The 112,783-nt window shown below is 46.7% G+C and overlaps 1 protein-coding gene across 1 annotated transcript; it reads right to left on the bottom strand.

Moving 5' to 3' along the window:
* Positions 1-12,547: 12,547 nt before the first annotated feature.
* Positions 12,548-90,405, bottom strand: LOC144500788 (sperm flagellar protein 1-like). The gene is made up of 7 exons (XM_078224243.1): positions 90,287-90,405; positions 80,578-80,689; positions 42,482-42,641; positions 27,197-27,236; positions 23,093-23,180; positions 18,088-18,199; positions 12,548-12,649 (listed from the first exon to the last, which is right to left on the bottom strand). Exons 1-7 carry the CDS (start codon positions 90,393-90,395, stop codon positions 12,548-12,550), a joined length of 723 nt encoding a protein of 240 aa, XP_078080369.1. The 5' UTR covers positions 90,396-90,405.
* Positions 90,406-112,783: the final 22,378 nt, after the last annotated feature.

Below are 112,783 nucleotides of genomic sequence, written 5' to 3'. Positions count from 1 at the left end.
CTTCCCACTCAGCCGCACCCCCCCACCCCGCCCTATCATAGAATCATAGAATCCCTACAGTGCAGAAAGAGGCCATTTGGCCATCAAGCCTGCACTGACAACAATCCTGCCCCTATCCCGTAACCCCATGTATTTACCCTGTAAGTCTCCCTGACACTAAGAGGCAATTTAGCATGGCCAATCTACCCAACTCACACATTTGTGGACTGTGGGAGGAAACCGGAGCACCTAAAGGAAACCCACGCAGACATGGGGAGAATGTGCAAACTGGCTGGAATTGCGGATAGCGAAGAGCATTGTCGGGCAATACAGCAGGGTATAGATAGGCTGGAAAATTGGGCGGAGAGGTGGCAGATGGAGTTTAATCCGGATAAATGCGAAGTGATGCATTTTGGAAGAAATAATGTAGGGAGGAGTTATACAATAAATGGCAGAGTCATCAGGAGTATAGAAACACAGAGGGACCTAGGTGTGCAAGTCCACAAATCCTTGAAGGTGGCAACACAGGTGGAGAAGGTGGTGAAGAAGGCATATGGTATGCTTGCCTTTATAGGACGGGGTATAGAGTATAAAAGCTGGAGTCTGATGATGCAGCTGTATAGAACGCTGGTTAGGCCACATTTGGAGTACTGCGTCCAGTTCTGGTCGCCCCACTACCAGAAGGACGTGGAGGCATTGGAGAGAGTGCAGAGAAGGTTTACCAGGATGTTGCCTGGTATGGAGGGTCTTAGCTATGAGGAGAGATTGGGTAGACTGGGGTTGTTCTCCTTGGAAAGACGGAGAATGAGGGGAGATCTAATAGAGGTATACAAGATTATGAAGGGTATAGATAGGGTGAACAGTGGGAAGCTTTTTCCCAGGTCGGAGGTGACGATCACGAGGGGTCACGGGCTCAAGCTGAGAGGGGCGAAGTATAACTCAGACATCAGAGGGACGTTTTTTACACAGAGGGTGGTGGGGGCCTGGAATGCGCTGCCAAGTAGGGTGGTGGAGGCAGGCACGCTGACATCGTTTAAGACTTACCTGAATAGTCACATGAGCAGCCTGGGAATGGAGGGATACAAACGATTGGTCTAGTTGGACCAAGGAGCGGCACAGGCTTGGAGGGCCGAAGGGCCTGTTTCCTGTGCTGTACTGTTCTTTGTTCTTTGTTCTTTGTTGTCCACACAGTTACCCGAGGTTGGAATTGAACCCAGGTCCCTGTGAAGCATCAGTGTTAACCACTGTGCCACCGTATCCCTGAAACTCCATTTACCATTCCTAATCCCCTTAACCTACACATCTTTGGACACTAAGGAGCAATTTAGCATGGCCAATCCACCAAACCTGCACATCCTTGGACTGTGGGCAGATGCCGGAGCACCCGGAGGAAACCCAAGCAGACACGGGGAGGATGTGTAATCTCCACAAAGTCCGTCACCCAAGGCCAGAATCAAACCCAGGTCGCTGGGGCTGTGAGGCAGCAGTGCTAACCACTTTTGAATCGTAGGCACTGTGGTAACATAGCAAATCTGACAACCAATTCATGTACAGCAGGTTACCACATGCTACTGTTCAGAACCCCACTGATGTTAAATGTGAGGGTACGCCAAGACCCAGGTGGGTAATTTGGGACACGAGTTCTTAGTTCCTTTCTCGTCCTCCCCTCGTTTGTGTTGTTTCAATTTTATCTCTGCAATCCATTAGGCTGGCTCTGACTTGTTTTATGATAAGCACAATATTCAAATAATGACATTGAGTGGCAAGATGCCAAAAGAAAATTAGAAAGGAGATAAAGTTTTGACTGATCGTCTTCAAGTTTTGAAAGCTGTTGCTCCATGATGTTGTATGAATCCATTGCTAAAAACCAACTTGCTGTTTTAAAAAACTGATATAGGCTTTATAATGGATAAAAGGCCCTGAAACAACAATTCATGGTTTTTTTTTCTGTGTTTTTATGTATTCTTTTTATTCAGGTGTAGGATACAGGCTTCACATGGCCAAACCAGGATTTAAGTTTGCTGACGACACAAAGGTTAGTGGATTTGCGGATAGCGATGAGGACCGTCAGAGGATACAGCAGGATATAGATCGGCTGGAGACTTAGGCGGAGACTTCAGTGGACCTACCTTGCACTAAGTTGATCTTTCTTTACACCCTAGCTATGACTGTACCACTACCTCCCAAAGACTTGTTGGTTAACAGCTTTGATCCGAACAGGCTCCGGAGTGTGGCGATTAGGGGAATTTCACAGTAACTTCATTGCAGTGTTAATGTAAGCCTTACTTGTGACTAATAAATAAACTTTGAACTTTTTTTCATTCTGCACTCTCTCGTTTCCTTTTCTATGAACGGTATGCTTTGACTGAATAGCATGCAAGAAACAATACTTTTCACTGTATGCTAATACATGTGACAATAATAAATCAAATAAAGTCAAATAAAAAGATGGCAGATGGAGTTTAATCCGGACAAATGTGAGGTAATGCATTTAGGAAGGTCTAATACAGATAGGAAATATACACTAAATGGTGGAACCCTTCAGAATATTGATAGGCAGAGGGATCTGGGTGTACAGGTACACAGGTCACTGAAAGTGGCAACACAGGTGGAGAAGATAGTCAAGAAGGCATACAGCATGCTCGCCTTCATCGGCTGGGGCACTGAGTTTAAAAATTGGCAAGTCATGTTGCAGCTTGACAGAACCTTAGTTAGGCCATACTTGGAATATAGTGTTCAATTCTGGTCGCCACACTACCAGAAGGATGTGGAGGCTTTGGAGAGGGTACAGAAAAGATTTACCAGGATGTTGCCTGGTATGGAGGGCATTAGCTATGAGGAGAGGTTGGAGAAACTTGGTTTGTTCTCACTGGAATGACGGAGGTTGAGGGGTGACCTGATAGAAGTCTACAAGATTATGAGGGGAATGGACAGAGTGGATAGTCAGAAGCTTTTCCCCAGGGTGGAAGAGTCAAGTACCAGGGGGCACAGGTTTAAGGTGCAAGGGGCAAGGTTTAAAGATGTACGAGGCAGGGTTTTTACATAGAGGGTGGTGGGTACCTGGAACTCACTGCCGGGGGAGGCAGTGGAAGCGGATACGATAGTGACTTTTAAGGTGCTTCTTGACACATACATGAATAAGATTGGAATAGAGCGATATGGTCCCCGAAAGAGAAGGGGATTTTAGTTCAGTCGAGCAGCATGGTCGGTGCAGGCTTGGAGGGCCGAAGGGCCTGTTCCTGTGCTGTAATTTTCTTTGTTCTTTATTGCCCATCCTTAATTACACTTGGGAAGGTGGTAGGGAGCTACCTTCTTGAACCACTGCAGTCTGGGGGTGACAATATCAACAGAGCTGTTCCCAAGGATGTTCCAGGATTTTGACCCAGAGATGATGAAGGAATGGTTCTATGTTTCCAAGTTAGGATTCTTTACCACAGAGGGTTGTGGAGGTTGGATCATTCAGTGTGTTCAAGACTGAGATAATCAGTAAGGGAGTCAAGGGATACAGGGGTAAGGTGGGAGAGTGGAGTTAACGATTATCATTTTAGATCAGTTATGATCTCACTGAATGGCGGAGCAGACTCAATGGGGTGAATGGTGGACTTCTGCTTCTATGTCTAATGGTCTTTGCTGAGAGCAACACATGCAAGGTGCAAAAGTTGAGACAACAAGAGAGAATTGACCTGAGCCAATTTACTTCTGGTCCTTAACACCCGTACTACTGAATGTAAAGGACATTACAGAAAGCAAGGGCAATTATTCTGATTGGTGAGGGAAAAGCAAGGCTTGAACTAGAGCATTAAATCACAATGGCACCTCACAAACTCTCAGAGGTTGTTTTATATCACAGTACAGAGACAGACCATTCACCCCAACTAGTCTATGCTGGTGTTTGTGCTCCATTACAATTCGATTTTCAAGTTTGCTGACGGCATCACCGTAGTGGGTCGGATCTCAAACAATGATGAGACAGCGTACAGGAATGAGATAGAGAATCTGGTGAACTGGTGCGGCGACGATAATCTCCCCCTCAATGTCAACAAAACGAAGGAGATTGTCATCAACTTCAGGAAGTGTAAAGGAGAACATGCCCCTGTCTACATCAATGGGGATGAAGTAGAAATAGTCAAAAGCTTCAAGTTTTTAGGTGTCCAGATCACCAACAACCTGTCCTGGTCCCCCCATGCCGACACTATAGTTAAGAAAGTCCACCAACGCCTCTACTTTCTCAGAAGGAAATTTGGCATGACCGCTATGACTCAGCAACTTTTACAGGTGCACCACAGAAAGCATTCCCAGCTTCTACCCATTTTTACTGGAGGTGGACTCAGGGCTGGCAGGGCCATGGCAGTCAGGTCGGTTCCTTAAGGGGCCTAAATAAGGCCAATTAAAGGAAGTTGACTGGGCGGCACGGTGGCACAGTGGTTAGCACTGCTGCCTCACAGCGCCAGGGACCCAGTTCGATTCCCAACTTGGGTCACTGTCTGTGCAGAGTCTGCACGTTCTCTCGGTGTCTGCGTAGGTTTCCTCCGGGTGCTCCGGTTTCCTCCCACAGTCCAAAGATGTACGGTTAGAATAGAATCATAGGATCCCTACAGTGCAGAAGGAGGCCATTCGGCCCATCGGGTCTGCACCGACAACAATCCCACCCAGGCCCTATTCCCATAACCCCACATATTTACCCTGCTAATCCCTCTAACCTACACATCCCAGGACACTAAGGGGCAATTTAGCATGACCAATGCACCTAACCTATGCTAAATTGCCCCTTAGTGTCAGGGGGACTAGTTAGGGTAAATACATGGGAATACAGGGATAGGGCCTGGGTGCGATTGTGGGTGATGCAGACTTGATGGGCCAAATGGCCTTCTTCTGCACTGTAGGAATTCTATGACTGGGATTGCCCAATATTGCCCTCTAGGTTCCTGCATTGGTAAGGGGTAGTTGAATTGCCTAGGGGGCTGTCCTTGGCTACCAGGGTGAGCTCATAGCCACGGGCTGCCTGTATCAGGATTATCCCCACACTGTGGTGTCCTGGTGACTGTATCATTTTTTTTTTAGTAATTCGTGGGACATGCTGGCTATGCCAGCATTTATTGCCCATCCCTAGTTGCCTTTGAGAAGGTGGTGGTGAGCTGCCTTCTTGAATCGCTGCAGTCCATGTGCTGTGGGTTGACCCACAATGCCGTTAGGGGGGGGAATTCCAGGATTTTGACCCAGCGACTGCGAAGGAACGGCGATATATTTCCAAGTCAGGATGCTGAGTGGCTTGGAAGGGAACTTGCAGGTGGTGGTGTTCCCATGTATCTGCTGCCCTTGTCTTTCCAGATGGAAGTATTTTTATTTACAGATTTTTTTAAGAAATGGGAGCATAGGTTCCTCCATGTTGAAGCATGTTCTCTGCTGCTTACCATGCTGCTCCTGACCTCTCAAGGTGGAAGGCCTCTGATTTGATTTACCCACCAGATTTGACAGAGCTCCCCCACTGGCAGTTTATTAGCTTCTATGCCAACTAAGGGACTGCCCATGTGAATTCTGTTTTATTCATTCATGGGATCTGGGCGTCACTGGCTGGCCTGCATTTATTGCCCATCTGTAGCTGTGAGGTGAGGAGTGCAGAAAGAAGGGAGAAAGCTGCCTCTCTTTCCTAGTTGTAAACACTCTGGGTACGATTTTCCCGGTCTGCTATGCTGGTCAAGGAGTGCAGAGGGCCAGAAAATTTAAGCAGGAGGCCAGAGGAGGTGGTGGAAGTAGGCACATTTGAAACATTTAAGAGGCATCTGGATGGATACATGAATAGGGAGGGAATAGAGGGATCGAGTAAGGGCAGAAGGTTTTTTTTAGATTAGTTTTAGGGCATCATGATCAGCACAGGCTTGGAGGGTCGAAGGGCCTGTTCCTGTGCTGTCCTTTTCTTCCTTTATTGTCCCTAGCAATCAGGACCAGACGTGGTGGCCTTGCTGGTAGACATGATGTGGAGATGCTGCACTGTTAGAACGTCGCTGGTAGAACCAGGGGCCATTGAGGCCCCCCCAGGTGGGCAGACTGGCACTTCCCACCTGGCACCCCGGCATTGCCAACCACTCCACCCACCTCCACTTGATTACTGAACACTTGTTACTTTTCCTTGTGGTCTGCCTGGCCCTCTCTGCCATCTTGGCTCTGTGCTCCTTCAGGGGCTGGCACCTGCCAGGAGACAGGGAGAGAGCGCAGGCTTTGAAAACAAAGGAGGAGCCCTTAGCCTTCACACTGCTCCTCCAATCAGAGACTGATTCCCTCCCAAATCTGCTGTTGATAGGCTGAGTGGCGAGCCTATCAGCAGCACATATAGAGAGAAACGGCCTGTGATTGGAGGAGCAACTCCTTGCGGATCCTTTGTTCAACTTGCCAGCAGTTTGATCGGCGAGTCTGCAGTCGGATACAGTGGCTTTGGGGGCCGGGTTGCGGCCCATGAGGGCACATTGGACAAGCCGGTTCTACATATATTCGGCTTGAAGCAGTTTGAACTGAGTTCCTAACTGAATGCACAATTCAAATCTGTGTGTATGTTAGCATTAAATGAAGAATCTCACTGAGCGAACTCACAATGAAGTGGGAAATGGAAAAGTGTCAGATCATTTCACAGCTCTGGCGATCTCGAACACTGCTAAAGCAAAAATCCTAAATTACAGTCGAAGAAGTATTTGCAATTCTTTATTAACAAATTTATTTCAAGGATTTAGATCATAATGTGGATAAATATGCTTTTACACCCAAATCTGTTAAAATTAAGGCAAACAATTCAAAATCAATGACATAATTTTCCATTAACGTCCCACTTTGTAGAAAATAATCGTGCATATTTTGTGAAAGTAAATTGTCAAATACTGAGAAAATTATTTTTAATTATTGCAACTCAAGTTTCAATCCAAAGTCATTAACTCAATGCTTCTCAAGTCAATAAGCTTCTGCATTGTAATCCTTTGTGTTTTCACAACTATTGATAACAGGAGACTATCCAACAGGCCTGAACATTAATACCATTCCAAAGAGTAAAGAACAAGAAAGGTACAGCGCAGGAACAGGTCCTTCGGCCCTCCAAGCCGGTGCCGATCATGATTTCATCCCTAACCACAGATTGTGAGGGTGCTCGATTCACTGAGACAGATAACCCTCAAGGAGCCTCAACTCAAGGAGAATGGAAAGTTTGGGTGAGGGAGGGAGGCGGGCGATGCACTTTATTCAAAGTGCTACTGCAGTGGTAAGGGTAAAAAAATGTAAATTAATCGAGGCATTGTGTCACAGTAGTTTAGCACCTCTGCCTCACAGCGTCAGGGACCAGGTTCGATTCTGGCCTTGGGTGACTGTCTGTGTGGAGTTTGCTCGTTCTCCCCATGTCTGCATGGGTTTTCTCCGGGTATTCTGGTTTCCGCCCACAGTCCTAAAGAAGTGCAGGTTGGGTGGATTGGCCATGCCAAATTGTCCCTTCGTGTCACAAGATGCGTAGGTTAGGGGGATTAGCAAGGTCAATATATGAACCTTGGTGGGATCCTCTGTCGGAGAGTTGGTGCAGACTCGATCGCCTGAATGGCCTTCTTCTGCACTGTAGGGGTTCTGTGGTGATGATTCTATGAGATAAACAGTGAGGTGAGTTGGTCTGAAATTGTAGCTCCCACTGATATCAATGGAGCTGCTTTGTTAATCACATCACAACCGTGGCTTAGAAACGAGAGCCAACAGGATTCATGGCTCTGCCATTCGGGTGGGTTGAGTGATACAGGTTTGCAGGACAAGGATGTTAGACCATTGATAAAGTTAAAGTTTATTTATTTGTGTTACAAGTAGGCTTACATTAACACTGCAATGAAGTTGCTGTGAAAATCCCCTAGTCGCCACACTCCAGTGCCTGTTCGGGTACACTGAGGGAGAATTCAGCATGGCCAATGCACCTAACCAGCCCGTCTTTTGGACTGTGGGAGGAAACCGGAGCACCCGGAGGAAACCTACGCTGACACAGGGAGAACGTGCAGACTCTGCACTGACAGTGACCCAAGCCAGGAATCGAATCTGGGTCCCTGGCAACAGTGCCAACTTCTGTGCCACCCTTACTGATGGAGCTCTTACTGATGGAACTGACAGTGAGTCTGAAGAAATGTCGTTTCATCAGGGCAGGAGTTTTTAATATCATGTAATGTACAGTGTGTTGTTTCTCGCTAAAATGTAGTTGCAAATCCCTTTCAGGCTAGCCACTACAAGGTACGATTACTGTGCTAACACCCAGTGAGACTCACTTGAAACTAGCAAACGTGCTAATTAGCTGCGTGATATTTGCCTTTACGATTAGAAAGTGTGAAAGCAGAAAATGCAAATGCAGGTGTTGGATTTCCTGCTAAATTACAGAAATTATTCTTTTTCAAAAAGGTGTCTGAGAAATCCAAGCAAAGGAGAATTTGCCTCCCCCCCCAAACCCCCTTCCCCTCCCACCAACCATTTAATGATTACGTCCTTGTAACAACTTTAATCAGGCAATTGAGGTGGGCTTGTTAGAATATGAACTCCCTGATTAAGGGCAGGGAGCCTCTTGCTTTGTATTTAACCAGGAGTGTTAGTTCCTCTGGCACTTCCTAGTATAGACTGCGAACTGAAAGCACTCTGTCTGCTGTTGTCAGATTTGTAAATAAAGGGACGGACTTCTGCCTCCGAGGACTTATTACAATCCTCTAACATTGCAATCCTGCACAATATTCAGAAATCAATACTATCAATGGCATTTTCAATAGTCATCATAAACATTTCAAACAAATACTAATGGATCAAAAAATAATCTGAATTATAATTAGTCATAGCAGCAGATTCTTGACGGAGCCCTTGTTTTAACACGGCAACAAAATCAATTGACTAATCTTAATATTCAACCTACTGGTGGTATACAAGACACTCAATATTAAATTGTTAAATAAAGAACCAATTGTGGTTGTGAAGGGGACCACAGCGCACTCTTGTCCAGGCGTTCTGAATGCTTCGTGCCTTGCTGAAGCTGTAAATTGGATTCGGAGATGAAGGAAGCTAAATGCACGAGGAAAGACAGCTTCTCAAATGGTTGGTTCTGATCACAGCACTTGCTTATCCGTGTTAATGCACACCATCCTGAGCTCACTCCCGTCTCAATATCCCAAGGGGTTTTGCATGTCATAAGTGCTTTTGAAATTCAGTGTCTACAGGCAAACATGTACAGACTCAGCTCCGCCAAACAGTGACAAGATGAATGATGAGTTTTTTTCTCCCCTTTGGTAACATTGGGTGATGGAGAAATATTAATTTGGGAGAAGCTTGATCTTTTTACCCTTGAAAGGAGGTAATCAAAACTGCTGACCTCAGAGTTTAAAGTTTATTTTACCAGGTTTAATCGGCTGATTTCAGGCATGGTGGGACTGATGTATGAGGAGAGATTGACTAGGTTAGGATTGTTTTCGCTGGGGTTCAGATGAATGGAGGGAGGGAGGGGGGGGGGTGGGGGTCTCATAGATAGAATCATAGAAACCCTACAGTGCAGAAGGAGGCCATTCGGCCCATCGAGTCTGCACTGACCACAATCCCACCCAGGCCCTACCCCCACATATTTACCCGCTAATCCCGCTAACCTACGCATTTTAGGATTCTAAGGGACAATTTTTAACCTGGCCAATCAACCTAACCCGCACATCTTTGGACTGTGGGAGGAAACCGGAGCACCCGGAGGAAACCCACGCAGACACGAGGAGAATGTGCAAACTCCACACAGACAGTGACCCGAGCCGGGAATCGAACCCGGGACCCTGGAGCTGTGAAACAGCAGTGCTAACCACTGCGCTACCGTGCCGCCCAAGTCTCATAGAGACTTGTAAAATTCTAATAGGACCGCCCAAGTCTCATAGAGACTTGTAAAATTCTAATAGGACTAGACAGGGCAGCTGCAGGGAGGATATTCCTGATGGTGGTGGAGTCCAAGACCAGGGGTCACAGTCTGAGGATTCAGGGTAGATCATTTAGGATGGAGGTGAGGAGACATTTCTTCACCCAAAGAGTGGTGAAACTGTGGAATTCATTACTGCAGGAAATGGTTGATGCCAAAACATTGAATGTATTCAAAAGGTGTCTGAATACAGCACTTGGGGGCGAATGGGATTAAAGGTTATGGAGAGAAAGCAGGATTAGGCTATTGAGTTGGATGATCAGCCATGATCGTAATGAACGGCAGAGCAGGCTCGAAGGGCCACATGGCCTCCTCCTATCTTCTACGTTTCTATTTTATTGTCACAAGTAGGCTTACATTCACACTGCAATGCAATTACTGTGAAAATTCCCTCGTCGCCACACTCCGGTACCTGTTCGGGTACACTGAGGGAGAATTGTAGCAGTGGGAAGGGAAATAAATGGTGGGTATGATTTCCTCACTTGAATTAAGAAGGGGTGAGACAATGATACTGAAGAACCAAAAAAAGCAGCATTCTGCTGCAATCAGACAGGGGGAAAAATGGCATAGTTTGCAGTTTCCACACAAAGGGTCATGCTTTACTTAAAAAGTTCTGATTACAACAACAGAGAATGTCAAACCCAAGTGCTGCAGAAGACCTGTTCTGAAGGAGAAAACATCTCCAACAGAACGTACATCTGAAAGGTCCAAGCGTCATTTTTAGAAGCTCTTCTAATTTACACATAAAACATAACAAAATGTAGTCATTTTGTTTTGTTTTTGGTTTACTTTTTTTCAGATGCTGAGTGTAAGAATTCATAGCATTCTTTCCACTGACGAAATTGGGTCATCATGTTGGGAATTAGTGAACATCAGTGACTGAGTGAGGTTTGCCTGTTGGGGTGCTTCACACGAGTTGGTTTCTGTTACAGTACTAGTTGAGGGTTTTTGAAGCAATGTTGCTAGTTCAGTGCTTGGTCCTGGAGTGATTTGGTTGTCCATTCTGACAACAGTTGAAGCTGTAAAGACCTTTGTCTCTGTAAGATCTTCATTCCAGTCTTCAGCAACCCAGTCCTCCAAGGAGTTCTGCCAACCCCCCCGCTCCATTGTTTTGACCAGATTCCCAAATTTCAGATGTTGCCCCAAAACCATTGTTCGTTGTATAATCTGCATAGTCTGTGGGGTTGAATGAGGTATGATTTCAAACGGGTCTGGAATGTGCTGCCTGGAATTGTGGTTGAATCGAGGCATCCAAAGGAGCAAGAGATGATTACTTGAATAGAAACAATGTGCAGGGTTATGGGGAAAAGGCAGAGGAATGGCAATAAGCCATGATGTTCTATTGGAGAGCCAGTACAGACTCGATGGGCCAAATGGCCTCCTTCTCATAGAATCTACAGTGCAGAAGGAGGCCATTTGGCCCATCAAGTCTGCACCGACTACAATCCCATCCAGGCCCTGTCCCCGTAACCCCTATATTCACCCTCCTAATCTCACTGACATTAAAATGCAATTTAGCATGGTCAATCCACCGAACCTGCACATCTTTGGACTGTGGGAGGAAACCGGAGCACCCGGAGGAAACCCACGCAGACACGGGGAGAATGCACAAACTCCACACAGACAGTGACCCGAGGCCGGAATTGAACCCGGATCTCTGACGCTGTGAGGCAGCAGTGCTAACCACTGAGCCACCGTGCCACTGCTGTAGCCAACCTGTAATTCTGTACTGGTGTCACTCAGACAGACTCAAATTAGCTGAAAACGAATTGAGGGCAGATGGCAGACAGTCCTACCTTCAAAAAGTGTGATCGAGGTTTGGAACAGACATCAGGATAAAGCACTGAAAACAAAAACACTGCAGTCATTTGAGAAACAATCAAAGGATAGAGACAGGGTGGGGCCTTTTTAGAGGAATTAATTAAGATGCTGAAACAGGCCTTTCCCATCTGTGTCTATTTTGCGTTCTGAGTCATCATTACCACAGTAAGAGCTGAAATCAGAGCTGTAACGTGACGCAATCACGAGGGCCAGAATTTTCCTGCCATTCTTGCTGGCGGGGTCTTCCAGTCCCGGCGACGATGAACTCCCGCCACGGCTTTCCCAGCAGCCGGGGTGCACAGAACAGGAATCGCCGTCGACAGCGACGGGTTCAGAAGATCCCTCAATGGTGGACCACCCTCAGCCATTGTGAAACACGCCATGGTGACGTGTGGAAAATCCTGCCCACTGTGGAACAACAAAATGTACAGGAGAGGGGCCATTCAGCTCCATCACGCTAAATGTGCCGAGTTTGGTGATCTTAGCTCCATTGCTGAAGAGGGTTCTGTGGACAGCTTCAGTGTACTGGCTTCGACAGAGGAAAATGCTTGTCACAATCCAGTAGACTAAGCCATTAAGGTGCACTCGAGTCGATTCAGCTGAGGATAGACTCGGGCCTGCTTGTGATCAACTGCCCAGATTAGCTGCTGCGATTGAGGCCAGCTTCACAATTCCCATCGAGTATCTGCTATACCTTTTCAGTCAGGCTGGTAAATATTAGAGATTTTTGTTACTCATTATCACTTAAACACTGATCTGTAAAAAGCTTGAGCGGTGTTGTCATGGCTGAAGTAAGAGGAGAGAGGAAAGGCACTTTTATTTTTGTTCTGTTTGCTGCACGCGCCGTGTCAGGTCATCAATCCGCACGTTTTTCAGGTACAGAAGGTGTTCAAGTCGGCGAACTTTTACCTGGAGTATCTGAAACACAACACCCAGGCTGCGTTTCAAACAGTGGTATTCACATCATCCCAGACCTCAGTTATAACATTAGAATAATGACCAAAAGCAAATTACTGCGGATGCTGGAATCTGAAACCAAAAGAGAAAACGCTGGAAAATCTCAGCAGGTCTGGCAGCATTTCAGCGCTTTGACAAAAGGTCATTTGGACTCGAAACGTCAGCTCTTTTCTCTTCTTACAGATGCTGCCAGATCTGCTGAGATTTTCCAGCATTTTCTCTTTTGGTATCAGAATAGTGACGACAGGCGGGGTTTTCCGCACATCCGCCTCCCGCGGTGTGTCTGCTGGTGGTGGAGGCGGCTCGACATTGGCCAACGGCAGGATCTGCCAGTCCCGCCGACCGTCAAAGGCGTTTTTTCTGACTCACCTGTCATGCTGCCGGGGGAACCTACAGTGGGTTGAGGAGAGTGGTGGTGTGTGGCAGTTGGCAGGACTGGAAAATCCCACTGCTGGGAAGGGCTGGAAAATCCTGTCCTGCACTTTAAAAAAAAAACTACTTCAAAGATGTCCAAAGATGTGCGGGTTAGGTGGATTGGCCATGCTAAATTGCCCCTGAGTGTCGGGGGATTAGTCGGGTAAATATGTGGGGTTATGGGGATAGGGCCTGGGTGGGATTGTTGTCGGTGCAGGCTCGATGGGCCAAATGGCTTCCTTCTGCACTGTAGGGATTCTAGGATTATCTGTAAAACACTTTCAGATGATGAAGAAATCCTCAGACCTTACCTTCACTGGAGAAGACTGAAGAGGACATGTGAAATAGAACAATGAAAAAGAGTCCGCTTACTGGATGAATTTTAATAAAGTCAAGCAAAAAAGACTTGCATTTATAGGGCACAGTTTAGCCCCCCCCCACAAAATACTTTACAGCCAATAAATTTTTCAAAGTGCATATACTATTAGAATAAAGAATATCGTCAGGTAAGCAAGTTATTTGTAAATAATTGTGAAAATAAGCACCAGTATGTAGGATTATAGCAGTTCCAGAAGGCTGCCCACACCAGTTGTTTTTCAGGGTAGGACAATGATATCTACCTTAGCAATGTCACCCACGTCCCCTGAAGCAATAATAATAAAAGTAAGAGTTGTATTCCTTAAGTTTATGCGATGCCTGGTGAATGATGAGGATAAGTTCAATGGACACGGAATAAGACCAGAAACTGCTGGAAACACTCAGCAGGTCAGGCAACATCTGTGGAGAGAGAAACTGTGTAATGTTTCAGGCCGCACTTCGTCAGAACAGGAAAACCATTCTGTCAAGAGGCTATTAACCTGAAACATGAACTCTATCCCTCTCTGCACAGAGGCCGCCTGTGTATTTCCAGCTTGTTCTACTGTCATTTCAGATTTCCAGCAACTGCAGCATTTTGATTTTGCAAACACTGCACTTGTATTTCCATGTGTCTCGAAGATTAAGGAGTGACTTAATAAGATGATTAAAATGGAGTTGTTTGGCTGGATGGACAGAACCAATTTCCTCCGGGAGAAACAAGCGAGCATTAAACTTACAATTAGAATGAATTTGGAACACCCACCCTCAAAAACAAATTGTTGAGGCTGTATTGAAAATTTCAACAGTGAGGTTGAGAGATTTTTGTCAGACAAGAGTTTTAGGGGTTGAAGAATCGAGGTGGATAAATGGAGTTAATGTACAGAACAAGGAAATGCAGAAATTCACCAAAGATCCTGAGACAGCACCTTCCAAATCCACGACCACTTCCATATAGAAGGACAAGGGCAGAAGATAGCAAGAAGTGATATAAGATCAGAAGGCATAGAATCTCGTGGGTAGAGTTGAGGAATTGCAAAGGTAAAAAGACTCTGATGGGGGTTATGTACAGGTTCCCTAGCAGGATGTGGGGCAGAAAATAAATCAGGAGATAGAAAAGGCAACATTACAATAATCATGGGGGACTTCAATATGCAGGTGGACTGGGAAAATCAGGTAGGTAGTGGATCCCATGAAAAGGAATTTGTGGAATGTCTAAGAGATGGTTTTTTGGAGCTGCTTGTGACAGAGCCTAATAGAGAACAGGCAATTCTGGATTTGGTGATGTGTAATGAGGCAAACTTGATTTGGAACTTAAGGTGAAGGAACCCTTAGGGAGCAGTGACCACAATAAGATAGACTTTACCCTGCAGTTTGAGAGGGAGAAGCTGGAATCAGATGTAACAGCGTTACAATTAAATAAAGGTAACTACAAAGACATGAGGAAGGAGCTGGCCAGAGTTGATTGGAAAGGGAGCCTAGCAGGGAAGACAGTGGAACAGCAGTGGCAGGAGTTTTTGAGGGTTATTTGGGAGGCACAACAGAAATTCACCCCAATGAGGAGGAAACAGGGGAGGACGAGGCATCCATGGCTGACGAGGAAAGTCAAGGACAGCATAAAAGCAAAATAAAAAGCATACAAAGTGGCGAGGATTAGTGGGAAGCCAGAGGATTGGGAAGCCTTTAAAAGTGAGCAGAGGACAACTAAAAAAGCAATAAGGGGGAGAAGATGAAATATGAGTGTAAGCTAGCTAGTAAAATAAAAGATTATATATATATATATATATATATATATATATATATATATATAAAGAGCGATAATATAATATATAAAAGGTAGGAGATTAGCAAAAATAGACATTGGATCACTGGAAAATGAGGCTGGAGCAGTAAGAATAGGAAACAAAGAAATGGCAGAGGAACTGAATAGTTACTTTGCATCAGTCTTCACGGTGGAAGACACCAGTGGGATGCCTGAGCTCCAGGGGAATCAAGGGGCACAGATGAGTGCAGTGGCCATTACTAAGGAGAAGGTTCTGGGGAAACTGAAAGGTCTGAAGATGGATAAATCACCTGGACCGGATGGACTACACCCCAGGGTTCTAAAAGAGATAGTTGAGGAAATTGTTGAGGCATTGGTGATAATCTTTCAGGAATCACTGGAGGCAGGGAGGGGGTCGGAGGACTGGAAAGTAGCTAATGTAACACCGCTGTTTAAGAAGGGAGGGAGGCAGCAGATGGGAAATTATAGGGCGGTTAGCCTGACTTCGGTCATTGGCAAGATTTTAGAGTCCATTATTAAAGATGAGATCGCAGAGTACTTGGAAGTGCATGATAAAATAGGACTGAGCCAGCACGGCTTCGTCAAGGGGAGGTCATATCTGACAAATCTGTTAGAGTTCTTTGAGGATGTAACAAGGAAGTTAGATAAAGGAGAACCAGTGGATGTGATTTATTTAGATTTCCAGAAGGCCTTTTGACAATGTGCCGCATAGGAGACTGTTAAATAAGTTAAGTACCCGTGGTGTTAAGGGTAAGATCCTGACATGGATAGAGGATTGGCTGACTGGCAGAAGGCAGAGAGTGGGGATAAAGGGGTCTTTTTCAAGATGGCAGCCGGTGACCAGTGGTATTCCTCAGGGGTTGGTGCTGGTACCACAACTTTTCATAATATACATTAACGATTTGGAAGAAGGAACTGAAGGCACTGTTGTTAAGTTTGCAGATGATACAAAGATATGTAGAGGGACAGGTAGTATTGAGGAAGCAGGGGGGCTGCAGAAGGACTTGGACAGATTAGGAGAGTGAGCAAAGAAGTGGCAGATGGAATACAATGTGGAAAATGTGAGGTTATGCACTTTAGAAGGAGGAATGAAGGCATAGACTATTTTTAAAATGGGAAATGCTTAGGAAATCAGAAGCACAAGGGGACTTGGGAGTCCATGTTCAAAATTCTCTTAAGGTTAATGTGTAGGTTCAGTCGGCAGTTAGGAAGGCAAATGCAATGTTAGCATGCGTGTTGAGAGGGCTGGAATACAAGAGCAGGGATGTACTTCTGAGGCTGCATAAGGCTCAGGTCAGACCCCATTTGGAGTACTGTGAGCAGTTTTGGGCCCCGTATCTAAGGAAGGATGTGCTGGCCTTGGAAAGGGTCCAGAGGAGGTTCACAAGAATGATCCCTGGAATGAAGAGCTTGTCGTATGAGGAATGTTTGAGGACTCTGGGTCTGTACTTGTTGGAGTTTAGAAGGATGAGGGGGGACTTTATTGAAACTTGCAGGATACTGCGAGGCCTGGATAGAGTGGATGTGGAGAGGATGTTTCCACTAGTAGAAAAACTAGAACCAGAGGGCGCAACCTCAAGCTAAAGGGACGATCATTTAAAACAGAGATGAGGAGGAATTTCTTCAGCCAGAGATTGGTGAATCTGTGGAACTCTTAGGCCAGGTCATTGAGTGTCTTTAACACAGGAGTAGATAGGTTCTTGATCAATAAGTGGATCGAGGCTTACGGGCAGAAGGCAGGCGGATGGGGATGAGAATCCTATCAGCCATGTTTGAATGGTGGAGCAGACCTGATGGGTTGAATGGCCTAATTCTGCTCTTGTATCTTATGGTCTGAACATTTCAGTGCTGGACTTTCACAAGTGCCAGATCTTGCAGATGAGATGTAAAACTAGCCCTATTTTCACTCTCAGATGTGTGCGATTTGAATAAGATATAGGAAAATATCAGCCATGATTGAATGACTCGATGGGCTGAGTGGCCTAATTCTGCTCCTATGACTTATGGTCTAAGATACATGGGAACACTGGCAAGCTCCCCTCCAAGCCACTCACCATCCTTACTTGGAAATATATCACCGTTCCTTTGCAGTCGCTGAGTCAAAATCCTGGAATTCCCTCCCTAATGGCATTGGAGTCAACCCAAGCATGTGGACTGCCGAGCTTCATTCATTCCTGGCCAGCCAGCCAGCTGGTGTCGCTGGCTGGTCAGCATTCATTGCCCATCCGTAGTTGCCTGAGGACAGTTGAGAGTCAACTGCATTCCTGTGGCTCTGCTTCACATTAAGGCCAGACCAGGTAAGGACGGCTGATTTCCTTCCCTGAAGGATATTAGTGAACCAGATGGGTTTTTACAAAATCGACAATGGTTTCATGGTCATCAGGAGATTCTTAATTCTGGATATTTTTAACAGAATTCAAATTCCACCATCTGCGTGGCGGGATTCGAACCCGGGTCCCCAGAACATTAGCTGAGACTCTGGATTAATAGTCTAGCAAAAATACCACTAGGCCATCACTTCCCCTTTCAAGAAGGCAGCTCACCACCACCTTCTCAAGGGCAACTAGGGACGGGCACTAAATGCTGGTCGAGCCAGCGACACCCATGTCTCATGATTGAATTTTTAAAATGGCTATTTAAGGGAAATAAACTTGCAGGACTACCAGAATAGAGAGGGGTCGTGGGACTGACTGGATTGCTCTACAGAGATCTGATATGCACTCAATGGGCCAAATGGTCTCCTTCTGTGTCGTAACAATGACTCTATCCTGCTAGCAACCACAATCTTTTTAAACGGCAGAACTAGGTCAAGGGGTTGAGTGGCCAACTCCTGTTCCTATATTCCTACCTGGATGGTTTCCTGAAAGGCCAGCAGTGCCTGTTCCTTCTCCTCCATCAAGATCCGTATCTCTGGGCTCAGTTGGCTTTTCTGTGCACATCCAAGTGGTGCTTTTGTTGGACTGGAAATAAGGACAGCATCCGAAAACGTTATTCATGACTGCACCAAGAACTGGTGTAGAAAATTAAATGGGATATTCAGCCAACAGATCCCTATCCTTTGACCATTTTTTTGAGTGGCACGGTCACCAAAGGGAATTTATTTGTTCTGGCGAGGTGACAAAGCTTATCCACCCTCTGGTTTCTTTGTCAATTAACTGAATTTTATAACCTCTGGTTACTGAGCCTGCTGCCAGCGGAGGCAGTTTCTCTCATTCACTCCATTAAAACCTTATTCTTCGCAAGATGGCCAAGCTAAGGACAAAGGAAATAGAAAAAATAGCTATGGTAGATGGTGTTATAATCCAGGTCAGAACGTCCAAGCTATGTTACGAAGTCAGCCTAGACCATAGGTTTTGCACTTTGAATTTGGCTACGATGGGCATGAGATGTTTCACTTCAGGTATGATTCAAATGATCCACTAGGGAGCTTTTATCAAACAAAGTTTAATTAAGTTAACACATAGAAAGAAAATTGGCAATAGCTTTTACCAATTACAAACAAGAAAAAAAGCAACCATGATATGGTATAAATCTTAACAGCCAAATGCACTGTCCCAACACAACAAACCTCCTTATAAACATACACCTGCCACAGATTTAGCACAGAAAATAAGAATGCTCATGTGGTTTTGCAGCTCAGCAATACTTGCTGTGAATTAGTCCTTTGGATAGAAATGAAACTCTGACTTCCCAGCCTGGTAACTTCCAGCAGACCTCGATCGAGGTAGGGATAAAGTCACTACCGGTCTCTAGCGTTTAGCCAATTAACCGCTTACAGCAAAGATTTCACTCCAGAAAGGCAAGAAAAAACTGCTTCCAACATAGCAGAATTTCTAATAACAAGGAGAGGGTCACAGGAATACTGCCTTTCAGTCTGGATTCCACACAGCTTCGAACTAAAACAGCAGTCAGCAGCCAAACTGAAAGTAAAAGAACTCTTGTCACCTGACCTGTCCATCATTCATCCTCCTAACAATTCAAAAGGGTCATAAACACGTAAAAGGCCAGGAGGCCGCATTAGGCCCAGATTAAAAATAAACCAAACCCCATTCAAACCATTTAAGCAGCAATGAAAGGAAATCTAACTGCAGAGAACATGATTTAAAAAAAATACATTTCTTAAAGGCACAGTACCGTCACAATCGTTCTATATTATGTTTCCTTTTATGTAATTGATAGGTGAGGCTTAACTGTACATCTGTACATACACACACACACACACAGGGATGAGAGGAATAGGATAGTTTTGAGAGGGGCAGCATGGGAAGAATAGGACTAGGATTTAAAGAGGTACTATTGCAATAAACATATAATTTATAAACATATAATAAAGATATAACATATAATGTTTTGTCTGTATAGTGCGCAAGAGACAAACTTTTCACTGTATGTTAATACATGTGACAATAATAAATCAAATCAAATCACAAAGGTTTTGCCTGTCTTTGCTTGTATCATTAACATCAAGACCAAAGATGTGCGGGTTATGTTGATTGGCCAGGTTAAAAATTGCCCCTTAGAGTCCTGAGATGCGTAGGTCAGAGGGATTAGCAGGTAAATATGTGGGGGTAGGGCCTGGGTGGGATTGCGATCGGTGCAGACTCGATGGGCCAAATGGCCTCCTTCTGCACTGTAGGGTTTCTATGATTTCTATGAGAGACACGCTTTGTTTGTTATTAGCTCAATTGTCTGAAAAGGAGGGGCTGGGCGGGAAGGTTACACTTCTCAGAAATCATACAGCCAAAAAACTGATGGGAAATAGGCAACATTTCTTAATGCAGCAGCCTGCTCATCGCTCGGAATCAAGTTATTTTCTTGGAATCCATGGTTAATTAACCAAAATTGCTTCTTGTGCAAGAGAAAATGATGTCTCAACTTGGTCTTCTTTTTCAAAAGTTACACTGCATGCGGAACTTTTGGTTATGTGTCAGCAGACAAATTAAAGATACAAATCGTCACCAAGCCAATTTGCCCCCACACAATGGTTTTAGTATCTTGTGGGCAGAACATGGCCTGCAAGGTTGTGCTGGTGGATTCCACCTTCTCAATCACCAGAAACACAACCAAACTGCCCAACCCATTCCTTGCACATGCACAGTCAGACAACACGCAGCCAGGAAATACACCACCCCTCAGGCTGACTGCAGACACGCAATGCATGTCACCAGGGAATGCACACAGCCAGACAGCGTCGGGGATAACAACTACCTGCATTGACGTGCACTTCTAACGAAATGTCATCAGACGTTTGAATAGTCCTAGCACATATTAAGCTGATCTTTCTCCACACCCTATCTGCAACACTATATTCTACACCCTATCCTTTCCTTTTCCCCATGTACTCTATGAACGGTATGCTTTGTCTGTGCAGCGCACAAGAAACAATACTTTTCACTGAATCCCAATACATGTGACAATAATAAATCAAATCAAATCAAATACATGCCTCGACTCATTTTAAAGAGGTGAAAATGGACTTTGAAAGATTAAAGAAAAACCAGGGGAAGGTGCCATGGGCAAAATAGTCAGTTGGAACAATCTTTGAAAGAGGGGAGAGGCGTTAAAAAAAAGTGGTGGCTTTCAGCAATATGGATCCAAAATGACTGATGGTCCAACAGCTGGACAGTGAGGAAGAGAGGAGGAGGAGGAATTTAAAAGGACTCTAAAGCAATCTTGAAGAATGGGCATCAAGGGAGTGATTGATAGCTCGGGAAAATATTGTTCAACATGAAATCAAACAGAAAGTGCTGGAAATACACAGTAGATCTGTTGTATATTTGGAGAATGACACTCAGGGATACTCGACAACTGAATGTAACTTTATTGTGGTGTGTTCTCTCTCATACCTGCTGCTTCTCTGTTTCCCGCTCTATGTCGCATTGCATCACTTCCTTGCATACATCACCAGAGCAGGGCTCTACGGTGAGCCAAAAGGGACAAACATATAGCAAGCTCTGACAGCATTAATAAATAGAGAAACAGGGTTCGGTTGTAACTTCTGAGCTCCCTCGCACTGGATTTGGGGGGTAACCCAAAGATGCGCTGGGGAATCCATCTTGGATCCTCACAGTAAGTATTTGCATGGTAATTACTCTGAGGTGCAAACTTGCCCAGGGCAATTGCCCTGCACTGTGAACCAACCAAAAATGTGATTTAAATCTCAAACTTCAGATGGTTCTGACAGGGTTACCCTAATATACTCAGAAAAAGTGAGAACAATTAAAACCTCCTCTAACTTCTGGGTAATTGTAGTAAAGACCCAGACTTGGCTACCTCATGGGACTGCCCTCCCCCCACAACCCCACCCCCCCCCACCCCTTAACCCTGTACAGGATCCCCCACCCGTCAACTAACCACCTGCCACATCTCCCTCCACAGCATTCCCCAGACTTTTCCCCCATAGTATTCCCCCCACAACCCAACACCCGACTAATCACCACCCTCCAGGGTGGCACAGTGGTTAGCACTGCTGCCCCACAGCGCCAGGGACCCAGGTTTGATTTCCAGATTGGGTCACTGTCTGTGCAGAGTCTGCACGTTCTCCCCGTGTCTGTGTGGGTTTCCAGCTTGGGTGGGGGGGGGGGGGGGGGGCAGGGTGGTTGAGAAGTTTCTTGCAGTTAGGGTATCCAATGTGGGGGTCGGCGGGTGCAGAATAAAGTTAAAGTGTATTTATTAGTCACAAGTCGGCTTACATTAACACGGCAATGAAGTTACTGTGAAAATCCCCAAATTGCCACACTCTGGTTTCTGTTCAGGTACACTGAGGGAGAATTTAGCCAACGCACTTAACCAGCACGTCTTTGGACTGTGGGAGGAAACCGGAGCACCCGGAGGAAACCCATGCAGACATGGGCAGAACGTGTGGACTCCACACAGACAGTGACCCAAGCTGGGAATTGAACCCAGGTTCCTAGCACTGTGAGGCAGCAGTGTTAACCACTGTGCCACCCATGGTGAAGAGATCGAGCTGTCACCATTTCCAATTATTGCCTCATCGCTGTCTTTCCCTTTCTTGTTGAAGTCTTCGAACTGATCATTATCCTGCAGTTACATTTAATCCCCTCCTTGTTCCAGGCCCTCTAAGCCGGCAAGCTCCACAAGCAACAGGCAGAATGAGGAAACCTGCTGCCTCATCCACACACGATTTTGGACCCTCACCAACATCCTGCTCTACTGGCAGGATTCTGTGGGTAGGCCTACCCACAGAACACAGAATGCATTCCTGAACTTCATTTTCATTCTCCTCCAGCTCCACCCTGTTCCAACCCTCTCGAGGTAAAGGTCAACATTTCATTAGCCTTGAGCTCACCCACAGCTCGGAGCTTCTCACTGCTTAGAATATACTCTTAGATTGAAAAGTTGATGACCTCACACTCCTCTGCACTGAACTTCATTTTTCACAGTTTTGCCCAATCACTTAATCGACCAAAGTCACTTTGCAGCTTTCTGTTCTCATCTGTGTTTATTGGTCTATTGAACTTGGGGTGGAATTTTCCACTTGCTCCACGAGGGTTCTGAGGTAAGGAGGAGTATAGAATTGAATGGACGGGATTCCTTCCCCCACCAGGCACAATTTCTTGGTGGATGGGCAGGGCTTTGGGATAGGAACCTGCCCTTTCCCCAATTTATGGCCACTTAAATGGCTTTTCCCACCCAGCCTCAATTTCTAAGGTGTGGGTCAGAGCAAGGTAGGAAACCCAGAAATGGATGAATCTTCATCTTGGGCAGGAAGGGGGTTGGCGCCTCAATGTGAAGAAACCCAAGCCGGGAATCGAACAAGTGGCGCTGTTAAGCAGCAGTGCTAACCACTGTGTCATCTATTATCTATCCACTGAATAATGAATTGGCAGTACCTCAATGCTGGGTGGTCAGCTCGTAGTTGAATATAGTGATGGTCCTCTGCTGCATAACCTTTGGACCGTGGTGATGTCGGAAACTGACCTTGTATGAAATGAAAAAAAATGCCAATGTAATGAATCTGTTCCAGAATAGTTTTCAAACAAGTAGTCTCGGAATTGCACAAAAGAGGTGCTGGGGGTTAGATTTACTGTCAAGAAATGAAAAGCAGCGACAAACTATAATTATAGCCATACTTGTTGACGTGCATACTTTTACATCAGGTTACAGCAGGTTCTAATACTCGCTCCCGAAGGCACTGAGTTATGACAGGTAACGGTGGGTCGTGAACGAAGCCCAGTCTATCATGCAAACCAGCCTCCCACCCATTAACTTCATCTACACTTCCCACTGCCTTGGAAGAGCAGCCAATATAAGTAAGGACCCCACGCACACCAGACATACTCTTTTCCACCTTCTTCTGTTGGGAAAAAGATACAAAAGTCTGAGATCATGTACCAACTGACTCAAAATTAGCTTCTTCTCTGCTGCCATCAGACTTTTGAATGGACCTACCTCTCTGATGCGCTATCAATAAGGCGAAAGACTACCGATATGCCAATATAAGTGTAGGCTTTTATTCACAACAGAATCAGGAGCAGATCCCAACAAATAACCAACCTGGACCGAACAAGGGGGAGGAGACAGCCACCTTTGTACCAGGTGCCGAGGGGAGGAACCAAACTGGAAGGGGATGTGTCCAGGTATGACAAGCACACACAACGGTGGTCCATATAGGACAAAGGCACAACTGAGGTCCACCACACTCACATTAAGTTGATTTTTATCTACACCCTAGCTAAGACTGTAACAATACATTCTGCACTCTCTCCTTTCCTTCTTTATGAACGGTATGTTTTGTCTGTATAACGTGCAAGAAACAATACTTTTCACTGTACACTAATACATGTGACAATAATAAATCAAATCAAATCTCACCCACCTGACCATTCCAAGCACGTGACTAGTCACAATGCGACATGGTGACAAATCACTTCAGGGTCTACATTTAAAACTAGTGGTGCAACTTATCATCCAATTGTGCATTTAAATTCCCAATGATCAAACCAGCTTCTGGCATTTCTTAGCCGTTCATCAGGTGTGAGCCTCGGCTGAGAAAATCAGCAGTCTAAGCCATCTTGGAGGAAATCACAACTAAGCCTAATTCAATAATCGTGAGAAGTCAATACATAAAACATAAGACCAACACAAGAATTAGGAGCAGGAGTAGGCAATTCAGCCCATCGAGTCTGCTCCGCCATTCAATATGATCATGGCTGGTCTCATCTCGGCTTCATCTATCTCTACCTTCCTGCCCACTCCCCATAATCTTTCATCCTTCTGCTAATTAAAACCTATCTATCTCCTCCTTCAATTTGTTTAGTGCCCACCGCATTCTGCGGTAGAGAATTCCACAGGTTCGCAATCTTTGAATGAAGTAATTCTTCCTCATTTCTGTTTTAAATCGGTCACCCCTTAGCCTAAAACTATGGCCTCTCATTCTAGAATGTCCAACAAGAGGAAACATCTGTTCTCTCGCCAGAATTCTATCGCCTCACCTGCCACGGAATCGGAGCAGGCGAGGGGCAGACAACAGAAATGTCCGTTGACCTCGGGTGGAAATTTCTGTTCTTGCTTGAGCCAGGCCATAAAATTCTGCCCTCTGTCTACCCTGCCATTTTTCTTTAGCATCTTATATACCTCATTTAGATCTCCTCTCACTCTTCCAAACTCCAGCGAGTATAGGCTAACTGCTTGATTTCTCTTCCTAAGACAAGTCCATCACCTCTGAAATCAATCTAGTGAACCTTCTCTGAACTGCCTCTAATGCATTTACATCGTTCCTCAAGTAAGGGGACAAAAAAGTGTGCAGTACTCCAGATGCGGTCTCACCAATGCCCTGTACATTTGCAACAGCACCTCCCTACTTTTATACTCTATTCCATTAGCAATGAATGCCTAAATTCCATTTGCCTTCCTGCTTACCTGATGTGGCTGCATACTAACTTTCTGTGATTCATGCACAAGGACACCCAGATCCCTCTGCACTGAAGCATTTTGAAGTTTTTCTCCATTTAGATAATAAGTTGCCTTTTTATTCCACCGACCAAAATGGATAACCTCACATTTATCCACATTAAACTCCATCTGCCGCATGTCGGCCCACTCACCTGACCAATCCATATCCATTTGTAAGTATGCAAATTCAATGGAGGAGTCACTGGCGTAAGTCGCAGATGAAATGAGATTAGTCAGGTTTGGAAATTCAAGTGCGGTCTTTAAAAGTCAGTTCAGACTAACAATTGCAGCAGTAGCTAACTATTAAAGTGCTTGTCCTATTCAACTCATTGACAGGGTCACTTGATTGGATGCTTGATGAGATGAGCCACTTTTCATGAATGTCTGCCAAAGAAGTAACTGGATACAGTGAGTGGAGGAGAAACAGACAGCTGGGCACCTGTGGGAAAAAGACTCCAAAAAAAAGGTTTCTTGTGCCATCTGAAGAGAGGCAATATAGATGTTGAGTGCAACCTTTCTCACACACAGGACTACCTCCCCAAGGCGATCGATGAACTTACTCAAGCAAATGAACATTCTTATTATACTATCTTTTCTCCCACAGACACCAGTGCATGCTTTACCCTCACAAATTAAAAGTTACACAAATGGCCTCTTATGAGGCACTCTGGTGAAGCAGGAAGCCTTGAAATTAGGATCTTTTGATTTGATTGAATTGATTTATTATTGTCACATGTATTAGTATAGAGTGAAAAGTATTGTTTCTTGCACGCTATATAGACAAAGCATACTGTTCATAGAGAAGGAAAGGAGAGAGCACAGAATGTAGTGTTACAATCATAGCTAAGGTGCAGAGAAAGATCAACTTAATGCAAAGTAGGTCCATTCAAAAGTCTGATGGCAGCAGGGAAGAAGATGTCGATTGGGATGTGTCATAGAATCCCTACAATACAGTGCAGAGTGTCCTCAGACTTTTGTATCTCTTTCCTGATGGAAAAAGGTGGAAGAGAGTTTGTCCGGGGTGCGTGAGGTCTTTAATTATGCTGGCTGTTTTTCCGAGGCAGCAGGAAGTGTAGACAGAGTCAATGGATGGTTTGATGATGGACTGGACTTCGTTCACGACCCTTTGTAGTTTCTTGTGTTTTTGGACAGAGCAGGAGCCATACTAAGCTGTGATATAACCAGAAAGAATGCTTTCTATGGTGCATCTGTAAAAGTTGGTGAGAGTTGTAGTGGGACATCTTAACAGTATGTGCATAAACCTTCCCCTTACAGCAATTAAATGCATACCCAACCTTAGTCATCAGGTTGATTAACTTTAATTATGATTTCTCTGAAGAATGGAAACATTACTAAGGGCAGCACGGTGGCACAGTAGTTGGCACTGCTGCCTCACAATACCAGGGTTCAATTCCGGCCTCAGGTCACGGCCTGTGTGGAGTTTTCATGTCCTCCCCGTGTCCGCATGGGCTTCCTCCAGGTGCTCCAGTTTCTTCGTACACTCCAAAGATGTGCAGGTTAGGTTGATTGGCCATGGAAATTCTCCCTTAGCATCAGGAGAATTAGCAGGGTAAATGTGCAGGGTTACGGGGAAAGGGCCTGGGTGGGCTTATTGTTGATGCAGGCTCAATGGGTTGAATGGCCTCCTTCTGTACTGTAGGGATTCTATTCTATGATTTTATGAAACAGTTCCTATGGGAGCTATGTATTTATGATGTGGAGATGCCGGCGTTGGACTGGGATAAACACAGTAAGAAGTTTCTAGCTATGTATTTCATAGCTTCATAGATTCATAGCTTCTAGCTATGTATTTCACATTGAAAATGGTTTTCTGTGTAATAACGCCCTGACATTCTTTCATTAATTTCCACATATCAGAGAATAAACAATCTCAGCACTGCAGGCTGGAAAACTGACACAGATATTCACGTGATGCTAAGCACCATTTGCTATGTGTGCAGTCACTACATTTGCTACGTGTGCAGAAAATGACTCAGAAATTGTAGCTACATATCTATTTTATTTTTGAAATAAACTCTTACCCATGTCTTGTTCCATTGCTGTGCTATAATACTCGAGATCCTGTGAAAAACAATGCGGCAAAAAAATGATCGGAAATGTTCTTTCAGCGGTGTTACAACGAAATGAGCAAAAGTGAGATTGAAATTTTAAACCGGTACTGGCCTCTTAAACATTCCAGATTTTAATCACTCCATCATCGTCAGCTGCCTAGGCCCCAATTGCTTCCCTCAACCATTCTGCTTCTCTACCACTCTTTTCCTCCTTTATGACTTTCATTAAAGCCTACCTCTTTGACCAAGATCTTCTACCTTATTATCTCCTCATGTTATTCGTTGTCAAATTTTGCATGGCAACGCTCCAAGTAATGTCTTGGGGTGTTTGACTATGTTAAAGGTGCTTTATAGTTACACACAAGAACACAAGGAATAGGAGCAGGAGTGGACCATATGGTCAATCGAGCCTGCTCCACCATTCAATACAATCGTGGCCAATCTTGGGCTTCAACTCCATTTTCCTGCCCACTCACCATATCCCTTAATTGAGAGATCAAATATTTGTCTATCCCAGCCTTAAATATATTCAACCACAATGCTCTGGGATAGAGAATTCCAAAGATTCAAATCTTCTGAGTGGAGTGATTTCTCTGCATCTTTGTCCAAAATAATTGGCCTCTTCTCCTGAGATTCTGCCCCCTTTTTTAGCTGCCCCAAACTGCAGAAACAATCTTTTGATGTCTACTCTATCAGAATCTTGTATGGTTCAATGAGATTGTCTCCCATTCTCCTAAACTCCAGAGAAATACCTAGCCTCTAATCAACTCCCTCATTCCAGGGACCAACTTAGAGGACTTTTGCTGTATTGCCTCCATTGTAACTATAGCCATTCTTGAACATTGTAGAGCATTCTCAGTCGGAAGGTCTTGGGTTCAAGTCCTCATTCATGGGATGTAAGCTTTGCTGGCAAGTAGTTATTTCCTATTCCTAATTGCCCTTGAAAACATGGTGATGAGCCATTTGCTGCCATATGATGGGATAGGTGGTGCTATTAGGAAGTGAGTTGTCAAATATTGATCCAGGGACAGCGAAGGAACTGCAATGTATTTTTGGGTCAGGATGGTGTATGACTTGGGAGATTAACTTACAAGTGCTGGTGCCCTCATTCCTCTCATTGATGGTAATACTCCAGTGCAGTTCCGAGGAAGCACTGCACTGCCGGAGGTGCCATCTTTCAGATGAGACCTTAAACAGGGGGAATGTAAAAGATCCAATCCCACTATCTGATGAAGACCAAGGAAGTTCTTCCTGATGCCCAGCACAATATTTCTCCTGCAACCAACTTCGAAAAGGAGATAATCTGGTCAGTATCACATCACTGGTTGTGGGAATTTGCTTTGTAAAGATGGGTTGTCATGTTTCCTACATTGCAACAGTGACTTCAAAAGTACTCAGTTTGATGTGAATTTAGGGGTCTCTTGAGGTTCCTCTTTCTTCTTCTGCCTCTGTCATTTCATTGTTGTATTTCTGATGACAGGTCCCACCCAGCTTTTTAGTTTATTTATTAGTGTCATAAGTAGGCTTACGTTAGCACTGCAAATCATTTGGATACTCACACAAATGCATACATGGCATTTTCTTTTTATGTCAGATAAGCAAGGTGTTGTACTTAAATTTTAAGTTTTATTAATTTATTTATTAGTCACAAGTAGACTTACATTAACAGTGATGTGGAGTTGCCAACGTTGGACTGGGGTAAGCACAGTAAGAAGTCTCGCAACACCAGGTTAAAGTCCAACAGGTTTATTTGGAATCACAAGCTTTCGGAGCGCTGCTCCTTCATCAGGTGAGTGGAGAGTTGGGTTCACAAACATGGCATATGTAGACACATACGCAATTGCAAGATAATGGTTGGAATGTGAGTCTTTACAGGTAATCAACTCTTTGCAGGCACAGACAGTGCAAGTGGAGGGAGGGATAATCATGAGTTAAAGAGATTATTTTTAAAGACCTCAAAGCACCAGAGTGTCCATGATTGCTCTCCCTGGAACCTGAGCAAGGATATAGTGCCACCGTACTGACACAGATGAAGATCCATGTGATGGAATATTCAGCCAATTACACTTGTCAATACTGGCCTATTGCCAGTTTTTGCGTTATCACATCTGGCATTGAGTGGAACTGGCTATTCTGCGGCAACCCATGTTGTCAATACCACGGCGGTCAGCAAAAATATCCTGAGGTGCATTTCTGTATTTTAAAACCCCCGAGTGGAGCCAAGAGTGCCAGTGCCAAGAGTTAAAACTGACCCTGTGTTGAGCACAAACCATCGTGTTGCCACAGACATTTATCTTGTCATCACCATTGGACCACAACAAGAATATCATCAATAAAAAGAAAAACTATCTGCTCAGGAAAGCTGGAGTTCGGCTAATGATTCTCACCAATTTGGTAAGTTCTCCAGAATTGTTTTCATCAAGTTACAGGACAACAAATTTGTATTCTTTGGGTGCCTATTTTGATCGGTTTTGAAAGTGGAATTTGCTTTTCGTTGATAGAACGTCAGCACTTTGTTGGAACTTCGTTGGAAAATTGTGGTTACTTCTGTTTATAATCTCCTCGCTAAATCAGACGGAAGAAAGGATTACTGAGTTCAATGAATCTGAAATGAGGTGAGAAGGGCTCGTCTGAACTAGAACTCTTAACAGATTACAGATAATCTGAAACTTAAACATTAGGACAATGCAAAAGAACGTAGAAAAAAATGTGGTGGAGAAATATGTACTTAGACGTGAGTCATAGAGGTTTACAGCAGGGAAACGGGCCCTTTGGCCCAACTTGTCAATGCTGCCCTTTTTTTCAAACCCCTAAACTAATCCCAATTGCCTGCATTTGGCCCATTAGGAGAGACTAAATCGGTTAGGATTATATTCACTGGAGTTTAAAGTTTATTTATTAGTCACAAGTAAGGCTTACATTAACACTGCAATGAAGTTACTGTGAAATTCCCCCAGTCGCCACACTCCGGCACCTATTCGGGTCAATTCACCTAACCAGCATGACTTTCAGACTGTGGGAGGAAACCAGAGCACCTGGAGGAAACCCACGCAGACAAGGGGAGAATGTGCAAACTCCACACAGACAGTGACCCAAGCTGGGAATTGAACCCGGGTCCCTGCCGCTGTGAGCCAGCAGCGCTAACCACTGTGCTACCGTGCTGCCCATACAGAAGAGTGAGAGGGGATCTCATAAAACTTATAAAATTCTAACAGGGTTAGACAAGGTGGAGTCAGAAAGAATGTTCCCAATGGTGCGGGAGTCCAGAACTAAGGGTCATAGTTTGAGGATAAGGGGTAAACCTTTTAAAACTGGGGTGGCCTCACAGCACCAGGCACCCAGGTTCGATTCCCGGCTTGGGTCACTGTCTGTGGGACCGTGTTAGGGAGCTGGAACAGCAGCTCGAGGATCTTAGGCTGTTAAGGGAGAATGAGGTGGTGATAGACAAGAGCTATCATCAGGTGGTCACACCAGGGCCACGGGAGGAGGCCAAGTGGGTGACGGCCAGGAAGGGTAAAGCTCGGGTGATTGAGAGCACCCCAGTGGGTGTGCCCCTACACAACAAGTACTCCTGCCTGAGTACTGTTGCGGGGGACAGCCCATCTGGGGGAAGCAGCAGTGGCCGTGTCTCTGGGGTGGAGTCCAGCCATGTAACTCAGAGGGCTAAAGAAAAGAGGAGGAAGGCAGTATTAATTGGGGACTCGACAGTCAGGGGGACGGACAGGCGATTTTGCAAAGGCAGGCGGGAGTCTCGCATGGTGGTCTGCCTCCCTGGGGCCGGGATCCAGGATGTCGCTGGGTGAGTCCCAGAAATCCTGAGGTGGGAGGGAGAGGAGCCGGAGGTAGCGGTACATATTGGTACCGCTGATGTGGGTAGGAACGGGGAAGGGGTCATGAAAAGAGAGTATAGGGAATTAGGGAGACAGCTGAGAAGGAGGAAAGCAAAGGTAGTAATCTCAGGATTGCTGCTTGTGCCACGGGAAGGTGAGGACAAGAATGGAGTGAGGTGGAGGACGAATGTGTGGCTGAGGGACTGGTGCAGGGGGAAGGGATTCAGGTTCCTGGACCATTGGGACCTCTTCAGGGGCAGGTGTGACCTGTACACAAAAAACGGGTGGCACTTGAATCCCAGGGGGACCAATATCCTGGCAGGAAGGTTGGCTAAGGCTACTGGGGAGAGTTTAAACTAGATATGTTGGGGGGAGGGGATCAAAATGAGGTGACTGAGAGTGAGGAAGGTAGCTCGCAAACAGAGAAGGGTTATAGGCAGTGCAAGACGGCGGATGGACAGGGAATAGAGAAGGGGAGAGCTCAGACCAAAGGATTGAGATGTGTTTACTTTAATGCCAGGAGTATAGTGAATATAGTGAATAAAGGGGATGAGCTCAGAGCGTGGATCGATGCCTGGAAGTATGATGTGGTGGCCATTACGGAGACTTGGATGTCTCAGGGACAGGACTGGATACTCCAGGTGCCGGGATTCAGATGTTTCAGGACGGACAGGGAGGGAGGCAAGAGAGGGGGTGGAATGGCACTGCTGATCAGGGATAGTGTCACAGCTGTAGAGAGGGTGAATGCTGTGGAGGGATTGTCCACCGAGTCTCTGTGGGTGGAAGTTCAGAGTGCGAAGGGGCCGGTCACTTTGCTGGGAGTTTTCTATAGGCCGCCCAATAGTAACAGGGAGGTGGAGGAGCAGATAGGGAAACAGATCCTGGAGAGATGCAGTAATAGCAGAGTTGTTGTGATGGGAGACTTTAATTTCCCAAACATAGATTGGAATATCCCGAGGGTAAGGGGGTTGGATGGGGAAGAGTTTGTTAGGTGTGTTCAGGAGGGTTTCCTGACACAGCATGTGGGCAAGCCTACAAGAGGAGAGGCTGTGCTTGATCTGATACTGACCAATGAACCTGGACAGGTGTCAGATCTCTCAGTGGGAGAGCATCTTGGGGATAGCGATCATAACTCTATCTCCTTTAGGCTTGCATTGGAAAAAGAGAGGATCAGGCAAGCTAGGAAAGTGTTTATATGGAGTAAGGGGAAATATGAAGACATTAGACAGCAAATTAGAGGAGTAAATTGGGAGGAGGTATTCTCGGGGAAATGTACCGAAGAGAGTTGGCAATTTTTCAAGGAATGTCTGTCTAGAGTTCTACAGGACAACGTTCCGAGCAGACAGGGAGGTGTTGGTCGGTTAAAGGAACCGTGGTGCACGAAAGCTGTGCGCGACCTAGTCGAGAACAAAAGGAAAGCGTACAAAAGGCTCAGAGAGCTTGGCGAAGATAGGGATTTAGAAGAGTATAAGGCTTGGAGGAAGGGACTAAAGAAGGAAATTAGGAGAGCCAGAAGGGGTCACGAGAAGGCCCTGGCAGGTAGGATTAAGGAGAACCCTAAGGCGTTCTATAAATATGTCAAGAGTAAAAGGATGAGACGTGAAGGAATAGGGCCTATAAAAGGTGAAGGCGGGAAAGTCTGTACGGAACCAGTAGAAATGGCAGAGGTGCTCAATGAGTATTTTGCCTCGGTTTTCACAGAGGAGAAAGACCTGTGTGGATGTACTGCGGGCATGCGGTGGACTGAAAGGATTGAGTATGTGGACTTGAAGAAAGAGGTTGTGCTGGAATCTTTGAATGGCATCAAGATAGATAAGTCGCCGGGTCTGGATGGGATGTACCCCAGGTTACTGTGGGAGACGAGGGAAGAGATTGCAGAGCCTCTGGCGATGATCTTTGCGTCGTCGATGGAGATGGGAGAGGTGCCGGAGGATTGGAGGATTGCGGATGTGGTTCCTATTTTCAAGAAGGGGAATAGGGATAGCCCAGGTAATTACCGGCCGGTGAGTCTAACCTCAGTGGTTGGTAAACTGATGGAGAAGATCCTGAGGGACAGGATATATGAGCATTTAGAGAGGTTTAGTATGCTCAAGGATACTCAGCATGGCTTTGTCAAGGGCAGATCGTGCCTTACGAGCCTGGTGGAGTTCTTCGAAAATGTGACGAAACACATTGACGAAGGGAAGGCGATAGATGTGGTTTATACGGATTTTAGCAAGGCATTCGATAAGGTCCCCCATGCAAGGCTTCTGGAAAAAGTGAGAGGGCATGGGATCCAAGGGGCTGCTGCCCGGTGGATCCAGAACTGGCTTGCCCAAAGGAGGCAGAGAGTGGGTATAGATGGATCTTTTCCTAAATGGAGGTCGGTCACCAGTGGTGTGCCCCAGGGATCTGTTCTGGGACCCTTGCTGTTTGTCATTTTCATAAATGACCTGGATGAGGAAGCGGAGGAATGGGTTGGTAAGTTTGCTGATGACACGAAGGTTGGTGGGGTTGTGGATAGTCTGGAGGGATGTCAGAAGTTACAGAGGGACATAGATAGGATGCAAGACTGGGCGGACAAGTGGCAGATGGACTTCAACTCAGATAAATGCTTAGTGGTCCATTTTGGTAGGTCAAATGGGATGAAGGAGTACAATATAAAGGGAAAGACTCTTAATGTAGAGGATCAGAAGGACCTTGGGGTCCGGGTCCATAGGACTCTGAAATCGGCCCCGCAGGTGGAGGAGGTGGTTAAGAAGGCGTATGGTGTACTGGCCTTTATCAATCGAGGGGTTGAGTTTAGGAGTCCGGGGATAATGATGCAGCTGTATAAGACCCTCGTCAGACCCCACTTGGAGTACTGTGCTCAGTTCTGGTCGCCTCACTATAGGAAGGATGTGGAAAAGATTGAAAGGGTGCAGAGGAGATTTACAAGGATGTTGCCTGGATGGAGTGGCATGCCTTATGAGGATAGGCTGAGGGAGCTCGGTCTTTTCTCCTTGGAGAGACGTAGGATGAGAGGAGACCTAATAGAGGTATATTGAATACCTAATAGAGGTGGGTTGAAGTGTGTCTAGTGGGTTGAAGTGTGTCTACTCCAATGCAAGGAGCATCCGGAACAAGGTAGATGAACTTGGGGCGTGGATTGGTACTTGGGACTACGATGTTGTGGCCATTACGGAGACGTGGGTAGAACAAGGACAGGAATGGTTGTTGGACGTTCCGGGGTATAGATGTTTCACTAAGTGTAGGGAAGCTGGTAAAAGAGGTGGAGGAGTGGCATTGTTAATCAAGGATAGTTTAACGGCTGCGGAAAGGCACTTCGAGGGGGATCTGCACACTGAGGTAATATGGGCTGAGGTTAGAAATAGGAAAGGAGCGATCACGTTGTTAGGAGTTTACTATAGGCCCCCAAATAGTAATAGAGATGTGGAGGAAGAAATTGCTAAGCAGATTATGGATATGTGTGGGGGTCACAGGGTAGTTGTCATGGGGGACTTTAACTTTCCAAATATTGATTGGAACCTTTGTAGGTCAAATAGTTCGGATGGGGCAGTTTTTGTGCAGTGTGTACAGGAAGGTTTCCTGACACAATATGTGGATAGGCCGACAAGAGGTGAGGCCACATTGGATTTGGTACTGGGAAATGAACCGGGCCAAGTGTTAGATTTGATTGTGGGAGAGCACTTTGGAGATAGTGACCACAATTCGGTGTCTTTTGTTATTGCAATGGAGAGGGATAGGGCCGTACGGCAGGGCAAGGTTTACAATTGGGGGAGAGGTAATTATGATGCGATTAGGCAAGAATTAGGGGGCATAAGTTGGGAACAGAAACTGTCAGAGAAAGGAACTAATGAAAAGTGGAACTTTTTCAAGGAACAAATACTGGATGTCCTTGATAGGTATGTCCCTGTCAGGCAGGGAGGAAATGGCCGAGTGAGGGAACCATGGTTCACGAAAGAGGTGGAATGTCTTGTGAAAAGGAAGAGGGAAGCTTATGTAGGGATGAGGAAACAAGGTTCAGATGGCTCAATTGAGGGTTACAAGTTAGCAAGGAATGAGCTGAAAAAGGGGCTTAGGAGAGCGAGGAGGGGACACGAGAAGTCCTTGGCGGGTCGGATCATGGAAAACCCCAAGGCTTTTTACTCTTATGTGAGGAATAAAAGAATGACCAGGGTGAGGTTAGGGCCGGTCAAGGACAGTAGTGGGAACTTGTGTATGGAGTCAGTAGAGATAGGCGAGGTGATGAATGAATACTTTTCTTCAGTGTTCACCAAGGAGAGGGGCCATGTTTTTGAGGAAGAGAAGGTGTTACAGGCTAATAGGCTGGAGGAAATAGATGTTCGGAGGGAGGATGTCCTGGCAGTTTTGAATAAACTGAAGGTCGATAAGTCCCCTGGGCCTGATGAAATGTATCCTAGGATTCTTTGGGAGGCAAGGGATGAGATTGCAGAGCCTTTGGCTTTGATCTTTGGGTCCTCGCTGTCCACGGGGATGGTGCCAGAGGACTGGAGAATGGCGAATGTTGTTCCTCTGTTTAAGAAAGGGAATAGAAATGACCCTGGTAATTATAGACCGGTTAGTCTTACTTCGGTGGTTGGTAAATTGATGGAAAAGGTCCTTAGAGATGGGATTTACGATCATTTAGAAAGATGCGGATTAATCCGGGATAGTCAGCATGGATTCGTGAAGGGCAAGTCGTGCCTCACAAATTTGATAGAATTTTTTGAGGAGGTAACTAAGTGTGTTGATGAAGGTAGGGCAGTTGATGTCATATACATGGATTATAGTAAGGCGTTTGGTAAGGTCCCCCATGGTCGGCTTATGATGAAGTGAGGAGGTGTGGGATAGAGGGAAAGTTGGCCGATTGGATAGGTAACTGGCTGTCTGATCGAAGACAGAGGGTGGTGGTCGATGGAAAATTTTCGGATTGGAGGCAGGTTGCTAGCGGAGTGCCGCAGGGATCAGTGCTTGGTCCTCTGCTCTTTGTGATTTTTATTAATGACTTAGAGGAGGGGGCTGGAGGGTGGATCAGTAAATTTGCTGATGACACCAAGATTGGTGTCATCAGCAAAGAGACATAGATAGGATGCAAAGCTGGGCTGAAAAATGGCAAATGGAGTTTAACCCTGATAAATGTGAGGTGATTCATTTTGGTAGGACTAATTTAAATGTGGATTACAGGGTCAAAGGTGGGTTCTGAAGACTGTGGAGGAACAGAGAGATCTTGGGGTTCATATCCACAGATCTCTAAAGGTTGCCACTCAAGTGGATAGAGCTGTGAAGAAGGCCTATCGTGTGTTAGCTTTTATTAACAGGGGGTTGGAGTTTAAGAGCCGTGGGGATATGCTGCAACTGTACAGGACCTTGGTGAGACCACATTTGGAGTATTGTGTGCAGTTCTGGTCACCTCACTATAGGAAGGATGTGGAAGCGCTGGAAAGAGTGCAGAGGAGATTTACTAGGATGCTTCCTGGTTTGGAGGGTAGGTCTTATGAGGAAAGGTTGCGGGAGCTAGGGCTGTTCTCTCTGGAGCGGAGGAGGCTGAGGGGAGACTTAATAGAGGTTTATAAAATGATGAAGGGGATAGATAGAGTGAACGTTCAAAGACTATTTCCTCGGGTGGATGGAGCTATTACAAGGGGGCATAACTATAGGGTTCGTGGTGGGAGATACTGGAAGGATATCAGAGGTAGGTTCTTTACGCAGAGAGTGGTTGGGGTGTGGAATGGACTGCCTGCAGTGATGGTGGAGTCAGACACTTTAGGAACATTTAAGCGGTTATTGGATAGGCACATGGAGCACACCAGGATGATAGGGAGTGGGATAGCTTGATCTTGGTTTCAGATAAAGCTCGGCACAACATTGTGGGCCGACGGGCCTGTTCTGTGCTGTACTGTTCTATGTTCTATATAAGATGTTGAGAGGCATAGATCGGGTGAACTCTCAGAGGCTTTTTCCCAGGGTGGAAATGTCTGCTACGAGAGGACACAGGTTTAAGGTGCTGGGGGGTAGGTACAGGGGAGATGTTAGGGGTAAGTTTTTCACACAGAGGGTGGTGGGCGAGTGGAATCGGCTGCCGTCAGTGGTGGTGGAGGCGAACTCAATAGGGTCTTTTAGGAGACTCCTGGATGAGTACATGGAGCTTAATCGGATGGAGGGTTATAGGTAGGTCTAGAAGGTCGGGATTGTTCGGCACAACTTGTGGGCCGAAGGGCCTGTTTGTGCTGTAGCTTTTCTATGTTTCGATGTTTCTAAACAGAAACATAGAAAATAGAAGCAGGAATAGGCCATTCGGGCCCTTCGAGCCTGCTCCGCCATTCATTTTGATCATGGCTGATTATCAAATTCAACATCCTGATTTCGCCTTCCCCCCCATATCCCTTTAGATACAAGAGTATTTAATTGTGGATGCTGAAGGCATGAAAAACAATCGAATATTTTGTATTAGTTTTACAAATGAGGAACAATGCAGATGAAATGCACATGGATGCGATAAACAAGGTTATAGAATATTAAAGGTGACTGTACATAGGGAATTGCTTCTGAAAAAGCAACACCTTTAAGTGGATAGAACAATAGATTTTAATGAGGCTGCACTCAAGGTCAGGGAAAGAGATCACACAGTCTTTCTTAATTGTTCGAATTTCTCTAAATAGGAAAATTGGAGGCTGGCTAACATAACAACTCCGTTTAGAAAAGAACCGTAAGCAGGAAAGTCTAACATCAGACGGACATATGAAAATAGGAATTAGGAGCAGGAGTATGCCAATCGGCCCCTGGAGCCTGCTCTGTCATTCGCTCCATAGACGTGCAGTCAGACCACAGTTGTACCTTGTGTAGTGCTGGGCTCCACAATGTAAGAAGGAATCAGAGGTCATGGAAATAGAACAGTGCAGAATTACGAGGATGCTGCTGATTTTCAGCGGACTTGTAAAATGGGGGCTGTTTTCCTTAGGACAGCGGAGATGATGGGGTGATTTGTTGATGGCTTAAAATGATGAAGGGATAGCAGTAAAGTCTCAGACCTGAAACGTTAGTGTTGTTTCTCGACATAATAGCTACATCTGACTTATTGGGCCCGATTTTACCATCAAGTTGCGCCCATTTTCAGGCGCAAAATCTTGGTAAAGTTGGGCGTGAGGCAAGTAGCGCGATCCGTGCCCGCAATCATTCCCCCTTTACCAAGGGCTGAAAATGGCCACCATCGGGACTGTGCCAAAATGGGTGCGACAGCAATTTAAATGTACTTGCATGCATTTAAATTGACTTAATGGGCTACCCACCCAAACTTACCGACATTTCCCCCTTTACCACCACATTCGCCCCTCCAGATTCGGCGCGAAACAGACATGGTCCGCAAAGGTCTGATTCGGGCCCTCCAGCTTCTGAGGAGGTAGTTTCCGAGCTTCTGGCGGTTCTCTGACTCAGATCGTTTGGGGGGGGGGGGGCGGAGGTGAGAATGAAGGAGGCGGGTCAGATGGCACTCTGGTGGAGGCGGCGGCGGGGGGCAGGGGAGGGGCGCTGCCACTCTGCATGTGATTGGGGGGAGGGGAAGAGGGGGTCCACTGCCACTCTGCGTATGATCAGTGGAGGGGAAGGGGGTTCTGCTGCCACTCTGCGTGTGATCGGTTGGGGGGGGAAGGAAGAGGGGTCTGCTGCCACTCTGTGTGTGATCAGTGGGGGGGGGCGGAATGGAGGTCTACTGCCACACTGCGTGTGATCGATGGGGGGGGAAGGGCGGAGGGGCCTGCATTCGGTCTTGGTGGCAGATGGGTGGGGGGCTAAGGGGGTCAGTAATGTTGGGGAGTGGGGCAATGTCTGTGGGGGCCGGGGGGAGGCATTATCCGGCCTGGGAGCAACGTGGCAGGGGAACGTTTCTCTCGCTTTTTTTTCTGCGCATGCGCAGTTGGAAGCGCCAATCGGAGCTGAAGTGTTTTGGGTGCAATTAGCCCCGCCCACAGGCTTGTGCAGCATGATTCGGAATTGCTGATATTTTTTCAGGCAGAGTGCGTATGGAGGCACCTCAGAACGGGTCTAAAAGTTGGATCTGAAACATTCCCAGTTTCAAGTCCACCCAGCACTTAGAATCAAAATGGTATAATAGGGCCCATTGAGTGTTTCCAGCATTACCTGCTTTTATTTCAGATTTCCAACTTCCCACAATATATTGCTTTTATTTTTGGATAACAGCATTCTACTGTCAGTTGTTGAGGGGTCAAAATAGAGAGGTTAAAGATATAAAATGAGATACTAAATTAACAATACTATTAATTCAGGCTATTTTTAAACAGGGCTGTGAGGCTGTCAAGCACACTACTAGAGTTAGTGATTGAAAGAGAAACCATGTAATAGGAGCATTGGAACATATGAGTAAGCACTTGACCCTGCTCTGGCAGTGGTTCAATGCCTCACAGTGCCAGGGACCTGGGTTCAATTCCGGCCTCTGGTCACTATCTGTGTGGAGTTTGCATATTCTCCCCATGTCAGTGTGGGTTTACTCTGGGTGCCCCGGTTTCCTCCCATAGTCCAAAGATGTGTGGGTTAGCCATGCTAAATTGACCGTAGTGTCAAGGGGAATTAGCAGGGTAAATAAGTGGGGTTATGGGGATAGAGCCTGGATGGGATTGTGATTTGTGCAGCCTCGATGGGCCGAATAGCCTCTTTCTGCACTGTAGGTATTCTATTCTGCTCGACTGTGGTTGACCTGTACCTTAACTCCACCTGCCCCAATATACAGAGTTGGAGAATTTTAATTGGCCTAGAATTCACAGCCTTTTAGACTTGGGTCTCTGATTTCCACTTCCCTTCTTGTGAAAAAGTGACGATTTCAAACCTTTTCCTTCTGAATGATTGAGCTCTAATTTTATGAATGAAATTCCCTTTTTCTGGATTCTCCCACCAGAGTAATTTATTTATCTTTATCTATCTACTGGAATTAGGAGCAGGAGTAGGCCATTGAGCTTGCTTCGCCATTCATCTAGATCATGGCTGATCTTCTATGTCAACACTATTTTCCCACACTCTCCCCATATCCCTTGATATCTTTAGTGTGTAAAAAGCTATTGAATTCTATCTTGAACATGCTCCATGTCCGAGCTTCCACAGCCCTCTGGGGTCAAGAATTCTAAAGATTCGTCAGCCTGAGTGAAATAATTCCTCCTCGTCTCTGTCCTAAATGACCAACCTCTTATTCTGAGTATTTCCTACTTCTGAACTACCCCTCCACCCACACCCCTAGCCATCCTCCTGCATCTATCTGTTGAGTCCTGCAAGAATTGTGTATGCTTCAATGAGATCACCCCTTATTTTTTTGAAGCTTTCGAGAATGTCAGACCAGTCTTCTCAAATCTCTCCTCAGAGGACAATCTTCCCATCCCAGGAATCAGTCTGGTGAACCTTTATGGTAAATATGTCCTTCCTCAGGTAATGAGACAATAACTATATGCAATACTCTAGGTGCAGTCTCTATACAATTGCAGCAAGATGTCTTTACTCCTGCACTCAAAACTTCTTGCAATAAAAGTCAATATACCATTTGCCTTCCCAATTGCACCAAATCTTTTTATCATTATGAATTCCTCTCTCAGATCACCCATTGGCATTTTGTATTCAAAGAACACAAAACCAAGGGATAAAAGTTGTTAAATTGTGCCTCTTCTTTGGCTGTACAGTGTAACCAAAGCAGACCAATTTCGCAGTCGGACATCCTACAACCCAGCTATATGGGCAGTGAACCGACCCATTGCCAAAATTGTGGGGTTCCATTTTGAAGTGTTCTTCAGTTGAGAGACCAAATTGCTGATTCCAAATTATACAAAGTAGCTGGTTAATATTTGTATTAAACATTCATGAGAGAATTGAGAGTCAACCAAATGGTGTGGGAGTAGAGTCACATCTATATTATCTTCCCCTGAAGGACACGAGACAGTTGCATTTTCAGAACAATTTGGTAATTTGTCAAGTTCCAGTTGGCAAATGACCTGATTTTACTGGGTTCAATTCTAACAACTTTGTCACAGTAGAACTTAAACTCTATCTCTGGGCTGCCAGTCTAGCAACACCCAATAACGTATCAACAAGAGTTCCCGCAGCAAGTGGGATGTTACGAAATGAGCAAGTTTGTTTGGAAAATGAAGGGAAGTTAGGCAGGGCTTTATAGGAACATAGGAATTAGGAACAGGAGAAGGCAAATTCAGCCCTTCGAGCCTGCTCCGCCATTCAATCAGATCATGGCTGATCTCTCCCCGGTCTCAAATCCACCTCCCCACCTGTTCCCCATATCCCCTTAACCATTTTTAAAAATTAGAAATATATCTCTCTCCTTCTTGAAACCATTCAAAGATTCAGACTCCACCGCGCTATGGGGCAGCGAGTTCCACAAATTCACCACCCTCTGCGAGTAGTAGTTCCTCCTCATCTCAGCTTTAAATCTACCGCCTCGCAAACATTTACCTGTGACCTCTTGTTCTAGATTGCCCCATAAGAGGAAACATTTGGTCTACATTTACTTTATCAATCCCTTTTAAAATTTTATATACCTCGAACAGATCTCCTCTCATCCTTCTAAACTCCAACGAGTACTGACCCAGAGTGCTCAACCGTTCTTCATACAAGCTCTTCATTCCAGGGATCATTCTTGTGACCCTCCTCTGGACCCTTTCCAAGGCCAGCCATTTAGTGGAGAAAGACCCATTTATCCCGACGCTCTGCTTTCTGTCAGTCAGCCAATCTTCAATCCAACTCTACCCCCAGTCCCCTGCAATCTCATCTTCTGGATCAGTGTTTTATGCAACACCTTGTTGAATACCTTCTGGAAGTCTAGATATACCACATCCACAGGTTCCCCACTATTTGCCTTGCTGGTCATGCCTTCAAAGAACTCAAGCAAGTTTGTCAAGCATGACTTTCCCTTCATAAAACCATGCTGACAATGGTGGATTGAGCTTTGTCTTTCCAAATGCTCAGTCATCACCTCCTTAATGATTGATTCCAGCATCTTCCCCATCAAGAGGTCAAGCTAACTGGCCTGTAGTTTCCTACTTTTTGCCTCTCTCCCTTTTTGAATAGGGAGAGATTTATTATTTGTAATTATTCATAAATCAAAGTGTTTGCAGTGTCAGGATTTGTAAGAGATCGTGCTAATTAGCTCTAAGGGACAGTGAGTCACATTTGGGAGAGACAAATGATGGAGAGTTGTGGTGAAAAATTGAACAGATGGAAAGCAACCACAAAGCTCAAACGGCTCCTATTATATCTGTTCTTGAAAACATCTTATGAATGTAGAGCTAAACCATCATCCAAAGCACGATGACTGGCTCTTAAACAAGTGTAGTGCCAAGAAAACCTTTCTATTCATTCAATATGATGAGCTAGTTGCCACAACTCCACCAAAAAACAAATCCTTGACAGTTTCCTGGAACTTTTTGATATTTTTTCAAACCTGAGGTGATGCGGTCGTCTTATTCTTTCTCTCTTTTAGCTTCTCTCCAATCTTGAGCCGTAACGTGCTCAGCACAAGCTCCACAACTCCGGGAGAACACTGGGTAACCTTGCGAACCACGTCATCAGGGATGTAGAAGTTGAGTCTGCTGAAGACCTTCCTACATTAAGGGTGAAAAGAGACTTCAGTTTTCAACCACGTAATCAACTCGCCGGAGTGCCTGAAAGGCTGGCAGAAGCAGATTCAGTGATCACTTTCAAAAAGCGATTGAGAAAATCCTTGAAAAACATAGAAACTAGAAGCAGGAGTAGGCCATTCAGCCCTTCAAGCCTGCTCCGCCATTCATTTTGATCATTGAATTCAATATCCTGATCCTCCCTTCCTCCATATCTCTTGATCACTTTAGCCCCAAGAGCTATATCTAATTTCTTCTTGAAATCAGACAACGTTTTGGCCTCAACTACTTTCTGTGATAGTGAATTCCACACATTCACCACCCTCTGGGTGAAGAAATTTCTCCTCACCTGAAAGGTTTACCCCTTATCCTCAAACTATGACCCCTGGTTCTGGACTCCCCCACCATTGGGAATATTCTTTCTGAATCTACCCTGTCTAACCATGTTTGGAAAGCAAAATTTCTGGGCTGTGGGGAGCAGGGCAGCGGAACTACTTGGATTGCTTTTTCAAAAAGCTGGCACTGGCACGTCGGGTTGAATGGCCTCCTTTAATGCTGCAACATTCCACAATTTTATTGCAGCCACACACGCGTGTACAACTGATTTGCTTGGTGCAGGTGTTTGGGAAATGAAAAGGACAATGTCAGAAATGAAAATTAAGAAGTAATAAGATTAGCAATTCTACAGAAAGGAATCATTTATGTTTCATTTCATGTTGTACACGGTAGTCAAAAATTAAAATTAAAGACTGCAAACGGAACTAACTGGACTAAAGGGACTGAGGGATCATTCTAAACCGGAGACTTAAGACTTGCTTCAATGGAATAGTTCCCGGGTGGCACTAAAACAATATTCTTCTGTACAAGTCAAAATGACAAGATTGAGAGTAGGTGAGTTTATGCTCCTTGATTCGCACAACTTGGAAAGAATACAAATAAAGTGAGATGACAGTAGTTTCAGAGATAATGACAGAAAGCTTCTGGTGGGTTGAGCTGTAGTATGTGTATCTTCCACAAATGATGTGATCGCAGTGTTCTCCGATATTTTAGATTAATCTGATCCCCAATAAGCATTCATGTGAATTCATTCATAGAATCATAGAGGCTTACAGCATGGACACAGGCCCTTCAGCCCAACTGGTCCATGCCGTCCTTTTCTTTTAACCAGTAAGCGAGTCCCAATTGCCCGCATTTGGCCCTTTTGTAACTGTCTAAATGCTTTTTAAAAGACAAAATTGTACCCACCTCTACTACTACCTCTGGCAGCTTGTTCCAGACACTCACCATCCTCGGAGTGAAAGGATTGCCCCTCCAGACACTTTTACATTTCTCCCCTCTCAACTTAAACCTATGCCCTCTCGTTTTAGACTCCCCTACCTTTAGAACATAGAACAGTACAGCACAGAACAGGCCCTTCGGCCCACGATGTTGTGCCGAGCTTTATCTGAAACCAAGATCAAGCTGTCCCACTCCCTATCATCCTGGTGTGCTCCATGTGAATCATAGAAAGAATCATAGAAACCCTACAGTGCAGAAGGAGGCCATTCGGCCCATCGAGTCTGCACCGACCACAATCCCACCCAGGCCCTACCCCCACATATTTACCCGCTAATCCCTCTAACCTACGCATCTCAGGGGCAATTTTTTTTTTTAACCTGGCCAATCAACCTAACCCGCACATCTTTGGACTGTGGGAGGAAACCGGAGCACCCGGAGGAAACCCACGCAAACACGAGGAGAATGTGCAAACTCCACACAGACAGTGACCCGAGCCGGGAATCGAACCCGGGACCCTGGAGCTGTGAAGCAGCAGTGCTAACCACTGTGCTACCGTGCCGCCCACAACCGTGCCTATCCAATAACCGCTTAAATGTTCCTAAAGTGTCTGACTCCACTATCACTGCAGGCAGTCCATTCCACACCCCAACCACTCTCTGCGTAAAGAACCTACCTCTGATATCCTTCCTATATCTCCCACCACGAACCCTATAGTTATGCCCCCTTGTAATAGCTCCATCCACCCGAGGAAATAGTCTTTGAACGTTCACTCTATCTATCCCCTTCGTCATTTTATAAACCTCTATTAAGTCTCCCCTCAGCCTCCTCCGCTCCAGAGAGAAAAGCCCTAGCTCCCTCAACCTTTCCACATAAGACCTACCCTCCAAACCAGGCAGCATCCTGGTAAATCTCCTCTGCACTCTTTCCAGCGCTTCCACATCCTTCTTATAGTGAGGTGACCAGAACTGCACACAATATTCCAAATGTGGTCTCACCAAGGTCCTGTACAGTTGCAACATAACCCCACGGCTCTTAAACTCCAACCCCCTGTTAATAAAAGCTAACACACTATAGGCCTTCTTCACAGCTCTATCCACTTGAGTGGCAACCTTTAGACATCTGTGGATATGGACCCCAAGATCTCTCTGTTCCTCCACAGTCTTCAGAACCCTACCTTTGACCCTGTAATCCACATTTAAATGAGTCCTACCAAAATGAATCACCTCACATTTATCAGGGTTAAACTCCATTTGCCATTTTTCAGCCCAGCTTTGCATCCTATCTATGTCTCTTTGCAGCCTACAACAGCCCTCCACCTCATCCACTACTCCACCAATCTTGGTGTCATCAGCAAATTTACTGATCCACTCTTCAGCCCCCTCCTCTAAGTCATTAATAAAAATCACAAAGAGCAGAGGACCAAGCACTGATCCCTGTGGCACTCCGCTAGCAACCTGCCTCCAATCCGAAAATTTTCCATCCACCACCACCCTCTGTCTTCGTTCAGACAGCCAGTTACCTATCCAATCGGCCAACTTGCCCTCTATCCCACACCTCCTCACTTTCATCATAAGCCGACCATGGGGGACCTTATCAAACGCCTTACTAAAATCCATGTATATGACATCAACTGCCCTACCTTCATCAACACACTTAGTTACCTCCTCAAAAAATTCAATCAAATTTGTGAGGCACGACTTGCCCTTCACGAATCTGTGTTGTTTGGGAAAGATGAAGTTCGTGATGAAGGAACATAGGAACAGGCGTGGGCCATTCAGCCCATCGAGTCTGCTCTGCCATTCAATATGACCATGGCTGATCATCCCCTTCAATGCCTTTGTCCCATACTATTGCTTTGTCCCTTTATGCCATTGGTGTTTAGAAATTTGTCAATATCAGTGACTGGTGGAGCAGTAGCAGGGCTAATGTGGAAGGGATGGTGCCGACTGTTGCCATTTAAATATGGCGTCTGGGCCTTTGATTTTGTCTGGTCAGTCATCCCACCCCTCAGTGGAAATCTCTCCCACTTCCATACCCATCACCAAACTTAGACTCTAGAACAGAAGATTCTGGCCATGAGGTGGGAGTGAAACCCAAGGACCGAGAAGCTCAGGGGGCAAGAGAATTAAAGTTAAATCTATCGCAGGATCATTCCAGGTAAGGCTGCTGATCTGAGGAACAGCAGGAGGGAGATGTGTGAACCCACTTTCAGGATGAGAGTTTCGGGAAGAATTAGTCCAACCCAGTACTGAAGGGTGAGTGAAGGAAATGGCATGGGAAGTTAACGAAAAGGTAGCAGAAAAGAGATAATTTGGTAGCTAGAGGGTAGAATTCAGAGACCGGGTGACCTGCAGGAACAGGTCAAAACTAGAACAGCGGAGTGAAAGTTTTCTGCTGAAGTTGAGTCGACCAGGTAGAGGTGGTCAAGGAGACAATGCAGTCTCAGTGCGGATTTACCCTAGCTAGTCCCCCTGACACTAAGTGGGAATTTATCATGGCCTATCAACCTGACCCGCACATCTTTGGAGTGTGGGAGGAAACCGGAGCACCCAGAGGAAACCCACGCAGACAGGAGGAGAATGTGCAAACTCCACGCACACAATGACCAGAGGCCGGGAATTGAACCTGGGTCCCTGGCGCTGTGAGGAAGCAGTGCTAACCACCGTGCCACCGTGCCGACAGTGGAGGTGAAATAAAGGCCCTGAAGCTAGCGACTTTGACCTGAAAGAATGTAGAAATCTGTCCAGGATTCAGAACAGAAGCAGAGTGAAGTGAAGGATCCAGAAGTATGCTGATGTACAGTCCTGAATCTCAGTGAGAAACAGTGACAGCATTGCAGCCCAGAACAGTTTTCTTAAAGCGTTAAGCAAGTGAGTGACAGAGCAGCACCACCGCAGCTGGGCACAAGAACTACTTGCAAATTTGGTCTTTAAGAACACACAAAACTAAGGAAAGATAAACTTTTCTGAAGTTTCAATTTAAATTCCTGATACGCCTTGCAGCAATTAGATTGCTTCCTGTTTTCTTGCTTTCTGGGCAAGAATCAACTTGCACTCCAGATTTAGGCATAACACTTATGAACATTCATATCAAGTGTCGGAGTAGGCCACTCGACCCCTCCAGCTTGCTCTGCCATACAATAAGATCATGACTGATCTGATTGCAACTTCAACCCCACATTCCTGCCTATCCTCGATAACCTTTCACCCCCTTGCTAATCAAGAATCTATCAAACTCAGCCTTAAAACTATTTAAAGACTTTGCTTCCACTGCCTTTTGAGGAACAGAGTTCCAGAGGCTCACCACCCTCAGAGAAAAAATTCCCCTCATCTCCATCTTAAATGAGTGACCCCTTATTTGGATCAGTCTCTTCTTTTCTCCTTCTCCTTACGTATCATTTTCCCCTTTCCTATTTGATTGTCTTCAGCGCCCCTTGGAAGTTAACTTTTCCAAAATATAATAATCTTCCATGACATTCCTATTGGTCAAATAAAATGTAATCACCTTCCCTTGTTTATTTATGAAACATTTGCAAGTTGCAAAAGCCTTATGCTCCCATTGGAAATTTAACAACTGAAAAAAAGCAAATCCCTATCTATCTCCAAATGCAAATTTCTAAACTCTACTTATGGAGTCAGAGAGGTTTACAGCATCGAAATAGGCCCTTCGGTCCAACTTGCCCATGCTGCCCCTTTTTTTTAAACCACTAAGCTCGTCCCAATTGCCCACATTTGGTCCATATCCCTCTGTACCCATTTTACCCATGTAACTATCTAAATGCTTTTGAAAAGTCAAAATTGTATCCGCCTCTACTACTACCTCTGGCAGCTCGTTCCAGACATTCACCACCCTCTGTGAAAAAAAATGTAAACGATTTCCATACATATCCACTTGATCATAGCTTTGTTATAAATAAATACATTTAACACCTCTACCCCTTTCATCTCTCAATTCTCCAGACAGGCTGTCTCCATTAACACTCTCCAGTTTTTGCAGACCAAGGGATTTTCACAGTAGCTTCACTGCAGTGTTAATGTAAGCCTACTTGTAACACTAATGAATAAACGTAAGGCACAGACACACAGTTTTCTTTTCAGAATCACACAATATTCCCCAAAAATATTCAGAAAATTAATATACATCTCACATTCCAGAGAACTGTGCCTAGTGCACAATGGCGGGGGGCGGGGGGTGAAGAGGGGAGTGGGGGGGGACTATGGAGAAAGGTGTGGGGGGGGGGGGGGGGGAGTTGCTATGGAGGATAAATGGGAGCAGAGAAGTGACATGTGTTGGCATGGGAAATATTAGGTGATGGAGGAGAATGTGAGGTGGCATGGCTGTTGAATTGAGGAATATCAACAGTCACGGGGTGGCATGGGGGAATTTGAGTGGGCTGAGGATGGAATAGGGGAGTGTGAGGGGTCACAACGTGGCATGGAGAAATATGGGGTGGTCTTTGAAAATCTGAGGAGACACAGGGCAGCATCGAGGAGTGTGAAGTGGCACTGACTGGCATGAGGAGGGTGAGCAATGAGGTTCAGGGAACCAATAAGCGACATTGAGTGCTGGGTTGCTACGTTGGAGAATGGAGGTGGGCTTTCCAACAGGCTTGCCTCGGCATGCACGATCCTCATGCAGTCCGTCACAGTTCACAAAACTCACTGGGAATCCAACCCTTGTATGAAAAGATGAAACTCCCTTGTAAAGTCACGCATGGGTCCGGGGTCATTTTTGTGAATTGCCACAAAGTACACAGTTCGGATTTTTGCAAACGCAGGTAAGAATTTGGTCCTTGCTGTCACCAAGATTCAGGGCAGTGACTGGTGCTGCACTTGTACCAACTTGTCTGTGGTTCTGCCACCAATACTCTGCAGAACTGAGCCAGGCCAGAATTAAATAGGCCAAAAAGGCTTTTAAAAAGTACAAGGGGAGCAAATCAGTGGAAGCATTAGTGAGGTATAGAAAGTACAGGGTGGAGCTTAAGAAAGCAATCAGGAATGCAAAGAGGAGATATGCGAATGATCTGGCTGGTAAAAGTAGGGAAAGTCCCAAGATATTCTATAAGTGTATAAATGGAAAGAGGATAACCAGGGAAAGAGTAGGGCCCATTAGGGACCAAGGGGGAAATCTGTGGGTGGAGCCAGAGAACACTGGTAGAGTGTTAAACGAATATTTCACATCTGTCTTCACCCAAAAGAATGAGGATGATGGTTTGGAATTCAGGGAGAGAGACTGTGAGGTTCTTGAGCAAATTGACATAGGGAAGGACAAGGTATTGAAGGTGTTGGCAGCCTTAAAAGTGGATAAATCCCCAGGTTAGGACCTGGAATTCAGGTCCAGATGAATTGTGCCCTAGGCTGCTGTGGAAGGCAAGGGAAGAGATTGCAAGGGCTCTGACCCAAATTTTCAATTCCTCTCTGGCCACGGGGGAAGTGCCAGACAACTGGAGAACAGCTAATGTGGTTCCGCTATTTAAGAAGGTTTGAAGAGATAAACCAGTGAACTACAGAGTCTCATGTCAGTGGCAGGGAAAATATTAGAGAAACTTCTGAAGGAGAGCATCTATCTCCACTTGGTGAGGCAAAGCTTGATCAGGGATAGTCAGCATGGCTTCGTCAGAGAGAGGTCATGCTACAAGGGGATGGCAGTCGATGTAGTTTATATGGCAAAGTCTTTGACAAGGTCCCACATGAGAGACTTGTAAAGGAGGTAAATTCACATGGGATACAGTGTAATTTGATAAAGTGGATTCAAAATTGGCTCAGTTGTAGGAGACAAGAGGGTGATGACAGAAGGCTGCTTGAGTGACTGGAAGCTAGTGTCCAGTGGCATACCAAAAGGATCTGTGTTGGGCCCCCTATTATTCATCATTTATATAAATGACATTGATGACTACGTGGAGGGGTAGGATTAGTAAGTTTGCAGATGACACTAAGATTGGACAGGCAGTTAACGGTGAGGTGAAGTGTCTTGGGCTGCGAGAGAATATAGACAGAATGGTCAAATGGGCAGATAAATTGAAGATGGAAAGTGGGAGGTAATACATTTTGGAAGGAGTAATTTGGCAAGTAAGTACTCAATGAATGGTAGGACACCAGAAAGTTCTGTGGAACAATGGGACACTGGCGCGTTTGTCCACAGATCTCTGAAAGCGAAAAGCATGTTAGTAGGATGGTGAAAAAGGCATATGGAATACTTAGAACCATAGAACCATAGAAAATTACAGCTCAGAAACAGGCCTTTTGGCCCTTCTTGTCTGTGCCGAACCATTTTATGCCTAGTCCCACTGACCTGCACTTGGACCATATCCCTCCACACCCCTCTCATCCATGAACCCGTCCAAGTTTTTCTTAAATGTTAAAAGTGACCCCGCATTTACCACTTTATCCGGCAGCTCATTCCACACTCCCACCACTCTCTGCATGAAGAAGCCCCCCCTAATATTCCCTTTAAACTTTTCTCCTTTCACCCTTAACCCATGCCCTCTGGTTTTTTTCTCCCCGAGCCTCAGCGGAAAAAGCCTGCTTGCATTCACTCTATCTATACCCATCAAAATCTTATACACCTCTATCAAATCTCCCCTCAATCTTCTACGCTCCAGGGAATAAGGTCCCAACCTATTCAATCTCTCTCTGTAACTCAGCTTCTCAAGTCCCGGCAACATCCTTGTGAACCTTCTCTGCACTCTTTCAACCTTATTTACATCCTTCCTGTAACTAGGTGACCAAAACTGTACACAATACTCCAAATTTTGCCTCACCAATGCCTTATATAACCTTACCATAACACTCCAACTTTTATACGCGATACTCCGATTTATAAAGGCCAATGTACCAAAGGCACTCTTTACGACCCTATCCACCTGTGACGCACTTTTAGGGAATTCTATACCTGTATTCCCAGATAAGAACATAAGAAATAGGAGCAGGAGTAGGCCGTCTGGCCCTTCGAGCCTGCCCTGCCATTCAACAAGATCATGGCTGATCTGAAGCGAATCAGTTCCACTTACCCGCCTGCTCCCCATAACCCTTAATTCTCTTATCGATCAGAAAACTATCTACCCGTCATTTAAACATATTCAACGAGGAAGCCTCCACCACTTCAATGGGCAGATAATTCCAGAGATTCACTACCCTCTGAGAGAAGAAGTTCCCCCTCAACTCTGTTCTGAACCAGCCCCCCCTTATTTTGAGGTTGTGCCCTCTAGTTCTGGTTTCCCTTCTAAGTGGAAAGAATCTCTCCACCTCTACCCTATCCAGCCCCTTCATTATCTTATATGTCTCTATAAGATCACCTCACATCCTTCTAAACTCCGAGTACAGACCCAATCTGTTTAATCTCTCCTCATAAGCTACACCCCTCATCTCCAGTATCAACCTGGTGAACCTTCTCTGCACTCCCTCCAAGGCCAATATATCCTTTCGTAAATAAGGGGACCAGAACTGCACACAGTACTCCAGTTGCGGCCTCACCAGTGCCTTGTACAGTTGCAGCAAGACCTCCCTGCTTTCATATTCTATCCCCCTCGCGATAAAGGCCAACATTCCATTCACCTTCTTAGAACATAGAGAACATAGAACATTACAGCGCAGAACAGGCCCTTCGGCCCACGATGTTGCACCGACCAGTTAAAAAAAAAACTGTGACCCTCCACCTAAACCAATTTCTTTTCGTCCATGAACCTATCTACGGATCTCTTAAACGCCCCCAAACTAGGCGCATTTACAACTGATGCTGGCAGGGCATTCCAATCCCTCACCACCCTCTGGGTAAAGAACCTACCCCTGACATCGGTTCTATAACTACCCCCCCTCAATTTAAAGCCATGCCCCCTCGTGCTGGATTTCTCCATCAGAGGAAAAAGGCTATCACTATCCACCCTATCTAAACCTCTAATCATCTTATATGTTTCAATAAGATCCCCTCTTAGCCGCCGCCTTTCCAGCGAAAACAATCCCAAATCCCTCAGCCTCTCCTCATAGGATCTCCCCTCCATACCAGGCAACATCCTGGTAAACCTCCTCTGCACCCTCTCCAAAGCCTCCACATCCTTCCTGTAATGTGGGGACCAGAACTGCACACAGTACTCCAAGTGCGGCCGCACCAGAGTTGTGTACAGTTGCAACATAACGCTACGACTCCTAAATTCAATCCCCCTACCAATAAACGCCAAGACACCATATGCCTTCTTAACAACCTTATCTACTTGATTCCCAACTTTCAGGGATCTATGCACACATACACCTAGATCCCTCTGCTCCTCCACACTATTCAAAGTCCTCCCGTTAGCCCTATACTCAACACATCTGTTATTCCTACCAAAGTGAATTACCTCACACTTCTCCGCATTAAACTCCATCCGCCACCTCTCGGCCCAACTTTGCAACCTGTCTAAGTCTTCCTGCAAACTACGACACCCTTCCTCACTGTCTACCACACCACCGACTTTGGTGTCATCAGCAAATTTGCTAATCCACCCAACTATACCCTCATCCAGATCATTCTTGATCACCTGCCTCACCTGCAGACTGAGTTTTTGCGATTCGTGCACAAGGACCCCCAGGTCCCTCTGCACAGTCGCACGATGTAATTTTTCTCCATTTAAATAATATTCCAATTTACTATTATTTCTTCCAAAGTGGATAACCTCACATTTGCTAACGTTATATTCCATCTGCCAGATCCTCGCCCACTCGCTCAGCCTATCCAAATCTCTCTGCAGACTTTCCGCATCCTCCACGCAATTCGCTTTCCCACTCACCTTCGTGTCATCAGCAAACTTGAATACCCTACATTCAGTCCCCTCCTCCAGATCATCTATGTAAATGGTAAACAATTGAGGCCCCAGCACCGATCCCTACGGCACGCCACTGGTCACCAACTGCCAACCAGAAAAGCACCCATTTATCCCAACTCTCTGCTTCCTGTTAGATAGCCAATCCCCAATCCACGCCAACACCTTACCCCTAACTCCGTGTACCCCAATCTTCTGCAGCAACCTTTTGTGAGGCACTTTATCGAACGCCTTCTGGAAATCTAAAAACACCACATCCACCGGTTCCCCTCTGTCAACCGCACTAGTGACATCTTCATAAAAGTCCAGTAGATTCGTCAAACACGACTTTCCCTTCATGAATCCATGCTGCGTCTGCTTGATCGAACCATTCTTATTCAGGTGCTCTGTTATTTCCTCTTTAATAATGGACTCTAGCATCTTCCCAACTACGGACGTTAAGCTAACCGGCCTGTAGTTACCCACCTTTTGTCTACTTCCTTTTTTAAACAGCGGCGTAACAGTAGCTGTTTTCCAGTCAGCCGGCACTACCCCAGAGTCCAGCGAATTTTGATAAATTACTACTAATGCATCTGCTATTACCTCAGCCATTTCTTTCAGTACCCTGGGATGCATTCCATCCGGGCCCGGGGACTTGTCTACCTTCAGTCCTATTAGTCTACCAAGCACCACCTCCTTAGTAACAGTAATTGTATTAAGGACCTCCCCTCCCACCAACTCTCGATCTCTAATATTCGACAAACTATTTGTGTCTTCCACCGTGAAGACCGACACAAAGAACTTATTTAAAGTCTCAGCCATTTCCTCGTTTTCCACTATTAAATCCCCCCTCTCATCTTCCAAGGGTCCAACATTCACTCTAGCCACTCTATTCCTTTTTATATACTTGTAAAAACTTTTACTATCATTTTTTATATTTTGAGCTAGTTTAGTTTCATAATCTATCTTTCCTTTCTTAATTGCTTTCTTAGTCGTTCTTTGTTTTTCTTTAAAGCTTTCCCAATCCACTAATTCTCCACTATTTTTGGCCACTCTGTACGCATCTGATTTTATTTTAATACTCTCCTTTATTTCCTTCGTTATCCACGTCCGGTTATCCTTTTTCTTGCAGTCCTTCTTTATCACCGGAATATATTTTTGCTGGGTACTTTAAAAAATCTCCTTAAAAATCCTCCACTGTTCCTCAGCTGTCCTACCTACCAGTCTGCTCGCCCAGTCTACATTAGCCAATTCCACCCGCATCCTATCGTACTCCCCTCTGTTCAAGCAGAGGACACTGGTTTGGGACCCTACTTTCTCACCCTCCATCTGTATCAGAAATTCCACCATATTATGATCACTCATATGACCACAATTCGGTGTCTTTTGTTATTGCAATGGAGAGGGATAGGGCCGGACGGCAGGGCAAGGCTTACAATTGGGGGAGAGGTAATTATGATGCGATTAGGCAAGAATTAGGGGGCATAAGATGGGAACAGAAACTGTCAGGGAAAGGCACTGATGAAAAGTGGAACTTTTTCAAGGAACAAATACTGGGTGTCCTTGATAGGTATGTCAGGCAGGGAGGAAATGGCCGAGTGAGGGAACCGTGGTTCACAAAAGAGGTGGAATGTCTTGTGAAAAGGAAGAGGGAAGCTTATGTAGGGATGAGGAAACAAGGTTCAGATGGCTCGACTGAGGGTTACAAGTTAGCAAGGAACGAGCTGAAAAAGGGGCTGAGGAGAGCTAGGAGGGGACATGAGAAGTCCTTGGCGGGTCGGATCAAGGAAAACCCCAAGGCTTTTTACTCTTATGTGAGGAATAAAAGAATGACCAGGGTGAGGTTAGGGCCGGTCAAGGACAGTGGTGGGAACTTGTGTATGGAATCAGTAGAGATAGGCGAGGTGATGAATGAATACTTTTCTGCAGTGTTCACCAAGGAGAGGGGCCATGTTTTTCAGGAAGAGAAGGTGTTACAGGCTAATAGGCTGGAGGAAATAGATGTTCGGAGGGAGGATGTATTGGCAGTTTTGAATAAACTGAAGGTCGATAAGTCCCCTGGGCCTGATGAAATGTATCCTAGGATTCTTTGGGAGGCGAGGGATGAGATTGCAGAGCCTTTGGCTTTGATCTTTGGGTCCTCGCTGTCCACGGGGATGGTGCCAGAGGACTGGAGAGTGGCAAATGTTATTCCTCTGTTTAAGAAAGGGAATAGAAATGACCCTGGTAATTATAGACCGGTTAGTCTGACTTCGGTGGTTGGTAAATTGATGGAAAAGGTCCTTAGGGATGGGATTTACGACCATTTAGAAAGATGCGGATTAATCCGGGATAGTCAGCACGGATTTGTGAAGGGCAAATTGTGCCTCACAAATTTGATAGAATTTTTTGAGGAGGTAACTAGGTGTGTTGATGAAGGTAGGGCGGTTGATGTCATATACATGGATTTTAGTAAGGCGTTTGATAAGGTCCCCCATGGTCGGCTTATGATGAAAGTAAGGAGGTGTGGGATAGAGGGAAAGTTGGCCGATTGGATAGGTAACTGGCTGTCTGATCGAAGACAGAGGGTGGTGGTGGATGGAAAATTTTCGGACTGGAGGCAGGTTGCTAGCGGAGTGCCGCAGGGATCGGTGCTTGGTCCTCTGCTCTTTGTGATTTTTATTAATGACTTAGAGGAGGGGGCTGAAGGGTGGATCAGTAAATTTGCTGATGACACCAAGATTGGTGGAGTAGTGGATGAGGTGGAGGGCTGTTGTAGGCTGCAAAGAGACATAGATAGGATGCAAAGCTGGGCTGAAAAATGGCAAATGGAGTTTAACCCTGATAAATGTGAGGTGATTCATTTTGGTAGGACTAATTTAAATGTGGATTACAGGGTCAAAGGTAGGGTTCTGAAGACTGTGGAGGAACAGAGAGATCTTGGGGTCCATATCCACAGATCTCTAAAGGTTGCCACTCAAGTGGATAGAGCTGTGAAGAAGGCATATAGTGTGTTAGCTTTTATTAACAGGGGGTTGGAGTTTAAGAGCCGTGGGGTTATGCTGCAACTGTACAGGACCTTGGTGAGACCACATTTGGAATATTGCGTGCAGTTCTGGTCACCTCACTATAAGAAGGATGTGGAAGCGCTGGAAAGAGTGCAGAGGAGATTTACCAGGATGCTGCCTGGTTTGGAGTGTCGGTCTTAAGAGGAAAGGTTGAGGGAGCTGGGGCTGTTCTCTCTGGAGCGGAGGAGATTGAGGGGAGACTTAATAGAGGTTTATAAAATGATGAAGGGGATAGATCGAGTGAACGTTCAAAGACTATGGATGGAGCTATTACGAGGGGGCATAACTATAGGGTTCATGGTGGGAGATATAGGAAGGATATCAGAGGTAGGTTCTTCACGCAGAGAGTGGTTGGGGTGTGGAATGGACTGCCTGCAGTGATAGTGGAGTCAGACACTTTAGGAACATTTAAGCGGTTATTGGATAGGCACATGGAGCACACCAGGATGGTAGGGAGTGGGATAGCTTGATCTTGGTTACAGATGAAGGTCGGCACAACATCGTGGGCCGAAGGGCCTGTTCTGTGCTGTACTGTTCTATGTTCTATGTTCTATCCCAAGAGGATCCTTCACAAGAAGATCCTTAATCCTACCTGTCTCATTGCACAGAACCAGATCCAAGATAGCTCGCTCTCTCGTAGGTTCTGTAACATACTGTTCAATTAAACAATCCCGACAGCATTCCAAGAACTCTTCCTCAAGCCTTCCACGATCAATTTGAGTCGACCAATCAATATGTAGGTTAAAATCACCCATGATTATTGCCGTTCCACTTTTGCACGTATCCATTATTTACTTGTTTATAGCCCTCCCCCCTCTAAGTTATTATTTGGGGGCCTATAGACCACGCCTACCAGTGTCTTTCTCCCCCTACTATTCCTTATCTCCACCCACAACGATTCCACGTTTTGCTCCTTAGAGCCTATGTCGTCTCTCACTACCGTCCTGATATTATCCTTTATTAACAAAGCTACCCCACCTCCTTTTTCTACCTGTCTATCCTTCCTAAATGCCTGATAACCCTGTATATTCAGTTCCCAGTCCCGGTCACCCTGCAACCACGTTTCTGTGATGGACACTAGATCATATTCATTTGTATGGATTTGTGCCATCAACTCATTTACTTTGTTTCGAATGCTTCGTGCATTCAGGCAAAGTGTCTCTATGCCAGCCTTTATCTGGACCCGGTTTGTTGAAGCGCTACTAACATCTCCCAAGCCCTCTCCTCCTTTAGCTAGTTGTTTATTCACTATATTCCTGGCATTAGAGTAGACACATCTCAATCCTATGGTCTGACCTCTCCCCTTCTCTGTTCCCAGTCCACCTGCCCTCTTGCACTGCCTATAACCCTTCCTGTTTGCGAGCTACCTTCCTCACTCTCAGTCACGTCACTTTGATCCCCTCCCCCCAACCTATCTAGTTTAAACTCTCCCCAGTAGCCTTAGCCAACCTTCCTGCCAGGATATTGGTCCCCCTGGGATTCAAGTGCCACCCGTTTTTTGTGTACAGGTCACACCTGCCCCTGAAGAGGTCCCAAAGGTCCAGGAACCTGAATCCCTTCCCCCTGCACCACTCCCTCAGCCACACATTCGTCCTCCACCTCACTCCATTCTTGTCCTCACCTTCCCGTGGCACAAGCAGCAATCCTGAGATTACTACCTTTGCTTTCCTCCTTCTCAGCTGTCTCCCTAATTCCCTATACTCTCTTTTCATTACCCCTTCCCCATTCCTACCCACATCAGCGGTACCAATATGTACCGCTACCTCCGGCTCCTCTCCCTTCCACCTCAGGATTTCTGGGACTCGCCCAGCGACATCCTGGATCCCAGCCCCAGGGAGGCAGACCACCATGCGAGACTCCCGCCTGCCTCCGCAAAATCGCCTGTCCGTCCCCCTGACTGTCGAGTCCCCGATTAATACCGCCTTCCTCCTCCTTTCCTTAGCCCTCTGAGTTACAGGGCCGGACTCCACCCCGGAAGACACGGCCACTGCTGCTTCCCCCAGATGGGCTGTCACCCCCAACAGTACTCGGGCAGGAGTACTTGTTATGTAGGGGCACTTCCACCGGGGTGCTCTCAATCACCCGTGTTTTACCCTTCCTGGCTGTCACCCACTTGGCCTCCTCCCGTGGCCCTGGTGTGACCACCTGATGATAGCTCTTGTCTATCACCACCTCATTCTCCCTCACCTGCCTAAGATCGTCAAGCTGCAGTTCCAGCTCCCTAACACGGGCCCTCAGGAACCGCAGCTCAAAACACCCCTCACAGATGTGGATGTCCGGGAGGCCAGGTTCCTCCAGGACCTCCCACATACTGCACTGCGAGCAACACACTGGCTTAACACTTATATTTCACCCTTTCTTCCAAGGTACACAGAGAAAAGTAAATTATAAAAAAAAAAGAAACTCACCCCTGCTCGCCCTTTCTGCCTAAGCCCGATGAGCCAAAGCCCCTCAGTTCTCACTCAGCTCCCTCTCACTCCGCTGCCCGCTCCCAACGCTGCCCGTTAGATAGTGGGGCGAACATGAGCCACCCTCCAATCATCCGGCACCTCCCCCGTTAATACTGACATTTTAAATATGTCTGCCAGGGCCCCTGCAAGTTCAACACTTGCTTCCCTCAAGGTCCGTGGGAATACCCTGTCCGGTCCTGGGGATTTATCCACTCTGATTTGCCTCAAGACAGCAAGCACCTCCTCCCCTTTGATCTGTAAAGGTTCCATGACCTCCCTACCTGTTTGCCCTATTTCCGTAGACTCCATGCCCGTTTCCTCAGTAAATACGGATGCAAAAAAAACATTTAGTATCTCCCCCATCTCTTTTGGTTCCATACACAGTCTACCACTCTGGTCTTCAAGAGGACCAATTTTATCCCTCACTATCCTTTTGCTCCTAACATACCTATAGAAGCTCTTTGGATTTTCCTTCACTCTGTCTGCCAAAGCAACCTCATGTCTTCTTTTAGCCCTCCTGATTTCCCTCTTAAGTCGCTTCTTGCACTTTTTATACTCCTCGAGCATCTGATCTGTTCCTTGCTGCCTGTACATTTCATACAACTCTCTCTTCCTCTTAATCAGTGTTACAATCTCCCTCGAGAACCAAGGTTCCTTATTCCTATTTACTTTGCCTTTAATCCTGACAGGAACACACAAACTCTGCACTCTCAAAATTTCTCCTTTGAAGGCCTCCCACTTTCCATTTACATCCTTACCAGAGAACAGCCTGTGCCAATCCACACTTCCCAGATCCCTTCTCATTTCATCAAATTTGGCCTTTTCCCAGTTCAGAACTTCAACCCGAGGACCAGATCTATCCTTATCCACGATCAGGTTGAAACTAATGGCATTATGATCACTGGATCCAAAGTGTTCCCTCACACTCACATCCATCACCTGCCCTAACTCATTTCCCAATAGGAGATCCAATATCACATCCTCTCTAGTTGGCACCTCTATATACTGATGTAGAAAATTCTCCTGAACACATTTTACAAACTCTACCCCGTCTAAACCTTTAACAGTATGCGAGTCCCAATCTATATGTGGAAAATTAAAATCCCCTACTATCACAACTTTGTGTTTCTTGCAGTTGTCAGCTATCTCTCCGCTGATTTGCTCCTCCAATTCTCGCTGACTATTGGGTGGTCTATAATACAAGCCCATTAATGTGGTCATACCTTTCCTGTATCTCAGCTCCACCCATAGGGCCTCTGTAGACAAGCTCCCTAATCTATCCTGCCTCAGTACCGCTGTAACATTTTCCCTGACCAACAATGCCACCCCCCCACCTTTTATCCCTCTGCCTCTATCCCGCCTGAAACATTGGAACCCTGGAACATTGAGCCGCCAGTCCTGCCCCTCCTGTAGCCAAGTTTCACTAATGGCTATAATGTCATATTTCCATGTGTCTATCCACGCCTTCAGCTCATCTGCCTTCCCCACAATACTCCTGGCATTGAAATAGACACCGCAAAAAATTATTTCCACCACACTCTACCCTTCCATTTGTGATTTTGCTTGAACTAACCTGTCTTTTTACCCCTGCTCCACTATCTGCTCTGGCACTCCGGTTCCCACCCCCCTGCAAATCTAGTTTAAACGCTCCCACCGGTTCTCCTCCATCAACCGCCCTAGTCACATCTTCATAAAAATCCAACATGTTCGTCAAGCACGACTTTCCCCTCATGAATCCATGCTGCATCTGATTGATCGAACCATTTCTATCCAGATGCCCTGCTATCTCCTCTTTAATAATGGATTCCAGCATTTTCCCTACTACAGACGTTAAGCTGACCGGCCTATAGTTACCCGCCTTTTGTCTCCTTCCTTTTTTAAACAGCGGCGTAACATTAGCCGTTTTCCAATCAACCGGCACTACCCCAGAATGCAACGAGTTTTGATAAATAATCACTAACGCATCCACTATTACCTTTGACATTTCTTTCAATACCCTGGGATGCATTCCATCCGGACCCGGGGACTTGTTTAGTGGGGTGCGAGGGACAACTTTTTTACCCAGAGGGTGGTGACAGTCTGGAATGCGCTGCCTGGGAGGGTGGTGGAGGCGGGTTGCCTCACATCCTTTAAAAAGTATCTGGATGAGCACTTGGCACATCATAACATTTAGGGCTATGGGCCAAGTGCTGGCAGATGGGATTAGGTGGGAGTTCAGGTGTTTCTAATGTGTTGGTGTGGACTCGATGGGCCGAAAGGCCTCTTCTGCACTGTATGATTCTATGATTCGATGAATACTTTCATGAACTGGGGCAAGGGGTAATGAGATATTGTTGGTGAAGATCTGGCACCGGATAATTCACAGGTGGCAAGAGGACCGGAGGAAAAAGGGACAGGATATGCCAAGGGAAAGGATATGCCACCTTCCTGGTATGGCTACGGATATGGGGTTAAGTGGGCTTATATTCTCTGGAGTTCAGAAGACCGAGATGTGGTCTCAGTAAAACATAAGATTCTGAGGGAAGAAAAGCAAAATGCTGGAAATCTGAGAACAGAAAATGCTGGGAATACTCAGCAGGTCAGGAAACATCTGTGAAGAGAAAAACAGAGTTAGTTTTAGGTCAAAGAAAGAACAAAGAAAATTACAGCACAGGAACAGGCCCTTCGGCTCTCCAAGCCTGCACCGACCATGCTTCCCGACTGAACTAAAACCCCCTACCCTTCCGGGGACCATATCCCTCTATTCCCATCCTATTCATGTATTTGTCAAGACGCCCCTTAAAAGTCACTACCGTATCCGCTTCCTCTACCTCCCCCGGCAACGAGTTCCAGGCACCCACTACTCTGTGTAAAAAATCTGCCTCGTACATCTCCTTTAAACCTTGCCCCTCGCACCTTAAACCTGTGCCCTCTAGTAATTGACTCTTCCAACCTGGGAAAAAGCTTCTGACTATCCACTCTGTCCATGCCTCTCATAATCTTGTAGTCTTCTATCAGGTCGCCCCTCAACTTCCGTCGTTCCAGTGAGAACAAACCAAGTTTCTCCAACCTCTCCTCATAGCTAATGCCTTCCATACCAGGCAACATCTTGGTAAATCTTTTCTGTACCCTCTCCAAAGCCTCCACATCCTTCTGGTAGTGTGGCGACCAGAATTGAACACTGTATTCCAAGTGCGGCCTAACTAGTGTTCTATAAAGCTGCAACATGACTTGCCAATTTTTAAACTCAATGCCCTGGCCAATGAAGGCAAGCATGCCGTATGCCTTCTTGACTACCTTCTCCACCTGCATTGCCACTTTCAGTGACCTGTGTATCTGTACACCATGTCAACGACCATCTGCAAAGATGCTGAGTGTTGACAGGGTAGAAATTGAGAGAGTGCTTCTTCTGGCTTCCAATTAAGGAGCATTGCATCAGGATAAGGTGCAAATCTTTTAGGGCTGAGATGCAGAGAAATGGCTTCACACAAAGTGTTGTAAATTTTTGGAATTCTCTATTTCTGAGGGCTAATTAATTATATTCAATTCTGAGATAGTCTTTTAGACTTTAAAGTTCAAAGTTTATTTATTAGTCGGACATAGGCTTACAATAACACTGCGATGAAGTTACTGTGAAAATCCCCTAGTCGCCACACTCCGACACCTATTCGGGTACACCGAGGGAGAATTTAGCACGGCCAATGCACCTAACCAGCACATCTTTGAACTGCGGGAGGAAACCGGAGCACCCGGAGGAAACCCATGCAGACACAGGGAGAACGTGCAAACTCCACACAGACAGTGACCCAAACCAGGAATCGAACCCAGGTCCCTGGCGTTGTGAGGCAGCAATGTTAACCACTGTGGCACCCTAGGGATATTTATTCCCCTAGGAATAATTCCCCTTAATTTAGGGGAATCAAGGTATATGGGGAGTGGGTGGAAAAGTGGAATTGAGGTCTAAGACCACCAATGATCTCACTTTATAATGAAGCAGGGTTGAGGGGCCGTACGGCCTATTCCAGTTTTGATTTCTTGTGTTCTTATATTCATTGTTTTGAAGTTATGGGTCCCAGATCTTATGAATGAAGGACATTTGAGGAAGGTCACAAATGAATTGAATTGTCCTTAGCCACAAAACACAAAAACTCAAGAAATAGGAGCAGGAATTTACCCTATTAATAATAGATACGTGGGCCCAAGAGAGTAATATGTGCTTGGCAATTTACCACATTCATTATTGATTCATAACATTCGTTTCAAACTACGTGCAGAGCAGTACATTTAAAAACTTGGAGGTGGATTATTGCTGACAGGTTTGAAGGCGGGAAGGATGTTAAATTCAGCCTGCCCGCCCATGCCCTCACCAGCAACAGAAGTGGCTTCAGTCTGCCAGTGGGCTGATTCAGACCCTTAAATAGACAGCTAATGTCCACTGGAGGACCTTACCCATCCTGCTGCCAAGATCTAACCAATGGTGAGAGAGGCCCATGGTCTGCGGTCAGCCCAGCATTTTCCTTTGGGTGGGCAGTGGTGGTCTGGGGAAGGCGGGGTCCCCTCCTTAATGGGTGTGGTGGACCTCAGTTGTGCCTTTGTCCTATATGGACCACCGTTGTGTGTGCTTGTCATACCTGGACACATCCCCTTCCAGTTTGGTTCCTCCCCTCGGCACCTAGTATAAAGGTGGCTGTCTCCTCCCCCTTGTTCAGTCCAGGTTGGTTATTTGTTGGGATTTGCTCCTGATTCTGTTGTGAATAAAAGCCTACACTTATATTGGCATATCGGTAGTCTTTCGCCTTATTGATAGCGCATCACTGGGCCCCCTGGGTGTTACCCCTCCTGGGTTATCCTCCCTTCATGGCCTCTCAAACCCACAGCTCCCCACCTCCCTCTACCCCCCCCCCCCCTCCCCACTAGGACCTGCCTGCTTGGCAGCCGACAAGGTCACCAAATACCCGAATCCTGGATTCAGCACGTCTGTACTGGAAAACTGCAACCGCTGAAGTGACCCTCAGCTTTCTGAGGTGCGATTTCCTGATTCAGAAGAATCCAGCCTATCAATGGCCGATGGGCTGTTAAATGGCTGCTGGGCAGTGCTGTTTCCCTCAGCAGGCTTCCGCCCACCTACCTCACATTTTGTCTGAGTTGAGGTTGCGGAGAATCTGTGCCTCAAATAATTCAGCCCTTGATGCAGAAAGAACTCAGAGAATCGTTTATGGTTGGTATGAGATAAGAAATTTCTGTCTGTTCTGTCACTAAATTGGTACACATGTTTTTTATGTGATGGACCATAAACGGTGTACCTCCACTATCACTGTTGATCATCAGCAGCATTCCACATCACACAAGAGCTTATTCAGTGTGTGCATTAAACTGATAGGCAGAGAAGGCTTTGAGCCACTGGGGAAGGAGTCTATGAGGAGATATTTTTACCCCTAGATTTCTGCGACAGATTATTTGTCTAATTTAAGGGCTTAATTATTTCTTTGGAAAGTATTTTGCTTTTCATAGAATCAAAGAATCCTGGATTTCCCAACAGTGCAGGAGGTGGCCATTTGGCCCCTTGAACCTATACCGACAACCCCATCCCCACAACCCCATACATCCATCCTGCTAATCCCCTTGACACTGAGGGGCAATTTAGCATGGCCAATCAACCTAACCCACATATCTTTGGAAGGGTTTTGTATCAATTACTTTTCCTTGGCTTTCGATGCAAAACATTCAGAGAGGGTAGATTGGAGTTCAGAACAAGTACAGCAATTCCAGGCTTGTTGCATGCAAATTCAACAAAATTGATTTGGCAAAACAACTTCCCTTTTGCTTTCTTTTTAATATTCAATAGTATAATGTTCCCAAAGTTGCTGGAATTGATTCAACACTGAACTCACAAAACTCAACACTGCCAGGTCGCAAGTACCATTCAATCCGTCAAACAACAACTGCAAGACAAACAACAGCGAATTTAACCATTTCCCTTTGACATTCAAGGGTACAACCAAGACCAAATCTTCCACCATCAACATCCTGAGGATCATGACTGAAGCAGCAGATAAATACTGTGGCCAAAAGAGCAGGTCAGAGGCTGGGAATTCTGCAGAGGGTAACTCGCTTCCTGGCTCCCCAAAATCTGTCCACAATCTGTCCACCACAGATCTGTGGTGTTTGGAATACTCTCCACTTGCCCAGATGAATGCAACTCCAACAACACTTGGGTTTCATGATATGATTGAATTTTACATTCAGTTTGAGGAGAGAAAAGTTGCTCCAAGACTAATATTTTAAACTTAAAGCATTAAAGCAGAGCTAGCTAAAGTCAACTGGCAAAGGGGAAGGCGATGGCCTAGTGGTATTATTGCTAGACTATTAATCCAGAAACTCAGCTGATGTTCTGGGGACCCGGGTTCGAATCCCGCCACTGTAGCTGGTGGAATTTGAATTCAATAAAAAGAAATCTGGAATAAAGAATCTACTGATGACCGTGAAACCATTGGAGATTGTTGGAAAAACCCATCTGGTTCACTCATGTCCTTTAGGGAAGGAAATCTGCCGTCCTTACCCGGTCTGGCCTTCATGTGACTCCAGAGACACAGCAATGTGGTTGATTCTCAACTGCCCTCAGGCAACTAGGGATGGGTAAAAAATGCTGGCCAGCCAGCGACACCCATGTCCCACGAATGAATAAGAAAAATTAGGTTAAGGGATCGGTCGATACAGGTGCAGTGGCAGGCATTTAAAGGGATATTTCAGAACACACAGAATAGATACATTCCAATAATAAAGAAAAATTCCAATGGAAGGACCCACCATCCTTGGTGAACTAATAAAGTTAAAGAAAAAGCATCTAATTGTGAAAACATGAGTGGCAAGTCAGAAGACTGCACAAAAAATAAAGAACAGCAAAGAATGACAAAAAGAGTAATGAGAGAAAAATTAGAGTACGAGAGAACGATAGCTGGAAATAGAACGACAGATAGTAAGAGTTTTTAAAAATTCAAAGTCAATAAAGTGAGCATTGGTCCTATAGAAAGTGAATCTGGGGAATTAATAATGGAAAATAAGGAGAACAGGTATTTTCATAGAATCCCACAGAACAGAAGGAGGCCATTCGGCCCATCGAGCCTGCACCAACAGCAATCCCACCCAGGCCCTATCCCTGTTACCACACGTATTTACCCTGCTAATCCCCTTAATACTAAGGGTCAAATTTAGCATAGCCAATCAACCTAACCCGCACATCTTTGGACTGTGGGAGGAAACCGGAGCACCCGGAGGAAACCCACGCAGACACGGGGAGAACGTGTCGACTCTGCACAGACAGTGACCCAAGATGGGGATCGAACCCGGGTCCCTGGCGCTGTGAGTGCTAACTCACTCACTAACATCAGTGCTAACCACTATGCCACCGTGCCACCCTTTTTGCTTCAATCTTTATTATAAAGATACAAGTTCCAAACCAGGAATTGAACCCGGGTCCCTGGCGCTGTGAGGCCTCAGTGCTAACCACTGTGCCACCCATTTTGCATCAGTCTTTATTATAGAGATACAAGTAACATCTCAGAAATAGCTGTTAGTCTGGAAATGGAAACAATGAAAGAACTCAGAAAAATTACAACCATCAGAGAAGTGGTACTGAGTAAATTGTTGGAGCTGTGGGCTGACAAATCCCCAGGTCCCGATGGATTTCATCCTCAGTCTGAAAATAAGTAGCTAGTGAGATAGTTGATGTGCAAACTCCACACAGACAGTGACCCAAGCCGGGAATCGAACCCAGGTCCCTGGAGCTGTGAAGCAGCAGTGCTAACCACTGTGCTACCGTGCCGCCCAATTAGATTGGAAAATAGTGAATGTTTATTCCTTTATAAACATTCTCTCGCCTTTATTCAAAAAGGGAGAGAGACAGAAAGCAGGAAACTATAGCAGTTAGCTTTACATCTGTCACAGGGCAAATGTTGGAGCCATTATTAAAGATGTTAAAGCAGGGCACTTGGAAAAAATCAATGCAATCAGAGCCAACATGTGTTGAGTGATCTTCCTCATCTGCACCTATTTCTTTAAGTAAGAGCAACAGGCCAGGTAACGTGTCAATTGTTGTGAGATCTGTGAATTTATTTAAGCGGAATTTTTCAGCTGAATGATTATTCCTTCAGGCTCCATTGCACAGTGAGACTGGACAACTGATGCAGTTGAGCAAAGTGAACTCAGGAGAATAATATTCTTCTAAATAGAATGCTATCGAATCAAGGTTGTACATGTGGGTTGCATTCATCTCGATGCATAATAAGACACTTTGTACTGAAGAGTGTGTAGCTCAATAAGACCTGTAGGATACCAAATATAGCATTGAGGAATAATATTAACAAAAGCTTTTTCCAGGAGGGCTTTTCACTGGCTATTTCTTTTTCTCACTGGGATAGAACCAGCTCTTTGTAGTTTTGACTTTTCTTTCCAGCTTTTCTCCAATGTGGTTCACCAGCTAGAAACATTACAGCTACATCAGCGGAGTGGTATTAGAACATAGAACAGCACAGAACAGGCCCTTCGGCCCACGATGTTGTGCCGAGCTTTATCTGAAACCAAGATCAAGCTATCCCACTCCCTATCATCCTGGTGTGCTCCATGTGCCTATCCAATAACCGCTTAAATGTTCCTAAAGTGTCTGACTCCACTATCACTGCAGGCAGTCCATTCCACACCCCAACCACTCTCTGCGTAAAGAACCTACCTCTGATATCCTTCCTGTATCTCCCACCACGAACCCTATAGTTATGCCCCCTTGTAATAGCTCCATCCACCCGAGGAAATAGTCTTTGAGTTGCTAAATTTGCTGATAGCAAAAAGATAAGTTGTGAAGAGGACATAAGGAGGCTACAAAGGGACATCGACAGGTTAATTGAGCGGGAAGAGATCTGGAAAATTGAGCATAATGTTTTGACAGGAAGAATGAAAAAGAAGTTTATTATCTAAATGGTGAGAGGTTGCAGAGCTCTGAGACTCAGAAGCATCTGGGTGTCCAAATGCATGAATCACAAAGATCTTTATACAGGTACAGCAAGTAATTAAGAAAGCTAATAGAATGTTATTATTTATTGTGAAGGTAATAGAGCACTGAAGTGGGGAGGTTATGTACAGGGCATTGGTGAGACCACATCTAGAGGAGTGTGCACAGTATTGGTCTCCTTATTTAAGACTGCAAATGCATTAGAAGCAGTTCAGAGAAGATTTACTAGACTAATACCAGGAATGGGCAGGTTTGTCTTTTGAGGAAAGATTGGAGGGGCTAGGCCTGTACCCACTGGAGTTTAGAAGAGTGAGGGGTTGAAACATATAAGATACTGAGAGATTTTGACAAGGTGAATGTGGAGAGGATATTTGCATTTGTGGGAGAATCCAGAACTTGAGGTCACTGCCTAAAAAAAAAAGGGTCACCCATTTAAGACAGAGATGAGGAGAAATTATTTCTCTTAAATTGTTGTGAGTCTTTGAAACTCTCTTCCTCAAAGGTCAGAGCAAGCAGAGTTTTGAATCTTTTTAAGGCAGAGATAGAGATTCTTGATAAGCAAGGGAGTGCAAGGTTATCAGGGTATGTGGGAATGTGGAGTTGAGATTACAATCAGATCAGCCATGACCTTGTTGAATGGCAGAGCAGGCTCAAGGGGCCAGGTAGTCTCTACTCTGCATGTTTGTATGTTTCCCTATTGCTGGTAGAACGCCTTCTTAAAAACCAGCTCTTTGACCAAGCTTTTGGTCATCCCTCGAAATGTTTCCTTAGGTGGCATAGGTCAAAATTTGTTTGATGACACTCCTATGAAGCTTTACTATGTCAGATTTCCTGTATAATACAGATTGTGGTTCTTGGGGATGGCTTTGACATTGATGGGTTTTTGGTGAGGATAGGTTATACGGAGCGAGTGCCTTAGAATGGAATTTAGATGGGCAATGGGAGCTTTTAGGTGGAGATGTAAATCAGCAAGGATATGAGAAGTCACTCAATGCAGACCTAGAGAGAGAGTGAGGAGAGAAAAGGAGGAACAGATTTGCAATTCTATCACAGTGCTTTATTTATAATGTTACTTTGAAGTCCAGTAATTATTGCTATGTAGGCCAAGCTATTCGAGCAGAAACAACCAAGAATAATTAGGAGCGCTGATTTTGGTGACATTAGTTGAGGAAGAAATGCTGGCCAGGTGACACCTTTGAAAAATGCCACAGAAGGTTCACTGGAACAGGTTAGAACAAAGAACAAAGAAAAATACAGCACAGGAACAGGCCCTTCGGCCCTCTAAGCCTGTGCCAATCATGATGTCCTAACTAAATTAAAAGAAAACCTTCTGCCCGAAATTAGTCCGTATCCCTCTGTTCCCTTCCTATTCATGTACCCATCCAGATGCTTCTTAAGTATTATTAATGTGCCTGCTTCTACCACCTCCTTTGGCAGTATGTTCCAGGCATCCACTCTGCTTGAAAAACTTCCCCCGCACATCTCCCTTAAACTTTCCCCCTCACGCCATGAACCTGTGCCCCCATCAAATTGACACTTCCACCCTGGGAAAAAGCCTCTATTCACCATGATGTCTATGCCTCTCATAATTTTGTAGACCTCTATCAGGTCTCCCCTCAGCCTCTGTCTTTCCAGTGAAAACAATCAGAGTTTATTCAACCTCTTCTCATTGCCAACACGGTAGCACAATGGTTAGCACTGCTGCTTCACAGCTCCAGGGTCCCGGGTTCGATTCCCGGCTTGGGTCACTGTCTGTGTGGAGTTTGCACATTCTCCTCGTGTCTGCGTGGGTTTCCTCCGGGTGCTCCGGTTTCCTCCCACAGTCCAAAGATGTGCGGGTTAGGTTGATTGGCCAGGTTAAAAATTGCCCCTTAGAGTCCTGTGATGCGTAGGTTAGTGGGATTAGTGGGTAAAATATGTGGGGGTAGGGCCTGGGTGGGATTGTGGTCGGTGCAGACTCGATGGGCCGAATGGCCTCCTTCTGCACTGTAGGGTTTCTATGATTTCTATGAACACCCTCAAGGCCAGGCAACATCCTGGTGAACCAGTGGGGCAACCAGAACTGCACGCAATACTCTAAATGCAAAACTGCACGCAATACTCCAATTAATGTATAAATCAAAAACCGTGAAATGCATGTTACAAACTGGCACGCACAGAGCACAAAAGGAGGACATTTTGGCAGAACGCCAACCCTCATCATGAAGAAACATGTTTCACAAGAAATGCTGATAAGATTTTTTTGAAAAATATTCAACAACTGCACAAATATGATCATTCTTTGCACCAATGTAAAAAGTTTTTGTGTAACTAATTTTGTGTTTGTAGTGAACCTATCCCTGGCCATGCATGTCTGTTTTTTTTCTGTTTTCTAATTGATGACAGCAGAAGATGACGATCACATGTATTACAATCCCAGCTAGTATTAACACTGGACAAGTCAGTCTCCAGGGTGGAAACCAGCCTGACAGATCCTAACTTTTATTTTTTGTTTAAAAATGTGGGGGGCGGCTACTGAGCACAGTCACAGAGGCTGCTGATGTACTTTTAATGAAAGTATTTATTAATCAAGAAATGAACTCAATTAAGTGTTCTCCAAGACACATGACAATGCAGAATCACTGAGCAGAAACTAATATGATGTGGAGATGCTGGCGTTGGACTGAGGTAAGCACAGTAAGAAGTCTCACAACACCAGGTTAAAGTCCAACAGGTTTATTTGGCAGCACAAGCCACAAGCTTTTGGAGCACTGCCACTTCATCAGGTGAGTGGGAGTTGTGTTCACAAACAGGGCATATATAGACACAAACTTAATTTACAAGATAATGGTTGGAATGCGAGGCTTTACAGGTAATCAAGTCTTTACAGGTACAGACAATGTGAGTGGAGAGAGCGTTAAGCACAGGTTAAAGAGATGGGTATTGTCTCCAGCCAGGACAGTTAGTGAGATTTTACAAGCCCAGGCCAAATGGTGGGGGTTACAGATAGTGTGACATAAACCCAAGATCCCGGTTGAGGCCATCCTCATATGTGAGAAACTGATAGCCAAGTTCTGCCCGCATAAAGACGGCCTCAACCAGGATCTTGGGTTCATGTCACACTACCTAAAACCCCCACCATTTGGCCTGGGCTTGTAAAATCTCACTAACTGTCCTGGCTTGAAACAATTTACACCTCTTTAACCTGTGCTTAACCCTCTCTCCACTCGCATTGTCTGCACCTGTAAAGACTTGATAACCTGTTAAGACTCGCATTCCAACCATTATCTTGCAATTGAGTCTGTGTCTATATATGTCCTGTTTGTGTACCCAACTCTCCACTCACCTGATGAAGGAGCAGCGCTCCAAAAGCTCGTGCTACCAAGTAAACCTGTTGGACTTTAATCTGGTGTTGTGACACTTGTTACTGTGCCCACCCCAGTCCAACGCCGACATCTCCACATCATGAACTCAAATACACTATCCCTTCACCCACAGCTACTCAGTTGTAAGGAAGGTGTAAAGCAGCTACAGGAAGATTTGGACAGACAGTGAGTGGGCAAGAACATGGCAGATGGAATATAATGTCGAAAAATGTGAGATAATCCACTTCGGTAGAAAGAAGAGATGCACAGAGTATTTCCTAAATAGTAAGAAATCAGAAAAATTAAAGTTTATTTATTAGTCACAAATAAGCCTCACGTTAACATTGCAATGAAGTTACTGTGAAATTCCCCTGGTCACTACACTCCGGCGCCTGTTCGGGCCAATGCACCGAGCCAGCAAGTCTTTCAGACTGTGGGAGGAAACCGGAGCACCCGGAAGAAGCCCACGCAGACACGGGGAGAACGTGCAAACTCCACACAGTGACCCAAGCCAGGAATCGAACCTGGGTTCCTGGCGCTGTGAGGCAGCAGTGCGAATCACTGTGCCACAGTGCTACAAAGAAACCTGGGTGTCCTTGTCTGTAAGTCACTGAAGACTAACATGCAGTTGCAGCAAGCAATTAGGAAGGCTAATGGAATGTTAGCCTTTACCACAAGAGGATTTAAGTACAGGAGTAGTGAGGTTTTGCTTCAATTATATAGGAGCTTGGTTAGATCGCACCTGGAGTACTGTGTACAGTTTGTTCCCCTTACCGCAGAAAAGATATTATTGCCATAGAAAGAGTGCAACAAAAGAACAAAGAAAATTACAGCACAGGAACAGGCCCTTCAGCCCTCCAAGCCTGCACCGACCATGCTGCCTGACTGAACTAAAACCCACCTACCCTTCCGGGGACCATATCCCTCTATTCCCATCCTATTCATGTATTTGTCAAGATGCCCCTTAAAAGTCATCATCGTATCTGCTTCCACTACCTGCCCCCGCAGCGAGTTCCAGGCACCCACCACCCTCTGTGTAAAAAACTTACCTCGCACATCTCCTTTAAACCTTGCCCCTCGCACCTTAAACCTATGCCCCCTAGGGGCGGCACGGTAGCACAGTGGTTAGCACTGCTGCTTCACAGCTCCAGGGGCCTGGGTTCGATTCCCGGCTTGGGTCACTGTCTGTGTGGAGTTGCACATTCTCCTCGTGTCTGCGTGGGTTTCCTCCGGGTGCTCCGGTTTCCTCCCACAGTCCAAAGATGTGCGGGTTAGGTTGATTGGCCATGCTAAAATTGCCCCTTAGTGTCCTGGGATGCGTAGATTAGAGGGATTAGTGGGTAAGATATGTAGGGATATGGGGGTAGGGCCTGGGTGGGATTGTGGTCGGTGCAGACTCGATGGGCCGAATGGCCTCTTTCTGTACTGTAGGGTTTCTATGATTTCTATGATAATTGACTCTTCCACCCTAGGAGAAAGCTTCTGACTATCCACTCTGTCCATGCCCCTCATAATCTTGTAGACTTCTGTCAGGTCGCCTCTCAACCTCTGTCGTGATAACAAACAAAGTTTCTCCAACCTCTCCTCATAACTAATGCCCTCCATACCAGGCAACATCCTGGTAAATCTTTTCTGTACCCTCTCCAAAGCCTCCACATCTTTCTGGTAGTGTGGCAACCAAAATTGAACACTATATTCCAAGTGCAGCCTAACTAAGGTTCTATAAAGCAGCAACATGACTTGACAAATTTTTAAACTCAATGCCCCGGCCAATGAAGGCAAGCACGCATATGCCTTCTTGACTACTTTCGCCACCTGCATTGCCACTTTCAGTGACCTGTGTACCTGTACACCCAGATCCCTCTGCCTATCAATACTCTGAAAGGTTCTGCCATTTACTGTATATTTCCTATCTGTATTAGACCTCCCAAAATGCATTACCTCACATTTGTCCAGATTAAACTCTATCTGCCATCTCTCCGCCCAAGTCTCCAACTGATCTATATCCTGCTGTATCCTCTGATGGTCCTCATCGCTATCCGCAAATCCACCAATCTTTGTGTCGTCCACAAACTTACGAATCAAACCAGTTACATTTCCTCCAAATCATTTATATATATTACAAACAGCAAAGGTCCCAGCACTGATCCCTGAGGAACACCACTTGTCACAGCCCTCCATTCAGAAATGCACCCTTCCACTGCTACCCTCTGTCTTCTTTGACCGAGCCAGTTTTGTATCCACCTTGCCAGCTCACCTCTGATCCCATGCGACTTCACCTTCTGCACCAGTCTGCCATGAGCGACCTTGTCAAAAGCCTTACTGAAGTCCATGTAGACAACATCCACTGCCCTACCCTCATCAATCATCTTCGTCACTTCCTCGAAAAACTCGATCAAGTTCGTGAGACATGACCTCCCCTTCACAAAACCATGTTGTCTCTCACTAATACGTCCACTTCTTTCCAAGTGGGAATAAATCCTGTCTCGAAGGATCCTCTCCAATAATTTCCCTACCACTGATGTAAGGCTCACCGGCCTGTAATTACCTGGATTATTCTTGCTACCCGTCTTAAACAAAGGAACAACATTGGCTATTCTCCAATTCTCTGGGACCTCCCCCATGATGTGGAGATGCTGGCGATGGACTGGGGTAAACACAGTAAGAAGTCTCACAACACCAGGTTAAAGTCCAACAGTTTTATTTGGTAGCAAATATTATAAGCTTTCGGAGCACTGCTCCTTTGTCAGATGGAGTGGAAATGTGCTCTCAAACAGTGCACAGACACAGAAATCAAGTTACAGAATACTAATTAGAATGCGAATCTCTACAGCCAGCCAGGTCTTAAAGGTACAGACAATGTGGGTGGAGGGAGCATTCAACACAGGTTAGAGAGATGTGTATTGTCTCCAGACAGAACAGCTAGTGAGATTCTGCAAGACCAGGGGGAAAGCTGTGGGGGTTACTGATAATGTGACATAAATCCAACATCCCGGTTTAGGCCGTCCTCATGTGTGCGGAACTTGGCTATCAGTTTCTGCTCAGCGACTCTGCGCTGTCGTGTGTCGTGAAGGCCGCCTTGGAGAACGCTTACCTGAAGATCCAAGGCTGAATGCTCGTGACTGCTGAAGTGCTCCCTCCACCCACATTGTCTGTACCTTTAAGACCTGGCTGGCTGTAGAGATTTGCATTCTAATTAGTATTCTGTAACTTCATTTCTGTGTCTGTGCACTGTTTGAGAGCACATTTCAACTCCATCTGACGAAGGAGCAGTGCTCCGAAAGCTTATGGTATTTGCTACCAAATAAACCCGTTGGACTTTAACCTGGTGTTGTGAGACTTCTTACTGTACTTCCCCTATAGCCAGTGAGGATACAAAGATTTATCTCAAGACCCCAGCAATTTCCTCCCTTGCCTCTCTCAGTATTCTGGGGTATATCCCATCAGGTCCTGGGGACTTGTCTACCTTAATGCTTCTCAAGAACCCCAATACCTCCTCCTTTTTGATCTCAACATGCCTCAAACTATCTAAACATTCTTTCCCAGACTCATCACCCACCAAGTCCTTCGCTTTGGTGAATACTGATGCAAAGTACTCATTTAATACCTCACCCATTTCCTCTGGCTCGACGCATAGATTCCCTCCCTTGTACTTGAGTGGGCCAACCCTCTCCCTGACTACCCTCTTGCTCTTTACATATGTATAAAAAGCCTTGGGAATTTCCTTAATCTTGCTGGCCAATGATTTTTTGTGACCCCTTTTAGCTCTCCTTACTCCTTGCTTCAGTTTCTTTCTACTTTCCTTGTATTCCACACTTGCTTCGTGTGTTCCCAGCCTTCTAGCTTTGACAAATGCTTCCTTTTTCTCTTTGACTAAACTCACAATATCTCTCGTTATCCAAGATTGCTAAAACTTGCCATACTTATTCCTAATCCTTACATGAATGTGCCGGTCCTGAATCCCTATCAATTTACACTTGAAAACCTCCCACATGCCAGATGTTGATTTGCCCTCAAACATCTGCCCCTAATCTACATTCTTCAGTTTCTGCCTAATATTTTTGTAATTAGCCTTCCCCCAATTTAGCACCTTAACTTGAGGTGGTATAGTGGGTGTAACTGTAGTGGGTGTAAAACACATTGAAGTGTCCAATCAGCCATGATCGTATTAAATGGTAAAGACTTGATGGGCAGAATGGCCTACTCTTGTTCCTATGTTCCTAATGTCAGAGTAGCTTGCACCGATGTCAGCTGGTGCTTGTTCATTCACCTGGGTTTCCCCTGTCAACCTCTGCTGTCAGGGTAATGCCAGCTGCCTCACATCCCTCTCAAGAGTCTGTTCACAAATACAATCCTCTCAGCTCCAGCAACTGTGAGCAACCGCCTCATAAAAATGTTGGCCAGTGCATCCATATGTCTTCATGGCTCCGTGCTATTTTAACGACGACTGCACCCTGATGTGTCCCAGACACTGCATGTTCCCTGTCCCTGCCAATCAAAAATTTGAAACCGCTCGCTGAAGATTTTAAATGAGCTCAGCAACAAGTTCAACACTATTTAATTGGAGACATGCAGGTTTCCAGATCGCACCCATACCCCAAGGCTTCCTTTGAGAATCACTTTACACGGTGGCACAATGGTTAGCACTGCTGCCTCACAGCGCCAGAGACCCGGGTTCGATTCCCGGCTTGGGTCATTGTCTGTGTGGAGTTTACACGTTCTCCCTGTGTTGGCGTCGGTTTCCTCCGGGTGCTCCGGTTTCCTCCCACAGTCCAAAGATGTGTGGGTTAGGTTGATTGGTCATGCTAAATTGGCCCTTAGTGTCAGAGGGATTAACACAGTAAATATGTGGGGTTACAGGGATTGGGCCAGGGTGGGATTGTTGTCCGTGCAGGCTTGATGGGCCAAATGGCCTCCTTCTCACTTCCTAACTCACAGACCACAATCAGTAAGGATAGGCAACAACACCTCCTCCACGATCATCCTCAACACCGGTGCCCCGTAAGGTTGTGTCCTCAGCCCCCTACTATACTCCTTATACACCTATGACTGTGGGGCCAAATTCCCCTCCAATGCAATTTTCAAGTTTGCTGACGACACCACCGTAGTGGGTCGGATCTCAAACAATGACGAGACAGAGTACAGGAATGAGGTACAGAATCTGGTGGACTGGTGCAGCAACAATAATCTCTCCCTCAATGTCAACAAAATGAAGGAGATTGTCATCGACTTCAGGAAGCATAAAGGAGAACATGCCCCTGTCTACATCAACGTGGACGAAGTAGAAAGGGTCGAGAGCTTCAAGTTTTTAGGTGTCTAGATCACCAACAACCTGTCCTGGTCCCCCCATGCTGACACTATAGTTAAGAAAGCCCACCAATGCCTCTACTTTCTCAGAAGCCTAAGGAAATTTGGCATGTTAGCTTTTACAGATGCACCATAGAAAGCATTCTTTCTGGTCGTATCAAAGCTTGGTATGTCTCCTGCTCTGCCCAAGACTGCAAGGAACTACAAAAGGTCGTGAAGGTAGCCCAATCCATCACGCAAACCTGCCTCCCATCCACTGACTCTGTCTACACTTCCCGCTGCCTTGGAAAAGCAGCCAACGTAATTAAGGTCTCCACGCACCCCGGACATTCTCTCTTCCACCTTCTTCAGTCAAGAAAAAGATACAAAAGTCTGAGGTCACATACCAACCGACTCAAGAACAGCTTCTTCCCTGCTGCTGTCAGACTTTTGAATGGACTTATCTTGCATTAAGTTGATCTTTCTCTACACCCTAGCTATGACTGTAACACTACATTCTGTACTCTCTCGTTTCCTTCTCTATGAACGGTATGCTTTGTCTGTATAGCGCGCAAGAAACAATACTTTTCACTGTATGTTAATATATGCGACAATAATAAACCAATTCAATTAAATTAAATTCTGCACTGTAAGGATTCTATGATTCTGGAAACATCAGGATTCAGTGATGCCCCGTAGCAACAGGATTTCCAATCCATGCCCATAGCCATGCTTGCACTCCAAGAGTAATTAAAAAGCCAGTGCCTAATGTTACAAGGATGTTCTAAATTTTTTTTTAGAAAAAAGATACAGGGTAGATCTTGAAAAAAGCAATAAACTCTAATCCTATTAAAACAATGGCAGAATGTCAGTGAGGCACAATACACACAGGGATCAGCATTGGGACCCCAGCTATTCACAGTATATATTAATGATTTGGATGAGGGAACAAAATGTAACATCTCAAAGTTTGCAGATGATACCAAGTTGGGTGGGAGGGTGAACTGTGACGAGGATGCAGAGATCCTTCAGAATGATCTGGACCGATTGGGTGAGTGGACCAATCAATGGCAGATGCAGTGTAATTTGGATAAATGTGAGGTTATTCACTTTGGCAGCAAAAACAAGGCGGCAGATTACTACCTCAATAGCTGTAAATTGGGAGAGGCGAGTGTGCAGTGGGACCTGGGTGTCCTTGTGCACTAGTCACTGAAAGTAAGCATGCAGGTACAGCAGGCGGTAAAGAAGGCAAATGGCATGTTAGCCTTCATTGCGAGAGGTTTCGAGTACAGGAGCAGGGATGTGTTGTTGCAACTATACAGGGCCTTGGTGAGACCACACCTAGAATATCGTGTGCAGTTTTGGTCTCCTTTTCTGAGGAAGGACGTTCTTGCTCTCGAGGGAGTGCAGCGAAGGTTTACCAGGCTGATTCCAGGGATGGCGGGACTGATGTATGAGGAGAGATTGACTAGGTTAGGATTGCTTTCGCTGGAGTTCAGACAAATGAGGGGGGATCTCATCGAGACTTATAAAATTCTAACAGGTCTAGACAGGATGGATGCAGGGAGGATGTTCCCGAAGGTGGGGGAGTGCAGAACCATGGGTCACAGTCTGAGGATTCAGGGTAGATGATTTAGGATGGAGGTGAGGAGACATTTCTTCACCCAAAGAGTGGTGAGCCTGTGGAATTCATTACCACAGGAAATAGTTGATGCCAAAACATTGGATGCATTCAAGGGGCAGCTAGATATAGCACTTGGGGCGAATGGGATCAAAGATTATGGGGAAAAAGCAGGATTTGGCTATTGAGTTGGATGATCAGCCATGATCTTAATGAATGGCGGAGCAGGCTCGAAGGGCCAAATGGCCTCCTCCTATCTTCTATGTTTCTGTGTTTCTATGCCAATCAGAAAAAGATCAATTTCTGCCAACTCTTTGCTTCCTGTCTGCTAACCAGTTTTCTATCCATCTCAAGACATTCCCTGCAATCCCATGTGCATTCCATATATTCTTGTTGAATTTCACAATATCCTGGTACTCAAAGAACAAAGAACAATACAGCACAGGAACAGGCCCTTCGGCCCTCCAAGCCCATGCCGCTCCCTGGTCCAAACTAGACCATTCTTTTGTATCCCTCCATTCCCACTCCGTTCATATGGCTATCTAGATAAGTCTTAAACGTTCCCAGTGTGTCCGCCTCCACCACCTTGCCTGGCAGCGCATTCCAGGCCCCCACCACCATCTGTGTAAAATATGTCCTTCTGATATCTGTGTTAAACCTCTCCCCCTTCACCTTGAACCTATGACCCCTCATGAACGTCACCACCGACCTGGGGAAAAGCTTCCCACCGTTCACCCTATCTATGCCTTTCATAATTGTATACACCTCTATTAAGTCTCCCCTCATCCTCCATCTTTCCAGGGAGAACAACCCCAATTTACCCAATCTCTCCTCATAACTAAGCCCCTCCATACCAGGCAACATCCTGGTAAACCTCCTCTGTACTTTCTCCAAAGCCTCCACGTCCTTCTGGTAGTGTGGCAACCAGAACTGGACGCAGTATTCCAAATGCGGCCGAACCAACGTTCTATACATCTGCAACATCAGACCCCAACTTTTATACTCTATGCCCCGTCCTATAAAGGCAAGCATGCCATATGCCTTCTTCACCACCTTCTCCACCTGTGACGTCACCTTCAAGGATCTGTGGACTTGCACACCCAGGTCCCTCTGCGTATCTACACCCTTTATGGTTCTGCCATTTATCGTATAGCTCCTCCCTACTCTTCAAACATTTCTGCCTTAGGACATCAGAATCCAATTACCTGTTCTGAATAACAATGACAACAACAGACACAGAGTGATCAAATTCCTCTGGAATATACAGCCAAGGGGAGTTTCAGAACAGCGTAGCAAGCCAGCAAAATCAGAGATCAGAATGCGATACTAAAAGGCGTTCTCTGTAATGCATTGTGCCAGGATTTGTAAAGTAACCATCCCGAGAAGAGAAATCTACTGCAAACCAAGATTTTTCCGGAATAAAACACCCAGGAAAACTGAAGAAAATGGGTGAAACATGGAATTATCACGTTGAGATCAACAAAAGCCTGAGATCTTCATGACCTGTATCTTCATGCATACCCTCTGATACTCCCATCTCTACTGGTGTGTGTCTGGGTGCTGGGAATGTGTCTGAAGTATGAATGGTGGTTGTGATTTACCTAGGGTGCAATTTTCCAGGCCTGCCTGCCATCAGGATTGTCCAGTCCTGCCGCAAGTCATGAACAGTTTGCCTGGCCCGTTACAGTTAACACGGCGCTGAAAAAATTGGCCTTGGACTTTTTCAATTCAGATAGTAGTTTCGACAAATCTCATTCTGCGTTCAAACTAAGAAAACTTGTCTGACAGGTGGGGGCCTGGAATGTGTTGCCGGGCAAGGTGGTGGAGGCGGACACACTGGGAACGTTTAAGACTTATCTAGACAGCTATATGAACGGAGTGGGAATGAAGGGATACAAAAGAGTGGTCTAGTTTGGACCAGGGAGTGGCGCGGGCTAATTGTTCCTTGTTTCTCGTTTCAAGGCTTCATTCTATGATCATCTTGCTGGTGCCAGTACAGAGCGAGACTGCGGATAGTTGGGAACCTGTCTCGGGGGCAGGGAATTCATATGGTGCTCGTGGAAGTGGAAATGACTAGGGTTGGGAAGCATTTTCCGATCAGGGCCAGTGTGATCTCCTGGACTCGTTTCGATCGCCTCAGGGGGTCGGAGAGGAATTTCCCAGATTTTTTTTTCCCCATATTGGCCCTGGGGTTTTCACTCTGGGTTTTCGCCTCTCCCTGGAGATCACATGGTCTGGAATGGAGGGGTGGGGGTGAGTTAATAGGTTGTGATGAACAAAGCATCGTAGCTGTGAGGGACAGCTCGGTGGATAGGATATTGGTATGTAGATAGGCTGGAAAATTGGGCGGGGATCCTGGATTCAGGATTCAATCCTGGACCGGGGAGCGGCGCAGGCTTGGAGGGCCGAAGGGCCTGTTCCTGTGCTGTATTGTTCTTTGTTCTTTGTAATGCTTTGTATCTGAAAGTGTACATAATAGGACTCCCGCACTAATGGAAAAAAAGCATCCTCGTTAAATTCACAATTAAAACTCTTGTTAGTTAGACCGGGAGTGACTCATTTTTACCCCATCTCACGTGGTCATAAAACGCATTTCAATCCTGAAACATTCCTGGATCATAGCCAAGAGTGAGACACTGTCATAGAATCATAGAATCCTACAGTGCAGAATAAGGCCAATCAGCCCATCGAGTCTGCACTAACCACAATCCCACCTTGGCCCCTCTAGCTAATTCCCCTGACACTAAGAGGGACTAATAAATTACTAATTTATTAATACTAATTTAGCACTAATTAAATTAGGATTAATTTAGCATGGCCAATCCGCCTAACCCACTCATCTTTGGACTGTGGGAGGAAGCCGGAGCACTCGGAGGAAACCCACACAGACATGGGGAGAACATGCAAACTCCACACAGTGACCCAAGCCGGGAATTGGACCCGTGTCCTTGGCGCTGTGAAGCAGAGCTGTCCTCAAAGCATGCCTTACACCTGGCTTTACGCAGACACAATATTCTTGTGAACTCCTGGTATCCCTCCATCAAACCATTTGAACAAAAGCCCACGCAACTACTTCAATATGTTATATCGAACAGTGACTGATAGTCTTTCTATTGTGTGTTTTTTGGTGATAATCTGTTACCTGTTCAGATGAGCCCAGTTGTTCAGTTTCTGCTGGGTTGAGTTGGCTGGTGTGTAGTTGTGCATCTCAACCAGTTTGGGGAAATGAAACTTCACCACTTCAGCGATTAAAACTGGAATCAAAGCATAGTGAATTTCAGACTGCGAAGACACAAACTACGCCCTGGAGTGACGTTGAGCTCAATACAGGCATAAAACCTGCCCATTCTAAATTCACAATATAGAAGGAAGTTACTGGATTTTTTAATTGATTTTTATCTCCTGCTCTCCTAAAGACACTCACTCCTTGCTGGGCTGCAATTCCAGCCTCTACTTTCTCAGAAGACGAAGGAAATTTGGTATGTCCACTACAACTCTCACCAACTTTTACAGATGCACCATAGAAAGCATTCTCTCTGGTTGTATTGCAGCCTGGTATGGCTCCTGCTCTCCCCAGGACCGCAAGGAACTACAAAGGGTCGTGAATGAAGCCCAGTCCATCACTCAAACTAGCCTCCCATCCATTGACTGTGTCTACACTTCCCGCTGCCTCAGCAAAGCAGCCAGCATAATTAAGGACCATACACACCCCGGACATACTCTCTTCCACCTTCTTCCATCAGGAGAAGGTTCTAACAGTCTGCGGACAGGTACCAACTGACTTAAGAACAGCTTCTTCCCTGCTGCCATCTGACTTTTGAGTGGACCTGCCTCGTATTAAGTTGATCTTTCTCTACACCCTAGCTTTGACTGTAACACTACATTCTGCACTCTTCCCTTCTCTATGAACAGTATGCTTTGTCTGTATCGTGCACAAGAAACAATACTTTTCACTGTATACTGATACATGTGACAATAATAAATCAAATCAAATCAAAACCATGGATACAGGCAGTCTAGCCTCATTAATGACTTCTTGTTTGCGAGCTTAAGCTATGAGACACTGGCAGAATGTTCAAACATAAGGAGTTACTCTATAAGGAGATTCACCACTCTCTGGAATTCCCTGCCCCAAAGAGTAGTGGAGGCTGGATCATTGGAAGTATTTAAAGTGGTGGTGGATAAATATTTGATAGATCAAGGAATAAGGGGCTATGGTAAATAGCACACAAAAGGAGTTGAGGCGGCATAGATCATATTGATCGCATTGAATGGTAGGGCAGGTTTCAAGAGCCTGGTGGCCCACTCTTGCCTCTATTTCTTGTCTTCTTGTGTACCACAGTTCCAAAACCAACCCTCCCTTCCCTTAGGTATGTAATCTTTGACTCTTTTGAGATACTGAATTTTCACAATCTTCAATGTCATTCGCTGCGGCAAATCCAGGACATTATTCTGTATGATGCCACCCTACGATGATGGAAAGTACACTTTCATGAGGGGAAAATGCACTCTGTGGGAGAGCAGCACTAAACTGAATGGAAGACAGGAGCTGGCAGAAACCATTTGTCCATCAACATTGTCACCTCAGCACGTCACTGTACCGCAAGCCCACGGATAACCTCACGATGCTTCACTTCTTCAGCTTCCACCCTAAACACGTTAAAGAAGCCATTTCCTACGGACGAGCCTCCATATACACAGGATCTGCTCAGATGGGGAGGAACACAACAGACACCCTCGTAAGAACAGGATGTGGTGCTCGACTCATCCATCAGCAGTTCCGACGCACCACAGCAAAAAACCACACTGACCTCCTCAGAAGACAAACACGGGACATGGCGGACAGAGTACCCTTCGTCGTCCAGTACTTCCCCGGAGCGGAGAAACGACAACATCATCTTCAGAACCTTCAACATGTCATCAATGAAGACGAACATCTTGCCAAGGCCATCCCCACACCCCCACTACTTGCCTTCAAATAACTGCGCAACATCAAACAGACCATTGTACGCAGCAAACTACCCATCTTCAGAACAGTGACCACGACACCACCCAACCCTGCCACAGCAATATCTGCAAGATGTGCCAGATCTCAACACGGATGCCAACATCTCACGTGAGAAGATCATCCACCAGGTACACGGTACCTACTCTTGCGACTCGGCCAACGTCTAGCTGATACGCTGCAGGAAAGGATGTCCCGAGGCATGGTACATTGGGGAGACCATGCAGACGCTCCGACCATGGATGAATGGACACCACTCGACAATCACCAGGCAGGAGTGTTCCCTTCCTGATGGGGAACACTTCAGCAGTCAAGGACATTCAGCCTCTGGTCTTCAGGTAAGCGTTCTTCAAGGCGGCCTTCACGACACACGACAGCGCAGAATCGCCAAGCAGAAACTGATAGCCAAGTTTTGCACACATGAGGACGGCCTCAACCGGGATCTTGGGTTCATGTCACACTACCTGTAACACTCACGACTTATCTGAGGTTGCAAAATCTCACTAACTGTCCTGGCTTGAGACAATTCACATCTCTTTAACCTGCTCTTAACCTACTCTCCACTCACATTGTCTGCACCTGTAAAGATTTGATTATCTGTTAAGACTCGCATTCCAACCATTATCTTGTAATTGAGTCTGTGTCTACATATGCCCTGTTTGTGAACCTAACTCTCCACTCATCTGGTGAAGGGGCAGCGCTCCGAAAGCTCCTGCTACCAAATAAACCTGTTGGACTTTAACCTCATGTTGTGAGACTTCTTACTGATTTCAGAAGGAAATTAAGTTAAAGTTTATTTATCAGTGTCACAAGTAGGCTTACATTAACACTGCAATGAAGTCACTGCGAAAGTCCCCCAGTCGCCACACTCGGGCGCCTGTTCGGGTGCACTGTGGGAGAATTTAGCATGGCCAATGCACCTAACCAGCATGTCTTTTGGACTGTGGGAGGAAACCCACGCAGACTCGGGGAGAACGTGCAGACTCCGCACAGGCAGTGACTCAAACCAGGAATCAAACAAGAGTGAATGTGTGTTAAGCATACACCTGTGGCTGCATGAGTGTATGTATGTTAAGCAGGCTGTGTCTTTATATGCAAGTTTGTGTCAACCGTGTGCCTGTTTTCGTAATGCGTGTTAAACATGGGCCTGTATGTGTTTCACCAGTAAATGTGAGTGCAGCATGCACGTGTGTGTTGGGCATGTATGGGCAAAGTATGTGTTATGTGTGTGTCTGCGCCTGTACATGTGTGTGCACAAGAAGCATTTTTCTCCTGTTCCTCAGATTTCCGACATCTGCCTTTGTGTTTTTCTTTGTGGAGTTTTCCAGACAGGTGACAGTTTAAATGTAGGCAAGGCTAGAAATGGAGAGGCTGGGCGTGGCGAGGCTGGGCGTGGCGAGGCTGGGCGTGGCGAGGCTGGGCGTGGCGAGGCTGGGCGTGGCGAGGCGGGGCGTGGCGAGGCTGGGCGTGGCGAGGCTGGGCGTGGCGAGGCTGGGCGTGGCGAGGCTGGGCGTGGCGAGGCTGGGCGTGGCGAGGCTGGGCGTGGCGAGGCTGGGCGTGGCGAGGCTGGGCGTGGCGAGGCTGGGCGTGGCGAGGCTGGGCGTGGCGAGGCTGGGCGTGGCGAGGCTGGGCGTGGCGAGGCTGGGCGTGGCGAGGCTGGGCGTGGCGAGGCTGGGCGTGGCGAGGCTGGGCGTGGCGAGGCTGGGCGTGGCGAGGCTGGGCGTGGCGAGGCTGGGCGTGGCGAGGCTGGGCGTGGCGAGGCTGGGCGTGGCGAGGCTGGGCGTGGCGAGGCTGGGCGTGGCGAGGCTGGGCGTGCCAGTGAAAGTTGTTGATCTGACTGGTTGGTCGGCTCTCTCTCCATTTCTCTGGGTGGCCAGTTTTCTCTCTCCTTCTCTCTCTCTCCGTCTCTGTCTGAGTGGCCAGCTCTTTCTCACCTGATGAAGGGACAGCGCTCCGAAAGCTCATGCAACGAAATAAACCTACTGGACTTTAACCTGGTGTTGTGAGACTTCTTACTGTGCCTACCCCAGTCCAACACCAGCATCACCACATTGTGTCTCTGTCTGGGAGACCAGCTCCCTATGTGTGTCTCTGTCTGGGTGGCCAGTTCTCGCACTGTGTCTCTGTCTGGATGGGAGCTCTCTCTCTGTGTTTTTGTCTCTGGGTGGCCAGCTCTCTCACTGTGTCTCTGTCTAGGTGGCCAGCTCCCTCTCTGTGTTTCTGTCTCTGGGTGGCCAGCTCTCTCTGTGTCTCTGTCTGAGTGGGAGCTCTCGCTCTGTGTCTCTGTCTGGGTGGGAGCTCTCGCTGTGTCTCTGTCTAGGTGGGAGCTCTCTCTCTGTGTCTCTGTCTGGGTGGGAGCTCTCTCTGTGTCTCTGAATGGGAGCTCTCTCTGTGTCTCTGGCTGGGTGGGAGTTCTCTCTCTGTGTCTCTGTCTGGCTGGCCAGTCCTCTCTCTGTGTCTCTATCTGGGTGGGAGCTCTCTCTCTCTGTTTCTGTCTCTGGGTGGCCAGCTCCCTCTCTGTGTCTCCGTCTGTGGGGCCAGATCCCTCTCTGTGTCTCTATCTGTGGGGCCAGCTCCCTCTCTGTGTCTCTGTCTGTGGGGCCAGATCCCTCTCTGTGTCTCTGTCTGGGTGGGAGCCCTCTCTCTGTGGCTCTGGAGGGCCAGTCTCTCTCTGCGTCTCTGTCTGGGTGGGAGCTCTCTCTCTGTGGCTCTGGAGGGCCAGTCACTCTCTGTGTCTCTGTCTGGGTGGGAGCTCTCTCTCTCTCTGTTTCTGTCTCTGGGTGGCCAGCTCCCTCTCTGTGTCTTTGTCTGGGTGGGAGCTCTCTCTCTGTGTCGCTGTCTGGGTGGCCAGCTCTTTCTCACCTGATGAAGGGGCAGCGCTCCGAAAGCTCGTGCAACCAAATAAACCTATTGGATTTCAACGTGATGATGTGAGACTTCTTACTGTGCCTACCCCAGTTCAACGCCAGCATCTCCACATTGTGTCTCTGTCTGGGGGACCAGCTCCCTGTGTGTGTCTCTGTCTGGGTGGCCAGTTCTCATTCTGTGTCTCTGTCTGGGTGGGAGCTCTCTCTCTCTCTCTGTCTGGGTGGGAGCTCTCTCTCTGTGTTTCTGTCTCTGGGTGGGAGCTCTCTCTCTGTGTTTCTGTCTCTGGGTGGCCAGCTCTCTCACTGTCTCTCTGTCTAGTTGGCCAGCTCTCTCTCTGTGTTTCTGTCTCTGGGTGGCCAGCTCTCTCACTGTGTCTCTGTCTAGGTGGCCAGATCCCTCTCTGTGTTTCTGTCTCTGGGTGGCCAGCTCTCTCTGTGTCTCTGTCTGGATGGGAGCTCTCTCTCTGTGTTTCTGTCTCTGGGTGGGAGCTCTCGCTCTGTGTCTCTGTCTAGGTGGGAGTTCTCTCTGTGTCTCTGAATGGGAGCTCTCTCTGTGTCTCTGTCTGGGTGGGAGTTCTCTCTCTGTGTCTCTGTCTGGCTGGCCAGTCCTCTCTCTGTGTCTCTCTCTGGGTGGGAGCTCTCTCTCTCTGTGTTTCTGTCTCTGGGTGGCCAGCTCCCTCTCTGTGTCTCCGTCTGTGGGGCCAGATCCCTCTCTGTGTCTCTGTCTGTGGGGCCAGCTCCTCTCTGTGTCTCTGTCTGTGGGGCCAGCTCCCTATGTCTCTGTTTGGAGGGCCAGCTCTCTCTCTGTGTCTCTGTCTGGGTGGGAGCCCTCTCTCTCTCTGTTTCTGTCTCTGGGTGGCCAACTCCCTCTCTGTGTCTCTGTCTGGGTGGGAGCTCTCTCTCTGTGTCTCTGTCTGGGTGGCCAGCTCTTTCTCACCTGATGAAGGGGCAGCGCTCCGAAAGCTCGTGCAACCAAATAAACCTATTGGACTTCAACGTGATGTTGTGAGACTTCTTACTGTGCCTACCCCAGTTCAACGCCAGCATCTCCACATTGTGTCTCTGCCTGGGGGGCCAGCTCCCGGTGTCTCTGTCTGGGTGGCCAGTTCGCTCTGTGTGTCTCTGTCTGGGTGGCCAGCTCCCTCTGTGTGTCTCTGTCTGGGTGGCCAGCTCTCATTCTGTGTCTCTGTCTGGGTGGGAGCTCCCTCTCTCTCTGTCTCTGTCTGGGTGGGAGCTCTCTCTCTCTCTGTCTGGGTGGGAGCTCTCTCTCTGTGTCTCTGTCTGGGTGGGAGCTCTCTCTCTCTGTGTCTCTGTCTGGGTGGGAGCTCTCTCTCTCTGTGTCTCTGTCTGGGTGGGAGCTCTCTCTATGTGTCTCTGTCTGAGTGGGAGCTCTCTCTCTGTGTCTCTGTCTGGGTGGGAGCTCTCTCTCTCTGTCTGGTTGGGAGCTCTCTCTCTGTGTCTCTGTCTGGGTGGGAGCTCTCTCTCTCTGTGTCTCTGTCTGGGTGGGAGCTCTCTCTCTCTGTGTCTCTGTCTGGGTGGGAGCTCTCTCTCTCTCTGTGTCTCTGTCTGGGTGGGAGCTCTCGCTTTGTGTCTCTGTCTGGGTAGGAACTCTCGCTCTGTGTCTCTGTCTGGGTGGGAGCTCACTCTCTGCGTCTGTCTGGGTGGGAGCTCTCTGTGTGTCTCTGTCTGGGTGGGAGCTCTCTCTCTGTGTCTCTGCCTGGGGGGCCAGCTCCCGGTGTCTCTGTCTGGGTGGCCAGTTCGCTCTGTGTGTCTCTGTCTGGGTGGCCAGCTCCCTCTGTGTGTCTCTGTCTGGGTGGCCAGATCTCATTCTGTGTCTCTGTCTGGGTGGGAGCTCTCTCTCTCTCTCTCTGTCTGGGTGGGAGCTCTCTCTCTGTGTTTCTGTCTCTGGGTGGGAGCTCTCTCTCTGTGTTTCTGTCTCTGGGTGGCCAGCTCTCTCACTGTCTCTCTGTCTAGTTGGCCAGCTCTCTCTCTGTGTTTCTGTCTCTGGGTGGCCAGCTCTCTCACTGTGTCTCTGTCTAGGTGGCCAGATCCCTCTCTGTGTTTCTGTCTCTGGGTGGCCAGCTCTCTCTGTGTCTCTGTCTGGATGGGAGCTCTCTCTCTGTGTTTCTGTCTCTGGGTGGGAGCTCTCGCTCTGTGTCTCTGTCTAGGTGGGAGCTCTCTCTCTGTGTCTCTGTCTGGGTGGGAGCTCTCTCTGTGTCTCTGAATGGGAGCTCTATCTGTGTCTCTGTCTGGGTGGGAGTTCTCTCTCTGTGTCTCTCTGAATGGGAGCTCTCTCTGTGTCTCTGTCTGGCTGGCCAGTCCTCTCTCTGTGTCTCTCTCTGGGTGGGAGCTCTCTCTCTCTGTGTTTCTGTCTCTGGGTGGCCAGCTCCCTCTCTGTGTCTCCGTCTGTGGGGCCAGATCCCTCTCTGTGTCTCTGTCTGTGGGGCCAGCTCCCTCTCTGTGTCTCTGTCTGTGGGGCCAGCTCCCTATGTCTCTGTTTGGAGGGCCAGCTCTCTCTCTGTGTCTCTGTCTGGGTGGGAGCCCTCTCTCTGTGGCTCTGGAGGGCCAGTCTCTCTCTGTGTCTCTGTCTGGATGGGAGCTCTCTCTCTCTCTGTTTCTGTCTCTGGGTGGCCAGCTCCCTCTCTGTGTCTCTGTCTGGGTGGCCAGCTCTTTCTCACCTGATGAAGGGGCAGCGCTCCGAAAGCTCGTGCAACCAAATAAACCTATTGGACTTCAACGTGATGTTGTGAGACTTCTTACTGTGCCTACCCCAGTTCAACGCCAGCATCTCCACATTGTGTCTCTGCCTGGGGGGCCAGCTCCCGGTGTCTCTGTCTGGGTGGCCAGTTCGCTCTGTGTGTCTCTGTCTGGGTGGCCAGCTCCCTCTGTGTGTCTCTGTCTGGGTGGCCAGCTCTCATTCTGTGTCTCTGTCCGGGTGGGAGCTCTCTCTCTCTCTCTGTGTCTCTGTCTGGGTGGGAGCTCTCTCTCTCTCTGTCTGGGTGGGAGCTCTCTCTCTATGTGTCTCTGTCTGAGTGGGAGCTCTCTCTCTGTGTCTCTGTCTGGGTGGGAGCTCTCTCTCTGTGTCTCTGTCCGGGTGGGAGCTCTCTCTCTCTCTCTGTGTCTCTGTCTGGGTGGGAGCTCTCGCTTTGTGTCTCTGTCTGGGTAGGAGCTCTCGCTCTGTATCTCTGTCTGGGTGGGAGCTCACTCTCTGCGTCTGTCTGGGTGGGAGCTCTCTGTGTGTCTCTGTCTGGGTGGGAGCTCTCTCTCTGTGTCTCTGTCTGGGTGGGAGCTCTCTCTGTGTGTCTCTGTCTGGGTGTGAGCTCTCTCTCTGTTTCTCTGTCTGGGTAGGAGCTCTCTCTGTGTGGGAGCTCTCTCTGTGTCTCTCTGTCTGGGTGCGAGCCCTATCTCTGTGTCTCTGTCTGGGTGGGAGCTCTCTCTCTGTGTCTCTGTCTGGGTGGGAGCTCTCTCTCTGTCTCTGTCTGGGTGGGAGCTCTCTCTCTTTCTCTCTCTGTGTCTCTGTCTGGGTGGGAGCTCTCTCTCTGTGTCTCTGTCTGGGTGGGAGCTCTCTCTCTGTGTCTCTGTCTGGGTGGGAGCTCTCTCTCTGTGTCTCTGTCTGGGTGGGAGCTCTCTCTCTCTGTGTCTCTGTCTGGGTGGGAGCTCTCTCTCTCTGTCTCTGTCTGGGTGGGAGCTCTCTCTCTGTGTCTCTGTCTGGGTGGGAGCTCTCTCTCTGTGTCTCTGTCTGGGTGGGAGCTCTCGCTCTGTGTCTCTGTCTGGGTGGGAGCTCTCGCTCTGTGTCTCTGTCTGGGTGGGAGCTCTCTCGCTGTGTCTCTGTCTGGATGGGAGCTCTCTCTCTGTGTCTCTGTCTGGGTGGGAGCTCTCTCTCTGTGTCTCTGTCTGGGTGGGAGCTCTCTCTGTGTGTCTCTGTCTGGCTGGGAGCTCTCTCTCTGTGTCTCTGTCTGGGTGGCCAGCTCTCTCTCTGTGTCTCTGTCTGGGTGGGAGCTCTCTCTGTGTGTCTCTGTCTGGGTGGGAGCTCTCTCTCTGTTTCTCTGTCTGGGTAGGAGCTCTCTCTGTGTGGGAGCTCTCTCTGTGTCTCTCTGTCTGGGTGCGAGCCCTATCTCTGTGTCTCTGTCTGGGTGGGAGCTCTCTCTCTGTGTCTCTGTCTGGGTGGGAGCTCTCTCTCTGTCTCTGTCTGGGTGGGAGCTCTCTCTCTTTCTCTCTCTGTGTCTCTGTCTGGGTGGGAGCTCTCTCTCTGTGTCTCTGTCTGGGTGGGAGCTCTCTCTCTCTCTGTGTCTCTGTCTGGGTGGGAGCTCTCTCTCTCTGTGTCTCTGTCTGGGTGGGAGCTCTCTCTCTCTGTCTCTGTCTGGGTGGGAGCTCTCTCGCTGTGTCTCTGTCTGGATGGGAGCTCTCTCTCTGTGTCTCTGTCTGGGTGGGAGCTCTCTCTCTGTGTCTCTGTCTGGGTGGGAGCTCTCTCTCTGTGTCTCTGTCTGGGTGGGAGCTCTCTCTCTGTGCCTCTGTCTGGGTGGGAGCTCTCTCTCTGTGCCTCTGTCTGGGTGGGAGCTCTCTCTCTCTCTCTCTGTGCCTCTGTCTGGGTGGGAGCTCTCTCTCTTTGCCTCTGTCTGGGTGGGAGCTCTCTCTCTGTGCCTCTGTCTGGGTGGGAGCTCTCTCTCTTTGCCTCTGTCTGGGTGTGAGCTCTCTCTCTGTGCCTCTGTCTGGGTGGGAGCTCTCTCTCTGTGCCTCTGTCTGGGTGGGAGCTCTCTCTCTCTCTCTGTGCCTCTGTCTGGGTGGGAGCTCTCTCTCTGTGCCTCTGTCTGGGTGGGAGCTCTCTCTCTCTCTCTTTGCCTCTGTCTGGGTGGGAGCTCTCTCTCTCTCTCTGTGCCTCTGTCTGGGTGGGAGCTCTCTCTCTCTCTCTTTGCCTCTGTCTGGGTGGGAGCTCTCTCTCTCTCTCTGTGTGTCTCTGTCTGGGTGAGCTCTGCATTCACCTCCATCACTGAAGTCCCTGGCGATGTTGCGCTTGGCTCTGGATAGGTGGATGCTGTCCACCCAGGAGTACAGGTCCTGCAGACTCTCCTCATCCAGCCCGGCCGCCATGCCCCAGCCACACACCTCCAGACTACACCCCCTTCCCCCCCTCAAAAAAACCACTCCGAGTGCTGAAGAGAAAACAACAACAAGCCGAGTGTTGTTGGGCTGAGGAGGCGACTCTCTCCTTGTTCACCCGTCCAGCGACGCCATGTTGTTTTCTCCCTCGGTGCCATGGAAACCAACGCTTTGGCTGCACTTCCGGTGGGCGGGATTCTGGGAGTTGTAGTTCGGGACATGTCAGCCCCTCCCCCGCCTGGCCGCACTGAGGCAGCATGGGAAACTACCACTCCCGGCAGCCTCTGCGCCCCAGCCATACAGCTGCCAGCGTGAGGCCATTCTGCCCACCCAGCCTGTGCTGGCTGATCATTGAATAATAAAATTTTACAGCACAGAGGAAGGCCATTCTGCCCACCCAGCCTGTGCTGGCTGATCATTGAATAATAGGACTTTACTTAGAGAAGGAGGCCATTCTGCCCATCCAGCCTGTGCTGGCTGGCCATTGAATAATATAACTTTACTTACAGAGGGAAGCCATTCTGCCCATCCAGCCTCTGCTGGCTGACCATTGAATAATATAACTTTACTTACAAAAGGAGGCTATTCTGCCCATCCAACCTGCACTGGCTGATCATAGAATCATAGAATTTTACATCAAAGAAGACCATTTGGCCCATCCAGCCTGTGCTGGCTGATCATCGAATAATAGAATTTTACAGCACAGAGGGAGGCCATTTTACCAATCCTGCCTGTGCCGGCTATTGAAAGCTCTCTTGTACCAATAAAAGACCCCTGCATGTCCCAGTGCCACTCACCCAACAAAAATCAAACTAATGTGTCCTCCCCTTCCCCAAACACTTTTAAAGGGGTACAACTCTTAAACAGTGTTTTAAATTTATTCTTTCCTGGCATATGTAAGCATAGTAAGAGTTTTATCAACACCAGGTTAAAGTCCAACAGGTTTATTTGGTAGCAAATACCATAAGCTTTCGGAGCGCTGCTCCTTCGTCAGATGGAGTGGAAATCTGCTCTCAAACAGTGCACAGAGACACAAAATTAACTTACAGAATACTGATTAGAATGCGAATCCCTACAGCCAGCCAGGTCTTAAAGTGAGAGACAATGTGGGTGGAGGGAACATTAAGCACAGGTGAAAGAGATGTGTATTGTCTCCAGACAGGACAGCCTGCAAGTCCAGGAGGCAAGCTGTGGGGGTTACTGATAATGTGACATAAATCCAACATCCCGGTTTAGGCTGTCCTCATGTGTGTGGAACTTGGCTATCAGTTTCTGCTCAGCGACTCTGCGCTGTCGTGTGTCGTGAAGGCCGCCTTGGAGAACGCTTACCTGAAGATCAGAGGCTGAATGCCCGTGACTGCTGAAGTGCTCCCCCACAGGAAGAGAACAGTCTTGTCTGGTGATTGTCGAGCGGTGTTCATTCATCCGTTGTCGTAGCGTTTTCATGGTTTCCCCAATGTATCATGCCTCGGGACATCCTTTCCTGCAGCGTATCAGGTAGACAACGTTGGCCGAGTTGCAAGAGTAGGTACCGTGTACCTGGTAGATGGTGTTCTCACGTGAGATGATGGCATCCGTGTCGATGATCCGGCACGTCTTGCAGACGTTGCTGTGGCAGGGTTGTGTGGTGTCGTGGTCACTGTTCTCCTGAAGGCTGGGTAGTTTGCTGCGGACAATGGTCTGTTTGAGGTTGCGCGGTTGTTTGAAGGCAAGAAGTGGGGGTGTGGGGATGGCCTTGGCGAGATGTTCGTCTTCACCAATGACATGTTGAAGGCTCCGGAGGAGATGCCGTAGCTTCTCCGCTCCGGGGAAGTACTGGACGACGAAGGGTACTCTGTCCACCGTGTCCCGTGTTCGTCTTTTGAGGAGGTCGGTGCGGTTTTTCGCTGTGGCACGTCGGAACTGTTGATCAATGAGTCGAGCGCCGTATCCTGTTCTTATGAGGGCATCTTTCAGCATCTGGAGGTGTCTGTTGCGATCCTCCTCATCCGAGCAGATCCTGTGTATACGGAGGGCTTGTCCGTAGGGGATGGCTTCTTTAACGTGTTTAGGGTGGAAGCTGGAGAAGTGGAGCATCGTGAGGTTATCCGTGGGCTTGCGGTACAGTGAAGTGCTGAGGTGACCGTCCTTAATGGAGATGCATGTGTCCAAGAATGCAACCGATTCCGGAGAGTAGTCCATGGTGAGTCTGATGGTGGGATGGAACTTGTTGATGTCATCATATAGTTGTTTCAGTGATTGCTCACCATGAGTCCAAAGGAAGAAAATGTCATCGATGTATCTAGCGTATAGCATCGGTTGAAGGTCCTGTGCGGTGAAGAAGTCTTGTTCGAACCTGTGCATGAAGATGTTGGCATATTGAGGTGTGAATTTGGTCCCCATGGCTGTTCCGTGTGTCTGGATGAAGAACTGGTTGTTGAAGGTGAAGACATTGTGGTCCAGGATGAAGCGGATGAGTTGTAAAATTGCATCTGGAAACTGGCAGTTGATGGCGTTGAGTACTGAGGCCGTTGCAGCAATGCCATCATCGTGGGGGACGCTGGTGTAGATGCTGATGCCATCATCTCACGTGAGAACACCATCTACCAGGTACACGGTACCTACTCTTGCAACTCGGCCAACATTGTCTACCTGATACGCTGCAGGAAAGGATGTCCCGAGGCATGGTACATTGGGGAAACCATGCAGACGCTACAACAACGGATGAATGAACACCGCTCGACAATCACCAGGCAAGACTGTTCTCTTCCTGTGGGGGAGCACTTCAGCAGTCACGGGCATTCAGCCTCTGATCTTCAGGTAAGCGTTCTCCAAGGCGGCCTTCACAACACACGACAGCGCAGAGTCGCTGAGCAGAAACTGATAGCCAAGTTCCGCACACATGAGGACGGCCTAAACCGGGATGTTGGATTTATGTCACATTATCAGTAACCCCCACAGCTTGCCTCCTGGACTTGCAGGCTGTCCTGTCTGGAGACAATACACATCTCTTTAACCTGTGCTTAATGTTCCCTACACCCACATTGTCTGTATCTTTAAGACCTGGCTGGCTGTAGGGATTCGCATTCTAATCAGTATTCTGTAACTTGATTTTGTGTCTCTGTGCCCTGTTTGAGAGCACATTTCCACTCCATCTGGCGAAGGAGCAACGCTCTGAAAGCTTATGGTATTTGCTACCAAATAAACCTGTTGGACATAAACCTGGTGTTGTTAAAACTCTTACTGTGTTCACCCCAGTCCAACGCCAGCATCTCCACATCATATGTAAGCATTACAGGTTGGTGGATTTGTGGATAGCGATGAGGACCATCAGAGGATATAGCAGGATATAGATCGGTTGGAGACTTGGGCGGGGAGATGGCAGATGGAGATGAGGGCAGCACGGTAGCACAGAGGGCGGCACGGTAGCACAGAGGGCAGCACGGTAGCACAGTGGTTAGCACTGCTGTTTCACAGCTCCAGGGTCCTGGGTTCGATTCCCGGCTTGGGTCACTGTCTGTGTGGAGGTTGCACATTCTCCTCGTGTCTGCGTGGGTTTCCTCCGGGTGCTCCAGTTTCCACCCACAGTCCAAAGATGTGCGGGTTAGGTTGATTGGCCAGGTTAAAAATTGCCCCTTAGAGTCCTGAGATGCATAGGTTAGAGGGATTAGCAGGTAAATATGTAGGGGAAGGGCATGGGTGGGATTGTGGTCGGTGCAGACTCGATGGACCGAATGGCCTCCTTCTGCACTGTAGGGTTTCTATGATTTCTAATCCGGACAAATGTGAGGTAATGCATTTTGGAAGGTCTAATACAGATAGGAAATATACAGTAAATGGCAGAACCCTTAAGAGTATTGATAAGCAGAGGGATCTGGGTGTACAGGTACACAGGTCACTGAAAGTAGCAATGCAGGTGGAGAAGGTAGTCAAGAAGGCATAAGGCATGCTTGCCTTCATTGGCCGGGGCATTGAGTTTACAAATTGGCAAGTCATGTTGCAGCTTTACAGAACCTTAGTTAGGCCGCACTTGGAATATAGTGTTCGATTCTGGTCGCCACACTACCAGAAGGATGTGGAGGCTTTGGAGAGGGTACAGAAAAGATTTACCAGGATGTTGCCTGGTATGGAGGGCATTAGCTGTGAGGAGAGGTTGGAGAAACTTGGTTTGTTCTCACTGGAACGACGGAGGTTGAGGGGCGACCTGATAGAAATCTACAAGATTATGAGAGGCATGGACAGAATGGATAGTCAGAAGCTTTTTCCCAGGGTGGAAGAGTCAATTAAGGGGCAAGGTTTAAAGGAGATATACGAGGTAGATTTTTTACACAGAGAGTAGTGGATGCCTGGAACTCGTTGCCGGGGAGGTAGTGGGAGCGGATACGGTAGTGACTTTTAAGGGGCATCTTGACAAATACATGAATAGGATGGGAATAGAGGGATATGGTCCCCGGAAGGGTAGGTGGGTTTTAGTTCAGTCGGGCAGCATGGTCGGTGCAGGCTTGGAGGGCCAAAGGGCCTGTTCCTGTGCTGTAATTTTCTTTGTTCTTTGTACTGAGAAGACCAGCATTTGTTGCCCATTCCTATATGTCTCTTGAACTGACTGACTGGCTTGACTAACAGGGAAAAAATACTGAGGGACAGAATTACTGTCCACCTGGGGATTTGCGGGGGGGGGGGGGGGGTGGGCGGAGAGGTCATGGAATCATAGAATCCCTACTGTGCAGAAGGAGGTCATTCGGCCCATCGAGCCTGCACCAGCAACAATCCCACCCAGGCCCTATCCCCACAACCTCACATATTTAACCTGCTAAGCCCCTTGACACTAAGGGACAATTTTACATGGTCAATCAACCTAACCTGCACACTTTTGGAGTGTGGGAGGAAACCAGAGCACCCAGAGAAAAGCCACACGGACACGGGGAGAATGTGTAAACTCCACACAGACAGTCCAAGGGTGGAATCGAACCCAGGTCCCTGGAGCTGTGAGGCAGCAGTGCTAACCATTATGACACCATGGTTGGGGGGGGTTGGTCGCGGTGGGGGGGGGGCAAGGATTAATCAGTGATAGGCAGCGTGGCTTTGTCAGGAGGAGATCAGGTCTTACAAATTTGATTACATTTTTCGAGGAGTTGACTAGGTGTGTAGATGAAAGTAGTGCAGTTGATGTAGTTTACATGGACTTCAGTAAGGCTTTTGACAAGGTCCAGCATGGGAGGCTGGTGAAAGAGGTAAGAGCCCATGGGATTCAGGGAAATTTGACAAACTGGATCCAAAATTGGCTCAGTGGCAGGAGGCACACTTTGATGGTCAAAGGTTGATTTTGTGACTGGAAGCCTGTGTCTAGTGGTATTCTGCAGGGGTCACTGCTGGGTCCCTTGTTGTTTTTAGTGTACATTAATGATCTGGATGTGAACGTAGGAGGAATGATCAGTAAGTTCGAAGATGACACAGATTACTGGACAACATAGAAGGGCTGCTCAGATGGGCAGAACAGTGGCAAAAGGAATTTGACCCTGAAAAGTGAGGTGATGCATTTTGGGAGGATTAACAAATCAAGGGCATACACAATGAACGGCCGGACCCTAGGTAGTAAAGGATCAGAAGGATCTTTGTGCGCATGTTCATAGAACTCTATAGACGGCAAGAGAGGTAAATAAGGTGGTTAAGAAGGCATATGGGATATTTGCCTTTATTAACCGAGGCATAGAATATAAGAGCTGGGTGGTTATGATGCAGCTTTAGGGCGGCACGGTAGGACAGTGGTTAGCACTGCTGCTTCACAGCTCCAGGGACCTGGGTTCGATTCCCGTCTTGGGTCACTGTCTGTGTGGAGTTTGCACATTCTCCTCGTGTCTGCGTGGATTTCCTCCGGGTGCTCCGGTTTCCTCCCACAGTCCAAAGATGTGCGGGTTAGGTTGATTGGCCATGCTAAAAAATTGCCCTTAGTGTCCTGGGATGCGAAGATTAGAGGGATTAGTGAGTAAATATGTAGGGATATGGGGGTAGGGCCTGGGTGGGATTGTGGTCGGTGCAGACTCGATGGGCCGAATGGCCTCTTTCTGTGCTGTAGGGTTTCTAAGATTCTATGATTCTAAGCTGTATAAAACACTGGTTAGGCCACAGCTGGAGTGCTGTGTGCAGTTCTGGTTGCCATAGGAAGGAGGTGATTGCACAACAGAAGGCGCAGAGGAGATTCACCAGGGTGTTGCCTGGGCTAGAACATTTCAGCTATAAAGAGAGGCTGGCTAGGCTGGGGTTGTTTTCCATGGAGCAGAGAAGGCTAAGGGGTGACCTGATTGAGCAGAATCATATTATATGGGGCATAGATAGGGTGGATAGAAAGGAACTTATCCCCTTAGCAGAGGGGTCAATAACTAGAGGGCATAGATTTAAATTAAGGGGCAGGAGGTTTATAGGAGATGTGAGGTAAAACCTTTTCAGCCAAAGGGTGGTGGAAATCTGGAACTCACTGCCTGAAAGGGTGGTAGAGGTGGGAACCTTCACATCATTAAAGAAGTATTTAGATGAACATTTGAAATGCATACAAGGTACGGACCAAATGCTGGAAAATGGGATTAGAACGGAGATGTGCTTGATGGCTGGTGTGAACATGATGGGCTGGAGGGCTTCTTTCCATGCTGTAAAACACTATGACTCTATTATTCATATAAGAGTCAACCACAATAAGGTGGGTCTGGAGTCACATGTAGGCCAGACGAGGGAAGGATGGCAGATTTCCTTCCATGGAATCATAGAGTCATACGGTACAAAAGAGGCCCTTTGGCCCATCGAGTCTACACCAACAAAACTACATTAAATCTGTGCTAAAACTACTTGGCCCGCAGCCTTGAATGTTATAACATTTCAAGTGTTCACCCATGTACCTGTTAAATGTTATGAGGTTCCCCGCCTCTGCTACCCACCCAGGCAGTGAGTTCCAGACTCCCATTATTTGATTTGATTTATTATTGTCACATGTATTAGTATACAGTGAAAAGTGTTGTTTCTTGCACCCTAGACAGACAAAACACACCTTTCATAGAGGGGGATGGAAAGAGATGTAAGATGGAATGTAGTGTTACAGTCATAGCTAGAGTATAGAGAAAGATCAACTTAGTGGAAGGTCTGATGGCAGCAGGGAAGAAGCTGTTCTTGAGTCAGTTCGTACGTGACCTCAGACTTTTGTATCTTTTTCCCGGCGGAAGATGGTGGAAGAGAGTATGTCCGGGGTGCATATATTAACGATCTAGATGACGGGACTGGGAGCATTCTGGCCAAGTTTGCCGATGATACAAAGATAGGTGGAGGGGCAGGTAGTATTGAGGAGGTGGGGAGGCTGCAGAAAGATTTAGACAGTTTAGGAGAGTGGTCCAAGAAGTGGCTGATGAAATTCAACGTGGGCAAGTGCGAGGTCGTACACTTTGGAAAAAAGAATAGAGGCATGGACTATTTTCTAAACGGTGACAAAATTCATAATGCTAAAGTGCAAAGGGACTTGGGAGTCCTAGTCCAGGATTCTCTAAAGGTAAACTTGCAGGTTGAGTCCGTAATTAAGAAGGCAAATGTAATGTTGTCATTTATCTCAAGAGGCTTGGAATACAAAAGCAGGGATGTACTTCTGAGGCTTTATAAAGCACTGGTTAGGCCCCATTTGGAGTACTGTGAGCAATTTTGGGCCCCACACCTCAGGAAGGACATACTGGCACTGGAGCGGGTCCAGCGGAGATTCACACGGATGATCCCAGGAATGGTAGGCCTGACATACGATGAACGTCTGAGGATCGTGGGATTGTATTCGTTGGCGTTTAGGAGGTTGAGGGGAGATCTGATAGAAACTTATAAGATAATGAACGGCTTAGATAGGATGGACGTAGGGAAGTTGTTTCCATTAACAGGGGAGACTAGGACGCGGGGGCACAGCCTTAGAATAAAAGGGAGTCACTTTAGAACAGAGATGAGGAGAAATTTCTTCAGCCAGAGAGTGGTGGGTCTGTGGAATTCATTGCCACAGAGAGCTGTGGAGGCCGAGACGTTGAGCGTCTTCAAGACAGAAATTGATAAATTCTTGATTTCTCGAGGAATTAAGGGCTATTGGGAGAGAGCGGGTAAATGGAGTTGAAATCAACCATGATTGAATGGTGGAGTGGACTCGATGGGCCGAATGGCCTTACATCCGCTCCTATGTCTTATGGTCTTATGGTCTTAATCCTTAACTATGCTGGCTGCTTTTCCGAGGCAGTGGGAAGTGTAGACAGAGTCAATGGATGGAAGGCTGGTTTGCGTGATGGACTGGGCTTCATTCATGACACTTTGTGATTTCTTGTGGTCTTAGACAGAGTAGGAGCCATATGAAGCTGTGATATAATCAGAAAGAATGCTTTCGATGGTGCAGGTGTGAAAGTTGGTGAGAGTCGTAGTGGACATGGCAAATTTCCTTAGTCTCCTGAGAAAGTAAAGGCATTGGTGGGCTTTCTTAACTATAGCATCGGCTTGGGAGACCAGGACAGGTTAATGGTGATCTGGACACCTAAAAACCTGAAGCTCTCGATCATTTCTACTTTGTCCCCATTGATGTAGACAGCTGCATGTCATCCACTGCTCAAATGCCACTCACCTGTTGAAGGGGCAGCGCTCCGAAAGCTCGTGATTCCCAATAAACCAGTTGGACTTTAACCTGGTGTTGTGAGATTTCTTGCTTTGATCGCATTGGATTGCAGAGCAGGCTCAATGATCCCTGAGATCTTCTCCTGCTCCCATTTCTTGTTCTCTTGTAGATACAGTGCAGTTTTTGTGTCTACATGTAAGAGGTTATGTAATGGAAAAACTCAAACACAATGCAATAGAAACTTCAGAGACAAAGACCCAGAACCATGAATGAATGCGGCCTTAAAATTACAGTCAATACTAGAATCGAATTTCGCAAACCACACGACAGGCTGGAGTGACAGGTTCTTCAGAGTTGTGCAATATGAAAAAAAGTCACCGCTAATAAAGCAAGTCTATCCATGTAATAAAGCACAAATGCACGATCTGTATTGGAAGGCAGGATGCCATCAGCATCAGTAAAATCCAAACTATGCATCAATACATTGAAGTAGGAACAGTAATGATAGGAACACAAAACAAGTCTCTTGGCACCTGAAAATAAGAATAAATTAGGTTAATGTTTTGACAGAACTATTCATCAGACACACCCAAAATCACACCAACCCCACATTTGTTTATTTTTATCTTCCGATGACAACATTTTACTGTAAGAAGTCTCACAACACCAGGTTAAAGTCCAACAGGTTTATTTGGTAGCAAATACCATAAGCTTTCGGAGCGCTGCCTCTTCGTCAGATGGAGTGAAAATCTGTTCTCCAACAGTGCACAGAGACACAACATCAAGTTACAGAATACTAATTAGAATGCAAATTTCTACAGCCAGCCAGGTCTTAAAGGTACAGATAATGTGGGTGGAGGGAACATTAAACACAGGTTAAAGAATCCTCAGACTGTTTCCTGGTTCTGACAATTGACAATGGTTTCATGGTCATCAGTAGATTCTTAATTTGATATTTCTTATTGAATTTAAATTCCATCATCTGCTGTGGCAGGATTCAAACCTGTGTCCCCAGAACATTAGCTGAGTTTTATGGATTAATAGTCTAGTGATAATATCATAGGTCATCGCCTCGCCCCCCAAACTGACTGGCTTTTTCTCTCTCCTTTATTTGAACAGGGGTGCAACATTTGCAATCTTCTAGTTCCCTGGTACCACTCTAATAAGCAATGACAATCGAAAGATTGTGGTCAGAACTTCTGTTATCTCCACTCTAACTTTCCTCAGCAATCTAGGATAGATCCTCTCTGGCTTGTTAACTTTGAGTGATGCCAACGTACTTAGCACCTCTTTTCTATCTATTTTTATTCTGTACAGTATCTCTATTCCCCACCTTTCTACTGAGACATTGGCCGGGACTCTCCGACTTTGTTCGCCCCGTCACTTATGTCAGCGAGAACGGAGAACTTGGCGCTCAGCCAAAACTCCGTTCACTGCAGCGGGACTGGAGAATCCCAGCCGCGGATGAGGTTGGAGAATTCCTGCCATTATCTTTAAACTTGAGGGCAGAGGTTCAATGAATTCATTAAGCCTTCTATTTCCACAAGAATATTTCCTTTTCTTTATTCCCCCCCATTTGATTCCTTTCATTATTCTTTTACATTTTATATGTTTATTAAAGGTTTTTGGGTTTCATTCTATATTAACAGCCAATCTTTTCTCACAGTCTCTTTTTAAATTCTTTCATGGGCAGAGGGTATCACTGAGGGATAATTTAAGAATCAACCACATCGCATCTGGAGTCACAGGTATGACATTAGTGAACATGTTTACGGCAATGGTTTCATCATTAGACTTTTAATTCCAGACTTTTATTGATTTCAAATTATTTAATTTGAACCCAGGTCCCCAGAGCACTACACTGGGTATCTGGATTACTGGTCCACTATGCTACTCCCTTTGTCTTGAAGTTATTCTGCTTGTTTTTCATTTATATTCTGTACCTGACATTTGTCATAAACCAACTTTTTCTGTTTTATTTTAACTTCAAGTTCCTTTGTCATCTAGAAAACATGGGTTTCGAATCCGTCATCCAGATATCCAGTGTAATGCTCCAGGGACCCGGGTTAACATAGAAACACAGAAGATAGGAGCAGGAGGAGGCTATTTGGACCTTCGAGCCTGCTCCGCCATTCATTACAATCGTGGCTGATCGTCCAACTCAATAATCTAATGCTGCTTTTTCCCCATAACCTTTAGATCCCATTCGCCCCAAGTGCTATATCCAGCTGCCTCTTGAATAGATTCAATGTTTTGGCATCAACTACTTCCTGTGGTAATGAATTCCACAGGCTCACCACTCTTTGGGTGAAGAAATGTCTCCTCACCTCCGTCCTAAATGGTCTAACCTGAATCCTCAGACTGTTTCCTGGTTCTGGACATCCCCATCATCAGGAACATCCTCCCTGCATCCACCCTGTCTAGTCCTGTTAGAATTTTATAAGTCTCTATGAGAGCCCCCCTTATTCGTCTGAACTCCAGTGAAAACAATCCAAACCTAATCAATCTCTCCACATACATCAGTCCTACCATCCCCGGAATCAGCCTGGTAAACCTTCGCTGCACTCCCTCGAAAGCAAGAACATCCTTCCTCAGAAAAGGAGGCCAAAACTGCACACAATATTCTAGGTGTGGCCTCACCAAGGCCCTGTATAATTACAACAACACATCCCTGCTCCTGTGAGTGAAACCTCTCGCAATGAAGACCAACATACCATTTGCCTTCTTTACCGCCTGCTGCACCTGCATGCTTACCTTCAGTGGCTGGTGCACAAAGACACCCAGGTCCCGCTGCACACTCGCCTCTCCCAATTTACAGCCATTCAGGTAGTAATCTGCCGCCTTGTTTTTGCTTCCAAAGTGAATAACCTCACATTTATCCAAATTATATTGCATCTGCCATTGATTGGTCCACTCACCCAACCTGTCCAGATCACTCTGAAGGATCTCTGCATCCTCGTCACAGTTCACCCTCCCACCCAACTTGGTATCATCTACAAACTTTGAGATGTTACATTTTGTTCCCTCGTCCAAATCATTAATATATATTGTGAATAGCTGGGGTCCCAGCACCGATCCCTGTGGCACCCCACTAGTTACTGCCTGCCAATTTGAAAAGCACCCATTAACTCCTACTCTAGATAATTTGAAAGCAATAAAAGTCTGGAATTAAAAGTCTAATGGTGAAGCCATTGCCATAAACATGTTCACTAATGTCATACCTGTGATTCCAGATGCGATGTGGTTGACTCTTAAATGATCCTTCAGTGACACCCTCAGCCCATGAAAGAATTTAAAAAGAGACTGTGAGAAAAGATCAGCTGTTAATATGGAATGAAACCCATAAACCTTTAAAAACATATAAAAAGTAAAAAGATAATGAAAGGAATCAAATGGGGGGTTAAGACAAGGAAATATTCTTGTGGAGATCCTTTATCCCTTTATCACTATTTGGGTCTCTAGAGTAAACCCACCAGCGACATCACTTATTTTTTGTTTGTGAACTTTAACCAAATAGATTAAGTTTGAGAACCTTTGTGTGCATAGTCCTCCAGTAGAACTGTCATATCATCCTTGATCAACATTACCACACTTCTGTCCTTTCCTCTTTGCTATGCCTCTCGAATACATTATAGATCATAATCATAGAAACCCTACAGTACAGAAGGAGGCCATTCGGTCCTTCGAGTCTGCACTGACAACAATCCCACCTCTTCCCAATCCCTGTATCCCCACGTATTTACCCTGCTAATCCCCCTGACACTAAGGGGCAATTTAGCATGGCCAATCAACCTAACCCACACATCTTTGGACTGTGGGAGGAACCTGTAAATGTGAAGTCATCCATTTTGGTAGGAATAACAGCAAAATGGACTATTATTTAAATGGTAAAAAATTGCAGCATGCTGCTGTGCAGAGGGACCTGGGTGTCCTTGTGCAGGAATCTCAAGGAGGTGCAGCAGGTAATTAAGAAGGCAATTGGAATTTTGTCCTTTATTGCTGGAGGGATGGAGTTTAAAAACAGCGACGTTATGTTGCAGCTGTATAAGGTGCTGGTGAGGACACACCTGGAGTAATGGTACAGTTTTGGTTTCCTTACTTGAGAAAGGATATACTGGCACTGGAGGGGATGCAGAGGAGATTCACTAGGTTGATTCCGGAGTTGAGAGGGTTGGCTTATGAGGAGAGACTGAGTAGAATGGGGCTATACTCATTGGAATTCGGAAGAATGAGGGGAGATCTTATAGAAACATATAAGATTATGAAGGGAATAGATAAGATAGAAGCAGGGAAGTTGTTTCCACTGGTGGATGAAACTAGAACTAGGGGGCATAGCCTCAAAATAAGGGGAAGCGGATGTAGGACCGAGTTGAGGAGGAACTTCTTCACACAAAAGGTTGTGAATCTGTGGAATTCCCTGCCCAGTGAAGCAGTTGAGGCTACCTCATTGAATGTTTTTAAGGCAAGGATAGATAAATTTTTGAACAGTAAAGAAATTAAGGCTTATGGTGAGCGGGCGGGTAAATGGAGCTGAGTCAACGAAAAGATCAGCCATGATCTTATTGAATGGCGGAGCAGGCACGAGGGGCCAGATGGCCTACTCCTGCTCCCAGTTACAGCATACAGCAGGATATAGATCAGTTGGAGACTTGGGCGGAGAGATGGCAGATGGAGTTTATTCCGGACAAATGTGAGGTAATGCATTTTGGAAGGTCTAATACAGATGGGAAATATACAGTAAATGGCAGAACCCTTAAGGGTATTGATAGGCAAAGGGATCTGGGTGTACAGGTGCACAGGTCACTGAAAGTGGCAATGCAGGTGGAGAAGGTCGTCAAGAAGGCAAATGGCATGCTTGCCTTCATCGGCCGGGACATTGAGTTTAAAAATTGGCAAGTCATGTTGCAGCTTTATAGAACCTTAGTTAGGCCGCACTTGGAATATAGTGTTCAATTCTGGTTGCCACACTATCAGAAGGATGTGGAGGTTTTGGAGAGGATACAGACAAGATTTACCAGGAAGTTGCCTGGTATGGAGGGCATCAGCTATGAGGAGAGGTTGGAGAAACTTGGTTTGTTCTCACTGGAGCGACGGAGGTTGAGGGGAGACCTGATAGAAGTCTACAAGATTATGAGAGGCATGGACAGAGTGGATAGTCAGAAGCTTTTATCTAGGGTGGAAGAGTCAATTACTAGGGGGCATAGGTTGAAGGTGCGAGGGGCAAGCTTTAAAGGATATGAACGAGGCAGATTTTTTACAGAGGGAGTGGTGGGCGCCTGGACCTCGTTGCCGGGGGAGGTAGTGGAAACGGATACAGTAGCGACTTTTAAGGGGCGTCTTGACAAGTACATGAATAGGATGGGAATAAAGGGATATAGTCCCCGGAAGGGTAGGGGGTTTTAGTTAAGTCGGGCAGCATGGTCGGTGCAGGCTTGGAGGGCCGAAGGGCCTGTTCCTGTGCTGTAATTTTCTTTGTTCTTTGTTAGTCCTTATGTTGTTATGTTGTTATGTAGACTGGAGCACCCGGAGGAAACCCACGCAGACACAGGGAGAACGTGCAGGTTCCACACAGACAGTGATTTGTTCCTATTCCTCCCTACTTTTAAACCATGATTCTGATTTAACCATTTCATCATGACTCCATTTGGCAGCTCATAAATCTCATTTACAGCACTCCTCACACGGAGCTGAATTTTTTGTTCCCTTGCGGAGGGCAGGAGTCCGACCCTGAGTTGCACAGTTCACCAACTGACACCGCTGCCTTTGAGAGTCATAGCGTCTTAGAGCCATAGAGTCACACAGTGCAAAAAAGGCCCTTCGGCCCATCGAGAGGCAGGTTATAAAGTCGCAAATTGGCCAATTAACAGTTGTCAGGCGGGTTCTCGGCCAATGGGATTTCTTGGGGGTATTCTGATCACCAAATGAGCTATGGTGGGGCTCTATGCTGGCAGACCGCACATTTAATGGGACCCCTGGCATGGGACTAGGCCAGGTGCTCCAGGGGTGAAAGTAATCATGAGGGAAGATTTTTCTGCTGCTGATACATATTTTGAAGTGGTGACACAGGCGAGTGCCAATTTTTATTTGTATGTGGTTGTAGTTACTGATGGGGGATGTCAGAATACAAAAAGCCAAAAGCTATTCAAGCATAACCCGAATGATTTATATCTGGATCAGCAGGCTACAAAGTCTCACCATCTCTCTCAAGATGGGCAAGAGAAGTGGGTGAGCTGATAATCAGGGAGAAGGACAAGGATGGCACCAAGGTTCAAGACCTGTGAGTCCTCCTCCAGATGGGATGCCTTCATGCCAGCAGGAAGCTCTGAGCTCAGGCTAGATTAATTGGTGGTGTTTCCTGGGTATATTGTTAGAATTTTAGAATCCTTACAGTGCAGCAGGAGGTCATTTGACCCATCGCGCCTGCACTGACCACAATCCCACCCAGGCCCTATTCCCGTAACACCGTGTATTTACCCTTCTAATCCCCCTGACACTAAGTGGCAATTTAGCATGGTCAATCAACCTAACCTGCATGTCTTTGGAGTGTGGGAGGAAACTGGAGCACCCGGAGGAAACCCACGCAGACATGGGGAGAAAGTGCAAACTCCACTCAGGCAGTGACCCAAGGCTGGAATCGCCTTGGTTTCGCCAGCAACGTGGTTACGATCAGATAATCTATTTTTGTGATATCGATTGAGGGATAATTGTCTGTCAGAATTCTGGCCATAGCTCCCCTGCTCTTCTTCAAGATAGTGCCACGGGATCTTTTACGTCCATCAGACAGGGCCTTGGTTTAATGTCTCCAGAAAAAGACAGCACCACTGACAGTACAGCACCCCTTCAGCCTTGAATTTTGTGGAAGGGCATGTCAGTAGGGCAGTGAAAAAGGTATATGGGATCAATCAAGGCATAGATTATTCACCTGATGAAGGAGCAGCACTCAGAAAGCTTATGATTCCAAATAAACCTGTTGGACTTTAACCTGGTGTTCTGACTGTGCCCACCCCAGTCCAACGCCTGCATCTCCACATCATAGATTACAAAAGCAGGGAAGCCATGTTGGAGTTGGATAGAACTTTGTTGAGGGCTCAGCTGGAGTACTGAATGCAGTTCTGGTCGCCACATTGTAGGAAGAATGTGATTGCGCTGGAGGGGGTTGATGCGCGATATAACACACGAGAGGCTGGATGTACTCGGGAAATAAAGGCTTTTATTGCCAACAATAACAGAGCTACCATATACAGTATACGATCCCAGACAAAAGGGTCACCAGGCAGGGCAGTGACCTTTAGACCTCTCCCAGGAGGCTGACCCGACTGGGGTGTACCATAATGGACTATATTAACAGGTAGAACAGCCCAACCCTAACCCCAACAGTAACATATCTAAAGACTCATAGTACTGGCCAGACCATGGTTCAGCACTACCTGGTGGGAACCAACAATGGTTCACCACATTCACCCCTCCTTTGAAAACAAAGGCCGGCGGGGTACAAAACACAGAACAATTGTTCATCTGTCTATAAGTTCAAACGGTCTGGGGGACTGCACCGTCGCTGTGACCTCCTCAACACCGGCGATGACACCGGTTCAGGCAATCGCGGTGACGTTCTCTCCAAGGCGGTGTCCAGCGACTCCTCCAGTTCCTCACGGGCCGGTAGACCCCGAGGTGGTGACAATCTGCTGAACTCGGGCACGCCTTGAAGTGGCGACCATCTCCTGGACTCAGGCAAGCTGTACACGGGAGTAAGAACATAAGAACATAAGAAATAGGAGCAGGAGTAGGCCATCTAGCCCCTCGAGCCTGCCCCGCCATTCAATAAGATCATGGGTGATCTGACGTGGATCAGTACCACTTACCCGCCTGATCCCCATAACCCTTAATTCCCTTACCGATCAGGAATCCATCCATCCGCGCTTTAAACATATTCAGCGAGGTCGCCTCCACCACCTCAGTGGGCAGAGAATTCCAGAGATTCACCACCCTCTGGGAGAAGAAGTTCCTCCTCAACTCTGTCTTTAACCGACCCCCCTTTATTTTGAGGCTGTGTCCTCTAGTTTTAACTTCCTTACTAAGTGGAAAGAATCTCTCCGCCTCCACCCTATCCAGCCCCCGCATTATCTTATAAGTCTCCATAAGATCCCCCCTCATCCTTCTAAACTCCAACTGGCTGTCTGATCGAAGACAGAGGGTGGTGGTGGATGGAAAATTTTCGGACTGGAGGCAGGTTGCTAGCGGAGTGCCGCAGGGATCGGTGCTTGGTCCTCTGCTCTTTGTGATTTTTATTAATGACTTAGAGGAGGGGGCTGAAGGGTGGATCAGTAAATTTGCTGATGACACCAAGATTGGTGGAGTAGTGGATGAGGTGGAGGGCTGTTGTAGGCTGCAAAGAGACATAGATAGGATGCAAAGCTGGGCTGAAAAATGGCAAATGGAGTTTAACCCTGATAAATGTGAGGTGATTCATTTTGGTAGGACTAATTTAAATGTGGATTACAGGGTCAAAGGTAGGGTTCTGAAGACTGTGGAGGAACAGAGAGATCTTGGGGTCCATATCCACAGATCTCTAAAGGTTGCCACTCAAGTGGATAGAGCTGTGAAGAAGGCATATAGTGTGTTAGCTTTTATTAACAGGGGGTTGGAGTTTAAGAGCCGTGGGGTTATGCTGCAACTGTACAGGACCTTGGTGAGACCGCATTTGGAATATTGCGTGCAGTTCTGGTCACCTCACTATAAGAAGGATGTGGAAGCGCTGGAAAGAGTGCAGAGGAGATTTACCAGGATGCTGCCTGGTTTGGAGTGTCGGTCTTATGAGGAAAGGTTGAGGGAGCTGGGGCTGTTCTCTCTGGAGCGGAGGAGATTGAGGGGAGACTTAATAGAGGTTTATAAAATGATGAAGGGGATAGATCGAGTGAACGTTCAAAGACTATTTCCTCGGGTGGATGGAGCTATTACGAGGGGGCATAACTATAGGGTTCATGGTGGGAGATATAGGAAGGATATCAGAGGTAGGTTCTTCACGCAGAGAGTGGTTGGGGTGTGGAATGGACTGCCTGCAGTGATAGTGGAGTCAGACACTTTAGGAACATTTAAGCGGTTATTGGATAGGCACATGGAGCACACCAGGATGGTAGGGAGTGGGATAGCTTGATCTTGGTTTCAGATGAAGGTCGGCACAACATCGTGGGCCGAAGGGCCTGTTCTGTGCTGTACTGTTCTATGTTCTATGTTCTATGAGTACAAACACAATCTCCTCAGCCTCTCCTCATAATCCAAACCCCTCATCTCCGGTATCAACCTGGTGAACCTTCTCTGCACTCCCTCCAATGCCAATATATCCTTCCTCATATAAGGGGACCAATACTGCACACAGTATTCCAGCTGCGGCCTCACCAATGCCCTGTACAGGTGCATCAAGACATCCCTGCTTTTATATTCTATCCCCTTCGCAATATAGGCCAACATCCCATTTGCCTTCTTGATCACCTGTTGTACCTGCAGACTGGGCTTTTGCGTCTCATGCACAAGGACCCCCAGGTCCCTTTGCACGGTAGCATGTTTTAATTTGTTTCCATTGAGATAGTAATCCCATTTGTTATTATTTCCTCCAAAGTGTATAACCTCGCATTTCTCAACGTTATACTCCATTTGCCATATCCTCGCCCATTCACTCAGCCTGTCCAAATCTCTCTGCAGATCTTCTCCGTCCTCCACACGATTCACTTTTCCACTTATCTTTGTGTCGTCTGCAAACTTCGTTACCCTACACTCCGTCCCCTCCTCCAGATCATCTATATAAATGGTAAATAGTTGCGGCCCGAGTACCGATCCCTGCGGCACGCCACTAGTTACCTTCCTCCAACCGGAAAAACACCCATTTATTCCGACTCTTTGCTTCCTGTCGGATAGCCAGTCCCCAATCCACTTTAACACACTACCCCCAACTCCGTGTGCCCTAATCTTCTTCAGCAGCCTTTTATGGGGCACCTTATCAAACGCCTTTTGGAAATCCAAAAACACCGCATCCACCGGTTCTCCTCCATCAACCGCCCTAGTCACATCTTCATAAAAATCCAACATGTTCGTCAAGCATGACTTTCCCCTCATGAATCCATGCTGCGTCTGATTGATCGAACCATTTCTATCCAGATGCCCTGCTATCTCCTCTTTAATAATGGATTCCAGCATTTTCCCTACTACAGACGTTAAGCTGACCGGCCTATAGTTACCCGCCTTTTGTCTCCTTCCTTTTTTAAACAGCGGCGTAACATTAGCCGTTTTCCAATCAACCGGCACTACCCCAGAATGCAACGAGTTTTGATAAATAATCACTAACGCATCCACTATTACCTCTGACATTTCTTTCAATGCCCTGGGATGCATTCCATCCGGACCCGGGGACTTGTCCACCTTCAGTCCCATTAGTCTACCCAGCACTGCCTCTCTGGTAACATTAATTGTATTAAGTATTTCTCCTGCTGCCAACCCTCTATCGTTAATATTTGGCAAACTATTTGTGTCCTCCACCGTGAAGACCGACACAAAAAACTTATTTAAAGACTTAGCCATATCCTCATTTCCCACTATTAACTCCCCCCTCTCGTCCTCCAAGGGTCCAACATTCACTCTAGCCACTCTATTCCTTTTTATATATTTATAAAAACTTTTACTATCATTTTTTATATTAATTGCTAGCCTAGCTTCATAGTCTATCCTTCCTTTCTTTATCGCTTTCTTAGTCTCTCTTTGTTGTTTCTTAAATTTTTCCCAATCACTTGTTTCTCCACTATTTTTGGCCACTCTGTACGCAGCTGTTTTTATTTTAATACTCTCCTTTATTTCCTTCGTTATCCACGGCTGGTTCTCCCTTTTCTTACAATCCTTGTTTTTTTCTGGAATATATTTTTGCTGAGAACTGAAAAGGATCTCCTTAAAAATCCTCCACTGTTCCTCAGCTATCCTACCTGCCAGCCTGCTCTCCCAGTCTACCTTAGCCAATTCATCCCTCATCCTATCATATTTCCCTCTGTTCAAACAGAGGACACTGGTTTGGGACCAAACTTTCTCCTCTTCCATCTGAATCAGAAATTCGACCATATTGTGGTCACTAGACCCAAGAGGGTCCTTCCCAATAAGATCCTTAATTCTACCTACCTCGTTACACAATACCAGATCCAAAATAGCTCGTTCCCTCGTCGGTTCCGTAACATGCTGTTCAAGGAAACTATCCCGACAGCATTCTAAGAACCCTTCCTCCATTCCACCCTTACCGACTTGAGTCTGCCAGTCAATGTGCATGTTGAAGTCCCCCATGATTATTGCCGTTCCGTTTTTACACGCATCCCTTATCTGCTTGTTTATAGCCCTCCCTACCTCAACATTATTATTTGGGGGCCTATATACCACACCTACTAGTGTCTTTCTCCCTCTACTATTCCTCATCTCTACCCATAATGATTCCACGTTTTGTTCCTCAGAGCCTATGTCATCCCTCAGTACTACCCTGATATTATCTCTTATTAATAGCGCGACCCCACCACCTTTTCCTTCCTGTCTATTCTTCCTAAACGCCTGATACCCCTGGATATTCATCTCCCAGTCCTGGTCACCTTTCAGCCACGTTTCTGTAATGGCCACTAGATCATACCCACTTGTGCTGATTTGCACCATCAACTCATTTACCTTGTTCCGAATGCTTCGTGCATTCAGGCAAAGTGTCCTTATTCCAGCTTTTATCTGGACCCGCTTTGATGAGTCGCGAACACCCTCTCCCTCTACTCCCTTATCTAAATTACCGCCTTCATTCACTTGCACCCTCTCCTCTACCATTAATTTTGTAATTCCCCTTACCCCTGCATCCTCCCCCCCATCAATTAGTTCCTTGATCCTAGTCAACTCTTCTAGCTCCCCTCCCCCCAACCTATCTAGTTTAAATTCTCCCCAGTAGCCTTAGCCAACCTACCGGCCAGGATATTGGTCCCCCTGTGATTCAAGTTCCACCCGTTTTTTGTATACAGATCACCCCTGCCCCTAAAGAGGTCCCAATGGTCCAGGAACCTGAATCCCTGCCCCCTGCACCAGTCCCTTAAGAGGGTTAAGTGGTGGTCCCGATACTGCCTGCGCCGTGTCAGGAGGGGAAATAATGGTTGGGGGGTCCCTAACAGGAGGTGTGGGAGCGACAGGGGTTTCCAAGCCCCCTGCTGGCGCCAGATCTCGAATCGAGACCGTGTCCTCTCGCCTATCAGGCTATGCCACGTAGGCATACTGAGGGTTGGCGTGGAGGAGATGGACCTGTTCAACCAAAGGGTCGGACTTGCGGGTCCTAACATGTCGCCGCAGGAGGACAGGTCCTGAGTACGTCAACCAAGACGGCAATGAGGTCCCAGAGGAAGACTCCCTAGGGAATGAAAACATGCTCTCATGAGGAGTAGCATTGGTTGCCGTACACAGGAGTGAGCGTATGGAGTGGAGCGCATCAGGGAGTACCTCTTGCCAACGGGAGACTGGAAGACCTTTAGACCTCAACACCAGTAAGACAGCCTTCCAGACTGTAGCATTCTCTCGTTCGACCTGTCCGTTATCCCTTGGGTTGTAGCTCGTCGTTCTACTAGAGGCAATCCCATATGAGAGCAGGTATTGCCTCAAGTCATCGCTCATGAACGACGAGCCCCTATCGCTTTGGATATAACAGGGGTAACCAAACAGGGTGAAAAGATCACGAAATGCCTTGATAACCGTGGCAGCGGTCATATCAGAACAGGGAATGACAAAAGGGAATCGTGAGTACTCATCAACCACATTGAGGAAGTACACGTTCCGATCTGTCAAAGAACAAAGAACAAAGAACAGTACAGCACAGGAAACAGGCCCTTCGGCCCTCCAAGCCTGTGCCGCTCCTTGGTCCAACTAGACCAATCGTTTGTATCCCTCCATTCCCAGGCTGCTCATGTGACTACCCAGGTAAGTTTTAAACGATGTCAGCGTGCCTGCCTCCACCACCCTACTTGGCAGCGCATTCCAGGCCCCCACCACCCTCTGTGTAAAAAAACATCCCTCTGATGTCTGAGTTATACTTCGCCCCTCTCAGCTTGAGCCCGTGACCCCTCGTGATCGTCACCTCCGACCTGGGAAAAAGCTTCCCACTGTTCACCCTATCTATACCCTTCATAATCTTGTATACCTCTATTAGATCTCCCCTCATTCTCCGTCTTTCCAAGGAGAACAACCCCAGTCTACCCAATCTCTCCTCATAGCTAAGACCCTCCATACCAGGCAACATCCTGGTAAACCTTCTCTGCACTCTCTCCAATGCCTCCACGTCCTTCTGGTAGTGCGGCGCAGTGGAACTGGACGCAGTACTCCAAATGTGGCCTAACCAGCGTTCTATACAGCTGCATCATCAGACTCCAGCTTTTATACTCTATACCCCGTCCTATAAAGGCAAGCATACCATATGCCTTCTTCACCACCTTCTCCACCTGTGTTGCCACCTTCAAGGATTTGTGGACTTGCACACCTAGGTCCCTCTGTGTTTCTATACTCCTGATGACTCTGCCATTTATTGTATAACTCCTCCCTACATTATTTCTTCCAAAATGCATCACTTCGCATTTATCCGGATTAAACTCCATCTGCCACCTCTCCGCCCAATTTTCCAGCCTATCTATATCCTGCTGTATTGCCCGACAATGCTCTTTGCTATCCGCAATTCCAGCCATCTTCGTGTCATCCGCAAACTTGCTGATTACACCAGTTACACAACAACAAAACTCCTGAGATGACAGATAAAAGC

The sequence above is a fragment of the Mustelus asterias genome, chromosome 1 (assembly GCF_964213995.1).
Source record: "Mustelus asterias chromosome 1, sMusAst1.hap1.1, whole genome shotgun sequence".
NCBI lineage: Eukaryota > Metazoa > Chordata > Chondrichthyes > Carcharhiniformes > Triakidae > Mustelus > Mustelus asterias.
This window is presented reverse-complemented; position numbering and strand designations above follow the sequence as displayed.

Excerpts from the sequence above, each read along its gene's own strand:
- LOC144500788 (XM_078224243.1), bottom strand. The coding sequence starts at position 90,395 with ATGGCGGCCGGGCTGGATGAGGAGAGTCTGCAGGACCTGTACTCCTGG. Across the intron at positions 42,642-80,577 it reads AACTGGGCTCATCTGAACAG|GAAGGTCTTCAGCAGACTCA; the intron begins GTAACAGATTAT and ends CCCTTAATGTAG. Across the intron at positions 12,650-18,087 it reads CCTTTCAGGAAACCATCCAG|ATACTCCAGGTAAAAGTTCG; the intron begins GTAGGAATATAG and ends GTTGTGTTTCAG.